A 142,918-nucleotide genomic window follows, 5' to 3' on the forward strand; every position below is an offset into this window, starting at 1 on the left:
GGAATTAGGGTGATGATGGCCTCATAGAATGAGTTTGGAAGTTTACCTTCTTCTGCAATTTTCTGGAAGAGTTTGAGTAAGATAGGTGTTAGCTCTTCTCTAAATTTTTGGTAGAATTCAGCTGTGAAGCCATCTGGTCCGGGGCTTTTGTTTGCTGGAAGATTTCTGATTACAGTTTCGCTTTCCTTGCTTGTGATGGGTCTGTTAAGATATTCTATTTCTTCCTGGTTCAGTTTTGGAAAGCCATTCTTTTCTAGGAATTTGTCCATTTCTTCCAAGTTGTCCATTTTATTGGCACAGAGTTGCTGGTAGTAATCTCTTATGATTCTTTGTATTCTTTGTGTTGTCTGTTGTGATCTCTTCATTTTCTTTTCTAATTTTGTTGATTTGGTTCTTCTCCCTTTGTTTCTTAATGAGTCTTGCTAACGATTTGTCAATTTTGTTTATCTTTTCAAAAAAAACAGCTTTTAGTTTTGTTGATTTTTGCTATGGTCTCTTTTGTTTCTTTTGCATTTATTTTTGCCCTAATTTTAAAGATTTCTTTCCTTTTACTAGCCTTGGGTTTCTTCATTTCTTCCTTCTCTATTTGCTTTAGGTGTAGAGCTAGGTTATTTATTTGACTTTTTTCTTGTTTCTTGAGGTAAGCCTGTAATGCTATGAACCTTCCCCTTACCACTGCTTTTACAGTGTCCCATAGGTTTGGGGTTGTTGTGTTTTCATTTTCCTTTGTTTCTATTCATATTTTGATTTCTTCTATGATTTGTTGGTTATTCAAAAGCATGTTATTCAGCCTCCATATATTTGAATTTTTAATAGCTTTTTCCATTGCAATTGAGATCTTGTGTTATTGCATTGTGGTCAGAAAAGATGACTGGAATGAGTTCAATTTTTTTGAATATACCAAGGCTAGATTTATGGCCAAGGATGTGATATATTCTGGAGAAGGTTCCGTGTGCACTTGAGAAAAAGGTGAAATGGAATATTTTGGAGTGAAATGTCCTATTGATATCAGTTAGGTCTAACTGGTCCATTGTGTCATTTAAAGTTTGTGTTTCCTTGTTAATTTTCTGTTTAGTTGATCTATCCATAGTTGTGAGTGGGGTATTAAAGTCTCCCACTATTATTGCGTTACTATTAATTTCCTCTTTCATACTCATTAGCGTTTGCCTTACATATTGTGGTGCTCCTATGTTGGGTGCATATATATTTATAATTGTTATACTTCTTCTTGGATTGATCCTTTGATCATTATGTAGTGTCCTTCTTTTTCTCTTTTCACAGCCTTTATTTGAAAGTCTATTTTATCTGATATGAGTATTGTGACTCCTGTTTTCTTTTGGTCTCCATTTGTGTGAAATATTTTTTTCCAACCCTTCACTTTTAGTCTGTATGTGTCCCTTGTTTTGAGGTGGGTTTCTTGTAGACAGCATATATAGGGGTCTTGTTTTTGTATCCATTCAGCCAGTCTTTGTTTTTTGGTTGGGGCATTCAACCCATTTACATTTAAGGTAATTATTGATAGGTATGGTCCCGTTGCCATTTATTTTGTTGTTTTGGGTTCGTGTTTATACAACCTTTCTGTGTTTTCTGTCTAGAGAAGATCCTTTAGCATTTGTTGAAGAGCTGGTTTGGTGGTGCTGACTTCTCTCAGCTTTTAAAGAAAACATTTTTAATCTTAAAGTATGGTACGTTGAAAAAGTACAGTGGTACAGTATAACAGTTGGCATACAGGAACTGGTATTGAATGAACAGGCAAGAAGAGTTACTGACTGGAGGAGGGAGAGGAGATGGGAGATGGTAGAGCTGAAGGATCATCAGTAATAGGAGACTGAGGGAGAGTTGCAATTTCACTCACACCTGCCATCGATGGCACAAGTTCTGGTTCTTTGTTGGATTCAATTCTGTCTACCCTTTTGAAAAAAGAAATCCAGTGATATCTGGGGAATAGCTCTTTTTTTCTCTTCATAGATGACCCAGTACCATGAGATTGCATTCTAAACAGCTGCTGTAACCTTCATGTACCATTCTAGGTTTGGTTCCTGTGCCCCAGAAACTAACACTGCCTCCTCAAATAAAGAAAACCCTCTTACCATTTCCTGCACTGTGAATCTCTTTGGTTCTTCAGTTATTTCTTCTTCCTCTTGTCTCTCTTTGTCCTTTCTTTCGGCTTCCAGTTCCATCTGGTTTTCGTTAGTAAGTACCACGTTCACATCTTTGAACTTTCACAACTTGAAGCTTCATATGTAGGGGACTTACTGTAATCCTTTTTCTGCTGATAGCATCTTATCTTCATTTGCCTATATAGGTTCCATCCTTTTTCTCTTCCTTTATCCATTTTTTTAGATTGTGAGTTCATTACAGAGTTGAATTATCTATTATTTGTAAAGATTTTTCCCTTTGATTTTTATGCTATAATTGTATTTAACAAACTATTCTGATATATATTTGCAATTTTCTGATTCTATTTATCACCTGCTCAAAGTTTTGTGTATCTTTGCCTTTTGTAGAAAAGCTCCTTTCAACACTCTTTGTAAGGCAAATCTAGTGGTTACGAACACCCTCAGCTTTCATTTGTCTGAAAAAGTCTTTATACTTCATATCTGAAGAATAACTTTGCCGGATAGAATATACTTGGCTAAGAGTTTTTATGTTTGCAATATTTTGACTATGTCATTTTTAGATTTCTATTTTTTTAATTAATTAATTTTTTATTGAAGAATAATTGCTTTACAGAATTTTGTTTTCTGTCAAACCTCCACATGAATCAGCCATAGGTATACATATATGCCCTCCCTTTTGAACCTCGCTCCCGTCTCCCTCCCCATCCCACCCCTCTAGGTTGATACAGAGCCCCTGTTTGAGTTTCCTGAGCCATACAGAAAATTCCCGTTGGCTATCTATTTTACATATGGTAATGTAAGTTTCCATGTTACTCTTTCCATACATCTCACTTTCTTCTCCCCTCTCCCCATGTCCATAAGTCTGTTCTCTATGTCTGTTTCTCCATTGCTGCCCTGTAAATAAATTCTTCAGTACCATTTTTATTGATTCCGTATATATGCATTAGAATATGATGTTTACCTTTCTTTTTATGACTTCACTCTGTATAATAGGTTCTAGGTTCATACACCTCGTTAGAACAGACTCAAATGTGTTCCTTTTTATGGCTGAGTAATATTCCATTGTGTATATGTACCACAACTTCTTTATCCATTCCTCTGTCAGTGGACATCTAGGTTGCTTCCGTGTTCTAGCTATTGTAAATAGTACTGCAATGAACAATGGGATACATGTGGCTCTTTCAATTTTGGTTTCCTCAGGGTATATGCCTAGGAGTGGGATTGCTAGATCATATGGTGGTTTTATTCCTAGTTTTTTAAGGAATCTCCATACCGTCTTCCATAGTGGCTGTATCAGTTTACATTCCCACCAACAGTGTAAGAGCATTCCCTTTTCTCCATACCCTCTCCAGCATTTATTGTTTGTAGTCTTTTTGATGAGGGCCATTCTGACCAGTGTGAGGTCACTGTAGTTTTGATTTGCATTTCTCTAATAATGAGTGATGTTGAGCATCTTTTCATGTGTTAGCCCTCTGTATGTCTTCTTTGGAGATATGTCTGTTTAGCTCTTTTTACCACTTTTTGATTGGGTTGTTTGTTTTTCTGGTATTGAGTTGTATGAGCTGTTAATATATTTTGGAAATTAATCTTTGTCAGTTTCATTTGCTATTATTTCCTCCCATTCTGAGGGCTGGTTGTCTTTTCACCTTGCTTACAGTTTCCTTTGCTGTGCAAGAGCTTTTAAGTTTAATCAGGTGCCACTTGTTTACTTTTGTTTTTATTTCTATGACTCTAGGAGGTGGGTCATAGAGGATCTTGCTTTGATTTATGTCATCGAGTGTTCTGCCTATGTTTTCCTCTAAGAGTTTTATAGTTTCTGGTCTTACAGTTGGGTCTGTAATCCATTTTTGAGTTTATCTTTGTATATGGTGTTAAGAAGTGTTCTATTTTCATTCTTTTACATGTAGCTGTCCGGTTTTCCCAGCACCATTTACTGAAGAGGCTGTCTTTGCCCCATTGTATAGTCTTGCCTCTTTTATCAAAAATAAGGTATCCACAGGTGCATGGGTTTATTTCTTGGCTTTCTATCTTGTTCCATTGGTCTATAGTTCTGTTTAGGTCCCAGTATCTTGATGACTGTAGCTTTGTAGTATAACCTGAAGTCAGGAGGCTTGATTCCTCCAGCTCCATTCTTCTTTATCAAGACTGCGTTGGCTATTTGGGGTTTTTTGTGTTTCCATATGAATTGTGAAGATTTTTGTTCTAGTTCTATGAAAAACGCCATTGGTAATTTGATAGGGATGGCATTGAATCTGTAGATTGTGTTTGGTAGTATAGTCATTTTCACAATATTGATTCTTCCTACCCAGGAACGTGGATTATCTTTCCATCTGTTTATGTCACTTTGATTTCTTTCATTAGTGTCTTATAGTTTTCTGTGTACAGTTCTTTTGTCTCCTTAGGTAAGCTTGTTCCTAGATATTTAATTCTTTTTGTTGCAACAGTGAATGGGATTGATTCCTTAATTGCTTTTTTTGATTTTTCATTGTTAGTTTATAGAAATGCAAGTGATTTCTGTGTATTGATTTTGCATCCTGCAACTTTGCCAAATTCATTGATTAGCTCTAGTAATTTTCTGATACTGTCTTTAGGGTTTTCTATGTACAGTATCATGTCATCTGCAAATAGTGAAAGCTTTACTTATTCTTTTCCAATCTGGATTCATTTTATTTCTTTTTCTACTCTGATTGCTATAGCTAGGACTTCCAGAACTATGTTGAACAATAGTGGTGAAAGTGGACAGGCTTTTCTTGTTCCTGATCTTAGTGGGTGTGCTTTCAGTTTTTCACCATTGAGAATGATGTTTGCTGTAGGCTTTTCATACATGGCCTTTATTATGTTGAGGTAGGTTCCTTCTATGCCCAGTTTTTGAAGAATTTTAGTCATAAATGGGTGTTGAATTTTGTAAAAAGCTTTTTCTGCATCTATTGAGATTATCATATGGTTTTTATCTTTCAATTTGTTAATATGGTGTATCACACTGATCTATTTGAGTATACTGAAGAATCTTTGCATCCCTGGAATAAACCCAAATTGATCATGGTATATGAGCTTTTTGATGTGTTGCTGAATTCTATTTGCTAAAATTTTGTTGCAGATTTTTGAATCTATATTCATCAGTGATATTGGCCTGTAGTTTTCTTTTTTGTGCGTTGTCTTTATCTTGTTTTGGCATCAGTGTGATGGTGGCCTCATATAATGAGTTTGGGAGTGTTCCTTCCTTTGCAATTTTTGGAAAGAGTTTTAGAAGTATAGGCATCAGATCTTCTCTAGATGCTTGATACAGTTCTCCTGTGAAGACATCTGGTCCTGGGTTTTTGTTTTTTGGGAGAATTTTGATCACAGCTTCAATTTCAGTGCTTGTAGTTGGGTTGTTCACAATTTCTATTTCTTCCAGGTTCAGTTGTGGAAGATTGAACTTTTTTAAGAATCTGTGCATTTCTTCCTGGCTATCCATTTTATTGCCATAACATTGTTCATAATAGTCTCTTACAATCCTTTGTATTTCCAAATTGTCTGTTTTAACTTCTCCTTTTTCATTTCTAATTTTGTTGATTTGATTTCTCTCTCTTTTTTTCTTGATCAGTCTGGCTAAATGTTTGTGAATTTTATCTTCTCAAAGAACCAGCTTTTAGTTTTTTTAATCTTTACTATTGTTTCTTTCATTTCTTTTTCATTTACTTCTGCTCTGATTTTTTTATTTCTTTCCTTCTTATTTTTGTTTTTTTTTCTTCTTTTTCCAGTTGTTTTAGATGTAAATTAGGTTGTCTATTTGATGTTTTTCTTGTTTCTTGAGGTAGAATTGTATTGCTATAAACTTCCCTCTTAGAATTGCTTTTGCTGCATCCCATAGGTTTTGATTTGTTGTATTTTCATTGTCATTTGTTTCTAGAAATTTCTTTATTTCTTCAGTAACCTGTCGGTTATTTAGAAAAGTATTGTTTAATCTCCATGTGTCTGTGTTTCTTACAGTTTTTTTTTTTTTTGTAATTGTTATCTAGTTGTTATCTAATTGTTATCTAGTCTCACAGTGTTGTGGTCAGAGGAGATGCTTGATACAATTTCAATTTTCTTAAGTTTACTGAGGTTTGATTTGTGACCCACGATGTGGTCTATCCTGGAGAATGTTCCATGTGCACTTGAGAAGAAGGTGTATTCTGCATTTGGATGGAATGTCCTAAAGATATCAATGAGATCCATCTCATCTAATGTATCAATTAAGGCTTGTGTTTCCTTATAATTTTTCTGTTTTGATGATCTGTCCATTGGTGTGAGTGGGGTGTTAAAGCCTCCTACTATTATTGTGTTGCTGTCAACTTCTCCTTTTACATCTGTTAGTGTTTGTCTTATGTATTGAAGTGCTCCTATGTTGGGTGCATAGATATTTACAACTGTTATGTCTTCCTCTTGGATTGATCCCTTGACCATTATGTAGTGTCCTTCCTTATCTCTTGTAATATTCTTTATTTTAAGGTCTATTTTGTCTGATATGATGACTGCTACTCCAGCTTTATTTTGCTTCCCATTTGCAGGGAATATATTTTCCCATCATCTCACTTTCAGTCTCTATATGTCTTTATGTCTGAAGTGGGTTTCTTGTATGTATATGGGTGTTGTTTTTGTATCCATTCAGCCAATCTGTGTCTTTTGGTTGGAGCATTTAATCCATTTACATTTAAAGTAATGATTGATATATATGTCTCTATTGTCATTTTCTTAATTGTTTGGGATTGATTTTGTAGATTTTTTTCCTTCTCTTGTATTTTTTGACCACATAAATCCTTTTCACATTTGTTGTAAAGCTGGTTTGGTGGTACTGAATTCTCTTAAATTTAGCTTGTCTGAAAAGCTTTATTTCTCCATCAATTTTGAATGAGATCCTTGCTGGATACAGTAATCTTGGTTGTAGATTTTCCCTTTCAGTACTTTAAATATATCCTGCCATTCCCTTCTGGCCTGCAGAATTTCTGCTGAAAGTTCAGCTGTTAAGCATATAGGGTTTCCCCTTGTATGTTACTTCTTGATTTTCCCTTGCTTCTTTTAATATTCTTTCTTTTGTTTAGTCTTTGTTAGTTTGATTAGTGTGTGTATTGGCATGTTTCTCCTTGGGTTTATCCTGTATGGGACTCTTTGTGCCTCTTGAACTTGATTGACTATTTCCTTTTCCATGTTGGGGAAATTTTCAACTATAATCTCTTCAAGAATTTTCTCATACCCTTTCTTTTTCTCTTCTTCTTTTGGGACCGCTATAATTTCCCAGAGGTCTCTGAAATTATCCTCAGTTCTTTTCATTCTTTTTACTTTATTCTGGTATTCAGAAGTTATTTCCACCATTTTATCTTCCAGTTCACTGATTCATTTTTCTACTTCAGATATTCTGCTATTGATTCCTTCCATAGTATTTTTAATTTCAGTAATTGTGTTGTTTGTCTCTGTATGTTTTTTCTTTAATTCTTATAGGTCTTTGTTAATTGATTTTTGTATTTTCTCCATTTTGTTTTCAAGGTTTTTGATCATCTCTACTATCATTATTCTGAATTCTTTTTCAGGTACTTTGCCTACTTCCTCTTCATTTATTTGGACTTCTGTGTTTCTAGTTTGTTTCTTCATTTGTGTAGTATTTCTCTGCTTTTTCATTATTTTTTTAAACTTATTTATTTGAGGTCTCCTTTTCCCAGGCTACTAGGAAAGTGGAATTCTTTCCTCGAAGAAGGTGGAATTCTTTCTTCCTTTTGGTTTCTGCCCTCCTAAGTTTGGCCCAGTGGTTTGTTTGAGCTTTGTATAGGGTCAGATTTGTGCTGAGTTTTTGTTTGTTTGTTTTTCCTCTGATGGGCAAGGCTGAGTGAGGTAGCAATCCTGTCTGCTGATGACTGGGTTTGTATTTTTGTTTTGTTTGTTGCTTAGATGTGGCATCCTGCATAGGGTGCTACTGGTCATTGTGTGATTCTGGGTCTTGTATTCAAGTCATTTCCTTTGTGTGAGTTCTCACTATTTGATACTCCCTAGGGTTAGTTCTCCGGTAATCTAGGATCTTGGAGTCAGTGCTCCCACTCCAAAGGCTCAGGGCTTGATCTCTGGTCAGGAACAAAGATTTCACAAGCGGTTTGTTATGGCATTAAGTATGATTAAGACAAATATCCCAAAATGAGGAACAAAAGATGAACCCCAGACAAATAGCAATTACAAAATCAGGCAAATATTAATTAAAATAATGGAATATACACATATACATATACACCCATGAGCAAAGTCAAAACAGTCCAAAAAATAAAGTACAGCAAATTGACCTGGCTAACAAAGGAAATAAAAAATTATATTTTCCAGTTAAGCACAAACTGGAAAACAAAACTAAAGCAAGGTGCCTAGTGGGAAATAAAGCAATGAAAACAAAACTAACAAATATTTTGAGAGGAAAGGAAAGAAAGAAAGAATAGATATGCAAAGTTAAATAGAGGTAGATAACGACGATTTAGATTTGTTAAATATTAACTGCAAGGGGAAAAGAAAAGTAGGAAAAGCAAACAAAGGAATAAATGTAGAAAAAAATAATAATAGGTTTAAAAAATTAAAATTCAAATTAGAAAAGAGAGAAAGAGAGAGAAAAAAAAGGAAAACTCTGCAGAACTGCAAAGTCCAATGTAGAGGCAGAGGTTTATAGCAATAAAATATGTGACTGAGAAAAAAAAAACTCAAAAGCATAACTGGATTTCATAGTGCAAATAAAATTGACAACTACAACGTGGTGGGGGAGGGGGGAGGGAAGGAAAAAAGAAGAAGAAGAAGAAGAAGAAGAAATAACCCCAAAGGATCCATAGAACAAGTCAAAAAAACAAGAATAATAAATGTTTTTCTTGAGTTAACTGCTGTCAGAGTCCTTTCCCGCACTGGGAGTCACAGCCCACCTCCTTACCTCACAGGATGCCCTCCACCGCGGTGCTGATCTCTGGACATGCTGTGGGGGCAGCTCAGATTCGAATCTGGTTCTACTCCTTCCTGTGTGTTCTTACCTCCAATGTCCACAACTATCAGAACGAGTGCATTTTCTTTTGTGGGATCTCTCAGTGATCTTTTATATAATCCATAGATACAGAGTCCTCCTAGTTGATCGTGTGGATTTAATCTGCAGCCTGTACAGCTGGTGGGAAGGTTTTGGGTCTTCTTCCTTAGCCACACTGTGTCTGGGTTTCAACTCAGGGTTGAGACCACCTTTACATGTGGGTTATCCACTGGGATTTGCTCCTGAGGCTTCCCTGGAGGACTTGGTTTGCCCCTGTGAGGGCAGATGTGGAAGTGGAAGGGCTGCTTGGGTCTCAGGGGTTCTGGCAGCAGCAGGTACTCAGGAGAGTTGGCAGCTAGGGTAGCAGGAAATATAGTGCTCTAGAAGGGTATGGCAACCAGTATTGGCCAATACGCTCCAGTATTCTTGCCTGGAGAACCCCTCTTCCTGACAGAGAAGCCTGGCAGGCCACAGCCTACAGGGCTGCAAAGAGTTGGACATGACCAAAGCGACCCTGTGCGCAAAGATGCAAGATTTTTTGCCTGTGGCAACTCTGCCCCAGTGAGAGTTGAGCGTAAAGGTGGCACACCTGCCTGGCTTGTGGGGACCCTGGCGGTGCCAAGTGTGCAAGGACATGGACTGCCTCTGCCCCAGGAGTTATGGCCCTATCAGAATCTTTCTCTGAGCCTCTTGTAGCTGGTGATCAGAATGTCTCTTTAACCAGTCTTTCTCTATTGCACTGCCCATTCAGACACTTAGAGGGCTCCCTTGCCTGGGGTCCTTCTCTGTTGTTTGGCACATCAGGCACATAGAAGGGCCCCCCGACTGGGGTCCTACTCTGTAGATTAGCGTGTGAGGCATTTGATGGGCCAGGCTCTCTATTGTTCAGCTGCTGATGCTGGCATGTGGGGAGAGGGAGGCTGTGGTGATGGCTCCACCCCTACACGTGACTCAGCAGTATCGCTTTGCTTCCATGGCTGCCTGGGTTTCCTCCACTGGCATTTCCCACCAGGATCTCCTCCCTCACATCCCCTCAACCCATCTGTCTGTAATCAACAGCAGCCCTAGTCCTGGGATTGCTCCACAATCCCTAAACTCCAGCTCCCAGCCGCTATGCCTTCAGGGGACCAGAGTTCCTGTCTGCGATGTGTATAGTTGCGGCAAGGATTGTCTGATTCTCATTTCATTTAGGCTGCCACAGATCAGCTGTTTCACTCTCAGTTTTAAATGTTTCTCCTCTGACTCAGACAATTACCCTGATGTGGGGATCAGACCCCTGCTTCAGTTCCCCCACCCATCGAGGGCTGGTCCAGTCCTACTAACACTCCTGTTTTTCCCCCTAGTTCCTTCATCCTACTGAGTTTTGTGTGGTTCTATATATTCTTTTCCACTGATCAGGTACTCCTGTCCACTCTCAGCTGGTGTTCTGCATGCACTTTTGTGTCTGAAGGTGTATTCCTGATGTATCCAAGGAGAGAGATGTACTCCATGTCCACATACTCCTCCGCCATCTTCTAGATTTCTGAGTTTGCTAATTCTCTCTTCCATATGGTCTGCTCTATTTCCAGAGTTTCCTAATGACCTCTTTGTCTCATTCATCAAGTCCTTCAGCTCCAGAAATTTTGTTTGGTTGTTTTTAGTTTCAATCTCTTTGGTAAAGATTTTCTTCTTTCATTAATTTTATTCCCGAGCTCATTGAACTGCCTTTCTGAGTTTTCTTACAGCTAATTGAGTTTTTTAATGACCACTATTTTGAATTCTCTATCAGTTACATCACAATCTTCCATGACTTTAAGTTTGGTTTCTGAAGAATATTCATCTTCTTTTTGTGATACTGTTACTGTGGTTTTTCATGGCGCTTAATGAGTTGTTCCTCAGTTAGTCCACATCACGTAATAAACACTCATTTTATTGTGTAATAAATTCTCATTTAGGCAAAGATGTGTTTACTTTGACTCTAACAAGTCAACAGATTGGTAATTAGAGACTTTTTTTTGTTTGTTTTTCAGTAGATGGCAATATAGCACAAGTTTTTGGTTTTTCTTACCTGTGCTGCCTCTGGCTATATTTGAGAATCTGCACTTTCTACCTTCCATTGTCTGTGCCAGAAGTGTTGCTCATACCCTCACTAATACTACTTGAGTCCCTGGGGTCTCTGGGGCCTTGAAGCTGCCAATAGTACTGCTGTCACTAGTATTGGTACTGGGGGCACTGGGTTGGTAACAAGAGACAAAGAAGGTTATTCTATAATGATAAAGGAGTCAATCCATCAAGATGATATGAGAATTGTGTGTGTGTGTGTATATATATATATATATATATATATATATATATATATATATAAATAATGTAAATTATATATATAGCAATCATGTATATATATGCTTCATATGTACCAAACATCGAAGCACCTAAACATATTAAGCAAATACTAACAGCGCTAAGGAAGAAATAGACAATAATACAATACAAGTAGTGATTTCAACACCCCACTCTCATCATCGCGATGATTTCATCAAATTCATGTAGACTGAAAATCAACCAGGAAACATGACTTGAACCATATGCTAGATCAAATGAACCTAACAGACTTTTAAAACATTCCATCCAGCCAGCCAGTAGAGGCAGAATACATATTATTCTTAAGTGTGCACAGATCATTCTCCAGATATACCATAAGATCAAAAAACAGGTCTTAGCAAAATTAAAGACTGAAATAATATCAAGTATTTTTTCTGATCATCGTTGTTTGAAACTAGAAATCAAGAACATGAGGAAAATCTACAAATATGTGAAAAATAACCAACATATTCCTGAACAGTCATAGTCAAGATAAGTCAAAAGAGAAATAAAAAATATTTTGAAGCAAATAGAAATGAAAACACAACATACCAAAACTTATGATGTGTTGGGAAAGCAATTCTGAGAGGGAAATGTATGATGGTGAATGAATATGTTAAAAAAAAAAAAGAGAAAGATATCAAATAATCAACCTAACTTTACAGCTTAAGAAACTAGAAATGAATAGACTAAGTTGAAAGTCAATAGAAGGAAGGAAATAACAAAGATCAAAGCTGAAATAAATGAAATAAACAAAAAGAATGGGAAAGTTAAGCAAAACTAAGAGCTTTTTTTTTTTGGAATGATAAACAAGGGAAGTCTGGCGTGCTTGTAGTCTATGGGGTTGCAAAGAATCAGACATGACTGAGTTACTGAACTGAACTGAAACAAAGGAAAAAGAGGGAACACTCTTCCCAGGTGGCACAGTGCTAAAGTCTGCCAGTGTAAGAGATGCGGGTTTGATCCATGGGTCTGGAAGATCCCCTGTAGGAGGAAATGGCAACCCAATCCAGTATTCTTGCCTGGAAAATTCCATGGGCAGAGGAGCCTGGCAGGCTACAGTCCATGGGGTTGCAAAAAGTCAGACATGACTGAGCACACACAAGCATGAGCACTTACGTAAATTTTATTCAGCCTTAAAGTAAAAAGATGACAATCCTGCCATTTGTGACAACATGGATGTACCTGGAGACATTATTCCAAGTAAGATAAGCCAGACACAGGAAGGAGCAACACTGTATGATTTCACATATGTGTGGAGTTTAACCAAATCCATAGAAGCTGAGAATAGAATGGTGATGGTCAGGGCTTGAATGAGGGAGAAATAGGGAGGTATTGATCAAAGGGTACAAAGATTCAGTTATATGAAATAAATAATTTCTGGAGATATGTGCAACATAGGGCCTATGATATATAATACAGTATTGTCTATGGACAAAGATGGCTAGAAGAAGCCTTTGGAGGTGATCTGTTAGTGATGATATCACAGATGTCTATGTCTTTCCAAACACATCAAATAACATACATTAAATATCTATAGCTTTTCTGTCAGTCATACTTCAATAAAATTATTTTAAATGTTTTAGATGAATGGAAATATTATTTTAAATGAATGGAAACATCTTTGATGCAGAATTAAGTTAGGGCACTAGTCTCAATAAAATGTTTTACAGCACCAGAATCTAGTGCATTAACCTTCACATTTGAGTTTGTCCTCTCATTGGGTCCCACCTGGTCCCCAACGACCAGGTTAGATTCATAAATTAAATTTTGGCTTTCTGGGGTTTATTTTTCTATTTACCAAGTTCACCATTCAATCATAGTCTATCTTAAGTAACATCATCTGAATAGTTTAAGTATAATAAATTATAATCAAATCTTGATTAACCCTAAGTAGTCTTCCTGTCATTTCTTGATTCCTTGACTTATTAATAAAATACTAATCATCAATGACTTCAATACACTTTTCAGTAGTTTATCCCTCAGGGTGGAACATTATTTCCATGCTCCTATGACATCTTGAGTCATTTTCAAGTGGACTTGGGATTATCTAGCTCAATCTCCATATTCTATGGATAACATGACTTACGTATTTTAGGAAGTTGACCAGTTAGAGGAAGGCAGCACCAGGCTTAGAACTTAGGACTTCCAGTGCAAATTGTTTCAGAATCTACTAGAGGTCCCTTTGTATTCCATTTCTACTGCTAGTTCCCTAAGCCATCATTCTCTTTCTCTTGATTTCTGCAACAGTCTTTGTATCCACTTTCCTCCTTTGATCTTGGTTTTTCCAATATCTTTTTCATACAGCATCCACAGCTATGAATTATAATACACAGCTAATCAGAACATACCTGTGATATTTTTAGAATGCATTTGATACTTCTTCATTGTCAGTAAGATGAAATCTGAACTTTGTAATATGACCTTCAAGGCCAAGTATGATTCAATCATGGTATAGGATGTATTTCATAAAATTCATTTGTGATTACTCAATCTCAGAGTTTGGGCTAAAAAGCAAACAAGAGAGAAGAAAAACGGTATTGATCTTCTAGAGGTATTTCCTCTGGAAATGAAACAGACACATTTCTATCCTGGAAATAAGAGCTAAAACCACACAAAGGATGAGAATTGAGATAAGAGAAATGTTGGTTTTAAAAGAAGTTATCATTCAGAAGATAACTGTGTAGTTGACAACACAAGTCTACCAGAAAAAATTGTTTAAATTATTTTCATTAGTAACATGAAGATAACTTAGATTTCATTGCCTTGTGACTTTGGAAGCGATCGGACGAATGTGGATTAAGCGCTCCTTTTCAATGATGAGCACACCCATTCCGTAGTAACAATTTTAGGATAAGAACCAGTCAAAAGTATACATTGTGCAACTGGAATTGGAATAAATTATTTAGAAAATAGAAGCACTGATCAGCTGTGGAATACTGTGGTTAATTCCCTTTCTTAGAGGATGGTCTGAGAGCTAACACAGTTCTATTTCTTTCAGCATGAAAGTGATTCATACATGTGTAGCTAAGCTATCTAAAAACAGCAATTAAGAGCACATCAGGTGCAAGCCATCTATATCTCAATATGAAGGGTGCTATAACCATTATTTCCTCAAGGTAGGCATGAAGGGCACGTAGACCTGGGCACTGGTACTATAGCTATCATTTCCTTTATTGTTTTAATTATATGGATGCTTGAAATGAGTTGCCATGCCCTTTTCCAGGCAATCTTCCCAACCTGAGCATCAAACCCATGTCTCCTACGTCTCCTGCATTGCAGGCGAATTCCTTACCCATGCGGAGCCAACTGAGAAGCCCCAAATAATTGTTAATTCAGTTGGATGATGTTTATGACCAGATGGTGCATGCATGCTAAGTCATTTCAGTTGTGTCCAACTCTGCGACACTATGGACTGTAGTACACCAGGCCACTCCATTTGTGGCTTTCTTCAGGCAGGAATACTGGAGTGTGTTGCCATTTGGGCCAGATGGTAGTAAAATAAAAAGCATATAAATTACTAAATTTCAGAAATTTCAAAACATGGTTTATATCAGAGGGAAGAATGAAAATGTATTAAGGGACTTTGCAGTCAAAGTCAAATGTCATCAGTATGTGGCATATTTAGGGAGAAAATATTCACGCACACTAAGGTGAAAAGTGGCCTTGAGAAAACAGATCTTCAATGATGGGGAAGAGTTAACAGAGATCGGGTGAGGTCTGCCGCAGACTTCCCACTACAGCTCTGGGGACTGCTACAGTGTCTGGAATGAAGACAAATGGTTTTCTGAAGCCTTCCACTCCAAGACCATATGATTTTTTTTTAGCTTGATATTTTCATCCTGAACATCATTTTCCTCAGAGTCTGGTGGACCTGCTTGTTCCTCAGAGTGTAGATGACAGGGTTCAGCAGTGGGGTCACCACCGTGTTCACAAGGGCAGCCTCCTTGTTGGAGTCCAGCCTGTTCACTTGGGTTGGTTTCACATATATAAACACACAGCTGCCGCACACCAGAGAGAGGACAATGAGGTGAGAGGAGGAGGTGGAAAAAGCTTTCTGTTGCTCCTTGGCTGATGGGAGATGCATGATTGTGGCTGCTATGTTTCTTATGCGATGATGGTTATGATGAGGGATGGCAAAAGGACAAACAAAGCAAGGATAAAGGCATACATTTCAAGTTTGATGTCAGAGGAGGAGAGATGGATCAGGGAGCCAAGTTCATAGAAGAAGTAAGGGATGACTTGGGGGCCACAGAAAGATAACTGGGACACCTTCACCACCAGATCAGACACAACAGTGAACCCCAAGCACAGCAGGCTGTGACCAGGAGGCAGCCAGTGCTCAGGGTCATGACGGTTGTGTAATCCAGAAGCTTGTAAATGGCCAAGTACTGGTCCAGAGACAACACTGCTATGAGGAGGAAGCCTGCTGCTCCCAGAAATACTAACACAAAGGCTTGTGTGAGACAGGCAGCAAAGGAAATTGTTTGTTTACTTCAAAGAAAGATGACCAACAATTTAGGAATAACCGTACTTGTGAAGCAACACTCAAAGAAGGAGAGCATGCTGAGGAAAAAGTACACAATCGTCTGTAGCCTGGAGTCAGCACAGGTGATGGTGACTATGAGTGTATTGCCTGCAATGGGTGCCAGGCATGCCGGCAAGTGCACCAAGAAGAGGATTTTGCCCAGGTGCTGGGCACCAGGAAAGCCCTCCAAGGTGAACTCTTGGACAGCTGTCCCATTTCTCATTTCCATCAGCATCTCTTCCCACAGCAGCAGCATCTGTGGATGTTAGCCTACAATAGAGACATCACAGTGAGAACAAATGTTTTAGAGGAGCACAAGATCAAGCTTCTTAACTACCCAAGAAGGCAGCTACACAGAGAGCAAAGTAGTCCTGTTCACGGTTATTGGATCAAAAAGACATGACTTCAATACTAGTTCAAAACTGAGTTCTAATCCCTTGAGAGAGTGATTCTTTTGGAAAGTTATTAGAGCTTAACATTTGTGAACTTTATTTTTACTCTGTGTAAAAAGAAGACAGGATCTACAGTTCACGTACTGGTGAGAATTAAATAAAATAAAGCAAGTAATTCACTTGTCATGTGATATCAATGATTCTTACGTGTTCCTCAAGGTCTAATTTTAATATTGAAATCACTAGTGTATTCTTAAATATGGCATGATGAATAGGCAGCATTATTCACATCTGCAAGTTATAAAATATTTTACAGTATTACCAATTTATATTTAAATAAAGACAATAGTAGTATAATAATATTCCCTTCGAATATGACTTTTACTGCTGTTGCTGCTGCTAAGTCGCTTCAGTCGTGTCCGACTCTATGTAACCCCATGGACTGCAGCTTACCAGGCTCCTCCATCCATGGGATTTTCCAGGCAAAAGTACTGGAGTGGAGTGCCAATGCTTTTTACAATATGCAACAAATTCTATGGTTCAAATTATAATCATCATCATTGTTGAGGACTTTACTAAAGCTTGATATTATGCTGGTCACTGAAATTCAGTGTTTGTCTTACTCTACACAATAATTATGAATGTTAGATTTCCCTCACTCCTTCTACACAATGAGAATTTGAGACGTAGAGAAGTTCCAGAGAGGTTAGGCCACACAGCTGGGACTTTAGCGAATTCTGTCCGAAAGCCCTTACTACTTCCAAATGCTGTGACAAAATATTAAAATAGAAACAAATCTCTCGGTGATGTTCTCTTAACCTTAAGTGAAAATTTAGCTTTATTTATCTTAATTGTTCATCATTCAGTTAATATCATTGATGAATTACTGACCCACAGTATGACAGGTTTTAAGTTTAGTATAACCAGTTCTAGTTTAGTATAATCAGTTCACAGAAAATATTGGAGACCAGGGATGTTGGGGAACTGCTCAACAACATGGCACAAATTATCAGTCCAGGATTTGCGCTGCCTTTTTAAGTCTCCATGATGGCATGTAAGAGAGATGGGAATGACAGCAATTCACAGAATTAGCATCCTTAGGAAAGTAACCTGGCAACGTGTCACTTGCACACTCACTTTTGCATCAAAGCTCATTCCTTCAGCCTGCTCAATAAATCACTTCTCTTGTGATGATGCTTGGCTCTAGAATCTCAATATTAAGCTAAAGATCTGTTGTTATTTAGTTGCTCAGTCACATCTGACTCTTTTGTGACTCCATGGACTGTAACCCACCAGAGGACTGTAGCTCCTCTGTCCATGAGATTTCCCAGACAAGAATACTGAAGAAAAAAAAAAAAAAGGAATACTGGAGTGGGTTGCCATTTCCTTCTCTAGAGGATCTTTCCAATCCAGGGATTGAGTCCATGCCTCCTGCATTGGGAGGCAGATTCTTTACCACTGAGCTACCAGGAAGCCCGAAGGTCTGTAGCAGGGAGTAAATCTTTCTGTCCTGCTGAGGGGCTAAGTTCTCTTTAGTGATGCTCAGGCAACCAAACTGTTTGCTCACCCCAAAGTGACACTACTCCCGAGGCAGCCTAAAGGTGCCTCTGCTTCTGTTTCAGTTACAGTAGCTAGTCCTCAAAGCTACCATGGTCCCTGATCCAGGAACACAGGAGTCACCTCATTGCGGGGTTGGGGGGGGGGTGTTTCCCTCCTCTTACAGTCATTCTCTTTCAAGAAATCAAGAACTTTCTCTGTGCTGAGGAAAAAGGAGAGGAGAAGGAAACTTGTCAGCCTGCTGTTCAGTGTGGGGGGAGTACACATCCCATGTTCTCTGTGTCCTTGGCTGGCAAAACCCAATTTCTATACCCCATAATTTTTTACACCACAACAAGGCTACATGGCAGCCTTGACCACTGAAATCCCAGAAAGGAGCACATGGAATAAAACAATCACACATTGCTGCCCCCAATTCTAGGTGAAAGCTTGATTCTAGGACTACTGAGGATTCTGATGAAAGTTCGGGCTCTGCTTCCCTTAGTTGGTAATTGCCCAGCCTAACATTAAACACTGCCATCCACCTCCTATAAAAGCTAATGAGAATAGACAGCTTCTTTTGAGTCCAGCTCTGGGAGCCGCTGAGACAAACCTTCTGCTGAAGTACACTGTGGTCATGGGCACCTCTGCTCTAAAACATCTTCTATTGACCTACACTCCTCCATGATATCCTCACCTTCCTATGTGAAGAAGCATCCTTGTTCCACTGAGTCAATGATGACAAGCTCCAGATGTACTGGTCTGGGGCCTCTGTGATAGTTTCCCCATAAGATTGCATTGGGTTACCAAGCAAGATGGACCCAGTGGGTGAGCAGAGTGCAGGCTCTCAAACCTCATTAGCAGCCAGAGGGACAAGTTCAGAAAGTAAAGGCAGGGCTGGTGCCTTGGGGATAGCTAATGGGTCACTGTGGAGAATAAGATTTACTGGCACAATGCTTATGTTTATCTTTCCATTGTTTATCGTTACAATGGCTCCCAAATTTCCACGGTATTCTCTGCCAAGATTTTCAAAGAAATTAAATGACTTAATTTCCCATGGGTTTTTAAAATCCCAATTTGAATGTTGCTACTGATTCCAGGTAAAAGTCCAGACTACAACTTTCTACATGTTATGTGTACTCTGAAACCAGATCACAGAGGTTAAAAGAACATATTTTGTCATGAGAAATAGCTGGCTTACTGGTTTTTATCAGGCTTTGGGGAAGATCGTTTCTGAGAAAGGAAATGTGGGGAAAATACCTTCTTCTCTCAGCTATTCTTCAAGCCTCCACCAACATTTAAATTTTTTTACTGGTTTTATTTGTCTGAAGAATATTTTTGTTGCCCTCCCTAAACCCCTTGAAAAAAGGGAAGTATGTGCTTCTTCTTTAGAGAAAAGAAGGGAACTGTGGGTGTTTTCTGTGACATCTCTAACCTGGCCTGTCTCTCTATTTTTAAAAGAATATATAAAGTGGATTCCTAAATTACTTCTAATGCAGAACAGGAAGAAAGAGATGTGAGCCCCATGGTGGAAAAACTATTGCCATGGCAACCACTCCCTTGGAAGTTTGCTTCTCTGCCTCGGTACCCTAGCTGGGTTGCTGTGGCAAGACTGGCCCATTTTTTTGTAGCCTCTGGCTTCCTGTTGAAAGCCAAGGAAGGGAGTTAAACTCCCAAGGTGTATCTGGAGGAAACTCTGAGGTATACAGTGTCTGTCTGCAGATCTGTTCTGCCTATGTCTTCCCTTACCTGTGCTGATCTTACAAGGTCAAGGCAAATGTCATAGCAGCTTTCATGAGTATTCATGTGGGTCCCATGTTCCTACAAACAGTCAAAATCATTTTTGAAACATCCATCAATCCATACACTTTGCTGTCAGTCAAGGCCAAACCAAACCTGGACTTCATTTTCACACTTTCAGTTAGAAGGTAGGGAAAATAAAGAATAATAGATGAGTAACAGAAGCTGGAACAAATTGAGACTAGTCATAGTAATGCCCTAAGGTTTATTTGGGCTCCCCTGGTGGCTCCCACCGGTAAAGAATCTGCCTGCAATGCAGGAGACCTGGGTTCAATTTCTGGGTGGGGAAGATCCCTTGGAGAAGGACATGGAAAGCCATTCCAATATCCTTGCCTGGAGAATCCCATGGGCAGAGGATCCTGGTGGGCTACAGACAAAGGGGTCACAAAGAGTCGAACATAACAGAGTGGCTAAGAATGCGAGGCTTATTTGCATGTGATTGTTTTAAATTTTTTGGTACCAGCGCCATGGTTCAGGAGTACATATCTCATCTGAACAAGTCCCAGTGATAACATGATGGTGTGAAGGTGGGAAGAGGTCTAGCTTGTGGCTGGATAAAAAAAGCTTACAAAGGTAATACTCATATAGAAATGGGGTAAACTAACCATAAGCAGGAGATGAGGGTTCAATCCCTGGGTTGGCAAGATCCCCTGGATGGACAGAGAAGCCTGGTGGGCTATAGTCCAGGGGGTAGCAAAAGAGTTGGACGTGGACTCAGCGACTAAACAATAACAGCAAAATTAACTATACTATGCATCTAGCTTAAGGGGTAGAGCCTGGCACCAAGAAATGTTTCAAAATTTTCTTGGTCTATGTTTCTCTTTTCTGGATAGTGTCTTCACAGTTCTCTGATAATCAATAATTTTTTTGCTTTTGATGATACCTTGAGTCTCATGTATCTTTGAAGTTTTTCTGAATTCCTGTTGTTTGAAGATCTAATTAGCCAGGTAGGGTAAAGAAAATGATAATTCTTAAAACTGTATTTGTGATCATCTAAACATGGAAGGGTAAAGCAAACATTGCTGTGTGGACTTTCCTTTACAGAATATTGTTTTGTTTACCAGTTTGCGAGCCAGTCTTGAAAAAATTAAGCTGCACCAATATTGGGGATCTAGATAATAAGAATATTTTGGTTTAAAATGTATATGATTAATATAATCTATTCATAGAAAGCTTTTGATTTTGAGGGGTTTATCCCTGAGTAAGAAGTCTATATGGGTTTCCTAGGTAATTCAGTGGTAAAGAATCCACCTGCCAAGAAGGAGGGACAGGCTCAATCCCTGGGTCAGAAAGATGCCTGGAGAAGGTAAAGGCAACTCACGCTGGTATTCTTGCCTGGAGAATCCCATGGACAGAGGAGCCTGGAGGGCTACAGTGCACAGGGTCACAAAGTTCAGATACCACTTAGCACTAAACAACAAACAAGAAGGCTGTGTAAGGACTGTAGAAAGGTAAATCCTATCAACCATGGTACGTGGGAGAGGGACTAGGGGATGATGTGTTGAACTGGCAATGGCGGTTGGGATAGGAGAAAGCACTCTCAGCAGGCTGAAACCCAGTCTGAGAGTGGACTTGGTATAATATTAATAATACTTTGAGAACCAAACTGTCCTTTCATGGAATTTCCATTAAAATAAGCCAATAATCCAATCCTAAAGGGGACCCAAAACACATCAGTTCTGATCCAGTTCAGTTCAGCTCAGTTCAGTCGCTCAGTCATGTCCGACTTTTTGCAACCCCATGGACTGTAGCATGCCAGACCTCCCTGTCCATCACCAACTCCCGGAGATAACTCAAACTCATGTCCATTGAGTTGGTGATGCCATCCAACCATCTCATCCTCTGTCGTCCCCTTCTCCTCCTGCCCTCAATCTTTCCCAGCATCAGGGTCTTTTCAAATGAGTCAGCTCTTCGCATCAGGTGGTCAAAGTATTGAAGTTTCAGCTTCAACACCAGCCCTTCCAATGAATATTCAGGACTGATTTCCTTTAGGATGGACTGGTTGGATCTCCTTGCAGTCCAAGGGACTCTCAAACACAATTCCTTTAAAATGGGGGCAAGGTTCACATTTGTAAGTTCATGTGTCTCCTAAGATCCTCACAGTTTATCACATGATATAGTTTTACCATTTTGGGAAGGGAACCTACTAGGAGGAAAAGATGAAAGATGTGCAATGGAGAAAGAAAATGAAGTTATATAGTCCCCTTTTAGAAAATTTGGTCCTTCTGACTGGGCTTGAGACATCACCTCACCAACTAACATTATATAGGTGTGTGTCATAAAGTCAGTTTCTAAAATTCTGTGAACCAGATAGATCTCTTTTCACACGTGGAACTCTGTGAATCTCAGGGTTCAGAGTTGTTTGTAAAGATGTTGGGGAGATATTCCCCAGAACAATAACATAATCAAATTCTGTCTTATTTAGTCATTGCTTAAAGGCAAAGTTTCTGAAAAGAACTCTCAGGAACTAGAGGAGATGTACTAGGATTCTTCAATATCCTAATATGATTGGACTGCTCTACTTTGGGTGGAGGTAGCTATCTGCCTCTCTCCACTACTTGGGAAGTGAGGCCAGTGACAAAACAGTGAAGGAAAAGGGCCAGGGCTGGCATATTGGGGAACCTGTGCTCAGGATTATGGAGAGACATGCTTCCAGGGCAAGCATGTGCTATACCATCAGAAGGCTGGCTTCTCCTGGTAGTGTGCCTCTCCTTCATACATCATGTCTAAGAAGGAGAAAGGCATATACAGGCAAATGTAAAGAGCTGGGTGGGCACTTCTCCATGTATCTATTTTAGTTTGACTCTGTTTTGAAAAGAAGAGAAATCTAATCAACCTTGGTCAATTGAAGGGGTTTTATTTCATGAGTGGTATCTCATTCATAGAAATAAAGAAAAAGGATGTCACAATAGCCTTGGTCCTCATGGATGCTAGAGGTGGAGAACGGCCCTAAGTTTAAGGCAATTCTAGAAATTTCAGCATCTGTGTTTTTGGATCATCTTCCAATGCTCTCTCCAAAGCACTATAGCCACTTTCTTTGTCTGCCTCTTTATGGCCTTCTACCAATGGTATTTCTGTACTCTTAATTTTTATCTCTTTAACACTTCAGTGACACAGGGTCCATAGCAGCTGTGATGCTTTCTTGTGGTACATCTCAGTGCTTTAATTAGGGGAGAAGTGATGTAAATCCTAAGCACTCTTGCAAAAAGTATGAAAAGAATTTATACAATAAAATTTCCAAAATATTCTATGGAGCAGATTATCATTCCCCCACTGCCGGGTTTATGCAGATGCAATTTACACATAATATGGATGTATAAGGTATATATAGTAGTGATTTGACACGTGTATATATTACAAAATGTTTTCCAAAATAAGATTAGTTAGCCCATCCTTCACCTCATCTGATTACTGTTTTGTTGTTCTTATGGTAATAACATTACAGATCTGCTCTCACAGCAACTTTCAAGTATGCAATGCAGTTTTTTGACGACAGTCACCATGCTGTACCTCAGGTCCTAGGAACTTACTCATCTTTTATGAGTTACAGATAAATAAATTACAATGGAAAATCTGACCATTTGACCAACCTCTTTTCATTTCCTTTACTCAGCCCCTGACAACCACCATTCCAATCTGAGGTCAGTGTTTCAGATTCCATATATAATTGAGAACAAAAAGTATTTGTCATTCTCTGTCTGACTTGTTTTATTTAGCAAAATGCCCTCAAGGTCCATTCATATTGTTAAAATGACAGGATTTCCTCCTTTATAAGACTAAACAGTGTCCCATTCTGTTCAATTCCATATATCACATTTTATTTTTTTCTTCTTCTTTAATTAATAGTAGTCACCCTGCTATAAAATACATTCCCAGGACTATTTATTTTATAACTGTAATTAATTCTGTGCCTTAACCTCCTTCATCCATTTGCCTGCCCTGAACATCACACCCTGCTTTCGGCAACCACCAATTTGTCTGCTGTCTCTATGCATTCTTTTTTTGTTTGTTTGTTTTTTGTTTTAGTTTAGATTCCACATATAAATGAGATCATGCAGGGTTTGTCTTTCTCTGTCTGACTTACTTCACTTACCATAATGCACTCAAGGTCCATCCATGTTTTCTTATATGGCAGGATATCTTTTTAAAATAGCTGAATACTGTTCTATTGTATTTGTCTATCACATACCTTTATCCACTCACCTGCTGATAGACCTGTTTCCATATCTTAACTATTGTAAATAGTGTTGCAAAGAACGTGATGATGCAGACATATGTTGGAGTTAGTGATTTCATTTTTATTGGACATATACCTAGAAGTAGGATTGCTGAACCATATAATAGTTCTATATATAATTCCTTGAGGAGTCTCATACTGTTTTCCATAGGGCTGGACCAATTTACTTTCCTATCAATAATGTACAAGTGTTCCCTTTTCTCCATATCTTTGTCAGCACTCATTATTTCTTGTCTTTTTTGATAATCACCATTCCAACGGGTGTGAGGTGACAGATCATTGTGGTTTCTGTTTGCATTTTCCTGATGATTGGTTGTACTGAGTAACTTTTTATGTATCTGTTATGCATTTGTGCTACTTCTTTAGAGAAATATCTATTCAATTCCTTTCCCCATTTTTAAAATGTGTTGTTTGTTTTGGCAGTAGGTTGTATGAGTTCCTTATACATTTTAGAGGTTAATTCTTTATCAGATATGTGGTTTACAAATATTGTCTCCCATTACTTAAGCTACCTTTTCATTTTGCTGACAGTTTCTTTTGTTATGCAGGAACACAGCAAAAAAACTGAAATTAAAAAGTTTATTGTTTAGAAACACAATCTTCTAAAACAAAGTTGACCCTGAACAATATGGATTTTAACTGCACAGGTGCACTTATTCGGGGATTTTTTTTCAGCAGTAAATACTACAGTACAAAATGACTCAAGGTTGGTTGTATCTGTGGATGTAAAACCACGTATATGGAGAAGCCAAGTATGTGGAGGGCCAACTATAAGTTATACCCAGATTTTTGACTGCAAGGAGGATCAGCATCCCTAACTCCTGCATTGTTCAGAGGCCGACTATAATCATCTTTGAGCTGTGAGTGTATTTTGTGCAAAAATTAAGTGTTGTAAAACTCTTTCTGATTTTAATGTTTTAATGATATTTTAATGATTAACGCTTTAATGATTAAAGTTTTAATGGTATTTATGAGTAAAGTACAAAAACTTTCCTCTGACTCTAATGTTCACATCACTTCATATCTTGTGTGCTGACTTTGAGGAAACTTTTAGAAAAATATGAGTTTTTTTAGGTGCCAGTGTTTCTACTGGTAGTGAATTGTAGAGTATTTAAAAATATGTATACCTTCCTATTTCTTCAGTGGCTCAGCAGTAAAGAATCTGCCTGCAATACAGGAGATGTGCATTTAATCCCTGGGTCAGGAAGATCCCCTGGAGGAGGGCTTGGCAACCTACTCCAGTACTCTTGCCTGGAGAATCCCATGGACAGAGGAGCCTGATGGGCTACAGTACAAGGGGTCACAAAGGGTTGGACACAGCTGAAGCAACTTAGTTCACTCTGCACAAACTTTCCTACTCTTTATTTTCATGATGCTTAGATGGAAATGCCAGTGTAGGATCACCAGGATCAATTTCAGTATTGCCATGGACATATTCCACTTGCTCAAAATTTCTCTGAAGAAATAATTTTTCTTATAATAGAAGTTTTGTTTAACCAATCACCATGTCCTTATTTCCCTTGTAGATTACAGTGATGTAGAGGAAAGCTTCATAAAAAAGGACAGATTTTGTTCAATTATAAATTCTAGTGCAGCATATAATTCTGTGTCCACCACAAGACATAGTGATTCAGATTTCAGATTATTTGTAATATTTAAATAATTGTATTATGTTAAAAAAAAAAAAACAGGTTTGGCTGAGTAAAAAATTTATGTGATGTTAAGAACTGTAAAAGTCAGCCAAGAAGTCTCAGTGGGTTATTGAAGTAATACACGGAGAAGACAATAAGGCCATATTTGTGACTTCTGGTTATTAAAAATGTGCTTGTCAAGTGCTTCCAGGACCTTTGAAGGAGAAAAAATCTAGCAGAACAATGAGTGGGTTTCTATTAGAAAAGTGCCACTTGGGATAACTGCCAAAATGCTTACAGCAGCCATAGAGATTACTGTGGAAACCAGTAGATGGAGCAGGGAGAGATGAAATGAAGACTTTTGGCATTGTCAACCCATCTTGTCCAACATTTATACTTTGTCTCCTCTCCCCACTCCGCCCAGCCACTTGCTAGTGATAAGTCTTCTTCGAAGTATTGTTGAGTAACCAGTTCAATAGGCCTTTACAAGTTGACAAAAAGTCCACATCAGGAGAACACTCTTCCTCCTTCTGCCAGTGCCAGGCAATGATTAAATCAACACTTGCAAAAGTCCCCAAGTTTTGAATGCATCAGTGTCACTTGGCCTGTTAAAACACAGACTGTTGGAGTACAACCCAAGAATTTCTGGTTCTGTAGGTGGGACCCAATAGTTAGAATTTGTAACAAGTTATCAAGCGATATATTGCTACTGGTGTAGAACCAATGAAATACTTCATTCCTTTGACATCATTCCACTTCTAGTAAGTGTAAGTTAGTCTTTCAAGAAGATTAGTAGTGAGAAAAATGAAACTGAGGAAAAAATAAGCTGTTTTATGTCCAGGAACAAAGTGGAGTATAAGCAAATCGATGTAGTGGGGAATAAGTCTCAAGTGTGTTAGTTGCTCACTCGTGGTTTGACTCTTTGCGACCCCATGGACTGTAGCCCACCAGGCTCCTCTGTCTGTGGAATTCTCTAGGCAAGGATACTGGAGTGGGTAGCCATTCTCTTCTCCAGGGTTTCCTCTTGACCTAGGGATCAAACCGGGGTCTCCTGCATTGCAGGCAGATTCTTTACCATCTGAGCCACCAGAGAAGCCCTAAAGCCTTAAACTAGGGGCTTCTTGAAACTGAGCTCTTTGTAGGAAGTGGGGACAGAAAGAATGAAGAGGCAAAAGAAAGAAAAATGAATTTTATTTTTTTATTTATATTCACCTACTTTGTGTGTCAACTGACTCTGAGATTCATGAGGAAAACCAGTTAGTGGTAATTGTGATAGAGCATTTTCAAGGAAGGGCTTCCCAGGTGGCACTAGTGGGGAAGAATCTGCCTGCCAATGCAGGAGACGCAAGTTTTGATACCTGGGTAGGGAACATACCCTGATGCAGGAAATGGCTACCCACTCCTCTCTGCTTGCCTGGAGAACCCCATGGACAGAGGACCCTGGCGGGTTACAGTCCATGAGGCTGCAAAGAGTTGGACATGACTGAGCACAAGCTCACATTTTCAGGGAATTCTCCTGGACTCCACAGGACTCTTGTCATCCTTGAACACCAGGAGTAAGGAGCCACCAAAGGGAATTTCTCCATATATTTGAACTTAAGACAGAAAGTAATAAATTTATTTCCTAGCTTGCCAGTCACTCCAGTGGTGATAAATTAGCAGAGAGTTAATTTGTTAGGGATTATGTTTTTTCATTGTTTAGTTCAACTTGGAAATGTTTTCTGTGAAAATTATACCCCTATGGGAAATCATAAAATATTTCATTCTTGCTGATGTTCTAATTAATTAATACAGGAAAGTGGTTATCAGGCATCCCCTCTCCCCATACAACCAAAACTCAGTAAGTCTGCTCTTGGAAGTCAGAGCAAAGCTAGACAAAGCAGTTATGACATAAGAGGCATTAATGTCATTTAATGACACTGAATCTGTGTCCTTTGACTGGGGGAGAAGGGAAATGAATCAGGATCAGAAGTATTCAGAAACTGGTCAGGCAGGATGGGATGTAGGTGATATGCAGAAATAAAGAGTAAATAAGTAATTCTAGGAATTATTCCAGGTAAGTTGGAGAAAACATGTTCCACCCTATCTCTAGAGAGGCCGCTGTGCAGCTCTGAAGCAGAATGGATGGAGCAGCTGTCAGAGGACTCTGCAGAGTGAACAGTAGCAGGAGGATCGGAGAGAAGACCAGAGTTTACAGTATCATCAAATCAGTGGTGAATTTACACTGTCTTTATCCTCTGGTCCTCTTGCTGCTTACGCTATGCCACAGGTGAAATCAGCAAAAGTGAGAAGCAGGGAAGAGTAACTAAAGCCCCATGTTCCTGGATATGGAACCTAAAAGAGGCACTTCAAGGAAATGAAATATACTGAAGTGATTATGATGAGCTGGGAAACTCAGGAAAGAAATCTTGTTAAACTGTTAAATAATTCTAAGAATTACTCCCAAACTGTGCGTTACTAGATATGAATGATCCTAATCAGTATAATAAAGATTTTGAAAACTGAATTTCCAGAAAAACCTCTGGCCAGAACCCAGACTACTATTGGATGCACATGTGGGACAGTTCTGAATAGCTCTGCAAAGCTTTAAAAACTGAACTGACATTGAAACCACAGCCTATAGAAGATGGGAAGGGGGACTTATGGCCTGAGTTTAATCTGGTCAATTTTTTGGAAAAATAAACATATCAATATTTTTCAAAAGATTAAAAAAAACCCATAAAGAGTCAAAAACATGATATCCCAGTCCAAAATTACTCAGTAGATGAAGAAACTGGAAAATTTCAGTTCTTTTGAGAAACAACAATCAACAGATATATAATAAAAATAAATGAAAAAAAAAAAAAAAACAAACCAGACATCAATACTGACAGAACAAAGATGTTAGAATTATCTAACAAAGATTTTAAATTGGTTATTTAAAATATTCTACCAAGCAATTGCAAGCACTTTTAAAATTAAAAGATAAGTAGAAGGACTCAGAAATGATGTGTAAAGAAAAATCAAATGGAAATCTTAGAACTGAAAAATATAATAACTAAAATATAAAACTCATTGAATGAGCTTAAAAACATAATGGAGATAGGTAAAACTGAAAATTTATAAGTAGAAATTATCTAACCTGGAAAATAAAGAGAAACAATATTTAAAGCAAATTAACAAAGCCTCAGCAACCTGTAGGAAAACAACAAAAAGTATAACATTCTTGTTATCAGAGTCTGAGGACAGCAGAAAGAGTTCAGTGCTGAAAAATATTTTATATACTTATTTATTTTATTTGGCTGCACTGGGTCTTAGTTGCAGTGTGTGGGATCTAATTCTCTGACCAGGATTGAACCTGGGCTCCCTGCATTGGGAATGTGGAGTCTTAGCCACTGGGACCACCAGGGAAGTCCCTAAATATATTTTATTTATTTATTTTATTTGGCTGCACTGGGTCTTAGTTGCAGCATGAGTGCTGAAAAAATATATTCCAAGATATAATGCCTGAAAACTTCCTAAGTTTGGCAAACCACCTAAGCCTACAGATTCAAGAAGCTGACCAAATCTGAAACAGAATAAGCCCAAAGAAATTCCATGCTCAGATCATTCATAATAAACTACTGAAATGAAAGACAAACAAAAACCTTGAAATCACAGGAAAAAATGGCACAGTATGTGTAGGGGAAGAGCAATTTGAATGACTTAATTTTTAACCAGAAACTACAGAAGGAAGTGGCGTGACATTTTCAATTGCTGAAAGAAAAGAACTGTTAGCTCGAAAATTTATACTTAGTAAGAAGGGCCTTAGGAAGGAAGGTGAAATGAAGGTTTTTTCAGATGAAGGAAAACTAAGAAAACTTGCTGCCAGCAGATCTGTTGTAAAGGCATTGTTAAAGGAAGTTTAACAATTCCCCTTCAGATAGAAGGGGAATGATATCAGAAAAAAATAGTACATCAGGGATAATAGGCAAAAGAAATGGTAAATATCATGGTACATATAATAGGTTATTCTATCCTTGAATTCTTTAAAATATGTTTGATGACTGAAAGCAAAATATAAAACACCATCTGCAAGTTAAAAAAATTAAATATAAGACAACCATAGCATATAGGGGCTAAAGGTTGTCAGACAAAATATCAGTTGTAAGACAGTTGTAAGACAAAATGTCACTTAAGAGGTAAAGTATTAATTCTGTTAGGCTGTGAAAAGTTAAATATATAAATTGTAATTTTCAAAGTAATCACCAAAAACAATCTATACAAAGAGATATAATAAAGCACACTTTGCCAATTAAAGTAGATTAATAAAAATATACCAATAATTCAAATAAAGGCAAAATTTGAGGAAAAAAAGGAAGGGAAAACAGGAAAACCAAATAAATCATACAATAAAATGGTAGACCAAAATCCAAGCATATCAATAATTACATTAAATTGAAATGACCTATACTCACCAATGAAAAGATAGATTGTCACAACAAATACTATAAGATTCTACTTATACAAGGAATCTAGAGGAGTCACTCTCTCAGGAAAAGAAAGTAAAATAGTGGGTGCCAGGAGCTGGAAAGAAGGGAGTTTTTAAATAGATATAGACTTTGAGTTTCATAAGAATAAAAATTCTAGAGATCTGTTACACAATGATGTACATACAGTTAACACTTTTGTTCACTTAAAATGGTTAAGATGGTAAATTGTATGTTTTTTTTACCACAATAAAAAGTTGAAAAAAATATTTAAATCTAATAAAAATTCCTTAAACAGCAAAAAAAAACCCATTGAAAGTATCAGATTAATTTTAAAAATACAAATAAGCAAATAAAACATGACCAAACTGTATATGATTTACAAGACACTAATTTCAAATATGATATCAGTTGTTATAAGCAAAAGAACAGAAAATAACATAGTATGTGAACATTCATCAAAATAATGCTGGAGTGGCTGTATTAATATCAGAAAAAGGTATACTAGAAAACCAGGAAAATTAGCAAGAATAAAGAGGAACATTATATACTGACAAACATTAATTCACTGAGATGCAAAATTCCTAAATGTATGTATCAAAGAGCCTCAAATGCATGGAACAAAAGGGGCAGAATTAATGAGAAATAAATCCACAAATATAATTGGATACTTCAAGACTCCTCTATTTATAATGAATTCAGCTAAGAAAAAGAAAGTCAGCAAGTATGTGGAAGAACTGAACACCACCATTAACTAGATACAATTGACAATTACAGAATGCTTTTACTGGCTAAAGAGCAGAATATACATTATAAAATACTGTATCCAAAATATACAAAGAACTTTTAAAACTCAACAATAATAATCTGATTAAAACTGGACAACAGATCTGAACAGATATCTCACTGAAGATTTTCAGAAAGCAAAAAAAGAATGTAAAAAGATGTTCAACATCATTCACCACTAGGGGGCTGAAAACGCAACAGTGAGTTACGTTAAATGACTAAACTGTAAACTGATAATGCCAGTTGCCGGTGAGGATGCAGAGTAACAGGAACTCTCATTCAGTGCTGCTGGAAATGGAAAATGGTACAGCCACTCTGGAAGATAATTTGGGAATGTCTTACAAAGTTTGCAATACTACCATAAAATTCAGCAATTGCACTCCTGGGTATTTAATGATTTGAAAGCCATATCCACACAAAATCCAGCACATAAATGTTTATAGTAGCTTTATTCAATATTGGCAAAAACTGAAAAGAACCAACATGTCCTTGGGTGTGTCAATGCATAAACAAACTGTGGTATATCCATACAATGGAACACTATTCACTGAGAAAAAAAGCAATGAGCCATCATGCTATGAAAATACATGAATAAATCTTAAATGCATATTACTAAGTTAAACCCATCTGAAAAGGCTACATATTATGTGATTCCTGTTATATGACACTCTGAATAAGACAAGACTATAAATATTATAAACAGATCGGTGATTGCAAGGAGCTCAGGGGAAAAGTGGGAGGGATCAGTTTACCAGGTGAAGCTTATAGTATTTCTTAGCATGGTAAAACTATTTTATATGATACTGTAAATGCAGGTACATGACACACATATGTCAAAACCCATAGCACTTTATAGTACAAAGAATAAATCTTGATGTATGCAATTTAAGAATCATTAGGAAGTCATTATCCCCGAATGGAGTGTAGAATGTGACTAAAGAATCTAACTGTATACAAATGTATATAAAAACTTCACAGAGGGGAAAAAGTTGCTGTCCTGAGAAACTGTGATGTGAGTATAATCTGTGAGAATAAAGGCTAAAGAAACTACATAGCACTGTACTCTAGTTGATAAAGTTGTCTGCCTCGGGGGTATGGATTAACAATTCTGAAAGCACTACATATATATAATGGGATTGAACAGTCGAGTAAATGATTGGCAGATGGCAGGAGCCAGGTTATCTATTGTTGGAGTTGGAGATACAGACAATCAAGGGAAGAAAGCTAGAATGATCCATGTAGTCATGAATTAGAGTTGAAGAGATCCATATGAACTAAAGTTTAGCTTAATGTAGATATATGTGGTTATAAATAGAAATATTTGTTTGTTTGTTTATAGGATATTAAATATGTTTCCTTAATCTTTCAGCTGAGAAGGCTTAGAAGCAGTGACAACCCAGTAGCAATTAACAGACCTAGCATTCCCAGATCATGGTTCCTACTACTATTTTCAATAGAAGTCACCAGGGCTCCTTGGAGAAATGGCTGATTGTAAGATTGGTACAGGAAATATGCAAGATAAGCATAGGACATCTTGTAGTGTAAGAAAAAAGGACATGCTAAAAAAAAAAAATCCCCAAATGCTAGAGATGTGGCAAAGGGAAACAGAAGCCAACTGAAAGAGCTCTCAAAGAACAATGCTGGAACAATCTGAGCAATGAAATAAGTGAAACAGTGCTGGATAATAAGCCATGCTTGAGACAGAAAGCATGTTTGAGGAACATCCGCTACAGCTGAGTATAAACTCAGAACTGGGATGAGAATCTCCAACGGTGAAGAGCTAAAGACAAAATGGTAAGGGATACAGCTCAGAAGAGGCAACGTTCATCTGAAATACACGGGTAATCAAAAACTGCGAAGTAAATAATAGATAATATTGAAATAGCATTTTATCTCATATTGGCCAACACTTAAAAGAATAGTAACAGTAAGTGTAAGCAAAGGATATTGGAAAAAGGCCCACTCCTCTGCTGTGGATGGATGAATTGCTACAGCCTTCATGGATATCTTGAAATAGAACTTGGCCATACCTAGTGACATTTAGAACATGGTCCAAGAATCACACCTGGATGAGCCATCCTATAAAAATTAAGGCCCAGTATGTACGAATCTATGGGCAAAGATCTGTATCCCAGACATAGCTTCCACACTGGTAAATTGTTGATGATGATGTGTACCTGAGGCCATTACAAGGATGAAGGCTAATATATAGGAAATACATTTTGCAAATTAGGTATCGATATTAAAACACACAGCAATGTGGAAACACTGTGAGACTTCCGCAAGAGGACCTCAGCTTTCCTGCTGTGATTGCTCAGAGATCACCCTCTGCACTCTCCCACAGCCCAGCACTCAGTGAAGCAGCAAGGGAAACAGCAGACACGAACGTGACCATGTAGGAGAGAAGCCTGTGTATCCCCAGCCCAAAACAGATTCACCCTGGAGGCCTGCCCCCTGGAACTCTGACTCCGAAGTTTACTGATGTTTCTCTTGAGTATTAATTATTCCCAGAAAGTGTGGGCTGAGGGCCAAAAAGAAGTCTCTGGATCTTGGAGACAGAGACTGAGCCCTGGCCATGTCTTCAGGGACCCTGGGATCCAGCCATTATCTGCTTGTCTCTGTGGGCTTTGTTATCTCACAGAAGCAGGTCTCCCAGTGGGTGCTTCCAGGGAGCACAGAGGCTCTGGGACAAGTTTTCAGGGACTGTTTCTGGCCAGAGATGACTCTAGGAACCTTTGTTAAACTTCCCCTAGTAGATCAGAGACAGATGGGTTCCAGGGGAATTATGATAGTTAAGAGAAGAGTCTATAGGCTGGAGCGAGTGCATGCTAGGAGAAATGGAGGCCCCAAAGAACTCCTTGCTTGGGGAATCATTTACCTTTGTGTTAATGATGCCCCAAGTTAGTGAGCAGGCTTTTGCAAAAGCCTGATCTGCAGGGGTTAGAATGCTCGCTGCTGACTAAATGGAGATATGTAGTGCTGATAAGGGTCTTCTTCCTTGACCCTCAACTAAAATGTATTCCTCTTAGCCCAACTCCCATGTCTCTCTACCACCTCTCTGGCTATTAGAATGCCATGGCCCTTTAAAAACAGTAAATGTTATGAAGCTAGTGTGACAAGGTGAGGTAAACAGAATTCAGCTGGAATCAACTTTATAAGATCCTGTGTTTGTACAGAGAGTCAGAAAGATGCAGTGGATGTGAAGTAGGACGAGTGAGAACACTTCTCTAACTGCTTGTCATGTGCGTGTCACAAGTGGCTTTGCCTCTGAAATCTCTCTCTTTTGTGAAGTGGCATGAAACCACAGAGGAGCCCAGCATGCATTTGTTCCCTTTACTTTTGAAATAAAAGCTGTGCTTTTGAAAGCTGGCATGATGGGCTTTGAGCTTCTGCTCAAAGTTGGCACTAATGGTAAAGAACTTGCCTGTCAATGCAGGAGATGTTAAGAGATGCAGGTTTGATCCCTGGGCTGGGAAAACCCCCTGGAGTAGGGCATGGCAACCCACTCCAATATTCTTACATGGAGAATTCTATGGACAGAGAATCCTGGCAGGCTACAGTGAATGAGGTTGCCAAGGGTCGGCCACGACTGAAGCAACTTAACATGCACATATGCATGATCAGCTGGCTATGCCTTCCAGTGGTCAGGTATGGATGTGCGGGTTGGATCATAAAGAAAGCTGAGCATGAAGAATTAATGCTTTTGAACTGTGGTGTTGGAGAAGACTCTTGAGAGTCCCCTGGACAGCAAGGATACCCAATCAGTCAATCCGAAAGGAAATCACTCCTGAATATTCATTGGAAGGACTCATGCTGAAGCTGAAGCTCCAACACTGTGGCCACCTGATGTGAAGAACTGACTCATTGGAAAAGACCCTGATGCTGGGAAAGACTGAAGGCAGGAGGAGAAGGGGACGATAGATGATGAAATGGTTGGACGGTATCACCAACTCGATGGACATGAGTTTGAGCAAGTTCTGGGAGTTGGTGATGAACAGGGAAGCCTGGTGTGCTGTAGTCCATGGGGTCACAAAGAGTCAGACACGACTGAGTGACTGAACTGAACAAATGGTTTCCAAATAAAATTATTATAATTTAATATAACAGAAAAGTAGCCTTCAAACAAACTATAAATATTTAATAAATTAATATGTAGCACATATAGCTTCACAAGTAAGTGTTGGTGTTTGAAGTATTTATAAAAATAGGTACTCAGTTCACAATGTAACAGTAAATCAATTCTACTTCAATTAAAGAGTTAAACATGGAAAATGAAACCATGGAAAGGTATGATGTCTGTTTAATTAATCTCTTAATGGCAAATGGGCTTCCCTGGTAGCTCAGACAGTAAAGAATCTGCCTGCAATGTAGGAGACCTGGGTTTGATCCCTGGGTTGGGAAGATTCCCTGGGGAAGGGAACGGTTACCCACTCCAGTATTCTGGCCTGGAGAATTCCATGGATAGAGGAAACTGGCAGGTTATAATCCGTGGGGTTTCAAAGAGTCAGACACAACTGAGTGACTTTCACTTCACTTCACTTAATGGCAAATAGCTTAAGCATAATACTGAAGAAGGAGAAGGAAAATTAGTGAGATAATAGATTTAACTATGTAAAAATTTAAACCTCTGTATATTGAAAACTATTGAGACTATATGAGAGAAAGAATTAACATTATTAATATGTAAAAAGATCATCCAAGTCAGTAAATAAAATATAAACACTCTAAAAGAAATGTGGTCAAAGGATAGGAGCAGATAACAGCAAAAGAAATTCAAGTGATAATACACAAGTGAAAAATTCATCTCATTGTACATCATTTAAAAGAGCAAGATCCAGATGTTGCCTATACAATGGCAAAGGCCCAGATGTGCATTAACACACCTTTCAGAGTATCCACTCCCAGCCTTACTCAGGTTGTTGGCAGAATTCACTTCCTTGTCACCATTACGACTAAGGCCTGGCTTCTTGCTGACTTTTAGCTAGAGGCCACCCTGAACTCCTAAAGGTTATTTGTAGTTCTCTCACTTGTGGCTCACTCTATAGGTCCTCTCACAATGTGGCAGCTTGCTTCTTAGAAGCCAGTATGGAAAAGAAAGAAGTACTAGTAAGAGAAAGTCTTGTACAATGTAATGTAATCACAAGAGTGACAACCATCATCTTTGCCACATTCTGTTGGTCACAAGCAAGTCAGAAGGGTCATCTGCACTCAAAGTTAGATCACACAGGGCCTGAACACCAGGAGGAGGGTCATGTGGGCCATGTTAGAGTATACCCACCACACTGCTGGAAAACAGGTGCATTCTTTGGAAGACAGTCTGACTAAACAAACACTCTTATCATGTAATCCAGCAATTGTACTTCTGAGTATTTACCCAAAGAAGTTGAAAATTATGTCTACACAAAAACATAGACATACATTTTCAACTTCATCGGGACGATTCCCTGGAGGAGGGCATGGCAATCCACTCCAGTATTCTTGCCTGGAGAATCCCCACAGACAGAGAAGCCTGGCAGGCTTCTCCATAGGGTCACAAAGAGTCAGACATAACTGAAGCGACTTAGCCCACACACACAATTAAACCTACATGCAGATATTCGAAGCAGCTTTATTCATAATTGCCCAAACCTGGAAGCAACGAGGATGTCGTTTAACAGGTGAATGGAAAATAAATTGTGTTATACCCAGGGGAATATTCAGTTCAGTTCAGTTCAGTTCAGTTGCTCAATCATGTCTGACTCTTTGCGACCACCCCATGAATCGCAGCACGCCAGGCCTCCCTGTCTATCACCAACTCCCGGAGTTTACCCAAACTCATGTCCATGGAATCGGTGATGCCATCCAGCCATCTCATCCTCTGTTGTCCCCTTCTCCTCCTGCCCCCAATCCCTCCTAGCATCAGGATCTTTTCCAATGAGTCAGCTCTTTGCATGAGGTGGCCAAAGTATTAGAGTTTCAGCTTCAGCATCAGGGGAGTATTATTCAGCACTAAAAAGAAATGAACTACCAAGCCATGGAGGAATTTTAAATGCATATTACTAAGTGAAAGAAGCCAATCTGAATAATAGATTGATAATAGAATAGCCTATTCACATGTTGAGGAATATGAGCAATCTCAGTACATTCCCGCTAGTTCTGCTGTGTGAACCCACAATTGTTCTAAAGCCATAGTCTTAATTTAAAAATGTAAATAGGAAAATTTAAACAAAGCCAAAGTTAACTTTTTTGATAGATGAATAAAGCTGACACATTTCTAGCAACATCAATAGATTACTAGAAAGGAAAACAGATGCGAAAATAGATTGCAAAGAAAGACTGAGATCAGAGACTACGGCTCTGCTGTCAAGCATACATTGTTATTTTTCAGTCTCTAAGTTGTGTCTGACTCTTTGCTACCTCATGAACTGCAGCATGCCAGGCTCCTCTGTTTTTCACTGTCTCCTGGAGTCTGCTCAAATTCATGTCCACTGTGTCTATGATGCCATCCAACCATCTCATCCTCTGCTGTCCCCTTCTCCTGCCCTCAATCTTTCTCAGCATCTTTTCCAATGAATTGGCCCTTTGAATCAGGTGGTCAAAGTATTGGAGTTTCAGTTTCAGCATCAGTCCTTCCAATGAATATTCAGGGTTGATTTCCTTTAGAATTGACTGGTTTGACGGGTTTGGGTAGAGAGGGAGGTGGGATCGGGATGGGGAATACGTGTAACTCTATGGCTGATTCATATCAATGTATGACAAAACCCACTGAAATGTTGTGAAGTAATTAGCCTCCAACTAATAAAAAAAAAAAAAAAAAAAAAAAAAAAAGAATTGACTGGTTTGATCTCCTTGCAGTCCAAGGGACTCTCAAGAGTCTTCTCCAGCACCACAGTTCAAAAGCATCAATTCTTCGGTGCTCAACTTTCTTCATGGTCCAACTCTCACATCCATACATGACTACTGGAAAAACCACAGCTTTGACTAGACAGATTTTGTTTGCAAAATGATATCTCTGCTTCTTAATATGCTGCTAGGTTTGTCATATCTCTTCTTCCAAGGAGCAAATGTCTTTTAATTTGATGGCTCTAGTCACCATATGCAGTGATTTTGGAATCCAAGAAAATAAAGTCGGTCACTGTTTCCATTGTTTTCCCATCTATTTGCTATGAAGTGATGGGACCAGATACCATGATCATCATTTTTTGAATGTTGAGTGTTAAGCCAGCTTTTTCCACTTTCCTCTTTCACCTTCATCAAGAGGTTCTTTAGTTCCTCTTTGCTTTCTGCCATTAGGGTGACGTCATCTGCATATCTGAGGTTATTGATATTTCTCCCTGTAATCTTGATTTCAGCTTGAGCTGCATCCAGCCTGGCAGTTTGCATGATGTACTCTGTATACAAGCTAAATAAGCAGGGTGACAATATACAGCCTTGACGTACTCCTTTCCCAATGCCGAACCAGTCCGTTGTTCCATGTCCAGTTCTGACTGTTGCTTCTTGACCTGCATACAGATTTCTCAGGAGGCAGGTAAGGTGGTCTGGTATTCCCATCATTTTAAGAATTTTCTACAGTTTGTCCTGATCCACACGGTCAAAGGCTTTAGAACAGTCAATGAAGCAGATGCTTTTTCTGGAATTCCCTTGCTTTTTCTACGATACAACAGATGCTGGCAACTTGATCTCTGGTCCCTCTGCCTTTTTTAAATCCAGTTTTACATCTGGAAGTTCTTGGTTCATGTACTGTTGAAGCCTAGCTTGAAGGATTTTGAACATTACCTTCCTAGCATGTGAAATGTGTGCTGTTGTGCAGTAGTTTGGACATTCTTTGGAATTGCCCTTTTTTGGGATTGGAATGAAACTGACCTTTTCCAGTTTGTGGCCACTGCTGAGTTTTCCAAATTTGCTGGCATATTGAGTGCAGCACTTTCACAGCATCATTTTTTAGGATTTGAAATAGTTCAGCTGGAATTTAATCACCTCCACTAGCTTTGTAGTAATGCTCCCAAAGGCCAACTTGACTTCACTGGATTTTTCTTTAGTTGGTCAAAATCAGTTTCAGCAACTTAACAACCATAGAATCGTAAATGAAACAACTGGTTTAACTGCCAAACTCGTCTCTATTTGATAGATGAGCAGATTTAGGACCAGAGAGGAAAAATGAATTGCCCAAGGGCACATGGGTTTTCCACAGAAATGGATCTAGAACTCAGAACTAATCATTTCAATTCAGAGATATTTCTCTATGTTACACTGCCTCACCGCCTCTTACATTCAATAGTCCCTTTCTCCCTGCCCCACCCCAGATGCACACAACCACTGAATACAAAGTTTTCCCACATGTAGGCTCTGTGATATAATTCAGCCTTTTAGAAGTGGGGGAAAATAAAAGTACCAGGGAAAGGATGAGAGGAATAAACTCTAGATGAGGTGGTGAGTTTACGAAGTGCAATGCTACTTAGGACTTCTCATCCACCAGGCAGAAGTGATACAGTGCCTGGGCACTGCTCTGGGAGCACACTGCCTATTTCCCAGACTGTTCCCCATCTCCATCTTGCTATAGGAATGTAATTGGCTTCACATTTATATTTAAATTGTAAGTATAATGCATTCACATGGTAAAAAGTTCAAATAGTTGTACTGCATCAAAGATTCAAACTGTGGAGAGCAAACTAACTGTTCACCCAACTCTAAAACGTTCTCTAATGTTAGTCTCTTCAACTGCATTCTACCCCGCAAGGGTTCTAGCCTTACCTTTGAATCTTCCTCTTAGTGGCCCCGAGCCACTGTTCTGAACGAATTTTCAGAGAATCCTTGGAAACAGTTTTTCTGAGCAGAGAAGTGTTGAAAGCCTGATGGATTTTAACATGGAATGGGCTAAGGAAAGAATGTCAGGTATGTAAAGGGGGAAATATAAACAAATCAAGGAGTAGGCTATAGAGGAGCGCAAAGAAAGAGGGGAGCACAGAAAATAGCTACTATTTTTTAAAAAAACACTTTACATGATTTACTTTCCTACCAAAATAAGAAAGGGACTTGCTTATATCCCTGTGCTTTGTATATATTTAATGTCTAAGTTACAGTGGAAATGGAAATGACATCCAGGTAATTTGACTAAAATATGCTCAATTTAAAAAATTAAGTCTGTATCCTCAAAGACATTTTACTAAATCCTAGCTGACTGTAAAGAGTGGCCTCAAATTTGTTAGCATTTTGAGTATGTTACTTTCAAGGGAAAATACAAGTTCAAGGTAGAGAGGCTGGTTTCCATTTTATTTCCTTTGCTGCCATCTAGTGACTATTCCAGGTAATGTAACTAAATGAAGGAGTCCAGCAACCCAGATGGAGAAGGAAATGGCAACCCACTCCAGTACTCTTGCCTAGAGAATTCCATGGACAGAGGAGCCTGGTGGGCCGTCGTCTACGGGGTCGCATAGAGTCGGACACGACTGAAGCGACTTAGCAGCAGCAGCAGCCAGCATCCCAGAAGAATGAAGACTTCAGGAACTGAATACATTCCATTTCCTTTGCCCATGCAGTGCCCTCATTGGCCTGGTATTTCTGATCGAGCCTTGGAATCTGATCTGCTGATTTGCACCAGTGGTGACACTTAACTCCTCAAGAGCATTTATCAAACGTGTTTCTGGGTCTTCTATAAAGGCAAGCAGACCCCTGAAAATGACAAGTGGGATTCAACTAAAGTGCAAGCAAATAGCCATGAGGACATCACTAAAAACAAACCCACCACTGAACAGATGCATATATGATTACACTGAAGCTAAATGTTTTACAGTGAGAAATGAGCCTTTTCTATAAGAATTTGCTGCCGTGTATGTACATTATATCTTTTGTTATTGTGTCTTTGGGACCAGTTCCTCCAAAGCATACTTTCTAGGTCAGACAGTAAACCTGTATATAAATCTGCTGGACATTGCCAAATTCCCCTCTGTAGAGGTTCCAATATTTTGTATCCCCAACAACAAAATGTGAATTTCACTGGTTTTCCTTTGCTTCACCAGCAGAGCGGGGTAATACAAATATTATTTGGTAATAATACCAAATACTTTTTGATAATACCAATCTGGTAGGTAGAAAATGATAAGATTCTTGTACTTTTGGTTTGCTTCTGTTTTTACTATTGTTTCAATCAAAGTCTAGTGAGGAAAAGAAAACTACACCAAATAATACAGAAAACTAAATGCAGGTAAAAAATTGGACTAAAAAGGCAAAAAGAAAGCATGAGGAAAGAGAGAGAGTGCAACCTAAATCAACTAAATCAACTATATTAAAACTCTTCATATTTGGAATATACAGATTGACTTTGGCCTTCAACTGAACCTTGACTTCTCTGCATGACTGTTGCCCCAAATCATAAAATTGATCTCTCTCTGACTTACCTGGTCAAACTTTGACACTTAGCCTTTTAATCTCACTGAATTTAGAGGGGCTTCTTACGTGCCAGAAGATTGCCTTGAACATATGACTGGGAGGGTTCTCTGAGATCTGAGAAAGATACTCATCTCAGAAGCTTTATTTAAGTCAACATGCCCATCCCCAATTTCTGAATTTTTAAAAATCTGTACCTGAGAGGTCTCTTGAAAAACTAGGGGGCAGAATGGCACATTAAACAAACCACTATAATCTTGGCCCAGTTTCTCAAAAACTATGACAGGGAGTAATCAATAGCAATGTATTTTACAACAAAGATAACACTTAAGAAAAAACAACAAGGTTAATTTATGTATGCTGATGCAAAAACTCTGAATAAAATACTATCAGATATTATAATGCTAATAATAAAACAGCACTAGTAACAAAATCCTATTACTTAGTAGGTATACTTTCTAGAATTTATTCAGTACATTACCAAGTAAATGGGTCAAAGGAGAAAAATATAAATCACTACCTCATAAAATAATCACAAAAGATTTAATGCTACTTATATTTAAATTTTAGACAACACTGCCATGTGTACTGGGTTTTTCTCCAAAGAATGCAACCAAGAATTCTATCTCTGTAGTTTGCATCTTTTCTCATCTTTCAGTAGCAAAATTTATGTTTCAAACTGGAGTGGATTATTTTGCATGTATTATGAAAAACAAAACAAAACTAATTATTTTACCAGATAAGCCCCTGTGCTTTATCTAAAACTGACAGAAAAGAATTTCTAGGTTATTAATTTTATTATAGAACTCTGAATTTAAGAAACAGCTTAATACATTTTTACCTGGAAAAAAAAAAAAGAAAAGGGAAATGGATAGCCCCTTTCGTCTCTAGGGTGGTGAAAAATCTAGTCTCAATCCTGATTCGTAGTCCCCTCAGCCCCTCTAGAGTTGCATCACAACCTAGGGCCTTATGTGGTACCTGGACTTCAGACGAACATCGTCTAGTCTTCACCATGGCTGTGGTTGGGATGTTCACAAGATGACTCATCTATTTGAAATCAAGATGAGGTAGCAGATCCATTCCCTGTGCACTGAAGGATCTTGCTCTTATAGGTGGGTGCTCCTGGTGCCTACGCAGCATGCTGTCACTGGTCCTGTCACACACACACTGCATGTTAAGAGGGATGCACACCCCTTTCTCCCATGTCTGAATAAAGTGTATAGGTCTTAGGACCAATTTTCTAATTCCAGGGGTGATGTCAGCAATCCTGGATTTTCAGATTGCTTTAGTGACTGTTTTGGATTTAGGATCAACTTCCCTGGATGAGTGTATTCTGTCAGGAGGAACGAGGATAAGAAAGGGATGCCTCTGGATCACTGGTGTATCAGCTCTGGCCTATCTCTCACTGGTCCAGAGCCCCCTGTATGTGTGCTCAGTCATGTCCGACTCTGTGACCCCACAGACTGTAGCCCACCAGGCTCCTCTGTCCATGAGATTTCCCAGGCAAGAATACTGGAGTGGGGTACATTTTCTTTCTCTCGGCGGGGGGGGGGAAGATCTTCCTGACCCAGGGATCAAACCCATGTCTCTTGCATCTCCCGCGTTGGCAGATTCTTTACCACTAGCAAGGTCCAGAGCCCTACCAGCCGAAAAAGATTTATTATCTGCACCCCCACCCCCACCCACTCCAAAACATGGTTCAGGGACAGAGCACTGCATCACATTGTACTCTCAGGGACACCAAACATCAATAAAGCAGCCACTTGCTGTTCTCTGAGCAGATTCTTGTGCTTTGCAGCTTCCACTCCATAATGTACCTCTACCTCTCACCATGCCAAGCTGTCCACCTCCACCGCCAACACAGCCAGTCACACACAGAGCCTTGAAAAGATAGTTCAGGTGTGGTTAAACTGGTAAGTACTGTGAATTTTAAAATCTGGATTTCTGGTTTCTCTTGAAAATATCAAGATGTGATGTACCTGGGCCTGATTCTGTGCACGACAACAACTGACTAAAACTGAGTCAGGTTATCCTTTTAGATGGGCATGCACACTTCAGGTTACAGCACTCTTCTCACTTCACTCATTTACACTAGCTACCTCACCTCTACAGACTTCTAGCTTTCTATTCCTTGAGTGTACATGTCATCTGTTCCAAGAGCCCTTCCTTCTTCTCTGTACCTGATGAAAATTCTCCCAATTTGAATGGCAATCAGACAGTACATTCATTACCTGCTTTTTACTTTCACTTTAAAAAAATTTACCTTTTCTACCAGTCTTTGGTAGAAATACACATGGCCAGTACTCAACAAATATTTTATTTTCTCAACAGGATGACAGCACTTTCCTCCCCTATCATGGGACCTAAATACCGTTTGTAGCTATGCATCTTTATTTTGAAGACATACTCCCACTACCTGTCAAAAGTTCAAACAAATACTTCAATTTCCCTTAGGAACTTACTAGATGGTTCTTGTCCTTTATAACTTTCTTTCAAGAGTACTGACTCAGTCAAAACAAAATTGAACTCATCTTTAAATCTGTGGGAGTAACTTTTGCTGCTGACAATTTTAGATTTAATTCAATAGCTTTTCTGCGTCCGAAGACCTAATAAGTCAATCAGTAAAATCTAAACAATGTCTTTTGTAAAAGATAACTGTGATCACTTTGTAAAGCATATCTTTATTATGCTTTATTGCTTAAAAAACAAATTAAGGTTTGTCCAACCCTGCATCAAGTGTTTATCAGTGCCATCTTTCCAACAAAACTTGTTCACTTTGTTTCTGTGTCATATTTTGGCAATCCTTGCAACATTTCAAACTTTTTCATTATATTTGTTACATGGTAGGTGATGTTTCATGTTACTGCTATGATTCACTGAAAGCTCAGATGATGGTTAGCATTTTTAACAATAAAGTATTTTTAATTACGCTATTACATTGTTTTTTAGACATAATGCTATTGCAGTTAATAGACTACAATATAGTATAAACACAACTTCACTATACACTGGGAAACCAAAAAATTCATGTGACCCACTTTATTGTGATAATTGCTTTATTGTGGTACTCTAAGGCATGCCTGTACTCACACAACACTGTGAATATCCTATTGGATCAAACTGCTGTTGACAAAGCCATCTTCATGACTTGGCACTCAAATACAAGGCCATGAGGGAGGCAAAGTTCAAGTTTGAGGCAATCAAAGACAGGCGAAGCAAGTGATTCTTCCAAGGCTGTGATTTTAGATGCTGCCTATATCAAAGCAACTTCCCAGGAGAAAAATAAACAGAAGGTAGTAATATGCAAAATACTCTTTAAAAAAAATTTTTTATGGGTAACCGTCATTAATACAGCAGGATCAGATATGATTATGAAAGATAAAAAAAAAATCAGAAGAATGTTAGCATTTAATAGAAATTAAAACCTGAGCTGAAGGCTGATCAAAATGTTTGATACTTGGCACTGTTCTCATGAAAGATAAGAAACTTGTTTGGTCTTATAAATAAGACAGGTAACTCAGAAAAAGTTAAACTTAGATTTCAAAAAAGCTACAATGCAGTAACACTTGACTTTTTAAAAACTTCACTATGCTACTGGCAAACATTTAAGATAACCAGGGTTATATGAAGCTCTTAAAGGGGTAGGCAGGGAAGCATATAAATTATAGATTTTTAATTTGCAAGTTGAGATTATTTTGAAGAAATAATTTTGGTTTATTTATTCATTTAGCTCTAAAAGGCTGGCTCAGCTTGTCAGAGCACAAGTGAGCTGAAAGAAGTCAAAGACATGGGTATGGGCTAACATAAAGTCATTCCAACTTCTAAAAACAAGTGACACAGTGTAATACCATCACAAAGGACAGCATTAGCAGGAATAGTTCACCTGTGATCTAATTCACTTCTCTCTTTGGCTTCCAGAGTATCACTTACTAAGAATTTGATGAAAAATAGGGAAATTCTACTCCTTTAATTAGTAACTATCATTATTAACAGGAGAAACAAACAAAAAAAGCTAACACAAAGTGATGTACTTCACTGACTAAAAATCTGTGAACATGAATTCATTTTAGTATGCTGAATCTTGAGACATACTTACAAAACAATGGTTAATATACTACAAAACTTTAAAAACATAAAATCTCGTCTACGGCAGAACTCCAAAACTGATGGAATTAATTTCTCCCTTTTAATTATTCCTTCTAAGGAAAGTCCTGAAACTGAGCAGTCACTGGAATTTCTACACTTTTACACGTCATCAAAACATGATTTTTTTTTTGTCAAAATGATGCAGGAAGCAATTTCGAATGAGATCAAGGAGTTTATGTTCTCTAGAAACACATTTTCTGTTTTCTGTACTGCAGGTTACATATAAAATAAGGAAGGCTGGACTCATAACTTCTCTGAGCCCAATGTCATTAAACTCCCAATGTCCTCATGCTAGGAAAGGATACGATATTTAAGTACACTACTAAATTTAAAAAATATCTCCAGTTCCAAAAGAAGCACTTTTTATTTTTTAAAAAAGGGCTGATGCAGTGCCCTTACTTAGCGGAGACCAGCCACTGACTTTCTTCCTTTACCAGCTTTCCAAGATGATACCAAGTGAGTTTTTGCCCTGATATTTTTGCCTCGGGTTTTACGGGGCTTCTCTTCTTTGTGCACCTTCATGTGCTGCCTGAGATGAGAGCTCTGGCTGAAGCATTTGCCACATTCACTGCACTGGTAGGGTTTCTCCCCAGTGTGGGTTCTCTGATGCTGAATGAGGTGGGAACTCTGGCTGAAGCATCGGCCACACTCATCACACTGATAGGGTTTTTCTCCAGTATGAATTCTCTGGTGCTGAATGAGATTTGAGCTCTGTTTAAACCTCTCTCCACACTCATCGCATTTATAGGGCTTTTCCCCGGTGTGGATGCGGCGATGCTGAATGAGATTAGAACTCTGAAAGAAACTTTTCCCACAATCCGCACATTTATGGGATTTCTTTCCAGTATGGATCTTCTGGTGTTGAAAAAGAGTTGAGCTCTGACTGAAGCTCTTTTCACATTCAACACATTTATAAGGCTTCTCATCCAAGCTTCTTCTCAGTCTACTCAAGCTTGAGTCAAATCGGACAGTCATCCCCCATCTCTGCCGCTGCCGGCCTGTTTTACGCTGGTTCTCATAGACTTTTCCTTGGCTTGAGCTCCGAGATATACCTCCTTTAGGTTTTCCTAACCGCATGGTGAAGAGTCAAATGTATTCTTAAGAGACTCTATGTTCTTCTGAACGAGTGTTCCACTTCCTAGAGCTACACAGCTCAAAATTTACTGTATAAAAGAAAAAAATAAAAAACAAATTATAGATGATTTATTATTCAACTTTAACACCTCTTCAGCCCATCAAAATTGATCTATTTTAAAATTACGAATGTATTCAATATATATATGAAAACAAATATAATTCTAGGGGAAAATATGTGCAAAATAATTCTAATAATTTCAGTGAAAGTCGCTCAGTCCTGTCCGACTCTTTGCGATCTCACGGACTATACAGTCCATGGACTTCTCCAGGCCAGAATACTGGAGTGGATATCTGTTCCCTTCTCCAGGGGAATCTTCCCAACTCAGGGATTGAACCCAGGTCTCCCACATTGCAGGCAGATTCTTTAAAAGCTGAGACACAAGGGAAGCCCAATAATTTCAGAGTCTAAACTTAATAAATACAACCAAATTTACCTTTGGAGTTCTTGTCTGTTGGGACAGGACAAAAAAAGTGATAATATATAATACAAATTTTTGTTGGGCAATAACAAATAAGTATGTCATTCTGAAAGATTAAAAAGTAGAGACAACATAATATTTTAATGGGAATAAAAAATAGCTCCAAAAGACAATCAAAATTTGGGTGACAGATTATCATTATGTTTTAATATTTGCTCCCATATTAAGCTGATAGTCATTTATGGGTGGCTAATTAGGGTGTCCATATTAGAAAGAAATGACAAATCATACTACTTTATTAAATATTTGTTTATCCTTATTTGCTTAGCCATTCTACTTTCACAACTGTGGTGGACAATTTAGTTCTAACTTTGTAGCATAAACTGTTTTGAATGTAAGAACTATTCTATAAGGAGTGGAAAGTTTCTGTGAATCCATTCAATAAATACTGGGTGAGGAAAATGTCAACAAAGAAATGTCTCCTTATTATTTTTTCTACATTCCAATGATCCAAGAAAGGACAATTGTTTGAAAGCTTGATACAAGAGGGTTTTTTTCTGGGAGGCAAAAATTTCCAAAGAACTTTATTTGATAGTGTAATGAAACAGAATAAAAGGTGGTAGGTAAAACACAAGAAGAGAAGTTAGTTTACATGTAAAAATAGGGAGGAACTTTAAAAATACCTAAATGCTCCAAGAATTCAAAATTTCAAATAAATTAATTTCATTTAATTACTTACAAGGTTATTTAAAATTATGGCCACAAACAAGCACAAACTCCAAATAAGTGAGAAATGTGGGAGAGCCTAAGACTGCAAAGGCAATAACATTATTGGAACTAATTTCCACCTCCTGTGTCAGCAAGTAGACTTTAAAATGGGAATAATCACCTTGGTCTTTGCATACAAGCTTACAAAGCAAATAACTGAAAACAAAAATTATTTCATGGTTACTGCTTTTCCTTCATTATATTGTATAACTGAGACTCTAGACCTGATAGTGCTGAGATTTTAACTGTGTATTTAACAGTTACATCTGCTGTAACTAAAGTAAGTACCAGAGAGAGAAAACTGCGTACAACACAAAATTAGAGAGCATGCTCATTTCCTAACTTGGTAAATATTTGTGGAACATCTATTTCAAGGAGACATCGGTTAGGTACATGATGGTGGTGTTCAAAAATAGCTATAATGGTAATTATATGTTTAAAAACTATTTTTCAATACTATAGAAGGCAGTTCTAGTAGGAAACTCTAATTCAGCTAGAACACTACAGACGAGGAAATCATACAGGTAGCCTGCGTCACCGTGCTATTTCATTCTCAGAGCAGGTTTATGGGATTATCTTCATTCTACTTCCATCTCTAAGGAAAGGGTAGGCATACTTTGGCCAGGTTCCCAGCCCCTAGCAGCCTGACCCCAGAGCCTGTACTCGCAGTGGCAGAACTGACAGCAACCCCAACTTGCAATGTCAAGTCCAGCGCTCCGACTGGTGCTGTGCCAAACTCCACGACAGTCGCGGGCATTACGGTAAACTTGAGTGAATGGAGCGAACAAGCTGGAATGTGCTTGCTTTCTCGCCAATAAAAATTGGGATGACAATAAAGCCGCAAGATTATCAGGGTGTTAGAAGTTTACATGAGTCAAGGTCTGTAAATTGCTCAGAACAGCCCTGCGCTACCCAAGCGTTTATTCAATCTGTTTAATCCGGACACGCGCCTGATGGATGGCGAAAGGAATGCGGCTCAGAAGCCCAGGCCAGTCCTCTGGCCTCAACTCGCCCGGACTCCGGTTAAGGCCTCCGCCCTGCCTAGGCCTCCAACTGCAGGCCCACCTCACCCCCTTCGCCCCCGGCCGGCGGGGAGCCCTCGGGGCCTCCCGGTAGCGGAGGCCCGAAGCCGCGCCCCCAAAGCCATCCCCGGGTCGGCGCCGCCCAACCGCGGCCAGCTCGCGCCCCTGCGGGCTCGGCCCACTCACCGCCGCCGCCCTCGCTCGCTTGCCCCGAGCCCTTCGCGCTGCCGGAAGTGCAGGCCGCGCGGTTAGTCTGCGCCACGCGGTCGCTCTAGGATCCTGGCGGAGTGACCCTCTATGGTCCCGAGCCCACCGGAAAAAACCGCTCTTCGTTTCTTCCTGTGCTTTTGTTTTCATCTCCTATCCCTCGAAAGGCGTCATGTGGCCTCCCAGGAGCACAAGATCTGTGGTTATCTCCCTTTGTGATGAAGGAGCCACCAATCGGCCGGGAACTGCAGCCAGTGTTTCAGGGCTTTTGAACTCAATACCAGCCCGTTCGACCCCGAGACCTCATTGTACAAATATTAATTGCTGATTATATAGAGGTACTTCTGGAGAGCCTAAACTATTCCTGATACTTTTGAGTCACCTTATTTAATTATACCAAAAAGCCCCTACAAAATGGGAACGATCATAACTTTTTTTTTTTCTTAAATGTTTTTTATTGGAGTGTAGTTGCTTTTTGGGAGGCTTCCCTGATGGCTCAGCGGGTAAAGAATCCGCCTGCAAAGCAGGAGACATAAGAGATGTGGGTTCAATCCCTGGGTCAGGAAGATGCCCCTGGATGAGAAAATGGCAACCCACTTCAGTGTTCTTGCCTGGAGAATCTCGTGGACAGAGGAGCCTGGCGGACTACAGTCCATGGGGTAACAGAATTGGACAGGACTGAGAGACGAAGCGCACACACGTAGTTGTGTTAATTGATTGTACTCATTTTACAGTTAAGGAAACCAAGGCTTAGAGTAGCAGTTTGCTCAAGTTCAGACAGTGTGTAAGGAGATGGCCACATATTGGAATGTGTCTTTTTGACTCACAAGTCTGGTGATTTTTCAACACACCACCTGTTTTTCTTTAGTAATGATCTCTCCTGGTTTTCATCTCTTGCAGCCAATCGCCTTCTTGTCCCACCTAGCCTGTGCTGGGTCACCTGATCCCTCCTCTTCTTCCTGGCCCCTCCTCTGCCTACAGAACGCCTCCAATCTAATGGCTTCAGATACTATCTGTATGTGCTGAAGACTCTTGGACTGCTAACTCCAGTCTGAAGTTGGGATGCAAGTATTACTGAGCTCTAGACTTGTATATAGAGTTACTCAGTGCCCATGCCTGTGTGGTATACCCCCAGATGAACTTACTATATTCACCGAACATGTTACTTCAGCAGTCTTCATCCTGACAGTTGATGGCAACTCCAACTTTCCAGTTGCTCAAGTCAAAAATCTTGGTGTCACTGTTGTCTCTTTTTTTCACCCCAAACCCAATTCTAAGCCGTCTATAATTCTGTTGGTTCGATCTTCAAAATATATCCAGAATTGAACCACTTTCAACACCGCCACTGCTATTAATGCCACCAGGCTGCTATTACTTCCTATCTGGATTATTGCATTAGCTTCCTCTCTGGTCGTCCAACATCTAGTCACAGCCCCAGAGTGGTCCTCTGAAAAACCCAACTCAGATCATGTCATTCATTTTGCTCAAAATCCTTCAAAGGCTTCCTAAATTCTCAAAAGACTTTGCTCTTATTAGAGCAAAAGCTCCCCATGTTTCTAGAACAAGAGCTCATGACTTCACAGGGCCACCAAAGCTGTCATGATCTATCTCCTGTTCTTTGTCATATCTGTGGTGCTCAGAACAGTGCTCAGAAGGTAGCAGGCACTCAGAAAATATTTGTTGAATGAGTGAATTTATAAGATGTCTCATTGTTCACAAAGTGCTTTTACATCTGTTCTCTGGTCATTCATCTTTACTATAGTATCACGAAGCAGGGTTCCTAGTATCTGTCTTAAAGAGCAATAAAATAAGGCTGAGAGGGAAATGTGCCTGGAATACATAGTGGGTTGATGGCAGAAGCAAGACTAGATCAAAGGTTCAGATCTCAAGATGGAACCTTCTGCTCTGCAGATGGAAAAGCGTGAAACTGACTAAGTCCTGGACAGGGACTGTCAACTCACTAATCTAGATGATAACCAGACTGTTAAGATTAAATAAGATAATGGAAGGCACTTAGCACAATGCCTGCCACATAGGAAATATGAGGCATGGTTTGTTGTTGTTCAGTTGCTAAGTTGTGTCCGACTCTGTGTGACCCCATGGGCTGGAGCATGCCAGGCATTGTTATTTTACTATTAAATTATTATTACAAGTGGTTGATTCTGGTGGCTGGATGGGGGTAGGGGTATGGGACAGTGGCCAAAGATAGTTTAGGTAAAGTTTCAAGAACAAAAGTGACCTGCTGGAACTGTTTGCTTTATGTGCATTAAAATAGTAAATATTTATTTAAAATATTTTACTAGTAAGAGAAGCGTTACTTGCTCAGTTGTGTCTGACTCTTCTGCAACTCCATGGACTGTATCCTGCCAGGCTCCTCTGTCCATGGAATTCTCCAGGCAAGAATACTGGAGTGAGTTGCCATGTCCTTCTCTAGGGATCTTCTCAACCCAGGGATCAAACCCAGGCCTCCTGCACTGCAGACAGATTCTTTATCATTTGAGCTACCTGGGAAGCCCAGTTAAAACTACACAGCCCATGTAAAGGTGGATTATCTCTTTTGCCTGTACCTAAAAACAGTTGGGCCAGTTACAGAAGGCCCAGAGATGTGTAGATGAGAGGAGTAGAGAACTAGATGAAGGAAGATGAATCTTAAAAAGGAGAGAACAGCAGTCAGGAAATAAAGGGCTGTGGGTAGCCAAGAGTGAACAGAGTAGGAGGTAAGGATGGAGAGAGGCAAGAGATAGAAAAGGATATGGGGTGGAGAGGAGGGGGAGGAGTAAAGAAGAAAAGGAAGAAGAGAGGGAGAGAAAGTAGGCAGGGTTTTATGCTCTCAATTTATGTCAGTGTTATAATAGCCAACACCTATTGAGTGCTTACTAGGTTCCAGGTACTGGGAAGCACTGGCAGTTCCTCATTCAGTATTCCCGTGGTGTGATGGTTCCTGAGCATTTGCTCCACCCTTCTTGAGTTTTACATCCCTGCTTAAAGCTGTGTGACTCTCATTGTCTCCTAGTGAATGACTGCCCATCCCACTGATATTAACTTTATATGAGTAGCATTGGCCAGCTGCATGTGTGTGCATGCAATGTGTAGCCCATTCCAGAAGAAGCTTTGGGTCACTCTGTTTCTGCCACCATTCTTTTTTCCCTCTGCTTCAAGAATAATATGTTCCAAGTAGTGGCTGCTCCAGGATGAGAGGACATGTGGAGTGGACCCACATGAGCCCACTTGTAGCCACCTGCAGTCACATGTAACAGGCCAGAGAAATAAACGGTCTTGTAACCACTCTTACGAAATAAGAATTGTTATAATCCTGTAACAATGAGAAAATGGAGGCATGTCGCTTGCCTAAGGTTACATGTTCATAAGTGGCACAGTTTGGCCTCAGAGCCTATGCTCTTCGCCTCTACCTAGCAGTATCTGTCAAATAGAATTCCAGGTTACTTTTAAACAGAGTAAATGATTGAAATTGGTCACACTGGATATTTACAGATCCAGTGTAAATATTTACAGATCTAGGGGATCTTCCCAACCCAGGGATTGAACCCAGGTCTCCTGCACTGCAGGCAGATTCTTTACCAGCTAAGCCACAAGGAAGGCCTGGATAATTACAAAGCAGAAAGGAAAAAGCGGGGGAAGGGAGAGGGAGGACTGTACAGCCAGGGCCAGAGATAGGCTGTGTTCTCCTAACAGAACATCTTTCTGAGAAAATTGGGTCAAGACAGGCCTCTCAGTGGTTAGGGCTTCTCTGGGAAACTGCTCACAGCAGGGGCCAGAGTGTCCCTGGGCCCAGTTGTATCTGAAGGGCTCATTCTAGGAAGAAGAGGCTTCTGGGCTGAGAACAGTTTTTGTTTTTTTTTTTTTTTTTTAGTATAATTGCTATAGAGTGTTGTGTTACAGACTGAGAACCATCTTGGCAAGACAGCTTCTTCTTACTCTAGTTTTGTCCCTTTCACCCCAACTCCCTTGCAGACAGAGACACACACCAGAAAGCACTGCCTCGACAGGGAGCGCTGCTGCCTGGGGTCTGCCAAACTGTCTGCCACTTATGAACATGTAACCTTAGGCAACAATGCAAAGGAGGCTGGTCACACGTGTGGCCCAGGGACCAAGAGCAGTAACAGGGGCCGTCTCTCTCCCATAAAGGGCCCCCGAACAATGGTTCTGCCCTCCAAGCCTGAGACTTTGCTTTCTGTTTCCTTTGGGAAAGGAAACTCTGGGAATTCCCATTCCTGAGTTTGCAGAAAACATCTCTGTTAAAAGCCCAGCCAGGAGGGAGCAGAGTCCAAGGGTGGATCAGCAGCTGGCTTTCTCCCAGATAATCACAGCTCCTGGGACCTGAAGACAGCATGTGCACTTGCTGTTTTTACATTTGGAAAGGCTTGAGTCTGACTGCCTTTCCTGGGAGGCAGGGGCAGGGCACCTGACAAAAATATCCCACTGCTGCCTTGCAGCTGTGGGCACCTGGATCCTGCCCACATAGGCACATTGTGTATTGCTAGCTTCTCCACAATCACCCGATCTGACAGGGTAAGCCTCGTGGTTTATTTCCCTAGGACTAAGGAGCCAGGTGTGTCCTTGGTGAACCAATGGCTTTATTTTAACAGTGAGAAGGTCTTTAATCCATCTTCTGGTAAACATTCTAAGCTGGTAGCAAATGGTTATCACCACAGGAAAAACAAGTTGTTTTTTTTTTTTATTCCTTCTGCTCATTTGCTCTGGGCAAATTACCCTGTTTTTCCTGAGTTCAGATCTTTTGCAATCATGTTGATTTTATCTTGTGTTTATTATTTTCCCTGGTTCCTGAGGTCTGACCTGGGAAGACCGTCCTGATCTAGGAGAGGATGCTCATCACCGCAATCTTCACTTTACCTTTGGATACATTTTTCTACCTGAGATACTAGTGAGTGAAGCAAGGTATGACAAACTCTCTAAAAGCTCTATGGAGAGAGGTACATGGAACTCCCACATAAGCCAGCAGGAAACCGCAGAGACTAGGAGAAAGTCTGAAATTGTGGGGTCCTAGTGAGCTGAATTAGCATCTTTTAAAATTGCCTCTGAAAAGCAAGTATTGTTGATAGAAAACTTTGTAATCCTCAGATGGTTGTAGAAGTGTACAGGCATACTTCGTTTTATTGTTCTTTGTAGACATTGCATTTTTTAAAAATTGAAGGTTTGTGGCAAACTTGGATTGAATAAGTCTATTGGTGCCATTTTTCCAATAGCCTTTGCTCATTTCATATCTCTGTGTCACATTTTGGTAATTCTCACTACGGACAAAAAAATGTTGCATGTTGTCAGCCATTTCTGTAAACAAGAAATGTTGCCTGCTATCAAGCCATCGGTCACTGCAGCTGCTCCAAGGGTGTACCCCAGGGGAATTCAGGATAGAGAAAAACAGGATACTGGCCCTACATAATTAAGATGCATATCTAAGGAGTAATTTTAATGACCCAGACTCTTGTATCTTTGTACACAAAAGGCAGTAAAATCATTAACTTGAGATGTCTGTTTTTTTGTGATTAGCATTAATCTTTTGATGTTTGACTACATGTTTTTTTGTTCTGTTTTTAAGCGAAAACTCCATATCTTGTTTCCTCCCTTACCTCTTTGGAACAGTTCTTCAGAGCTGTCTAACAGGCTCTCCCATGGGCGTTGGTCCTCAGTAAGTTCCCCACATAAAACATAACTCAGAGGGGGGTTCCAGAGAGAAGGGACATATGTAAACAAATGCCAACTCATGTTGATGTATGGCAAAAATCATCACAATATTGTAATTATTCTCTAATTTAAAAAAACTCACAAATTTTAGGCTGTGTTTTTTTTTTTAGTTGATATCACAATTTTCAAGCCTGTGGCTCAGATGGTAAAGCATCTGCCTACAATGCGGGAGACCCAGGTTCGATCCCTGGGTTGGGAAGATCCCCTGGAGAAGGAAATGGCAACCCACTCCACTACTGGAGTTTTCCAGTGTTGACTGGAAAATCCCATGGACGGAGGAGCGTTGTAGGTTACAGTCCATGGGATCGCAGAGTCGGACACGACTGAGCAACTTCACTTGTCACTTGTCATTATTATATTTATTACAGTGATCTATGATCAATAATCTTTGATGTTACTGTTGCAAAAGATTATGACTTGCCAAAGGCTCAGAGAATGCTTAGCATTTTTTAGCAATAAAGCATTTTTAAATTAAGGTATGTACATTGTTTTTTGGACAGAATGCTATTGTACACTTCATAGATGATAGTGGGGCTTAAAGATAACTTTGATATGCAATGGGAAACCAATTTGTGTGACTCACTTTATCGTCATATGTACTTTATTGCAGTGCTCTGGAACCAATTATGCAATATCTGACGTATGACTGTACCTTTTCCCCTTGTTAGAGATTTCTTAGCTATGTTATTCAGAAGTTAGTTTTGATAACTTTTCTATTTCACAAGTGACCCTTATCAAGACAGGCCTTAAATGAAGTAATATTGTAATAACTGGAAAGAAAAGAAAAGAAAACCAACCAACCAACCCCCAAAAACAAAACTGGGGAATGTTTACAGAGGGTTTCCTTCATCTGATGGCTCTTCATGTGTCAGGCCCTGTCTGCTCCAAGGTTAGCTGGCGTCTTCAGGCTGGAAGGCTGACACATGCTGTCTTAGGCAAATTGGGCCCAGCCTTGGGCCTCCTTCCAGGGAGCTTCACCATCTCTCTGCTCTGCAGATCCCCTGACCCTCCTGGGTGTGTGGCCTGTTCTCCCAATTAGGAGACCTCTGAATGCAGGGTGCAGCATGACTGTCTTTTCCCCTTCGGAGCTGAGCTCAGGTCTGGCACAAGGCAGTAGTCCCTCGATTACTGCTGAACGATGGTCAGCAGTTGTCCTTGACCTGAACTTATAAATACGGTCTGGGAAGCTGGTGGTGGTTTTATTCATCATGTCCGACTCTGTGACCCATGGACTCTAGCCCGCCAGGCTCCTCTGTCCATGGGATTTTCTAGGCAAGAATACTGGAGTGGGTTGCCATTTCCTTTTCCAGGGGATCTTCCCAACCCAAGGACTGAATCCAGGTCTCCTGCACCGCAGGCAGATTCTTTATCATCTGAGCCACCAGGGAAGCCCTCTGGGTAGCTATTTCACTATTTCACTGGGGAGCCCTGTTTGACTAGTTCTCTACCATCTCCTAGACCTGTTGCATCCCCCTGAGCCCTGGAAGATTCCCGAGGTGCTCCTGAAGCTAGAACTCTGCAATTCAGGGTGACCCTAACCCTTACTGTCCAGGCTGCCCACAGACCTCCTCCTCTGCGCCCGACAGCTGTCGCTGTCCAGGCCCCACACCAATCCCAAGGATGTGCATGGAAAGGAAGGAGTCATGTCAGCATCAAGAGTGGTGGGCTGTGGTTCAGCGTTAGCTCCTCTACCAAACTTGGCCACATGTACTGTAGGACGAAAGTTTCAGAGGTCAGAGCAGAGGGTCAGGGTAGACACACACAAGCGAAAAAAAAGCTTGGACCTAAATCCTTTGGTTCCATGTAGCTACACCTTTATTGAGTACCTAGGAAACTCTGCTAACAAAGGAGAGGGGAAACTGCGGCAGACCTCCCCTGGGTACCTCTGCGCTTGCCTCTGTGATCATGGCGCCAGGTTGGGACAATCCTGGTGGGGTTCACCTTGAACAGTGGACTCAAATGGCGCAGCTGCTCCCAAACTCTGTTCTTTATGGGTGCTGGTGAGAGCTGCTGTATGTGGCAGAGTTGGAATCTCACTCATATTGACTTTCTAGTTTTGGGAAACTTTATAGTTTTTCCCTTTAAATCCACAGTCCATGGGTCCCATGGGGAGAATCTGGTCTCATTTGCTCTGTTTTGGACAAACGCCTCACATGACTGCTGTAAACTGTTGCGTAATTTTTGTAAAGGCCTTCTTGTTCATTCGAGAATTTTTCCATCAATTGGCAGACCCAAATTGTTCTGGATTTGACCCCAGGGGATTCAAAGCCCTTTCTCCTCAAACAGTTTTTCCCGGTGGCGGCCCTTTGATGGGAGTATTGACGCACACCCAGAGAGGGCAGGAGGCATACGAATGTCCAAGGAGAGCGGTGATGGGCGAAGCGTGGCCTTCCCAAGCTGCTGCCGGCAGTCCCTCGACATCTCCTGGCCTCTCACCCACCCTGGAAGCATCCTTTCAGTGTCATATGGGTCACCTCCTCAATGTGATACAATCGACATGTTTCTTGCAGAGAGCTCCTTATAAGAATCCCTTGAGGTGCTGCTGGGGAAGTTCAGAGTGAGTGCCGCTGGGAGAAGATGGGCCGCTGGTGCACTTATTCTTGGTTTGACCTCTGCCGGCAGGGCACTGAGCTATGCGAGGCTCATGGAGTGACATCAGAGGCTTGAGGGCATCAGAGGCTTTACCTGGCACCCCGTCACGGTAAAGTGACAGCTGGGGGCACTGTACGTCCCATGCCCGCTGGCAGTTCTTGCTTTTTCCAGCAGAGTTTCTGAGTGGCGGCATGAGGCGAGGGTGGATAGGGTCTAGTGGTCCATGTGTTTGATGAGGATAATGGCTTGTGGTTCTGCAGTAGCTCTGGGCCAGGCACTAGAAAAGCAGATGGAGTCCACACTCTAGAAGCAAGACCGTGTCCTGCTCCCCTGAGTTAGAGAGGTGTGGCATGAACAGGACTGGCCATGCCATCTATTTCCTTAACTGGGCTCAGGTCACAGCTTCAGGGCTGCTCAAAGCCCAGGCCCATCTCACATGCAGACATCATCCAGCAAGTTCCTGGGTCCTCAGGCTTAGGACTGGGCCCTGAGAGTGCTCAGCTTGGAGCCAAGGGCCAGGGCCATGGGACTCATGCTACCTAGGCAGGTGGCCAGGCAGAAGCACGGATGCTGGATTCCTCTGGGTGACCAATCAGGGCCTGGCCGCCGGCACTCCGTATGCGCTGGCTGCTGGGGGCTCCGGAAGAGGCAGGTGCTGGTGGGCTACTTGGCCTCCACCAGCTGCTCCAGGCGCTGTAGCATTGTCAGACGCAGGGCTTGGAACCTGGAGGGAGACACAGCCGAGAGGACACACTGGTACCAGAGGGGACAGGGAGCGAGGATCGCAGCAAAGGAGCCCAGAGATGCTGGGCCTGGAGACCCATGGCTCCTGACCAGCTGGTTAGTGGCCACCATCTCTCCTCTGCCGAGGAGAAGGAAGAGCCAGGACCAACACCCTGCGAGGCCACTGGCTTCGAGGAGCAGTCACACAGAGTTGCAGACTCTGTCAAGCTTCACAGGAGAATGCTCTTTCTTTCTTTTTTTTTTTGAGAATGCTCTTTCTATTCCAAAGATTCTCCAGTATGGACAGGAGTGTGCTGGATTAGACAGGGTGGCAGAGGGGGGTCAGGAAGCCTATGTTCAAGCCCTGGCTCTACAATCACATGGTGTGGACTCCTTCCTTGTCTCGGGCCACTCTTCCCTCTCAGCACACCGAGCAGACCCGGACCAGGTGACCCCCAGGCCCTTTCTCGCTGCAGTGACACAGTTCCCGCTGATGAGGTCTCCGCTGACTGCCTGAAAGGGGCCTGACTGTACATGTAGAAGCCTTTTTAAGAACCATTCAGCCAGAAGCCAGGATTTACACAGTTCCCCGACCGCAGATTCTCACAGTGAGCGGCCTCCCTCCTTCCCATCCTAAGAGGGACTCTGGGACCGAGTTTCCCTTGCAGAGGGAGAGACACACCATTGGGGTTTGCAACCTGACCTCACCCAGCCGGGTCCTGCTGGAGCTTCCCCCTAGGAGCCAGCAGGTGACACCCACTCACCTGCCCACTGAACTGGTCCCCTGCACTTGCAACCATCAGCGGGTACAGGCAGTCCCAATAACTGCTGCTTTGGGGCAGGCTCAGCACTCCCGCTAGCGTGAACGGGCACTTCTCAGACCAGGCTGAATGTGCATGGGTAGGCCCCCTCGGTGGCACTTCCAGAGCAGCGTCACCAGTAGAACACACAGCCCTGGGCCAGGGCCTGTCCGTGCTGCTGCCCGACTCTCCTGCCCAGTTTTCTGCAGCTCGTGTCCGTCCCGTGACAGTCGGGCTGCCAAGGCTTGGTGGGTGGCCTGGCTGCAGGCCCCCATTTTGGAAGGCTGTCACCCCAGTCAGTGTCACTATGGAGCAAGGGGCCAGAGGGAGGTCCTGAGGAGCCAGAGTTAGCAGGCATCCCTGAACTGTGTGAGGACATCTGGCACAACTGGAGGGAGAGCTCTCCCAGCCCTGGGCATGGTGCTCTGACTGCAGGCTTGCCCTGATGTTCCAGACCCACCACTGGCTATTTAAGTGCTGCTTACTTCATGGTCAGTTTGATTATTTCTCTTTCCTCCTCTTCTTTTAATTTTTCAACAAAACTGTCCAGCACCGGCATTTCAAACTTAATGTACTGAGCGACCTAGAAAATCCAAGAACATTTTAATGTGCTTTAAATTAGAGGCCAAAAATGTTTTCTTTTCCTTGTGGCCGATTCAGCGGGATCTTGTCTCCAAGGAAGAGGCTGCCCGTCTTCCTCCCACCCCCCGACACAGCTCTGTGTGAACCAGGATGGGAGGATGGAGCCCATTCCGACCCCAAAGGCAACTGTGATCCCTGGGAGGAAAGATTAAACTGAATTTTAGGAAGACCATTCAGTAGTGAGTGGAGTCACTCTGGGTGTTCTCTGGGGTTGGGGTGGAGATGGTGGGAATGCCATTGTTTCTAACAATGGAATGAAACTCACTAGTCTGCAAATGGCCCCAGGGACACAGGGTCACAGGCCTTCTTCTTGGGATCCACACTCTATAGGCCTATTCTGTGTAGCAGAGTGCTCATCGCCCAGTCAGGACTCAAAATGTCCTGAGAAACTTGGTCCGTTCCATAAGGTGCAGTTAGGTGCTCCTAGGTAAGGAGCTTTTGCTGTTTTTTTGTTTTTTTTTTTTAATGTAAATAACAACAAACACACTCCAATGAAGGAAAAGACTCCATCTGTCTGGAAAGAATGGAAAAGGCCAGGACATGGTTTTTTAAGACCCAACTTCTTTTTTCCCTGAGCCAGCTGATGGATCTGGTGGTGGCTGATAGGAACAAGATGGGATGAAACCATCAAGACGGGATGGACCTTTGTGATGGCCATGGGGGGCCCTGGAAGCATTGCCCAAGGGGGCTCTGCTCAAGGTCACAGGAGTCCACCATGCTGTGTCCCCCAGCTCCTCCCTCAGGAGAGGCCTCGAGATGCCTCAACCCCACTCACATCGTGGGGGACCTCCTCGCCCAAGTCAGCTTCCATCAGGAATATCCTGGCGATCTTCTCACAGGGCCCATGCAGGATTCTGGAAATCAGTGGGTACTCACAGTCTTTTAATTTTGTCCGCTCTGAAAAAGAACGTGGTAGACAAAATTCATGGGGTGATAGGACCGTGTCTCTTTGTTCCAGGATGGGAATGGGATGGAAGACAGATGTCCAGGGGCCCCGGCAATGCTGCCAGATATTATGGGATGGACACTGCCTTGATGATGAGGATTGTGTCCTTCAGCGAAGGCCCCACTCAGAGAGGAACAGTGGCTGGAGGAGCAGGGCATGGGAAGTGGACTTGGGGAGGCCAGGCCATGCAGCGCTGGACAGAGGGCTGTGTGGTACAAGCTCTGCAACAGCAGTTCTCAGTGGGTGAGGGGCTTCTCATCCATCCTGAAAACCCAGAAGCACAGTCCTCCCTACCCCTCACTGAACTTACTGGAGAGATCGGCTCGCCATGGGGTTCTGGTGGGATCCTGAAAGGGCTGACAAGTGTGCCTGGATATAAGCCTGGGAGGGTTACTCGTGGTGTGGGCACAGCACGTCGCGAGGCCAGGAGGGCACCTGCCCTGTGCCCGCCGCACAGGCCAGCCCAGCCCTCAGGGGGAGCTCAGTCGGTGAGCTCGCCGAGTGGATGGGGACTTTAGCTTTTATGATCAGGAATCAGAGGCAGACACTTACCCCCAGACTCATGAACGATGTAGAGTGCAAACTCGCTGGGGCCGTTTTCCACCTGCACAGGTAGTGACAGGAAGTCAGACCATGGCTTTTGAAGACAGGAGAGGGAGAAAAGGACCCCTGGCAGTAACCACATCTCCAATGCCCCCCACACAAATCCCCAGGGACCCTCCGCTCCCCTCTCTCTGCTTAAATTCCCAGATCATCTCTCCTGCCAGCTCAGCAGAGGAAACCTCTCTCAGCCTTCTACTAGGAGCCATGGCTTTCGCCAGCCCCCTCCCCAACAAAACTGTAAACCACCAGCATCTGGGGCGAGGCTGCCCACGGCCAGACTTACTCGGAACTTGTTCAGCAGCAGAGTGAGCACCTGCAGGGTCGTCATGGTGCTGTTGACTCTCACGTTGGTCATGGACCCATAGGCAGGAGTGAACACGGAGGTCTGCACAGCAAGGGGGAGGCGGTTCAGGGTGAGGCCAGAGGGGACACAGGGCTGACACCAGGCAGGGTGTGGGCATACTGTCAGCCAACTGGCATTGAGCAGCCTGGGACAGCAGGCGAACCTGGGCTCTGCGATCATCTGTGTCTGTCCATCCACACAGATCCACACACGAGCTGCGCCCAGATCCAGGCATGAGCAGGGAAGCTTTGACAGCTGACATCGTACAGAGGCCTCTAAGAAAGATGCCTGCAGATCTATAAGAGCCAGATTCTTTTTTCTAGGAACCAGGGCCATGGGAAGCTTGGTGTACTGCAGTGCATGGGGTCACAAAGAATTGTACACAACTGAGTGACTGAACAATAACAAGGGCCATGAGACTCATTCACAAGGGGTTGGGGAACGAGTCTCTCTACTCTGTCTAGAATCAAATCACCACGTGTCTGCTGATTCTAAGGCTAAAGGTTCTCAAGTCTGTCCACTTTGCTCTATTCTCCCAGCTTGCCTGCAGTGAGGCCCTCTGTTTATACTGCATCAGCTTCCCAACTTTTCCCTTCCAGTCTCAGCCCTTTCAATCCATTTTCCACCCTACTGCCCAAAGGAACAACCTTTCAAACATTTTGCAACTCAAAGTGTGTTCTGGACCAGCTGTGTCAGTATACAGTCTCAGGCCCCCTGGTGCAGACCCCCGGATCAACATCCGCATTTGAGGAAAACGTCCTGTGATGCTATTTGCAGGGTAAACTTTGAGCAGTACTGTATCACAGCACGTGCCACAGCCTAGACAGTGACGTCTGCAGCTCCTCCCCATTGTGCACATGTGGCACATGGTTCCCTCCCAAGCATCCCATGCTTCAGCCACACTGCTTCTGCACAGTTTTGGGGGCCCGTGATATTCTTGCAGGTATCCCGCCTTTGTTCATGAGACACTATACAAGGAGTCAACCAGGGAATTTCCAGGGAATAAGCTTAAAGCTTATTAAGCCCTTAATGATCACTAATCAGGTAATAAACCTGCTAAATACTTTATATAGATTCTTTGATTTAATCCTCACAACAGTCCTTAGGAGTACATGGAGCTTGGAGAGGTTAGTAGCTCATCAGAGTCACCTGTCTAGAAAGGGCAGAGTTGCCCCAAGTCCTATCTTCACCAGCATGCCACAGGATCCTCCCTTCGTATCTGACTTCCCTATGGGCAAGCTCCTCCTTGCTTTATTTTTTTTTTTAACCTTTGTGTCTTGTGATTTATAACATGCTTTCATATGTACTATAACTTTTAATCTACTCAATAACCTTCAAAATTAGTTTTGATAACTTAAGTACTGTAACTAGTTGGCTAAAATATCATAGTTTTATTGTAGCAAGTTTAATGACCACTGAGAAACAAAAAGAATAAATCTGAAATGATCTGTAATTCAACTATCAAGTGATGACTGTTGTTAAAACTTTAATGTTCCATTCTTATCTTTATACCTATAAAGACATATGTTTTTATAAAAATGGAATCATGTTGCACATAATCTGCTAACTAATATAAATGTATCATGAATATGTTTTTGTGTCATTAAGTGTATTCCTCTTAAACCATGATCTTAATCCTTTTGTAATTGGACCTCTTGAAGAATCTAATGAAAGTTATGTTCCCTAAGTCTCAGAAAAAGCAGCTATACAAATACCCAAGTAATATGTATCAGTTAATGAAAGGAGGAGGGTTTAGGATTCCTCCTTGCTTTCTGAAACCAAATTCCAGTTTACACATTCCTCCTGCATGGTCCTAGCCCTGCTTTTCCCAGGATGTTCTGGGGCTCAGGGTACATGAGGGCTTTGTTCAGTGTCCCCAGCTGATCTCCAAGTACTAGAGCCAGCCTCAAACCCAAACCTGCTTTCTCCACAGTTGAGATGTAGAATGACTCTGGGTGGTACAGAAAGTCCAACTAGACTTTCGGTTTCTAAGAAATATGAAACAGAGGAGTCAGGCTATCTCTAGGAGAAGAAAGGTCATGTCAACAAGACACAGTGTTTCTTCAACCTGAACTCTTTTCTCAAGAGAGACCGACCAGCTCCAAGTAGGAACAAAAGTCCCGTGTCTCTTTTCCTGTCTCTAACCACAATGGTTTCTCCCTCATAGAACACACTTGAGTCCGACAGGCAAAGCACTGAAAACAGGTACCAAGTTTACGCACTCTGGAAATCAAGCCAACATTACTGTGAGTGAGAACTGTTTTAGAAAATAGTTAAGTGGAGCAATAGTGTACAGTTCTAAGAAATAAAACCTGGGATAACAACTCCAGAAAGTTAATTCTAGGAATTTATTATTATTTTTTAATTGTTGCCTATGACTCAAGTACTTTGTTACCTGATTTCCAAGGACACTGATTCTGAATGGATGTGGAGTGAGGAGAAAAAGAGGGAGCCCCTTGCTCCTCCAGGAGATGTGAATCAGCTGTCCAACATGCCCAAGACACTAGTTCATGTCCTGGAAGGTACCCAGTTTGCCTGGAAGAATGGATCCACGTTTCTCAGGTAAATCTGTGACTTGGGGTAAAGCCACCCTGGCTGGTTTGTCGAGGGTAGGACTGGCTGGCTAAGAAGCCCTTCTTGGCAGGATGGCACCACGGGACGTGAATGACTGTGATGAAAGCCCTGACTGTCCCCTTCAGTTCATTGCAAAGGCCACAGGGTGTTCAGACTTCCCCATGTCCCTGTGACGTTTGCAACGACTAATGTAAGGTTTAAAGTGCCCAACACACCTCTTAGAGGAGAGGTGAATGTACTGAAGATAAAGCCCACGATTCAGTACCCTGAGTCATAAAAACCTCCTTTTTTTTTTTTTAAGGAATGTAGAATTAGAATGAGCCTAAATCCATGCAAAGAATCTTTCTAAATTTTCAAATAACCTCTTAAAATAGCATATCAATATTTATTCAAATATTAGCAAATGGTGCTTACTTAACACTTTGCAGACTAAACCCCTTTGGAACAGTATTTGTAGAATACCCAAGTCAGGGACTTCCCTCACAGTCCAGTGTTTAAGACTTTGCCTTTCAATACAAGGGGCCGGGTTTGACCGCTGGGCAGACAGCTAAGATCCCACATGCCTTGTGACCAAAAAACACATAAAACAGAAGCAATATGGCAACAAATTCAATAAAGACTAAAAATGGCCCACGTTGAAAAAAAAAAAAAGAATACCCAAGTTAGCTGGCTGGTCCTTTGGCTAATCCAGACATTCTTAACCTCTGTTTAAGTTCAGCCCTGCCTCCCCCTCTCCCTCTGAGGAAACTGCTCTCAGATACTTCTGGTTTTCCTAGATTTGGGCTCCCTTGGTGGCTCAGATGGTAAAGAAACTGCCTGTACTGCAGGAGATCTGGGTTTAATCCCTGGGCCATGAAGATCTCTTGGAGAAGGGAATGGCTGCCCACTCCAGTATTTTTGCCTGGTAAATCACATGGACAGAGAAGCCTGGCAAAGTATAGTCCATGGGGTCACAAAGAGTTGGACATGACTGAGTGACTGACGCACTCACCCACCTAGATTCAGTGAAGATAACCTATTGTTCCTCATTAACACTCACTGCAAACCTAGTGTGGAGTGCAGGGAGGTCCTGATGATGGAGCAGGGTCCCTTCAGCCTGCCTTGTTGAATTCTTCATACCCAAGTGCAGGGTACCCCAAGAGAAGCTTGAATGGCTCCGAGCAGACCTCAGACCTCACTTGTGTGACTGTGCTTTAGATCTGACCCAAGACCTCCCTTTGCCCAGCTCCCCCATCCCATGAGTCACCCACCACCTCTCAGGAAGAGCAGCTGCTGAGCCTGGAAACCCCGGCTTCCAGCTTCCCAGCGCTGCAGGATGTGTTCCATGACAGGACGCTCCATTCAGGGCCTCACCCACACTGCCACGTGTGCCATTTATAGCAACAATCCACTTCTCCTTTTTACAGTTGGGTTTGTTTATGGAATGATGTCACCAGGGGAAGGAGATCTTTTTTTCCTGAGGTCAGTACAATACATACTTGGACAAAAGGCTAGGACAAAAGGCTAAGTGCTGGGAATCAGGAGCTGTGTGAGTTCTCTGGGACCCATCACACCTGCTCCAGGGCACACCTCGACCTAGCTGGCTTAAGTGATATGGCAGTAGGGGACATGACATTCCCATGAAACAATGAACCGACCTTGGGTAGAAACCTTATAGAAAATTGACTTGTTAAAGACAAATTTAGCATCACTCTCCAAATATTCATGCAATTTGTGAGAATGAATTGACAGGGACCGTGTGATGGAAAAAATACAAGCTTTGTGGTCATGAACTGAAATGTTATTTGGGGCAAGACAATTGTCCTCCTGAGCCTGTTTCTCCATCAGGACACCGGCACAGCCCCACCTGTATACCAGGGCTGTGCATGCATGCTAAGTCGCTTCAGTTGTGTCTGACTCTTTGCGACCCCCTGGACTGTAGCCCCCCAGGCTTCTCTGTCCATGGGATTTCCCAGGCAAGAATACTGGAGTGGGCTGCCAAGCTCTCCTCCAGGGCATATTCCTGACCCAGGGATCCAGCCTGCGTCTCTTACATCTTCTTCATTGGCAGGTGGATTCTTTACCGTTAGCACCACCTGGGAAGCCCACCAGGGGTTTGCTGAGGGTGAATTCAGGGATGACCCTCGAGGGGCCCCCACTCCAGAAGGTCCAATGACTGCATGGTGCTTGGGGCTGGTTCCCTATTCCTCAGCTTCAGGGCCCAGGGGAGAGGCCAGACTTCACCTTGTGGTTGTAAAAGTGCCCGTTGATGGAGAAGCGGTGTCGCCGGATCCTCTGGGCCTCACCGGGTGCTCGGCTCCTGGGCCGCCTCTGGATCACACAGGCTGCATCACTCTTGGTCCGCATCAGCTGTGGGATCTCCTCGTCCTCCTCCACTGGCTCTGTGGCGAGAAACGGACAAGGGGGTCAGGCTCAGGGCAGGGGGGTGCCGCAGTGACAGAACAGCCTCCGTGGTGGTGCTGCGTGTGACGTGTGGCTCCCTGGCACGCTGGGATGCAGGAGACGGCAGTGTGAACACTGTCCCTGGGATGGAGGCTGGGGTCCAGCCAGTGTGATACCCATTTTGCAGACAGCAAAGGTGACCACAGACAGGATGACCTGTGTCACCACGCCACATGGCCATAGCCTCTGGGCCTCCAACTCCAGGAACCCAGAGCAGGACTTTGACAGCCCCAGCCCTGACCTCTGGGACAAGCCCTTCACTGAGTCCAAGAGGAGGATGCAGAGAGGACAGACACCCAGGTATGGATCCTGGCAGGTGGGGAAGAGGTCCCAGAGGCCTGCAGGGCCAGGTGAGAGCCATGTTCTCTGCAGACGTTCTCCTTTTCAGAAGGCAGCACATTGTAGGGACTCAGACAACCACATCACCTCTGGAAGCCTCCACCTCCTTGTCCTTGGGTGAGAAGTCAATAAGAATGCCGTGGGCTAAGGAGAGATTTAGCAGGGGCTGGGCTTTCCTGGTGGCTCATTGTAAAGAATCTGCCTGCAGTGCAGGAATTATAGATGTGGATTTCAACCCTGGGTCAGGAAGATCCCTTGGAGAAGGGAATGGCAACCTTCCACGGACAGAGGAGTCTGGCGGGCTACAGTCCATACTGTCACAAAGTGTCGAACACAACCAGAGTAACTTATCACACACACTCTTGGAGGCAAACAAAGCCACTCTTTGCTACTCCACAAAGCTGATCTCCAGAGATGGCGGTCATGAGCCAGCCCCACCACCACCCCAGAGAAGTGAGACTGGGTCCTGGGCTGCTCGAGGCCCCACCGACCTGAGCTGTCTCTGGAACTCTCCTCCCGGGGCCCAGCCTGAGCGCTGGGTTCCTGGGCAGTGACTCTGCCATCTTGAACAGGTAGCTCCTTCCTGAAAAGAGACAATCATGGTGCTCAGAGGGCTGCTGGCAGAGAAAGGAAGCTCAGATCAAAGAAAAGGAGGCCGGTTGCCTCTGTGGGCCAGACACAGGCCAGAAGCAGGACAGGCCGAGTTGAGGCCAGGATTTCACACATGGTCAATGTAAAAGATAAAAAGAAAAGCAAAAGGTTGCCAGTGTCTGCTGGAAGGAGAGGGAGTCTGCCCTGCAGACCTGAGTGGCCTGTCCTAGGCCCTGGGGTAGGACAGAGGAACACACACAGTAATCATGCTGGGCGCCAGGCTGAGGCGGCTGGCTTCTGTGGCCACGTGCCGAGTGGGCTCTCCGGGCTGCCCTCTGGCCTGGGGGAGTAGGGCAGCAGCATCCTTGAGTGGCCTAACCTCCAGGCCTCTGAGAAAGGTGGACTCCAAACCAGGGTGGCCAGGGCTGGACTGGAGGAGGGATGGGCGTAATGGGAAGTAGCCACACGGAGAAAGGGAATGTGGGAGGAGAAGACAGAGGAGCCAGCACTGAGGGGCCTCTGAGGGGCCTTGTCTGAGACTGCTCGTGTGACCACTTTTACCCTCCTTTCTAAGGAGCCCATCCAAACGCGAAGCTCTAAGGCTCAAAATCCACTGCGAGTAACTAGGGACATCTGGAGATGCACCACGGGCGTCAACATGCAAAGGGCCATGAGAGCAGCAACTTTACTTGAATTTTTGAAGGGGAAAATGTTTTGAATTTCTGACTCTTAGAAGGATTTATTACGTGTAGAAGCAAGCAAAAATCATCAGCTTACTGCCCGTCTTTGGGTATGAAGTGGGAAGAGGCAAACGTCTGTTAAGACAGGTAGAAAACCATTTTATCCTGATCAAAACGTTCTTAATATATTCAAATAAATCTGATATGAATAAATTCTGATAAATTTGTAAAAGTAAGTTCTGATATTGAAATAAAAGCAGAGCCGTTGGAGGCTAAACCTGTGTGTTTTAGGACAGAACAGGAGATGCTGAGAGTCTTGGCTTGTAGGCACTGTTGGGGGGCCTCTTTCTCTTACAGACAAGGAATGTTTGAGAAGCACAAGTGGAGGGGAGGGCAGCCTGGATCGCTCTCCAGGAGCGAGGGTGACTTGGTTGTCATGGAGAAGAACCACTTGGGGATGAGGCTTCAGGTTGGCAGCTGAGGTCCTGGGCTGAGGCAGTCAAGGGGTGACAGAAGTGACCGGGCTGAGGGTGGGTTACCCTCCCACCTCCCGCCCCAAAGAGAAATGGGGCTTCCACGCAGAGGCAGAGATCAACCTCCTGGCCCCACACACTCCAAGCAGCACTTTCAGGTTGTCATGGAGACCAGCTGGCCCCACCCCACCCAGGGGGGCACTCACGAATGGCAGCTGGACTGTCCGGTTGTCCAGGAGAGGTGCACGCGCTCCCTGTCATCCTGTATCTGGAGCCGGATGGGCCGCTTCAGTCCCCAGGAGATGTTGAGGAGCCCCTCGATGATCAGAGCCCCTTCTTCCTGTGGGGACCCACACGCTCAGCCTGTCCTCTCAGAGCAGCCGCACTCAGGGGTCACTGACCATCCTCACACCCCCCTCAGAAGTCAGCCCCGGCCCAGGGGACTCCCCAGTGCACTCAGGCCCCCACATGCAGCCTCTCGCCCCTGGGGTCCCGTCTTCCTCTAGGGGAAGGCCCACGGATTTCTCTGTGCTCCAAGGCATGAGGCCCGGGCTGGAGAGGAAGCCTGAGGCATGCCCTTCCACCGCTCGGGCGCAGGGGCTGGGACAGGGCGCTGAGTCAGGAGTCCCACAGGAACGCAGCTGCTGTCCGGCAGGCACGTCCACACAGGGCAAGGAAGCATGGTCCAGGGAAGCACAGCTGGGCAGACACCGGTGCAGCACAGGGCGGCTCTCTGCCCAGTGCCACGCCTGCTCAGGGGGCCCACGGTCACCTGGCCCTTCTGGGAATGTGCCAAGGGCGCTGGATCCCATGCCCACTAGAACTGAGTGGGACTAGCATGGTCCCCATCCCCAGATTTCCAAGCTGGCCTCTTTCCTGAGGGCCAGTCTTGCCTCCCTCACCACCTGGGATATGGCCAGCCCCACATCCCACCAGTGGCACACACCCAGAGTGTCTACAACAGCTCCTAGCCTGCCTCCCTGACCAGCCCTAATTCTCCAAGGTCTGCAGATGGCATGGTCACTCACCCGCTGCCAAACCCTGAGGTCCTAATCAACAGAGTCCTCCAGAAGCACTCTCAGCCAGCTCCTACTTGCTCCCCTTGGGTCCTTGATTCTGTTTCTTGACCTATTTCAGGTTTCTGTCTGCACACAACCACCTCCAACTTCCCTGTGCCAAGCTAATCAAGCCCACGCGTGCTCCTGGCCAGGCTGCTTTGTCTGTACCCTCAGAGCATCTGCCAGAAACCTTCTCTGCCTCACCCTTCAGCAGAGTCAGATCTCCCCAGCCACATGGTCCTAATCTGCTCTGATACTGGTCTTTCGGCAATGAACTTAAAACATCATTCTCCCAGTGCTCTCTCAAGCACCATTCTATTATAGATTCATCAAAGCCATTTCTTTCTCCTTGTTAGCACTGAAAACTGTGAGAACAGGGACCTTGTGGAAGTCTCATATCCCTGGCAACACTTATAGGGGTGTCCTGCAGTATTGATTTCATGGTTAGTTCGTAATAGTTTAAAAACACCCTGCCATCCACAAAGAAAATAGTTCTCTTCTGTTCAAGGTTATCAAAAATACACATAGCTTTTTGGAATGGCCTTGCACCATCTGCTAAAAGGAAAACAGGTAACAACAACAACAAAAGAAATACCCAGAGCCATTGATAACCACTGATGCTACACAGGCACAAATAAGTAACTATCTTTGTAAAGACTAGATGGAGTCAATGAGTTAAAGGTCTCGTGAGGATAATAAGAAAACCCAAAGTGGGTGGTGAAAGAGGTCCGACTCCTCTGATGTGGGTTTCCTCTGATAAGATCAGAGAAAGCTGCAGGCCGAGAGGGTGTTCCCTCCATCCAAGGTAGGGGAGCTCAGACTGGGGGCACCCCCGCTGTCTTTTCAGGGACACCAGACATGAGTTGCATGAGGCAGCTGGTCTCCAGCATGGCTTAGCCCTGACCTCAGAGGCAGCAGCTCTGCCCCAACCCCTCGCTTCCCCAGAGCAAGCCCCGCCTCTTTCTTCATGGTGGGGTCCCCAGAGCCGTCTTTGTTATATTTATTTATTTTTTTTATTCTTTTTTTTTTTTAATTTTTTTATTTTTTCCCAGAGCCGTCTTTGAAGGCCTGGCCTCAGCGTGTCCAGCCTCATGGACCACACCTCAGCCTTTTCCCAGAGCATCAGCAGGTCTGCGGCTGTTTTTTTCATGTTCCTCCACCCAGAGTCCACCATGGGGCGGGTATCAATGGATAATCATGTCTGCAAGTGGACATGAGATGTTCCTGGTGGAGCAGAGGCTCTCTCCAGCAATGTGTCAACATTTGACAGTGGTGTCTGAAGCCAAGTCTGAAAGCCAAGACCTGAACCGCATTTTGGGTGAAGGACGTAATGACTCATTCATTGCTACGTTCATATGTACTTAGAATAGTCACTGGTGCAGAGGAGTACTAGTTAGATACCCAGGAACAAATTCACAAGCCAGTTCTCATCTGATAGCTCCTCCTCTGTGAAGTGGCAAGACCAGGACCCCTCAGGCTGCCTCTGGTCCCGAGGACCAGAGGAAGGTGGGCATAGCCCAAGTCTCAGCAAGCCCAGGAAGCCCGGCCTCGGCCACCTCCAGGCTGAGCTCTGCATTGCTGTGTCTGATGTGGTCCCTTGCAGGTGCAGGCTGGGAGCTCAGCCAGAGCCAGCACTGGGCCAGAGTGATGTGGGATGTCGGCGTGCTGGTGTAAGATGTATCGAAGGATGCTTCCAGGCAGAGATGGCAGAGTCTAGGGCTGCTGTGGAAGTCCATTAGAGGCCCCTGCCCCTCCCAGTGCCCTGAGATGGCCAGGAGCTGTGGCTACCCCACCCCTGCCCTGCGGAGTAAACATTCCCAGAACCTCCCAGGAGTGCAAACACTTGCTCCGAGCTGGCAGCTGGGCCAGACCCCGCCCGCCAAGCTGTTTTCCTCTGAGAGCCTTCCTGAGTGCTGCTATTTTTGGCCCTGTGTGACAGTAATTGATTGCTGGTGGAAAGGTATAAAAGCAGTGGCCAGGCCCCAAGGTTTGCCAGACAGCTCAGGGAGGCTTTCACTCTGGATGGCAGCACAGTGGACAGAGACCTGGAACATCGTCCTTGCTATCCTTCTCGCAGCAATCTGGCTCCAGACACCGGCTCCAACTCCTCGACCCTGAGCCCTTGGCCCTGAGTTTCCTGGGCGCTTCCCAAGGACTTCCTTCCTCATCCATCTCCCCTGCTACCCCCAGACTTTCTCAGCTACAGGTAAGGGAGGGCTACTGCTCTCTGGTTTGAGGTGAAACAAAAATGCATTGGGTATGCTTGAGGGCAGCTCTCAGCCTGGGACGTACTCTGCCTCACTGCGGGTTAAAGACCAGGATGCAGCTAACAGTGGTGACGACAGCTGCAGAGGGGCTTTATATTCATAGAGGCGTTGCCCCTGAGGGAAACGTTCCATATGTTTTCCCGACACCCTTGAGAGGTGTATTTATAACCCTATTTTAAGGAGAAGTGGAGGCTTGGAGAGGTGACTTTTCCAAAGAACCTTGGTCTTTAAACCCATGTTTGGTTTTAAAAAGTCCAAACCCATGTTTGGTTTCCTCGGACTCCCGTCCATGAAGCTGGGCTCTCTGATCTGTACAGGTTCTTGAACCACAGTAATATTAAGAGTCTTAAGTGATGTTAGCAGAAAGAGCCCAGGAGTTCGAGCCTGGTCTTGGACCTGCAGACTTTAAATTGCTCTCAGGCTTCTGATTCTCCCAGGGGACCTCAGATGGGGGAGGGGACACGGGAGGGGTGTCAGGATGGCCAGCGGTCCCTTACCTCGAGTCCTCTGTCAACCAACAGGTCGCTGCCTCCCTGTCACCAGCAGCTATGAGGTCCCGGCTTTTGCTTTCTGTGGCCCTCCTGCCCACAATTCGGGAGACCTCGGAGGAGATGCTACCTGGAGGGGCTGGAGAGGAACCCCCCGCCTCCCCCAGCCTGGATGACTATGTGAGGTCCATCTGTCAGCTGGCACAGCCCACCTCAGTGCTGGATGAGGCTGCAGCGAGGGTGCGAACCAGCAGACCCCACCGGCCAGCCCATTCCTGTGCAAAGAGCTGCCCCACTGGGTCTCTACAGGACATCACCACTCGCTTCACTGGCCAGCAGCCCTCCCTGCCTGGGACTGGCACTGTGGACCCCCTGGACTGGCTCTTTGGGGAGTCTCAGGAGAAGCAGCCAAGTAGAAGGGATGTGCCAAGGAGGACTGGACCCTCCGCTGATCCCTGGGCTTCTCGCAGACAGATGGACAGTGGCAAGGCCCCAGCGACCCCCAGAGGGAGGCTGAGTGATGCCAAGGCTCCAGGGCACTCCCTGCAGAGAACGTCGAGGGACTGGCACCAGTGCTCCCAGGCTTCTGGGCAGCCTGGGCAGGATGCGGGCTCCCCCACAAGCCCCCGCCCCAGCAGCATCCTCAGAACTCTCTATTTGCACCTCCCGGTGATCCATGAACTCTGACACCTCCCCAATAAAGACTTCTGTGAATAGCACACAGGTCTGCGTCTCCTCCACACCTCCCCTTCCTATCCACCCCCCCCAACCCAGGTGGGCACTGCCCTGGCAGGCCTCTGGGAGGGAACCCCCTCTCTGCAGGGGCTCTCTGCTTTGGCAAGTCCTAGTGAGACCCCTTCTTTGAATAACAGCCTATCCCACCTGTGGTTCTCCTAACTGGCAGATCACCTTTGGCAAGTTATTTAACATGTCTGTTCCTCACTTTTCTCCCAGATAAGCTGTGATTAATGAGACCTGCCTCCTAGGTTGTGCTAAAACCCGCACACATTTGGGGGTGCAGGTTACGAGCCCACACGTGGAGCAGCTGCTGCCTCTCTGGTGGCCTCACAGGTGGGGACACAAGGAAGTTTGGGGGAGAGGAGAAACGAAGGTCTCACCCCCAGTGGTTTCAGAGCCCAGCCCTGGGCACTCCCAAGTCCCCCCACCGGGCCCATGAGCAAACACAGGGGCTCCGCAAACGCAGCTGCTGTGCTTCAGCGGGTCTATCCCTGGGGCTTCCCAGGTGCCTCAGGGGTCCCACCGCGCAAGTCCTGCCTCAGGAGCATTCCCCCACGCTGATGGCCAAGACAAAACATGCATCGGTCAGCCTGCAGGGCACTGCACGCCAGACCACATGGTTCTGTCTCCACTCATTCCCACCCCCCACCGCCTCACCCAGGGGCCTCTCATCCGTGGGGTGAACGGCAGGGTTCAGGTGCCCCGCTCTTGAGTACATTCAGGGACCACAGCCTCATTCCACATGTCCATGGGTGCCCCCACCCCCAGCCCTGGGTCCCCACAGCCTGGCAAACCCAGTTCCCAGAGGGGTCTGGCAAGCAAGGGGGTGAGGATGAGGAGTAGGGGAGGGGGCAGACTGCATTCCTCAGGGAGGAGGTGGGGGCATCGGAGCACTGAGCAGACACAGGCCTGAGACCTGCTGCTGGGTTCTCTTGGGCCTGGCCAGGGCTGGCTGCCCTCATGAGGGTGAGAAGGACGGAGGAGCAAAGGATAGAGCTGGGACCACGGGGGGCTCACGGCCTGCTTCAGTCTCCGCTACCTCCTTGCTCTGTGGACTAGCAAGTTACTTTCCCTCCCTCCCTCTCTTTTGCCCTTTCTTTCCTTCAACTTTAAAATATTTACAAAAATCACTTTGGATGTTTACAGAGCTTATCAGTCCTCTTTAATGTGTGTTCTCTGAGGAGGCAGAATGTAAACCATACATTAAAAAAATTATTAGAATGATGATAACTTAAAATTTTAAAAGAAAACATTTCAGACAAGTGGTTAGTTTCCTGATCTGTAAAATGGGGACAGCAAGGCCCATCCTTCACATTCTACAGTGACTGGGGAAACAGTACAAGTGAACTTGGAGATGGAATTAGGAACACTGTATACAAATTCCCAGCCGTCACTACCTGCTGTGCCTCTGCTTGGCTCAAACCTCTGGGGTCCTGACCTTCTGCAGCAAATATGTGTGGAACAGGCATTGGTTGGAACATCCTTAGGAGGTGATGAGGAGGGCTGAGCTACTGGGTGGGTGTGTGGCTGGTGATGGGATGTGCCGGGCTCACTGGGCCAGCATTACAGGGAAGCAGCGGAAACTAGGATGACGTTGCTAATCCCGCAAGCTCAGAAATCACACTGCTGCATTTTGGGAGATCAGACAGGGCCAAGGAGAGTCCTGGGCTCTGGACTTCTCTATTTCCTGGATGTAAAAGAAGCTAATGGCACCTTCAGAAGGTACCCCCTAAAAAGAAAACAGAAAAGAATAAAAGTTGGGAGGAAGTGGTCTCCAGCGGTGTCCCAAGCGCCTGAGTACAGTAGAACCTAACAGAAAGTGCTCGTGGTGCGGCCCTAGTGAGCAGCCTCATTCTTCTCCCACCCTCCGCTGAGACAGGGAAGGAAACCAAACGCCCCTCCCACCTGGAGAGGCAGGCTGGAAAGCACTCAGCAACTGGGTGGTCTGTCAACGCCTGTCATGCCTGCCTTCAGGCCTTAGGGGAAGGGAGATCATTCTAAGAGGGAAGGGGACCCCTGGTGGAGGAAGGTCCTTCCCATTCTGAAGCACGCTGCAGTGGCTCAGAGGCTGAGGCCCTACACTGGGTGTGATATGCGCTCAGGCCACCAGGGGGAGCTCTGTGTCCATTTAGAGCTGAGCTCTGGGCAAGGTGGGAGGCTGGCTTTGGAAGCTGGCCACACACCACACCCAGTGACCCCAGGGCCCCAAGGCCTCTAACTCATAATGTCAGCAGTGATATAGTTGCCCACTGGCATTTCCTGGTGGTCTGTTATTCTCTAGAGGCACCGACCAGCCTGGTTAAAATGTTTTGCTATTTTCCCAAAAGGCTCAGATTGCTCCTGGTTATTCACACTTTTCATTATAAAACAAGCAGAATTATCCTATCCTAAAGGCAAGGTTTTCAATGAAGGAAGCTAGTGCTTCAGCCTATTGAGCTAGGAATCCTATGCTCCTAGCCCTTTAGAAGTTGGGGGAAAGTTCACAGGGAAACGCTTGCTCCAGGTGCGGCCCCTGCCCATTGACACATTTCATCTCTACAAGTTCAAGGGATTGCAGATGAGACAGTGGAAGAGAAGGTCCCCCAACCATAGCAGCCAGGCTGAGGTTGCTCCATGGGTACCCGATGCTGAGCGCCCTCTGCTTAGCTTAGGGATAGAGCCTGGGGAACAAAGGTAATGAACAGCTCTCTGAGTCTCTAAGATCTGGTGAGTCATCCTCAATAGAGACCTCCAAAGCCCTCCAGAGCTTAATGCTGACCATGCTATCACTGTATTAAACACTTCTCTGCTCAGGTCTTGGAGCCACACCAGCATCTTTGACTTACTTCAGAGTCATCTTGGACCAGAGACTTGAAGAGCCTTGGTTTTCTTGTTGGAAAATGGCCCCTCCTCCCTCATCAAGTTCTATGACTACCATGAATAGAGTTGAAGCCAAGCTCCTCCTGTCTGTCCTGCCCTTGGGGTCTGCAGGGCCAGGAGAGGCCAGTCTCAGGTGGCCCTGTAGCAAGTTCTGAGGACAGCGAGTCTCTGAGGCCCAGAAGGTCCCAGGTGAGCCATCTGAGGAACTGCAGAGGCCCCGACACTGGGTGGTGGGTGAGTCACTCTGAGACGTGGTGCTCTAGGAAACAGTCATGCATTTCAGTATTAGAACTCCCTACCTCCCAAGTCAGTGACCTGTCTCGGTGGTGGCGGTCACCTCCAAAGACGTACACTCCCTCAGGCTGGCACACCTCAATGATTAAAGCTGCAGAAGTTTCATGAAAAGTACTTTCCAGTTCCAAGGAGATCAAGTTAGACCCCCGCACCTGCTTTAGGGTTAGAAAAATGAAAATCTCTGCCTGTGGGATGTTAACTTCCTGCCTCTGGGGAGCGTCAGGAGCTCTTCTTCCTGATGCAGGGTCCTCTAGTCCTCCACGGGGACTGTCCCATCACACAAACAGGGTTGGGGCTTCCCAGTCCCTCTTCCCACTCAGCTGTTCCTACAGAGGGGAATGTTCTGGGGAATCCCAAGTGCCAGGATCAAGCTCTTAGATCAGCTGTTCTCAAACTTGGCCATCACCAGAATTCCCTGGAGGACTTGTCAAAACAGCTGGAAGGGTGAAAGAGTTTCTGATTCAGCAGGCTCAAGGAAAGGAGGGTGGGAAGAGTCTGCTGGCCCTTCTCAGACACTGATGGGCTGCAGAAAGTCCAAGAGCCAACACGATCTCAACCTTGTGTTCAGTCTCTCTGTCATGTCCAACTCTTTGTGACTGTGTGGACTATGGCCCGCCATGTAACTCCTCTGTCCATGGCATTTTTCAGGTGTGAATGCTGGAGTGGATTGCCATTTCCTTGTCCAGGGGATCTCAACCATGGTAACCCCCAAAATAAAGCTTAATCATGATCATGATAAGACTTCCCATTTGGCCTTTCAAATTATCCCAATATCCTGGCCAGGGCACCCCTGTGGAAGATCTGGAAGTTCTGGATTGTGGTAAGACCACCTCTACTTTATCTGCCTGGTAAGCGGTTCCCTGAGCCTTGGCCATGCTGGTCAATCCGTGGAGTCCAGCTGGTGCCCATGGGCTATGTTCAGCTTACAGATGTGCTTTGTTTAGCTCACATAGTGTTTCGAGGTTTGGGAATTCCACATGAAATTCCAGATATTTAGCTTCTTTTGAAAAATCAGGAAGGGTTTGGGTGTCCCAGTCTCATAACTCCATGCAGCCACCCTGGGTTGGATCTGACAGGCAGCGGTGGCCTGCCAGTGGACTGATGTCCTCTTCGATGTCCTCTCTCCCCACACCCACCCTTGCCTTTCATGTTTGGACCTGCCTGGCCCTGTGAGCATCATCTGGGGAGATCTCCTCTACTGCAAGGCTCTCCTCTTGGTTGAAAAGCAGAGTGGCTATGCTTTTATTCCTGGATTGCTGTGAACTTGGGCAAACCAGGGCCCTGTGATGGAGGATGGGCTGAGGAAGGACTGGGCTGGGTGGAATCTCAAAGATTTCAAACACCAGAATCCTGACCTTCACTGAGACAAAACTCCCAGGAGGAAGGAGAAGACCCATGTTGTGAAATACATCAGTTCTGCATTCTTTCAGGGATGGTCTAACACTCAGCACACTTGCAGGGACCTCAAAGGAGATAATTTGGTCCCCAACTCAGAGAATGGGAGGCCTTACGATTCATTATCCTTATTGGACACTTAAAGTGAAGGAAATATTCTTTCACTTGGTTAAAAGGTATAAAGACTTACCCTTGGTTAACAGATATAAAGCAGTTGCCAAGAAAAAGACTTGCCAAAGTCTTTTTGGCAAGCCAGGACATATGGTGACCTTATGAAAAAGAAGAGAAATGGGCCTTACCTCTCTGTGTCTCAGCTGAAAGCTTCTGCCCTCATGGTAGCAGTTGTAGGTTTTCAGCAGGCTTAAGAGCTCTGACCTAAAAAGGTAAAGGCACACATGTGATCTTGGAATGTGATCGGTCCTTAGATAAGGCATTTGGCTTTGGTGGCCTCAGTTTCCTCATTTGTAAAATGGGCATAATGTACACACTTTGCCAACAGTATATATTCCATTGAGAGGCTAGACTTTGCCCTCAGACACATGCCTTTTAATCTTCTAGGGAGTTTCACACACCAGCACTCCTGGAAAGCCTGAGGTGGGGCTGAGAAGGAAGCAAAACTCACAGAGGGGCCCAGGTCACATTGTGGTACTTCGAGGGTATTTGCACAATTTCACTGTTATAGATAAGAGTTCCTGACAATCTCTCTATACTTTACTTCTGAGTCACCTCCTCAGAGTAAATCACTTGGACTTGGATAATTGCAACTTGGTTTTTTCCACCATATGACTTCCTATAAGGGTCTGGGGTGGCTGCTCTGGGAGTCCCACCAGAGATGTCTGTCTCTTCCTCCTCCTGACTTTCTGAATGTGGTCAACGGATGAGGGTGACAGCTCCAAGAGTAAGATCCTGAAGGCCCCAGGAAGGCTACTGTATCCAAATGCTTTCTCCCCAGAATAAAGGGAAAGCACAGCTTATGTCTTGGCTGAGGTGTGACAGAGAGAAAATGACTCCAGTTTGCTGCACCCAAGCTGGGCTCTGCGGGCAGTGCAGTCCAATAGACACGAAATGAAAGCTACACACATGATTTTAAATTGTCCGGTAGCCATATCGGGCTTCCCTGGTGGTCAAGTGGTAAAGAATCTGCCTGCTTGCCTGGATGCAGGAGATGCGCAGGAGACCCGGGTTCAATCCCTGGCTTGGGGAGACCCTCTGGAGAAGAAAATGGCAACCCACTCCAGTATTCTTGCCTGGGAAATCCCATGGACAGAGGAGTCTGGTCAACTATAGTCCATGGAGTCGCAAAAGAGTTGGACACAACTCAGGGACTAAATCACCACAGCAGTCATATTACCAAGGACAATAAAATAGGGGAAATTATTTTTAGTAACACATTTTATTGAACCCAGTGTATCTAAAATATTATCATGTAATCTATGTAAAAACTATTAATGAGACTTTGTTCATTGTTTTATTTTGTAAGAAATGTTTACCACCTGGAGCTTCTTTTATATTCACTACACCTTTTCAGCCACAGGCTAGGTGCTTGGCAGCCACAGGTGGCTGGTGGCTCCCTGTTGGAAAGAGAGGCTCTAGAACCTCTCAGGCAGTGCTTTCACCCACACTCAAGCAATCTAGGGCCTGGATGAGCAAAACACACTCTGGTGCTCTAGTGTGCAGCCCTGTGTGATGACGGTAACTGGCAAGGTTTTACAACTTAATGGCGTTAACAATGCAGGATTCAATATTTCATGTTCACTGTGCTTCTAAGGGTATAAACACTGAATATAATTTTGTTAGGATGTATATATAGCACATACTTAATAGGATATATATGTGTATATATGCACAACATATAAGTGGGCTTCCCAGGTGGCACTAGTGGTGAAGAACCCGCCTGTCAATGCAGGAGATGTAAGAGATGGGGGTTCGATCTCTGACTGAAGCGACTTAGAATGCACGCAACATATAATTCATCACATTAGGGTTGTTATTATGACTTTTCCAAAATGACATTTAATACTGTTACATTGTTCTTATTAACAAATCTAAATAAGGAAAATGATCTTGTAGGCAGCACTGTTTTTTTCAGGGTCTCCAGTAGGAGGATCCTAGGGGCCACGTCCTCAGTAAAAGCTAATGCATTTTAAGGAGACTTGGTTTGCCTTCAGGATAACAGACAGGAGCTGCCCAAGTTTAGAAAATATTTGGACTCAGGACTCGAAAAGCAAGATAAAATGGAAAAAAAGAATGATTTTTTCTTTAGTTCAGCGGTGAACTTGGAAAAGTTTCCCAAACAGTTTTTCTTTTTTTATCATGAGACAGGCAGGGAGTAAATAAAATAAAAAGAAGCAGAACTAAATCATAATGTGAATAAAATATACTTTTTCAATAAAAACTCAACACCAGTTTTGAGGGTTCTTTCCATGAACTGTTTAACACAATAAGAGTTTAGGATTGCTCTTGTTTTTAAATAAATTAAATGCCACCTCTGCAGAGTCACAGTAGGCAGTCACACTTTCCTGCTTTCCTGGGCCCTAGGAGGTGGGGGTCAAATGCATACCTTGATCCTTGATCTCCAAAGAGAAAGACTTCAAAAAGAAGTGCCCCCATCACTGTCCCTGGGGCAGGCCCATCATCATACCTATTAAAAGTGCCCAGAATCCTTTCCCACAAAGGCTGCCCCCGGCAGGGGCGTGGCCCTGGGGATGGCAGGCCTGGAGGCCCCTCTCTGCGCACAGTGACTTACCTCAGAATGGACTTGCTGTCGCTGATGGGCACATGAGAACTGGGGGGACAATCTTCCTTCATCGTCTCCTTTTGTCTGCAGACTTGGAAGTTACCTGCTAGGTAGAGAAGGATGGGCCCACAGACAAGTAAGCCAGGAGGAGCAACAGCCAGTGTGGGGCCAGAGCTTTGGTGTAGAGGCTTGAGACCACGTCCCTACTCCTACTTCACCTCAGCCCCCATCCCCAGGCACGGAGTGGCTGAAGCGTCGGACCCAGAGGACTTAACGGGACCCCGTACCCACATGAGCCAGCCCAGGCAGGGCAAGATCAGAACTACCGATCAGCCCCCTCCCCCACACCTCTTCACAATCCCTAGGAACCAGGTCAATCTCCTAAGTGTTTCAGGTTATATTCTCTTTTCCTTTTAAGGACACCTTGAATGACGTCTTCTACCCCGATGGCTCCCTCAAACCTCTAAGTCACCCCGAGCCTTTCTAGTCCATCCCCAAGGATCCTGGGGCAGTCACCCCATGGCTGCCTTTGGAGTCAGCACACCTGGGCCAGCCCTCTTAGTGACAGGCTAATTGGTACCATATTCACTATACGCTGGAGGCTGTTGAGCGTATTCTATGAATTATTTATTCCTGACAGTACTATTATGAGGTAAGGACCATCGTATACCCATTTCATGGATGGGAAAACAGGGACAGAAGTTATGTAGCTTCACCTAAGATACCCAGTGAGTAAATGGCAAAGTCACTGATCACAAGCATCTAGCGCCTCGATCTTGGTCTTTTAGCCCCTTTTCTATACTGATCTTGACAGTGACTTAAACCCTCAGACCGTTCATTTTCTCTTTGGTGCATGAAGTAACTTCTGACCTATAGGACTGTTCATAGACTCATCCATAAAACTGTCTCTTCTCATTCACAACCTGGAAATGTTTGTGGAGCTTCCCAAGCCCTCTGGGGTTCCTTTCATGGAGGGTAAACCTGCTAGAGCTTTCTCTATCCTGTTGGCATCCTGTGCATAGATTCCTGCTCTTTTCTGTCTCTGCATCATTCTGGCCATGTGCTCTCTTATCAACGCCCTCTGTGCTTTGGGCTCTAAGCCGGTTTTACACACACACACACACACACATATACACACACACGCTATAACCTCGATTGTGCTTCTGTACCCCTTCTCCCAAGCTGCAGCAAGGAATGAGGGGGTTAGTGACCCTGGGAGGTGGCACAGACCTGGGAGGGCACACAGCATGCCTTTCACATTGTGGAGCTCCTTCGGCTTCTTGACACACACACAGACAGAACCCAACATCTGTTCACACAAGCCTGGTTCAGCCGCATCTTCCTGACCTGTGTGCGTGCCAGTGCTGCTGTGGAGCCTAGATCCCGTTCAGCGGCTGTCTCGTGGAGGACCTCACTGCCCAGTGCCCCGGGCGCTGAGCCCAACTAGCCCCGTGCACTGTCCCCCTGCTGGCTTGATCCTCCCACAGACAAGAAGAGCTAGCCTTCTTGTGGCCCCATCAGCCCTGAGCATCGATGCCAGAGGCAGGGGACACACAGTAGGCATGGAGAAGGGGAAGGATTTGAGGGTGGTGAGCTTCCTAGTGACATCAGAATCATCCCCAAACCCCTCCCCTCTGCCTTGGTCTAAAGTGCAGCAAACTGGCCCGCAGGCGGGGCGGGCTCCCAGCTGTGGCAGGCAGCCGGCCCTGCCTCCGTAAGGCACAGGGCATTGGCACCGTGGGGGCCTGGAGCTGAGGGCCTCCAGCGGCATTCTCCTTGACCTATTTCAAAATAGGGTTTCAGTTCCTCAGCACTTCAGCCCTCCTGTGGAAAAAGTGATCTGCCAGGTTCTCTCTCCGGGTACTTCCTTAAATGCTACCAACACAGAAGCTGGCTTCAGCCCAGGGCAATGCTGAATCTCTCAGTCAACCCTGTTTCTGCTGGGTCAGTGACCCAACTGTCTTGTTTTAAGCAAGCTCATAATGGGAAGGGCCGGATTTACCCAGAAATAACCCGAGGAGTTTTTACTTCCTCATGCCTTGCTCTGCAGCCAGCTTCTCCCACTCCTCCCCACTTCCTGCTCTTGCTCCAGCCTGCCTGAGCTGCTCTCAGGTCCCCTAATGGGTCCGAGGCTTTGTCCTCCCTTTGGGCTTTTATGGCCATTCTGTCTCAGAATCCAGCATCATCCTCATCTTAGACCCTACCCTTAGCTGCCCAGGAAGCCCTTCCCAGATCAGGTCCCTCCTCCAGCCATCAGCTCCTCTCTGGCCCAATACCCGTGCCCCATTCTCCTCCACAGGACCTGCCTCTCGCTTTGACTCTCCCAGGAGGGCAGGAGCCTGGTGTGGCAGAGATGTTGTTTTTATGCCTCACCGCTTGTTTCCAGTACAGATCACAAAAACTGGATGCTGCAGGAGATCCATAAATGACTGTTAAATTATTGAATGAGTACAGAAAGCCTCATGAGGTTCCCCCAAAGTCAACTTTCCCAGAGTTGTGTATATACAGCCGGAATAAATCATGTAAAAGTCTCTAGGGGCCAGGGATGTGACTTGGCTGAGGGACATTGGTCAGTGGAGCCTATGGGGGCTTGGGGACACATTCTTCTTCCGGCAGGGCAGCTTTTCTGGTGTTTCATGAGAAGCCAGAAATCTGGATTTTTACAGACGATAGTTCACGTTTAAAGTTGGGTGACTGTGGTGGAGACAATTACTGCCCCTGGAATGACCGCGTGATAGCTCCCACTCCCCAGCCCCTTGCATCCATGGGGCCATGTGACTAGCTCTGCAAATAGAAGTGTTGTGAGTCATTCCTGGGCCAGTGCATCTGGGCCAGCGTGTGACCCTGCAGCTCTCCTGCTTCCTGCCATGGTGACCCAGAAAGCCACATAACCCAGTTAGTATAGCTTCTTGATGGTCAGCCTGGGTCCCAGAGTATCTCGGGGGACCAGAGGTCTCTGCCAATCCACAACAGATGTGGATGGGGGAAGAGAAATAAACCTCTCTGTTTCAGGGATTTGTTACTGCAGGGTAATCTAGTTTATTATAATGCAGTAAATAATTCAATTAAATTGAATATGCATGTCAATGAATGGCAAAAATCACTACAATATTGTAAAGTAATTAGGTTCTAATTAAAATAAATAAATTAATTTAAAAATGAATATATACATATATTTTAACTTCCCAGGTGGTGCTAGTGGTAAAGAACCAGGCTGCCAATGCAGGAGACACAAGAGATGCGAGTTTGATCCCTAGGTTGGGAAGATCCCCTGGAGGAAGGGCATAGCAACCCACTCCAGTATTCTTGCCTGGAGAATCCCCATGGATAGAGGAGCCTGGTTGCTACAGTCCATAGGGTTGCAAAGAGTTAGACATGACTGAAGCAACTTAGCACACATGCATGTACACATATATGTAAAACTTGTAGATGCATGACAGTTTATAACACTTCATGCTTTCATTCTCCCATAGCATGTGAGGAATGTACCCATTTTGCTCTATTTAGTAGGGACACTTACAAGTGGAATTCTCTTCTAAAAGAATTATCTTATAAACAGTGATTAGTTACTAATAGAAGATGCTTCTTAAAGTGTTCTGGGCTGGGAGCTGCTAAATACCCATATAGCTTCAGTTGCATGATTTTTCCTCTCTGGGTCTTGATTTTTCCATCTGTACAATGAGAATATTGATTTCCATTGAGTTAGAAATTTTCTTAGCTGTGGAACTCTTCATTCAAATGGAATATTTATGCAGATTAGATTAACTGGGGGGGGGGGAGGCGGTGTTCTGGCTGAAGGTGAGGTGGGTGGTGGGGAGCCTCCATCCATGGCGTCCACGTGTGTGCTCATTGCTAAGACGTGTCCGACTCTTTGGGACCTTCAGGGACTGTAGCCCACTGGGATCCTCTGTCCATGGGATGCTCCAGGCATGAATACTGGAGTGGGTTGCCTTGCCCTCCTCCAGGGAGTCTTCCATCTCTGGATATTACTGTGCTGCATGACAAAGGAGATGCTCTCTGCACTGGGCTTCTGGAATACACTTTACCCTAGAGAACCTGCTTATTTAAAGGACACAATTAACAAGCTGAGGGTTTCCAGCTGGAGTTGGGTGACATCAGCTGGGGTTGGCAGCTCAGAGGGAATCAGGAGGAAAGTGCAGAAGGATCCTAGATGACATAGAACGAAGTGAAAGGAGAAGGTGACTTACTGAGTAAACAGCATCTGTGTCAGGGAAAGAGAATGGAGGACACCATCCCAAGTAGGGGGAGGAGGGAAGTGAGGGAGGCTGGGAAAGCAACAAAGCTGCTTCCAAACTGCCAGGCGAGGCCTGAGCCTTACAGGGTAGGAAGCTCTACCCCAGGGAAAAACAATCTTCTCTTCTTTGAGAGAACCATATACTGCTGGGTCCTCTGACATCCATCATGCATATGGCCTGAAGCCAGTCTCATGGTCTCTGATTCTTACATGTCTCATCCCCCGACTCCCAAGTTGGCAACTCTGTCATCTCCTTGCATTCCAGACCTAAGCTCTGGAGTCACTTTCAGAATTCCACTCCAAATGTCGATATCACGTTTGTGCCTCATTTACCCGACTGGAGGTTGAGAGAGTTTTCATTCCCAGTGTCTTGTCCAGTTCGCAAGTGTGCTGCTTGGGTACCTAAGAGGCATCCAAAGATAACTTGAATAAGAGCTTTGAGAGAGAGCAGGGACATATGCCCAGGAAGAAAGTCAATGGAGATGTCTCTCTACTTGGAACATGTTCCTGAAACCTCCCCTTAAACGCTCACTCTCCTCATGCATTGGGCAGGACTTAATGAATCTCCAATGGAATGTTTTTCTACCTTTTGTAAAAAGCATGATCTTATCTTTAAATAAAACCCTAGGAGAAGCCTAATACACAAACGGATTAAAGCGGGCCGCTCTGGTCGAGGATAGAGTCGGGGAGAGGATGGGCTGGCCCGCCACCCTGGCGCAGTCTGCAAAGCGCAGAGTGACAGATGCAGCTGGACAGGCGAAGCTCTGTGGCTCTGGGGAGTCCAGCTTTCTTTGTCCTGGCTGGCTCCCCTCCCCCAGGGCCCAGGGCACACAGAACGGGCCTCCACTCTTGCTTCCCTGGCTGGAGGAGGCTCCGTCCCCAATCCAAGGACTCAGGCTGCAGCCAGGGTTCCCTGTCCCCAGAGGAAGGGGCCCAGGGCAGCAAGCCAGCCATGGTTACCTGTCCCAGTGAACAGGCAGTGAATTGTTTTCGCTTTGCACTTCAGCGGTTGCTCTGCCAGCCGTGAGGAGGGGCCGTGAGGACAGTGGGCCGGCTGCCTGCCCTCCCCATTGTCCCTGGCCTTTCATTTGGGACAAAGGACACTGAAGGTTTTCAGCTGCCTGGTTTGGACCACTTTCCTCTTTGGGGGTTGTGGAGCTGGTTATCACGAGAGAAGGCAGATGGCTCTTCAGGCCATCACAGCCCACTTCCTATGGGCCAAGGTCTGAAGCAGAAAAAGAAGGCTAATGCAGTGGTGTTTTCCTGAGGCTAAACCCACCACATTTGAAAGCCTTTTATTTCAAGATGATGTGCTGCCCACAATGCCCCCTCTTTCATAAACTTGTGACAACAACAGATGGTCATTGTTGTCCTCACTTGGCAGAATGGAAAATGTTATCAGTGTCCAAATTAAAATGTTCTGAGGATGTTTGTGAAATCCGAATGTTTGGTAACCTCTGTTCTTACATCTTATAAAATTATGACTCTGCTGTTCCTCTTTGTGGGTGTGCTCAGTCGTGTTTGACTCTGTGACCCCACGGACTGTAGCCTACCAGGTTCCTCTGTCCATGGAGTTTTCCAGGCAAGAATACAGGAGCGGGAAGGCAGGATGAGCCAAAGAAAAAGGACAGGGCGTGAGGGGCACGGCTGGGAGCCTCTGCGCCCAGGCTGCTCAGACCAGAAGTAGGAAGGAGGTTCTCAGGAAGACAGCAGGTGCTGGGACACTGCCATGCATTCCTGGGAAGCCCGAGTCCTGTGTTCTGCAGCCCAAGGCTACAATTTTAGATCACCAGCCAGAGCCAGCAGGAAGGTGGCCGGGAAAACAATGAACCTTTAAAAGGGCCCTTGAGAGCACCTGTTAGCCAGAAAATGGTAGGAAGTTGGCCAAGGAAGAAGCTGTAGTGCCTGCTGGTACCAGCTGCCCCTGATAGGGGGTCTGGCCAGACACAGGCCACGCCCAAGCAACAGATTTTTGCCAAGAGAGCCAGCTGTTGGGATGCGGGTGGTAGGCAGGAACACAGCAGCTGCAGCTCCCATTCCCTTCCACACGGCTGTCTTGGCTCTTCCTCTCTCCTCCATCCTCACCCCCAGCCTGGGCTTGACCACACCCTCCCCGCCCCAAGCCTGGTGGCCGGGAAGCCCAGGGGGACATTGTGCAGTCCAGTTGGAGTCGAGCAGAGCAGGAGCGGCCAGCGCAGAGCCACTGGCACCTCTACTCACCGCCTTCTCCTGGTCCATCCTCTGACCCTGGCTCACCTTTACTGTATCCTCTCATCCTCCAAATCTTGGGCTTCCCCCAGCTCTCTCCCTCAGACCATCCCAACACCCAGGCCTCCGTGACACCATTGCCCTTCCTCTGAAGAGCCGAACCCTCTGCACTTAGGCAGCCTGGCCCTCCTCATAAGCTTTCTGGTAGCTCCCACCTACAGGTGGTGCTACACCCAGACTCCTGCAGCCAGATCTCTAGTTTCTGTCCTTGCTTTCAAAACATGGCAACCTGGGGCAAGAAAGCACTTCCAATCCTCCTGCTCCCTCTCACACATACATACTCCCTGGCCAAAGTCCTTACACACACCTCTTCCTCCTCAAACTGGACCCACCCCTGGCCTATGGAAGAAGAGATCTAAGGAAACAGGAGGACTTCCCAGGTGGCGTTAGTGGTAAAGAACCTGCCTGCCAATGCAGGAGACATGAGAATTCAATCCCTAGGTAGGGAAGATCCCCTGAAGGAGGAAGGAGGAAATGGCAGCCCACTCTAGTATTCTAGCCTGGAGAATCCCATGGACAGAGGAGCCTGGTGGGCTACAGTCCATATCGTCACAAAGGGTCAGACACAACTGAGCACGCACTCATAGAAACAGGAATCCTTGCAGCTGTGCTTTTTGGACCAAATAGCTACTCAGAATGATCACTGACCAATATCCCGCTGGCCTGGGGTTAGAGGGGCAGGCCCTCCGATTATTAAGTGCCAAGTGCTGTGGGGCAGCACTGATGCTCTCTGTTGCTGCCCCCACCCCCGGCTCTCTGGTGCGCCCTCCCTCCCCAGCCAGCACTACACACTGCACCACGCCTGCGTACCGCATGCAGCTGCTGACGGCGGCTTCCTGCAAGACACGGTTCAGCTCAGAACCATGGGTCATGGTGCCCTTTGGAGTCTCTTGAAGCTTAACACACTCTCTCCAGAAAAATGCCCATGTGTGTGTGAGTGTGCACACACGCACACATGAGATTTGCATACCATTGCAGGGAATCAGTAAACCCTTACCCATGTGCCCCTGGATCCCTAGGTCCCATGTTAAGAACTTCTTTGGAAATGTGTCACAACAAGAGAGAGGAGACAAGGGGGCATCCCAGAGAGAAGGCAGGTGTGAGCTTTGCTGGGGCATCAGCTTGGTACATGATTTCAGCATGCTGCTGCATCTCTTGGGCCTTAGCTTAGCCAGGATTGTAGCCAGGCAGTTGGAAAAGAGTGTCTTTAGGTCTCTTCCCAGCTCTGCAGCTATGGGGCTGTATGACACCTTCACTTCTACCCCCCAAGGTCAGGCAAGGCTGTTGCTGTTGTTCTTGTTGGGTCACTAAAGTTGTGTTCAACTCTTTTGTGAACTCATAGATTATAGCCCACCATGGTCCTCTGTCCATGGGATTCCCCAGGCAAGAACACTGGACAGAGTTTCCATTTCCTCCTCCAGGGATTTTCCCAACCTAGGGATCGAACCAGTGTCTCTAACACCACAGGCATATTCTTTATCACTGAGCCACCTGGGAAGCCCAAGGTAAGGGGAAGGGGCTCCAAATCTCTTTCAGCAGTGCATCCTGGGGAAGGAGGTCAGAAGCCAAGAAAGGGAGGGAACCAACTGCAAGTTCCCCTTTAACAAGAGTGAGGAATCTGCCGAAGCTTCGGGAAGTGCAGCCACTTCCTATTTGATTTTGATTTACTTTAAAACAATTTGAAAATGTTTTCTTCAGTGTCCTCTGTGGCAGGATAACCACCAGCCTTTGCAAGGATCTGGATTTAGAGCTCTGCTCTGGGATTCTGATGCTGAAGCTGAAACTCCAATACTTTGGCCTCCTGATGAGAAAGAACTGACTCATTTGAACAGACCCTGATGCTGGGAATAATTGAAGGTAGGAGGAGCAGGGGATGACAGAGGATGAGATGGTTGGATGGCATCACCGACTCAATGGACATGGGTTTGAATAAGCTCTGGGAGTTGGTGACGGACAAGGAAGCCTGGCGTACTGCAGTCCATGGGGTCACAAAGAGTCGAACATGACTGAATGATTGAACTGAACTGAACTGGGATTCTGTAGCCGTGTGACCTTAGGCAAATCCCTTTCCTTCTCTGACCTTCAGATTCCTCATCTGAATCACTGACTGCTGTGAAGGTGAATGAGGGAACAGGTAAGATGGGCTTCATATGGGCTTCACCCATGATAAACAGAAGTTCCCAGTAGAAGTCTGAATGGGAGTCCAGGGCTCCAGAGGGACAGCGAGGCTCTGATATGGGAACATGGTACTCAGAGAGGATGACGGTCCTTAGCAGGAGCGTCTATGAGCCACAGTATTTAGCTGAAGTCACTCTCAAAACAGGGCCCAGTCCAGAGTGCTTTCTGGTAGCTCCCATAGTCAGAGCCTCCCCTTTGAGCCTCTGCATTTACAGAACCTGAACTGTAACACATGCCTGAGTTCTGTTCATATTCTGTTGTTACGGGTCATTGTCCAGCTGACCCTGACCCAGGGGGACTCTGGACCTTCACTCTGTTCTCCAGGCCACCTGATGGAGTCTCATGGTGGAAATACAGCTCCACCCCCCTCACCCCCAGCCCCCCACCCACTCATCTCCCCTCATTGCCCCTCCCCACCAACCCTCGCTTTCCCACTGACACTTTAATCTGTGGTCTCAATCTTACTTTCCCTGCAAAGTTTTGAACCACCAGCACTATGCACAGAGGGGATAATGACAAAAACTAATGAAAATGTACTGACAGCGGTGAAATACACCCCATAACAACTTCCGGCCAGTAATTTTTTGACCTAGGGCTAAGGCATTCATCTTCTCTTTTCTTCATTCCCCTTCCTCCCCTCTCCCTCCCATCCCCCGCCTTCCTCCCTCCTCTCCTAAGCACCTCCCACCCTGCTGGCATCAGCTCAGGAATTACTCAAGGGAGTTGGAGGCAGGCAGATCGGCATTTTAGTTGTTGTTATTGTTTACTCATGGCTTCTGCCAACAAATCTTGATCGTGCTGTGAGCAGTTAAACTACAGAGAAGCCTGTGAGGGTCCTTCTTGCAAGTGCAAGTGCACGGCTTTGGAGTCCAACTTGTTGTTCAGTCACTAAGTCAAGTCTCACTCTGCAATCCCATGGACTGCAGCATGCCAGACTTCCCTGTCCTTCACCATTTCTGGGCTCAAATTCCAGAATCCCAGCCCTCACCTGTTATGACCCTACTTAATTCCTCTGTGAAGTGGGGTTATTAAAGCTTTTTCAGTGTTTTAAGAAAACACTGTCACCGGCCTGGCACTGATCCTGGTGCTAGATCACACAGAGCCCTCCCCCTGGGCTGTTGCAGATTAATAAAACAAAGGCATCTGTCCAGAGTGGGAAGTGCAGGACAGAGTCAGGAGCACAGGGCAAACAGGGTGGCTGAACTCAGTGGGGGAAATGAAAGAAATCTGGCATAATAAGCCCTGGCTAAAAATCCTGACCCTACCCCTGACTCATCTCGGTAAAACCAGACAACACTGTAACTTTTCAAACTTCAGTTTTCTCATCTGAAGATAGGAACACTGAAAGTATCAAGGCTGTGAGAAGTGTGAGAAGCATATTGTGCTAAAACTATTAGCACAGGTCTGACAACAAGGCAAATCCTCTGTAAATAGCGATTGTGAGGTCCTGCAGCTGCTATTATCTCGGTGTTCATGGTCTTCCATCCATGAAATCTGAGGGTTGTGCCAGAGGCACTTCAAGCCTCTTCCCCTAATTCTAAGATCAAATCTGCTAGGATGTCGGCCAAGATAAGAGACAAGGTGGGCAAAGATGTAGCCGGCGGCCACGCGCGCACCTGCTTTGCTCAGATTTTAGCTCCTTAAGTGTCCTCTCATTGGAGCAGGTGCCTGGCGCAGTGCCCACTCTCAGCGGTGGGCCCGAGGCCCAGAAAATGCCAGGCTGGCAGAGGGAGGGAACTTAGCACGAGGCAGCCAAGGGGCACAAGTGCCTAGACTCCAGAGCCCCTGGCTGGGCCAGGTCCTGGGTTCGCGCGGTGGAGGGAGATCGGAGCTCCGCGGGCGCCCGGTGCATCACTCACCGACCACTCATCGCGCAGTGCAGAACCCGCTGCCGGCGCCTTGCCCTCGCAGTCACCCGAGAAGCCTCCGCAGCGCCTACTGCCCGGTCCTCCGGGACTTGGAGGGTCAGGCCCGCCCCTCCCCGCCCTCCCCGCCCCTCGCCTCGCTCCAGCCAATGGAAAAGCCTCATTACTCTCTCTTCGCCCCGCCCCCCGCCTCTTCCCGCCCCTCCCCGCCTCTCGTCCTACTCTGGCCAATGGCGTTGTGTCACCTTGACGGACCCGCCCAGCCCCTGGCACGCCCGGGAGGGTAGGGGAGGTGCCGAGGGGCCTCGGGGAAGGTTTGGGGCATTAGCTGGGCGGGCTGTCCCGGGACCACCCCGAGGGCGCCTTGAGGGAGACTCAGGAAGGAAGCAGCCCCAACTGGATCGGCAGGATCAAGCACGCTGGCCAAGGTCAGGACCCCTGCGGGAATAGACACGCGGGTTTCCAACAAAGGTCGCTGTGCAAGCCCCTCAATTACTAGTGTGCCTGTCATGAGAGAGGAGGTAATCAGCAGAACCCGAAAGATTGTTAGTTTTTGCTCAAGGGCCACCTGTCTGCAGTTTGGCTGCAACGTTGGCGTTGCCTCTCAGAACTTCACCGCCTTTAAGAAATCAGATCCTCAGATGATGAAGAGGAGATAACTTCTCTGCCAGTTACCCACTCCAGTACTCTTGCCTGGAGGATCCCGTGGACAGAGGAGCCTGGTGGGCTGCAGTCCATGGGGTCGCGAAGAGTCGAACACGACTGAGCGACTTCACTTTCACTTTTCACTTTCATGCATTGGAGAAGGAAATGGCAAACCACTCCAGTGTTCTTGCCTGGAGAATCCCAGGGACGGCGGAGCCTGGTGGGCTGCCGTCTATGGGGTCGCACAGAGTCGTTCACGACTGAAGCGACTTAGCAGCAGCAGCAGCGGCAGGAGGATTTACCTGCGTGGGGGTAGAGTGAACGGAAGACCATGGCCTTTTGGGGAACTCGGATCAGTTCCGTAATTCTGGGGTGTGGGGGTGGAAGGGGTGGAGAAGGGGTTGACGAAAACAATTCTGATTTCTGTTTTATACCACCATCCCAACCCTGACCTTGGGACTTCCCCTTCCCTCCCCTCAGCATGAATCATTTTACTTTCATCTCAGTCTGTGGTTCCTAATATTTTTGGAGTCATATGGCCAGTTTAGAATGTGATATGGACCTTTTAGAAACATGCAGGTGCCCACATAGGTAAAAATCAGCCTGGGATTTGAGTCTATGAGCCTCTGGATCCCATTTGAGGGAGGCTGTACTGATCCTTGCAGTTTGGGCTGCCAGTAATGGGGTAAAGAGATTGGGCTCTACCATTGACTTCTTGCATAACCTTGCCCTGTTGCAATGGCTCTTGGCTTCAGTTTCCCCATCTGTAAAAATGATGGAGCTAAAGATGACCAGGCCAAGGATTTTTCAGCTCTGTCTTTGCATGACTTCATGAAGTGTAGCCCATTCTCTGCCAATTCAAGACACCCCTGTGGTCAGGGACCTCTGTTCCTGCAGAGCCCAAAGGTCTGATCACCAAAACTGAGGACAATAATTGGGTGCTTCAGAAGCTGTTTTTAAATTTTTTTTTTTCAAACAGTAAGTAAAATCCAATGTAACCCTTAACCTCTGAGCATTCATTCATGCCCAATAGGATAAATGGACAGAGTACCCAGGTAAGATACAATTTCCCTGGGGCCTTCCAGCACTTGCGAGTGCTGATCAAGCTGATGCTATCTTCAGGGTCAGGACTGGCCTGGAGTGATGATTGGCTTTAAGGAACAGCTTGATGTGTCCCTCACTCCCACTGTGTGCCAGGCACTCTGTAGGTGCTTTACAGTAGGGATCCAATCCAATTCCCACAACCTTCCCGGGAATGGTTGTTACTAACCACATTTTACATAGAACACAAGTGTCCATCCTCAAGGACCTTCAGAAGGAGAATCACCTTTTCCTTCAGTATTCAATGACACCATATTTGGCCCCCAGATCACTTATGGTGAGTGTTGTGTATACTCTTAGTTGCCAACCCAGTACCCATTCTCTACTTTGGAAAAAATAAAGAGAAGAAAGGAAAAGAAAGGAAAATTGATGCAGCACCTATGGAGAATGGTAAGGAGGTTTGTCAAAAAACTAAAAATAGAGTTGCCATATGATCCAGCAATCCCACTCCTTGGCATATATTTGGAGAAAACTCAATTCAAAGAAGAATTTCTTCTTTTTGAAGAAAATTCAAAAAGATACATGGACCCCAGTGTTCATAGCAGCACCATTTATAATAGCCAAGACATGGAAACAGTCTAAATATCCATTAACAGATGGATGGATAAAGAAGATATGGCAAATATATACAATGGAATATTGGTCATAAAAAAGAATGAAGTAATGCCATTTGCAGTTACATGGGTGGACCTAGAAATTATCATACTAAGAGATGTAAATCAGAAAGAGAAAGGCAAATGTCCTATGATATCACTTATATGTAGAATCTAAACTGTGACACAAATGAACTTATCTACTAAACAGAAACAGACCCACAGACATAGAGAACAGCCTTGTGGTTGCCAAGGGGGAGGGGGTATAGAGGAGGGATAAATTGGGAGTTTGGGATTAGCAGCTACAAAACTATTATATAATGGATAAACAACAAGGTCCTACTATATAGCACAGAGAATTATATTCATTATCCTGTGATAAGCCATAATGGAAAAGAATAAGAAAAAGGAATATAACTGAATCACATTGCTATAAACCAAAAAGTAACACAACATCGTGAATCAACAGTACTTCAGAAAAAAATGTTGAGAGGGAGACAGAGGGAGAAACAGAGAAGGAGACAGCAAGAGTGAGCAACTTGTTTGGAGCAGCAATGTGCCACTCCTTAGTAATGGATCGTGACAATTTGTATTTTTCATACTGTACATACAGCTCAACAGCGTGTCATGAAATTAAGTTAGTTCGTGATTTGACTAGTATTTTAAAAATATCAATATCAATATCAATATCAAAGCACACCTAGTAAATGAAAGTTGTGTCTTACAAAATTTTGTTTATCTTATGATTCATTTATGTGTATTAGGCTGTTATATAAAATATATTTCTCACTGTGGGCCTCAGTTAAAAAAAAGGTTGAAAGTTACTGTCTAAGTCAATCTTGACAATCTTTTACATAGTTTTCTCAGCTTCCTTTGAAGCTATAAGTGGTCATGTGACCCACTTCTGGGCTAAGAGATAGGGAAAACTGTGCTGGAGGGTGAAGACAACTTTTGCTTTCCTGACAGAAGGATCAGATAGATTCCCCTTTCCCCTGCCTTTCTGTCTCAAATGTGGATAATGTGTTATGTCTGGAACATTGGCAATCATTTTGAGGCTATGATGCGACATGTCCACATGCTAAAGCTGGTGGAGCACAAAGGTGGAAATAGTCTGGGCCTTTAGTAACTTTACAGAGTTGCTGCACAATGCCTTCACTGCCTTCTCTAGACCTCCAGGCAGATTCTTTTCTTTCTGAACCACCAGGAAAGGCCCCCAAATAAACTACTATTTGTTAAAGCCAGAGGTTGATAAGTCTTTTCTGTAAAGGGCCGGATATTCAATATTTTAGGCTTTATGGGCTAAGTGATCTCTGTCAGTCAGTTCAGTTCAGTCGTCAGTCGTGTCCGACTCTTTGCGACCCCATGAATCGCAGCACGCCAGGCCTCCCTGTCCATCACCAATTCCTGGAGTTTACTCAAACTCATGTCCATCGAGTCAGTGATGCCATCCAGCCATCTCATCCTCTGTTGTCCCCTTCTCCTCCTGCCCCCAATCCCTCCCAGCAGCAGGGTCTTTTCCAATGAGTCGACTCTTCGCATAAGGTGGCCAAAGTATTGGAGTTTCAGTTTCAGCATCAGTCCTTCCAGTGAACACCCAGGACTGGTGTAAAACACCCTTTAGGATGGACTGGTTGGATCTCCTTGCAGTCCAAGGGACTCTCTAGAGTCTTCTCCAACACCACAGTTCAAAAGCATCAATTCTTCTGTGCTCAACTTTCTTTATAATCCAGCTCTCACATCCATACATGACCACTGGAAAAACCGCAGCTTTGACTAGATGGACCTTTGTTGGCAAAGTAATATCTCTGCTTTTTTAATATGCTGTCTAGGTTGGTCATAACAACTACTTAATTCTGCTGTTGTGGTTTGTAAGTATCCATAGATAGCAGGCAAATCAAAGGACACTGGTGAAGTTCCAATAAAATTATTAACAAAACAGGTGGCAGGCCACATGTGACCCCTGGGCTGTAGTTTGCTAGCTTTCCCTGGATGATCTTGCTCTTTTCATTGCCTCTCTGACCTCATCTCCTCCCACTTCCCCTCCCTTTCTCTGTTCTTTTTCCCACACACCTGGCCCACTCCCACCTCATGGATTTTGCGCTTGCTGTTGCACCAGCCTGGAAGGTTCTTTTCCCAAGGCTCTTTTCTCTTCTCCCAAAGAGAAGGCTCTTCTCTCTGCAGGACTTGTTCCTTCACTTCTTCAGGTTTTACACACAAACTACTCTTCTCTGCAGTCTTCCCTTGCCCACTATCTGAAAGGACAGTCCCTGGCCTGGACATACTACTCTCTGGCATGCTGTGTATATCATTTCTTTATCATGAGATCCTTGAGAGAGGGAGATTTTATCTGTTTCCTTAGATACTAACTCTGCCTGGAATGTGAAGGTGTTTAATCAATATTTGGTGTAGGATTGATTTTTTATTCCTGCCTGTCAGATTCAGGTAAGAAAACAGATATAAGGAGGCTCATTACCCCATCCAAGGGGACAAAGTGAGTAAAGTCACAGAATCTGAGTTTGCCTCCTAATTGCCCGATGGTCATATTTGTGCCACCAGGGAATGAGAGTAGAACAATATCTACCTCTATAGGGGGCTTTCCTGATGACACGGTGGGTAAAAAAACTGAGCGACTAAGCATGTACCTCTATTGGAAGATTGGGGCTCAGGGAAGCAGGGGCCACAGAATTTTCTGGAAGACTTCTTCCTCCAGGGAATTGTCCCAATAAAGGGGACCTTTGGGAGTCAATAAGAGGAAAATAGGGCATTATCCTGTTATCTTGGGCAGTCTCATTTTTTATAGCAGTCCTGCTTCAGAAAATCATCAGGAAAAAAATCTTTATTTTGTGGACAGTCCAGACTGACTTGTAAGATCCATAAAATGCCGAAGGGAAACACTCATGATCCAACATTTTTAGCCAAGAAGGAGTCACAGAGAATAAGCTTATGTTTGACTTGTAAGTGTGGAAACATAAAGGAGCCCAAGTCTGATCAAACACATATGATTTCTTGCATCAGATAAGGCTGCCCCTGGGGCAGTGCACGGTGGTTGGCTTTTCTTGAAGCTTCTTGGCACCAGGGCACCATTCCAAGAAGATGGAGAAATTATCTTCTCCCTCTGGTGTTTTGAGAGGCAAGTCGTGAAAATGCCTGGGTATAATCACACACTGTTAAGATTCAGTTTAGATTTCTCTGAGTCTTGAAAGAAAATAGACGTATATTTTAACATAATATTAACAATGAAGATGATTTTCAAGGCCATTCTTTTAAAACAGTAAAGTGGAGTTTGAATTAAAATTACTGGGTTATTTCTAAGGCCTTTTGTGGGTGACTTTGTATGATTTTTCCCTTTTACTTTCTCTGACAGAAGATTCTGTACAAGTGAGTTTTTAAAGCAAGTTTTCAAAAATTCGGCAGATTTTGAATGTATACCTTTGGGAAACTACTGGATGATTGTACTCGATTGAGATTGCTAAGATCTAGTTTCGAGTAGATTTTCTTTAATTTGTTCTGTTTTATTGAACCCATTAGCAGGAAGAGTCCACTTATAGAATACTTCTTGTACTATTCAGTTTGGTAGAATCCTTGAGTAGCAAGCTCATCCCATTGTGTGATCTTAATGTGCAGCAGGATTTGCCAGTTTTCAGACGATGTCTCAAATAATTTGCATACCATCTACGTTTCTTTCCTATATGAAATAGTTTGCATTAGCTCCATTTATTAGCATATAAATAATAACTTCAGGTTAATATATGGAACTCTGCAACCCACTTCAGAGGCAGACTGAGAATGAGAATTTATTCTACAAATGGACATAAATTTCAATGATGTTTACCATATTACAGCCTTCTCCTTAAATGGGCACACACTCAACATATTATTTGTCCTTTAAGTTATGCTTTGGAAAAACATCCATCCCATACTGCAGATCTAATAAGTGCTAGGCACTGGGTTTCTTAGAAGGATGAGAGTTTGCTTTAAAAGGTGATATATTAATTGCTAAAGATTGCTGCTGAAATTTCCTTTGGGGAAAAATAACTGCTTAGCTCAAGCCCTTTCTCCACTTGGCTCCAAGAAGAGGGTGTAAATGTACCCAGAACCACTCAAAAAACATACGTGAGGACAAGGATGGCATGGACATCTCTAGGCAGAGAGCATACACAGGTCTGGTTGGTTGATCAGTTATCAGTTAAGATCTTTCTCTTCACACTCTCCTCCCTATCTTCCTGACACTGGACATACAGACTTTTTTTTTTTTTGGTTCATCCAACAGTACAAATCAGAAAGTTAGGGAAGGTACACCTCTCCATGTCCTTGGATTCTCCCTGCCTTCCCATGCCTCCCCCAGACCTGTGTCACCTCCCTACTCACCCACATCTCATATGTTCTTCCACTGTCTATGTGGCTGTGCCTCTGGAGAATGCTGATAACATGGGACTGCTAGAAAGTCGATTATTATGAATGGATATTGTAATGATCAGGAGTTAATAAGATCTTAACAATAGGATGAAAACAACTGGCAATGCAAAACTTCGGGACAAACTGCATTTTCATTGTAACTATAATTTTAATGAAAATAACTTTAAGTTGTTTAATATTTTGATTCATTTAACAAAAAGCAAGACTACTGAACACAATGGCTGGACATGAGAGTTTAAGGGCAGGAAGATTTACGGGACAATGTGCTTCAAAGGAGAATGTCTTAAGTAAGGTTCCCCTCCACACAGAGTCTGTGTTGCTTGAAAGCCAGAATCTCTATGAATAATACAGTACTGACTGATACTCAAGGCTGAGAACTAAGGAGTGTCAGGACCTTCCCTCAAGCCAGGATATTAAGCAGCCAAAGGAAGTGGAGATCTTCTAGATGAAAAATAAAGCATTTGAAAAACAAGGGCTGTTTGTCCAGCTCCTGGGCTGTGAATTTCAAAATGATCCTCCTCAGGCACTTTGGGGAGACTCCCCAGCATAGAGAATGTGGCTGCTACTGTGTCCTGGAGGGAAGAGTGGCCTCCTCTACCTTGTCTTCTAAGCACGCAGCTTCCCGAGGAATGTAAAACATCCCCAGTGGGGAAGGGGCAAGTTGGCCAGACTTGACCTGTTAACCCTGGGTTTAAAAAGATGTTTCAGCTGAATTGACCTTACCTCTGAACCTGCTATCAAAGCCACCTCTGTTTTGCCCCTGGTGTGACAGAAGCTGCCCATTCCCAAGCTTCCTTCTCAAGCTTTGTAAACTAAGGACCTGACTGTTTAAGAAAGGATGTGTGTATGTGTGTTAGCTGCTCAGTCGTGTCGACTCTGCGACCCCATGGACGGTAGCCCCCCAGGCTCCTCTGTCCATGGGATTTTCCAGGCAAGAATACTAGAGTGGGTTGCCATGCCCTTCTCCAGAGGATCTTCCCGAGCCAGAGATCGAACTCATGTCTCCTGCACTGCAGGCAGATTCTTTACCATCTGAGCCACTAGGGAAGCTCTTAAGAAAGGACAGCACTGTATAATTACTAAACTTCTTAAATTGTGTGTCCATTGGAAATTGTTTCTTTTTTTTCACTTTGAAAACTCTCCCTCATTGTAATAATTAAGATGTAAACCTTATACCTGGGACAGAATTAGAATGACTGGTGTAATAGAGTTCTCAAGAGAAATACAAATAGGAACTATATATTATATTATATTATATTATATATCCTATTGTGATAGGTGGATAGAGATTTATTTATTTATTGAAATTGGCTCATCCGACAATTCCAATAAATAATTCCTGGGGGCTGACAGGTCCAAAATCTTTTGTGCAAGCCAACTGGCTAGAGATTCAGGTACGAGTTGATGTAGCAGGCTTGAGTCTAAAATCTTCAGACCAGCAGTCTGGAAACTCAGTCAGGATTTTCACGCTTCAATCTTGAAGCAGAATCGTTTCTTCCTCAGGAAACTTCAGTCCTTGCGCTTAAGGTATCCTTAAGGTCTTATGATGGGCTCTGTGTGTGTGTATGCGAGCGTGTGTGTGTGTGTGTATGTGAGTGTGTGTTGCTCAGTCGTGTCCTACTCTTTACAACCCCATGGACTGTAGCCCTTCAGGCGCCTCTGTCCATGGGATTCTCTAGGCCAGAATACTGGTGTGGGTAGCCATTCCCTTCTCCAGGTGATCTTCCTGACCCAGGGACTGAACCCTGGTCTCCTGCATTGCAGGCAGATTCTTTATCACCTGAGCTACCAGGGAAGTCTCAGATTGAATGAGACCCAACCACATTCTGGCTTCTTTGGTGGCTCAGATGGTAAAGCGTCTGCCTGCAATGCAGGAGACCCGGGTTCAATTCCTGGGTCAGGAAGATCCCCTGGAGAAGGAAATAGCAACCCACTCCAGTACTCTTGCCTAGAAAATTCCATGAACTGAGGAGCCTCGCAGGCTACAGTCCACGGGATCGCAAAGAGTCGGACGACTGAGCGACTTCACTTTCAGCCACATTCTAGAGGAAAATATGCTTTACTAAACATCTACTGATGTAGATGTTAATCACATCTTAAAAAAAATACCTTCACAGGAGCATCTAGACTTGAGTTTCATCAGACAGCTGGGCACCATGGCTTAGCCAAGTGGATACAGAAAATGAATCATGCCCCTCTCAGAACAGGCTCCGTGGCCAGGTGTGGCCTGATGCTTGGAATTTCAAGACCCTGAAATATGACAGTGCCTCCTTTCCCAGGGATTTCCCATTTTAATGTACCCATATAATCTGGGACAATTTTTGAGCAACTTTTGCTTCTCCATTGGCCTACTGAGTCTAACTTAGGAGTTGGCTAGATAGTAAAGATTTTCTTATTTGTGGCCTGTGCCATCTCTCTTGCTACTTCTCAAGCAGAAGCAGTCATAGACGATCTGTAAATGAATGGTATGGCTGTGTTCCGATCAAACTTTATTTACCAAAACAGGATGAGGACCCAATTTGGTTCATGAGTAAAGAGAGAGGTGGGGTTGATACAGGACATTTTCTTTATGCAAAACCTAGCAAAGGGTGTAGGTAAGTTACACTCTAGCATGGGATGCTTTCATCTGTAAGGAACAAAAAACCTAAACAAAGGGGATTTTATTATCTTATACCGTAAAAAGTCCCAAGAATGGGTGGTTCCACTGTTGTCTAAGTCAGGGTCTCAGAGACCTTTTCAAGGACCCAGGTTCTTTCCATCTCTGCACTCATCCTCACACTTTTAGTTCCCCCTTACATTTGGAAACGGTTCTTATATTTCTCAGTAGCCATGACCACATTGAGTGGAAGGAGAGGAAGGGTGTGATCGAGTGAGGCTCATGTTAATGCAAGGAAACCTTTTCCAGAAGGTATTGGGCCACGCACACCACCTCTCACTTCTTGTTGTCCAGGAGTGGCATATGGGTGCCCTGCGGAGGATGGACTCAGGTGACTGGACCCAAGTGACCCAGTATATGACTGGCAGAGGGGAGGAAGGTAGAGCAGCTATGAAAATTCAGGCTCTACCAGCAAGCGAGGGGTCAACAGTGCCCTTGGAAAGAAGCCCGTCCATGCCTGAGGTAACGGCAGAGTCACGGCAGGCAAGGGGAGCCCATTGTGGGGGCAAAGTCACTGCACCGGGGTGAGTGAACTGGGTCTGAAGCAAGAAGGGAGGACAACAGCTGGAGAAAAGTTGAGGAGAGCAGTGTCCACTGTGGAGCACCTGGGAGGTGGGGAGGAAGCTCTCAGGAATTGGGAAAGGACCCTGGGAGAGAAAAGTGGCCTGGCTGCGAGCATAGAGACCTGCCCAAACCTGAGAAATGGCAAGAGTGTCCATGGGGTCCTGAGGCCTGAAAGACTCCCATCAGCAACTGGGGGTCTTTGTCCATGGGCTCAGGGCTCAAGGGAGCAAGAGGCCTTTGAGAGGCGGTGCTGGCTGGCCTCGCTATGCTAACCATTTTTATAAATCCTAGAGATTGGAACACAGCAAGTACAGTTCAGTCACTCAGTTATGTCTGACTCTTTGTGACCCCATGGACTGCAGCATACAAGGCCTCCCTGTCCATCACCAACTCTTGGAGCTTACTCAAACTCATGTCCATAGAGTTGGTGATGCCATCCAACCATCTCATCCTCTGGGGTCCCCTTCTCCTCCTGCCCTCAATCTTTCCCAGCATCAGGGTCTGTTCAAATGAGTCAGTTCTTCACATCAGGTGGCCAAAGTTTTGGAGCTTCAGCTTCAGCATCAGTCCTTCCAATGATTATTCAGGACTGATTTCCTTTAGGATGGACTGGTTGAATCTCCTTGCAGTCCAAGGGACTCTCAAGAGTCTTCTCCAATACTAGTTCAAAAGCATCAATTTTTCGGTGCTCAGCTTTTTTTATAGTCCAAATCTCACATCCATACATGACTACTGGAAAAACCATAGCCTTGAGTAGATGGACCTTTGTTGGCAAAGTAATGTCTCTGCTTTTTAATATGCCGTCTAGGTTGGTCATAACTTTCCTTCCAATGAGCAAGTGTCTTTTAATTTCATGGCTGCAGTCACAATCTGCAGTGATTTTGGAGCCCAAGAAAATAAAGTCAGCCACTGTTTCCATTGTTTCCCCATATATTTGCCATGAAGTGATGGGACCGGATGCCATGATCTTAGTTTCCTGAATGTTGAGTTTTAAGCCAAGTTTTTCACTCTCCTCTTTCACTTTCATCAAGAGGCTCTTTAGTTCTTCACTTTCTGCCATAAGGGTGGTGTCATCTGCATATCTGAAGTTATTGATATTTCTCCCAGCAATCTTGATTTCAGCTTGTGCTTCCTCCAGCCCAGCACTTCTCATGATGTACTCTGCTGCTGCTGCTGCTGCTAAGTCACTTCAGTCGTGTCCGACTCTGTGCAACCCCATAGATGGCAGCCCACCCAGCTCCTATCCCTGGGATTCTCCAGGCAAGAATACTGGAGTGGGCTGCCATTTCCTTCTCCAGTGCATGAAAGTGAAAAGTGAAAGTGAAATCGCTCAGTTATGTCTGACTCTTCTCGACCCCATGGACTGTAGCCTCCCAGGCTCCTCTGTCCATGAGATTTCCCAGGCAAAAGTACTGGAGTGGGTTGCCATTGCCTTCTCTGGATGTACTTTGCATATAAGTTAAATAAGCAGGGTGACAATGTACAGCCTTGATGTACTCCTTTCCCAGTTTGGAACCAGACTGTTGTTCCATGTCCAGTTCTAACTGTTGCTTCTTGACCTGCATACAGATTTCTCAGGAGGCAGGTCAGGTGGTCTGGTATTCCCATTTCTTTAAGGATTTTCAGCAGTTTGTTGTGATCCACACAAAGTCTTTGGCATAGACAATAAAGCAGAAGTAGATGTTTTTCTGGAACTCTCTTGCTTTTTCGATGATCCAGTGGATGTTGGCAATTTGATCTCTGGTTCCTCTGCCTTTTCTAAATCCAGCTTGAACATCTGGAAATTCGTGGTGCATGTACTGTTGAAGCCCGGCTTAGAGAATTTTGAGCATTACTTCGCTAGTGTGTGAGATGAGTGCAATTGTGCGGTAGTTTGAGCATTCTTTGGGAACATAGCAAGCAGGAGCAGAAAGAGACCTAGGCCTCTGGAAGGAAACCAGAGCATAGCCTAGGGATTGATGCATCTCTGTAAGTGTCAGAGAGCTGTTTACTTAGCTACTGCTTACTTGCCTACTGCATGGAACAGGGAAGACCCTGCTGAGGCTGCCATTCTGTTCTGAGCTTGGATGCAGGCCTTGTGGGAGGGCTTGGCACAGCTCCCAGGCTCTGCTCAGGCCCATCAGCCACCAGGGAAAGTCTCAAAGGTGCCAGGCCTCTAGTAGGTTGAGCAACTCAGCACTGATTGCGCCTGGAGCAGGAGTCAGGCCTTGCTCAGGCTGTGCCTTGAGGTGGGAGGGTTTAGCGCTCAGAATAGAAACTGCTCCCGGGCATGCAAACACAGAGGAAAATGATGTAAACACAGTCAAGGCCTCAGTGGGGGGTTGGTCTTCTGCCTCTTCCCACCCAAACTCCCTAAACTTTCCTTATCCCTCCCTGTTCCTTTGCTTCTCTCAATCCACCCCTCAGAAAAATGGGTCTCAGAGGACTTGGATGGAAAGGACCTTAGGGTTTTCTGGATAACACCTTCTCATTCAAAACACAGGGAGACAGGTCCAGAGGATGGAGCAAGGTCAAGGTGCTGGGCGGATGAGGTCTGCGGCCAATCTAAGCCTTTGTTCTCCTGATGGCTTGAAGAATTTCAGCTCTGGAGCCTACGATGAATACTGGCTCTACTACTTTTTAGCTGTGAGCTAGTGTTTTCGTTCAGTCACTCAGTTGTGCCCAACTCTTTGAGACCCTATGAACTGAAACACGCTAGGCTTCCCTGTCCTTCATCATCTCCTGAGCCAGTGTGCAAGTTACTAAATTCTCCGTGCTATGATTTCCCATTTGTAATGTGTAATTGTAAAGACCCTGCCTCACAGACTTCAAGAATTAGAGAAAACGGACTTGCAGAACACTGAATGCCCCCCACACACTCAGGTCTCATTTCTACCCATTGTTGTTGCCTTGTTGTTGATAGGGCTCTTTGCCTTGAGCTCTTTCTACTGCACAAAAACCTTCTTTGTTGTGTATGGAAAACATATCTTCTGGCTGTGCTTCTCTTGTCCCAGAAGAGACGATGATGTACCTGGTAACCTGCTAGTACTTTTGAAGCTCAACATGTATCTTCCTTCCGAGGTCTCCCTCTGAATTCATCTCTCATGGAATATTGTCTGCAGTTTCATTATAATGCTTATATCTGCCTCATGTTAACCACACGTCCATCTGTTGGATGAGACAGTAAGCCGGACTCATCCCTTTAGCCCAGCACTTCGCATGGTGCCTAGCCAACTAGGAGGAGCTTACTGGATATTTGTTGCTTAAATGGCCTCTTGTCCCTAGCAACCTGATCTGTAAGTTTATAATGGTGCTGCTGGCCAAAAAAAAAGATGTATTTCACTTTGAGAAGGGGAACCAGAGACCTGGGACCTGTAAACATCTCACTGGGTCTCCTGGAAACTGAAGCAATAGTGGGCTTGTGGCAGCCTCAGCCCCACTCTGGACGGCATGCAGCCTCAGTCAGAAGCAGTTGTTTAGGGACAAATGAATCATCACAGGCATTGCCTATTTACTTTACTTGTCATCTTCACTTTAAAGGGGAATTTGATTTGAGACTCAGAGGCTTTCAATACCCATTAGTTGGTAAACATTTCATTGGTTGGGCTCTTGCACCTGCCTCAGGACATGTCAGAGCACTTCTGCTGTTCTGACACACCCATTGCCCCAGATCTCCATTCTCTATCTTCATAGACTCTATGAATTTCCCAGAAGATCTAGCTTTAAAAAAAAAAAAAACCACACAGCCTATCTTTAGACTCAATATTGGATTTTCCTTGGCCCTGCTTTGAAGTCTGGGCAAATATTCCCTGCTAATGTGCCCAGCTGGGCATTGCTGAAGCTTGGAGCTGGCACAACTTTACAGATGACCTCATTTCTCAGCAGAGCCCAGTGGGACCATACTCCTGGCTTCCTGGAAGCTTCCTTTTATAAAGGCTGTTTTCACTTTTGTCATAATATGAAACTCACAACATAATGTTCCCCTTAAATGAAACTTGGCTTCTCAGAAATCCACTTCCCTCTTATGCAAAAGTCTTTACTAATCAATTCTTTCTTCTTCTTCAGACAATGAGAAAATAACCAGCCAGACAAATCCCGGGGGAGCAGCCCTCATCCAGCCAATGGGGACACTACTTCTTTGTCTCCCAAGAATGTTAGTTTTTCCTCCCCTCTCCAAGTGGCCAAACAGCTGGGTTTCCATTGACAGGGCAGCAGCTCAAATCTCCAGCGGATCCCAGGGCTTTGAGGGAAAGATGCAGGCTGGATGACTGATCAGTTTGCAGAAAAGGACTGACATTCTGTGCAGGCAGTGGATGGTGCAAGACGTTCTCCCATTTGGACACACCAAATAATACATTTCCTTTGAGAGAACAGTAAGGTGTGGAAGGGGTAGAACTCCAGAAAGAGAGTCGGTTCCTGGGACTTATACGTCTTTGGCAAGGTTTGGACTCCTCGCTGAGCTGAAAGGGGTAGGTGGGACTTTGAGACAGTAACAGGAAGCCTGCAGAAAGAGAGCTACATTTCAGCAAAGCTGACCAGGGACCCAGCAAAAGGTTCCAGAATGGCCATAGGCACTCATGTTCTAAAAAAAGGAACATTCAGAGGCTGGAGGCTTATGTTTGGTAAGTCCCTACCAGCAACCAGGTGCTTTACTTCATTTAAATCCTTATATTTAACTATCAGTCAGTTCTTAGAGGTAGGTACTCTCATTATTTCCTTTTTCCAAATGGAGAAATGGAGGCTCAGAGGGATTACATGAGCTCTGACCACATAGCTGGTGAAAAGCAGATGTAGGCTTACAGACTGCACTTTGTGCACCTGACGGTCAACATTCTCATCAATGTATGCCATGTCTTCATGGCTGTGCCACAATTAGGAACAAGATTTATGGACTGGCAGTGTAAGGAACTCAGGGGACACTCTCCCTACAAACCAACTATTTAGCAGGAGGAAATCAAAAGTATCAATTATTTAAGATCTCTGGAAACTGTCCTAAGGGCATACAGCAAATGGAGATATGTTGATTCAAGAAAATCTCTTAAATCCTGGTGAGAACAGAGAGGGTATATATGGCATTTGAACCACGACCCATTGGCTTACTCCCTCTCAGTTCTCTCTCTTGGAAATTATTCCAGGTACCTGTAGTCCACTCTGGGCAAGGATGGCTAATAACACAGAGGATCCCTCTCCCTACAATTTTCACTTTAGATTACAGTTTTCCCTCAAGCATTTGATAAATCCACTAACCTTTCATGATAAAATCACTCAGCGACTTGGAAATAGAAAGAAACTTCTTCAACCTCGTAAAGACATCAACAAAAAACTGATTTAACATTATATTCAATGGTGAAAGATTGCTTTCTCTAAGACTCAGAAACAAGATAAAGATGTCTGCTCTTAGTCTAGTCAATGTTGTACTGGTGGTGGTAGCTAGAAAAATCAGGCAAGAAAGAGAAACGGCTTCAAAAGACTCTTCAAGAAAGAGAAAAGGCAACTCACAGAATAGGAGAAAATATTTGACATTTCATACCTGGTAAAAGTCTAGTATCCATAATATATTAAAAGCTCTTTTCTTACAATTCAAAATAAAAAGACAAATAGTCCAATTTAAAAAAGGGCAAACCATTTGAATGGAGGTTTCTCAAAGAAGGTATAGAAATGGTCAATAATTACATGGAAAGTTGTCCCAACCCACTAGTCATTAAGTAAAAGCATATCAAAACCATAATTAATGAATGACTATAATAAAAAAATCAGACAATAACAAATGTTGGTGAGAATATGGAGAAATCAGAGCTCTCATACACTGTTGATGGTAGGATAAAATGATGCAGCCCCTTTGCAAGACAGTTTGGCAGTTTCTCAAGGTGTTAAACATTGATTTATCACTTAACCAAGCAATTCCACAGCTAGGTATATATCAGAGAAATGAAAATATATGCTCACCCTAAAACTTGTACATGAGGATGTTCATAGCAGCATTATTCATAATAGGCACAAAATGGAAATAACCCAAAAGTCCATCAAGAGATGAATGGATAAACACATGTTGTATATCCATATAGGAGTATTCAGCCATGGAAAGGAATAAAGTAAAATATGTGTTACGACATGGATGAAACTTGAGAACATTATGCTAAGTGAATAAGGCAACTCACAAAAGACCACATATCATATGATTCAATTTTTATGGAATGTCCAGAATAGGAAAACCTAAAAACACAGAAAGTAGATTGTGGTTGCTTAGGGTAGGAGTGGAGTAGGGTGGGGAATAATTGTTAATGAGTAACAGACATTTTGTAGGGGTGATGAAAATGTATTATCTTAGGTTGTAGTAAACCCGATTATGAATATAACAAAGAACATTCAATTATACACTCTGGTGAATTGTATGGTACTTGAACCATATCTCAATAAAGCTATTTTAAAAATTAAAAAATAATCCTTTAGTACTGATGGGAGAGAGACTAGAATACTAAGTCACCTCCCACTCCCTAGAGCATGGCTCCCCGTTACTGGGGGCCTGCTTGGGCTCTCTGTCGAAGCTGGAGGGTGTCTACACCCTCTCCAGGCTCAAGCCCTGGAATCTGGAGCTGAGACCTGCGTTGGCCGTGTCCTGGAGACAAGCCTTGCTGATGTTTCCTTACTGCGGGACCCACAGTGACTGACTTGGGTGCTGTGTAATCTGAAAAAGCACTTTCCCCATTTTCTGGGAAGACTTTGCACCTATTCTGAGAGAAGTGCTGTTATTCCTACTTAATAGGGGATCCTGGAACCAGGGAGGTGAAGGGGCTTGGCGGAAGTCAGTCAGCGTGTTAAGGGTAGATTTATGAACACCACCCCAGCACCCCCACCCCCCTGCCCCCCCCCCAACCTCAGCCCAGTGCTGCACGTCCAATAGTTCTATTCTGCATCTACACTGTGTCTGCTCTGCCTTCTGTTGAGAAAGTGGGGCAGGCTACCGCAAGTCAGCCCTTCTAGTCTTTGTTTCTCAGTGAGATGGAAGTCAGGACGTCTTCATAAGGACAGCAGTAGATAAGGATGTGGTTTAGTGTTTTGGATTGAGAATCAAATGGAGACATGGTGCTTGCCTGCTTTTGAGCAAGGTGCTGCTTTCTTGCCTGGTCCGTTGACAGAGATGAGGGCTCTGGTCTATTGAATGACCTCATCCAAGCCTGTTTTGGAGGGTAGGGTGGGGTCAGCAAGAAGAGTGTTGAAGAATTTTACCTTGTTAACCTAGGTAAGTTCATAACCACCTAAGCCTCTAATGTTTCATACGCAGCAGACTCCCTTTACTGATAGCAGCCACCAGGAAGTCTTAGTGTTGAGTTGCTAGTGTTGAGTTGCTCAGTCATGTCTGACTCTTTGCAACCCCATGGACTGTAGCCTGCTAGGCTCCTCTGTTCGTGGAATTCTCCAGGCAAGAGTACTGGAGTGGGTAGCCATTCCCTTCTCCGGGGGATCTTCCTGACCCAGAAATCAAATCCAGGTGTCCTGCATTGCATGAAGATTCTTTACAGGGAAGCCCACCAGGAAACCTAGAGGTTTCAGAATATCACCCGGAACTCCCAGTGCCCACCTCACGAACAATGCCATAGCAGATGTTTATTAAACATCTCTTAATAAACTGAGATGTTTACTAACGGGGTCTGAAATCTCTGAGATTGTGCTTCCCAGTTGCTTACTGAGACCGAGTCATCCATCTAGCTCAGCTGACTTGGGCTGAGAACAGGGTAGGAGCGTCGTGTTCCCTAGAGGCCTGTGCAGTGAGGGTGTCTCTGCCCATCACCTCTGCCCCCGCCCCCCATGACCTTAACTTCTTCCCACTTGGGCTCCCTGGGTGCACAGCAGGCCAGCCTGAGAACCCTGGCCCATTACGAATCCAGCACAGTCCCTGCCTATACATACCCATGATCCACATTACTCATTCTCCCCGGACGGTGACTCCTGAAGTTCCTCCTTGGTGGCAGCTAAAGAAACAGCTCTGCAGCTTCCACCTTTGAGGGCTTATGAGAATATTCTTTCTCACTTGGTTTTATAGAAGAACTGTCCCCCCCTACCCCCATCCCCAGGAAGGAGTCTGCTTGTTTGGGACACCTGCTGCGTTTAGGCACCACACTGATACCAGCTTTTGGTTGGCTATTTCCATTCATTTGCGAAATAACTTGTAGGGAATATGGAAAAGTGTACAAGAATAAGCACATGTTTCTTACCTAAACCTCAAAGCATGTGCTCTGAGGTTTATTCTGCAGAACCCTAGTGTTGGCTCACACACACAAATGGGAAGCATTTTATAATATGATTGCTCATTAATTAAGATTACTTATGAAGAATAACATGTCTGTTCTGCCTTGCTACCACCTGAAGGACCAGAGACCACTTTTTAGAAAAATATATTGCAGTTTCCTTAACTGAATATTTGATTCAACTTTATTTGTTCATTCTGGGTTAACTGTCACTTCCATGGCCCTGTGGCACAGGGTTGACCTGTTCCCTGCCCACTTTCCTATCTCCCCTCTTTCCCCTGCTCTTCCTTCCTTCTCTCCCATTTTGAACAAACATACATTTCTCACCTCTTCTGCTACCAGTCACCAAGCAGGCCAGAGCCATGTCTCCAGGCTGTGTGAGTCCCCAAGGCACCGCCCCGTGGCTCCTGCACACAGCAGGCGCCTTGGCATGTATGTTGGCATTCACGGCTGAAGATTGTCGGCTCACAGTCTCTTTTAGTTTACATCATCTGCTTGGAATCTTGAGGACCCATGTGGTGGGGATACAGGGAGCCCTCAGTGATGCTTCTGGAATGAGCATCACTGTCCCAGCCCCGCTCTCCCTGCAGTGAGCACAGAGCCGCATTGTCTCCCTGAGTGGCTCTGTGACTCCTGCTGCCTGGCGCCAGCCCTGGAGCACGCAGAGAATGCAGCCTGCTGCCCAGCGCTGCTCCCACCCTGGGGGTTCGCCACCTCGCCTTCCTTCCCCGCTTCCTTTCCTGAACACTCTCAATTGGAGTTCGGGACCATGGCGGTCGTCAACACCTGCCTTTGAGATGCATAAGCTGCCAGAGCACCGCTGGGCCTGCAGAGCCCTCTCCATCAGAGAGGAGATGGGCTGTGACGGTGTAGAGTGTAGGATCCGGGGTCAGGAGCCGAAGAAGCCCCAGGACTTCTGGGCTGATGCCTTGTGTGAGGTGGGAGTGACGATGTCCTTCAGGGAAGCACAAGGACTTCTCCGATCTGGGTCCAGGAGGGAGGAACCTGTGAGGGCTCGAGGCAGCATGAGCTTCATCTGTGCCACCCTCATGGTCTCCACAGGACCTGTCCTGCTGCCCATTGGCCCCAGACCCCCAACCACCATGGGGATGTCTGGTAACCCCTGAAGAGCTGACCTGTGAAGACCCTGAGCTCCCCCGAGGGGCCCTGGACACCAGGGAATTCCTGGCAGGACCATATATCTATACAGACTCCTTGCTGAGCATCCCCCAGGCTGGAAAGAGCAGCTCAGAAGAGGCCGGGGCTCGCGAGGGAAGAGAGGAAGAGTGGGGCCTCGGGGGGCGGGATGATGGGGGTGGTGTCAGAGGTGGTCTCCTCTGGCTCGCTGTCCCCATCGTCCGGGCCTTCTGCCAGGGCCGGGATGATTTTCACCACGCTGTCCTCAAAGTGCACCTGCTTCTTCTTGGCCAGCGAGTCAGCTGGCTCCAGAGTCAGCTCTGTCAGGGTATCCGGGCGTCGGAGGGCGTTGGGCTTCCTCGTCCCCTTCAGGATGCTCTTCACGTGGATGAAGAGGGAGCCAGGTCCCTCCTTGAGGGCTCCGTGGAAGGTGTAGGTCTGCTCGGTGTCCCCAGAGCCGGTGGTGCTGACCACACTGCTGGAGGGGTCTGTGTACTGCTCTGGGGGGGCCAGCACCTCTGCTGCAGCTTTGCTCTTTTTCCTCTTGCTCAGCAGGAAGTAGGCCAGACCGGTGATGATGAGCATAGAGCCTAGGAGAGATCTGGGAGGTCAGAATGCTGGACACATCCTCGAGAAAAGCCAGATGCCCACCATCCCTGTGCAGGCAGCCTATGCAGCCACACTTAGGCCCCCAGTGCTCCAGCCTGCACACCTAACTTGTCCTCACACACCCACATCAGACCCTGTGGCAGGCTGATGCCTGGCCAGCAGGGGATGTCAGCAGGGCCAGTCTATGCTGGGGTCTTCACCGTGACCATTAGCCAGGAGACCCCTGCCTGAGACCCCCTTCGTGTAGGAAGCTGATCCTTGTGTTGTTCCTGCCTGTTCTCCATTCACTGTGCTCAGCCTGCCTCTCAGGGATGGCTTGCTGTGTCTGGACCTGCAATGCCTTCAGCAAACCTGGACTCTAGGTTGGATACCAGGATCTGACTGCTGATCGGAGCTTCCTTCTGTTCCCAGAAGTGGGGACAACCTCCTTTACTACCACCTGCCTCCAGTAAACACAGAGGAAGTTGCAATGCCCTTTGGGTGCAGCCGGCACAGTATTCACTCCCCTCCTGGCCCCTCATGCAGACTCCAGGCCAGAGGCTCCTCTTTCTCCTGCTGGGAGCCCCTCCTGGTCCAGAGGAAGGGGTGAAGGTGGCTCTCCTGCCTTCCAGGGCCAGAGTCTCCCGTGTATCTCACTCTTTCTAAAGGTAGGAGGTTGTGGCTCACTCTGACCTTGGCCGTGCTGAGTCTGACTCTACTGAATGCTGCCTGGAGTGGCCCTGAGAGGTGAGGATAGATCTGAGAGGCTAGGGTGGAAACTACAGGGAAGAAGAGGAGGCTCTGCCTTTGAAACTCATTTCCAAAGGCAGTCAGCTTCCTGGCATTGTAGATGGGTATTGAGGAGGGGTGCGGTTTTCACAGCTAGGGAGAAGAGAGAAGTGTCCCAGCAGAAAAAGGCTTCATTGAAACGCAGGAGGTAGAGGCATCCATTTCCGAATTCTGAGATCAGAAAACTGGGCTGGCTAGCAGGGTGAGTAGAGGGGGATAAGTAGAGGGGTTTTGAGGGCCTTTGGGGGTCCCATTTAGTGTGCCTTTCAAACCAGCTGAGGAGTTTGGACCTGAATGGGTGGGGGCTAAGGAGACACAAAGGTTTGGATGGAGAAGTGATCATCTCGCTCCCTCTGAAAGCTCAGATCACACACAAGAATAGGAGAAAAGGTCGGTTTGCTTTTGTGGGTATAACCTCTGGACATTTACAGGAAAAATGCGTTTCCTGGGATGTTCCTGCCTCTTGATAAATTCTTCATCCCTACAGTCTATGCCAGGAAGAATCAGTGGGGTCCTAGAGCCGGCATCACTGGAGGCCCATGAGAGGGGGATTCAGACCCTTCTGCTCAGAGCCCACCCTCGGCTGTAGGCCTGCCTGCCTCCACTACCTCCTGGAGTTCCTACCTGGGATGGTCACGTGCCAGACCAGGACAGGGTGGAGGAAGCAGGCCACCGACAGCAGCATGTAGGCCAGGAACCTCTGGAAACAACCCAACCAGTGGGCCGTCTCTCTTGCTCTGTAGGCCAGGGACCCTGGCTGACACCTGCGGGGAGGAAGTCCAGGATTGGCAGGAAGTAGGGAGGCGCCCGGAAAAGTCCCAGCAATGTAAAAAGCCCTCAGAGTCTGGGACTGGGTTTCATCATGGCCGTGTTCTCTGCAGTGGCCTCTGGTTGAACTCCTAGGAGGCGAACTCCTCACTGTGGGTTTCACAGTTAGGGGGCCTTGCCCGAGCCTCTCTAGAGGGTCTCCAACAGTTTTTCTGAAAGCCCGTGCAGTCACGGCTGTCTGGTCTAGGCGGAGGAAGGTAAATGCTCTCAGGATGCTGCAAAGGCAGTGGGAAGAAGAGGAGGAGACCCAGGGGCACCTTGCGAGCCCACAGTGCAGTGGAGAAGGTGTGCAGCACGGGGGACACTTGGATGGGACAGTTGTGAGGGTTGTGCATTGTACAAAGGGCCTGGACACATGGGCGACAGGGCTGGAATCCAGCTGTACCCTGCTCAAAGGGGCCTTGCCTAGACATGAGATGGCATCGGCTTAGAGGGGCTTCTATGTTAACTGGCACGCAAGGACCAACAGGTGGGCCTGGTAGAGGGTCTGATGCTGAGCAGGTTTCCTTAAGGATGCTTCCTCCAAGTTGCAAAGGAAGTTAGTGTTTGCGTTTAGTTCCCCCTCCTTCACCCTCTGAATTGGCCTGAAGCGGACTTTGCGCACAGCCCAGGCTCACTTTGCAGGAACGGTATGCCTGGGTTATGTGGGACCAGAGCCTTCTGCCATGGTCCACTGGTGCCCCCTGGTGGTCATTATTTTGTGACAAACCCAGGGTGGGAATGGAGGAAGTGGAGAGGGTAAAATGCCTCTTTAGGGTAAGGGCAGCACCCTCCCCTGCCCTGAGAAACTGCAAGGGTCCCTCAGCAGTGGTGTTCAGCAGAAATGGGGGAAGACTTCTGCCTCAGGGTTAGTGACCCTGGGAGGCAGCCAGTGGTCTTGCAAGATGCCAGGACAGCTGGATTTGAAGTCTGACTCTTCATGCTGATCGCCTGGAGACCCAACTGTGTAGGTTCTGAGAATGTGGCCCAGGACGAGTCCTTGGCCACACTGACGACAGCTTCTGTGAGCTGAGCACGAGTGGGCAGAAGTACAGGCTTCTGTGGCCATGTGGCCTCCCAAGACCCTGCAAGGTCTGCAGGCCTGCCCCACAAATGGGCCTGGAGGCCAAGGCCCTGACTCGTCTCCGCGTCCCGGCAGGAGGCAGAGTCAGTTCTCAAACCCAGCTCTGCATGGTCCAAGCTGGCCTTCTGTGGGGTTCTGCCCCTTGGTGGCCGACTCAGAAGGCAGGTACGGTGACTGGGTGTTTCTGGAGGATGAGGATGACTCTGCAAGTGGACTCTGGGGGGAGTCAGGCCCTGATGAATGTGTCAGTCCACTTCCAAGTCTGGGCTGGGGCTCACTGCAGGTCGGGAGGGAACCCATCCATTGCTGCTTCGGGAGCAGAACACTTCGCAGTCGTGTGCTCATGGGTGGAGGCATCTGGGGTGTCTGGGACTGGGGGTGTTGGGGGAGCTCCAGAGGCTACTTACTGGAAGCAGACGGACAGCAGCTGAGCCACAAAGTAGGCCCCTTCGCTCACAGAGACGGCAGCTCCTGTAAACCTGTGTGGAGACAGGTGAGGGAGGCCAGACACACTCTTCACATTCCTTGGGAGTTTGCTCACAACACCTTGGCCTCCTGGGCTTCTGTGTATAGCTGAACAACTGACCAGGAGTTTCTTGACCGAATCCTGCCATCCAGCCAACAGCGATGCCAGGCCCTGTCCTGGGCTGGGCTAGGCCTTGGTAGTAGGGGTGGGGTGGAGGCTGGGGCCCAGAGGTAGGTGAGGAACCTACAGGCCAGCAGGAAAGACCACCTTGACCCCCCACACTGCTGCTTGGACACTGGCAGGCATATGCATCCACCCAGGGTCACTAGGACTGTGGACTAACTAGGCAGCCATGTGGAGAGAGGGAAGGCCTGCCCTGCTTCTGGGTTCCAGGAAGACAGAGCACAGTGGCCAGGTACAGGCTCAGTAAGACATGAAGGGCCTTCGGAGCCAGGAAAAGTCGCTTCTGTCTGGCGGGGACTCCAGGCTCGGGAGTTACGCAGGGCAAAATGTCAGGCTCTGGGAATGCTGGAGTGACTGGGAAGGCTCTCTTGCACTCTACAGGATGGAGTAACGGCTTAGAGGGGAGGTGACATGGGTGAGTTTGATAAAGAGTCAGAAGTTCCTGGGGTACAAACTGAGGGATAAGAAATAAGGCAGAGGCCAGAGGATGACAAAGGAGTGTAGGCTGGAGGCTGTGGGATCCACTGAAGATTGTCAGAAGGACCTGGTTTTAAGTGGCTAAAGTGGTAGAGTGAAGGTGGACCAGAAGGAGAGAATGGGATTGGGAGCTAATGGGTGTGATCCATGTATTAACAGCAAACCAAGGAGGTTGCTCTGAGGAGCAGTCCTGGGGAGGTACAGTGATGCGGGCGGGTGTGGAGAGGAGCAGGTGGGGGCAGAGGATGCAGCCTGGTGATGCTGCAGGCAGATGGGTGGTTCCTCAAGGTGGCCTGCTGAGAAGCTAGGTTGTCAGAACCCGCAGGGAGGGGAAACTAGGCTCTCCTCACCCCTGCACAGGTTTTTTTTTTCCCCACTAGAGGGCATTTGCAGAGGCAGCTGGCAGATGAGAAAGACAGAGGTTGAGAAACTAAAAGGACCCAGGTGGATGAATCTGAGCCCTGCTGGTCTTGGACTTGGTGATGTGGGCTGAGCGGCTTACTCCTCTGAATTCTTTTAATTTGCAAAACATACTATATAATGTGCACTTCTCCTATAACTTTGTCAAAGGTAAAGGACATAATGCAAATAAAACATGTAACTGTGCTTGGCATACAGAGGAGCTCAAATAGAGAACTGATTTGAACTTGATTCCTGTCTCTCTAAAAAAAGAGCTTGCTTAATGTTTGCTGAATAAAGAAATGATTGATGAGATGGATAGATGGGTGTATGGATGGGTAGGTGGAGGAGTGGGTGGGTGGATAGATGGATGGGTAGGTGGAAGGATGGGTGGATGGATGGATGGATGGATGGATGGAATGCTGATTGGTTGGTTTGTGGGATGATCTGTCTAAAGTCCTTTCCAAACAAGAGGATATTCTAGAAGCCCCTGTTACTCCTTTCACCTTTGGGACAGAACAGAGCTTGCGTAGGATGTGGGGAGGTGCTGTGGGTGAATCTCAGCAGAAGGATTGGGGTAAGCTGGAATAGAACATCCTGGCAGGGAGGGGCCCACGCACACATACTCACAGCAGATAGAAAGCCAGGCTTTTGAACTGTCCCCGGAGGAAGGTCTCAGTGCCCACGCCGATCAGCACTAAGGGAGGAAGAAGAGGAGGGAACGATGGGCCCGGGTGCTCCAGCCGTGGCAGTGCCTTGTGGAAGCTCCTTGGCCATGGAGTGAGCCATCTCCTGGGCACTGGGAGCCAGGGGAACTCTTCTCCATGTGGCACCGGGAGCTGTGGCCGGGAAGGAGGGCAAGGAAACTTCTGGATTGGTCTCTGGGAACTGGATGGGATTTATGCAGAAGCCCAGAGGCCTTTTAATCCAGCCTCCCCAGAGAAGATGCCTGTCCTCTTCCACATTGGTCATGATGCCCTGAGTGTCCCCCGAAAAAGTCTACAGACAGGCCCTGAGCCCCAGGCTCCACAGCTATCCTCCACGTGTAGTGGCTTCAAGGGCCCTCATCATCCTATAGGCCCATGGGTGCTGTGTGTCTGGGCCTCAGTGCTTGGCTGTGGGACCTGCCCCACCCCCTTCCCTTGCCCAGATCGCTGTTCTTGCTGTTTTCATGGCCTCATTTTCACTTGCTGATTTGGCGGTTGCATCGAACACTCTTGGCTCATCGTTTTGGACCCAGTGCTGATGAAGTCCGTGGGGTTTTGCTCAGACACAAGATGCGGCTCAGCCTCCTCTCGCCTCCTATCTTTTCTTGGCAGCTGGTGTTTGGGCTCAAATACTTGAACTCCCATTTGTCTGGGGTGAATCCATCTCAGATCCAGCTCTGCGGACTTGCTGGGTCCTGGCTGTCTCCTCACTCTCATGGCTTCACTCAGACAGCCGTGGCTCCAACCCATTTGCCCGAGGAAGAAACGACACAGAGAGCATGCAGCTTGTCTGGAAATGTTCTTCCCACCGTAGGGACCCAAGAATCAGATCTCTTTCTGGCCCTACCTGATTACAGTCCATGCACCCTACATTACAGTCCTTGCATCCTATGTTACAGCCCATGCACCCTACATTTCTCTCTGTAGGCTCTGATGACCCACACTGGTATTTGCCAAATGGTGACTTCACCTCATCTGCTCCCCAGAGAGTTAGGGCTGGGCTGGGCTGTTCTCAGCTGCCGGTGCATGGCCGTTTGTCTCTGCTGCACTGGGGGCTGCTTCCCTGGGCAGTGATGCCTCCCTTTTCACTGGCGGATTCCCTGTGTAAGCTCCCATACTTGGGTGACCTGAGCTCTTGATCCACTGCAGAAATTCTGACTTTTGACATGCAGGGTTCAGTCCCTCACTTAGCCGCCAGCACTTCCACCCCTCATTTCGTGGTGGGATGCAGAAGTACTTTAGGGAGAAGGGGACAGAGCTCTTCCATCTAGGAAGGGGATAGCAATGTATCCTTGGGGATTGGGTTCTAGTGTGCCCTGTGCTTGAGGTCTAGAGTGGAGGAGGACCCCATGCCTCTGTCCTCATCAAGTTCTAGCTGCCTTCTGGCTTGTCCCAGGTTAAGAGTCAGGGATACCCTGCAGCTTCATGCCCCTCCGCAGTGTTAACATAACCTGTAGGGCACTCAGTGGATTACACACAATGGTTGTACATGTCTTGGTTCCTGCCAGCAGCCCCATGACTCAGGGAGTTCTATGTGCCCTCTTTTACAGGGATGGAGATGAGGCTCAGCGATCTTGCGTAGTTCTCCCAAAGACACATCTAGAAAGTAAAGGATCTACAAAACAAAACTGAGAATTCTAGCTCCAGGCAATGGACCATTTCCTGGTTCCCACTGTGGACCTGTGTGTGTGTGTGTGTTACGCAGCAAATATTCTTGTATTTAGTTTTCACTATGCTTTCTGTCCTGTTTTCAGCATTTAGCATTTATTAACTTATTTAAGGGGCTGCCCAAGTGCCTCTAGGTCAGGAAGATCCCCTGGAGAAGGCAATGACAACCCACTCCAGTATTCTTGCCTGGAGAATCCCATGGACAGAGGAGCCTGGAGGACTACAGTCCATTGGGTCACAAAGAGTTGGACATGACTGAAGCGACTTAGCATACCACACAGCTTATTTAGTCCTCACAACAGTTTTATGTGAAAGTACTATGTTACCCTTATTTTATGCAAGAGGTGATGGCGGCATAGAGAGTGTAAGTAAAACCAACCAATCAGCCAACCAGTCGTGGATGTCTAAGTCAGATCCTGCATTTCAGTTTCACATTTGCCAGCAAATAGTTCTGCTGATCTTTCTGAGGACTCAGTGAGTTAATTAATGCCAAGCACTTCACAGGGGCTCAATGAAATCACCAATTTCTGGCACAAGAATACAGCCCAGCCCAGGTAAGGATCTTCTCACCCAGGGCCTGGGGGAAGGGACTGTCTGTCCAAGGCGATGCTTCTGGTTGTTCACCTCTGGGGTGAGGCAGGGCCTTCATTCACCTCCGTAGTCTTTGTACATTTGCACTGGCTCCTGGTGGATGACCAGCAGATGGCAGGAGAGGTTCTTGGGAACTCAGTCCCTTTCACTAACTTGTATCCTTTTGATGTCTTTAAACAGAGCATCAGTAGTCAAAGGGGCATTTCAGGAACACTCTAGAGGCAGTGCGGAGAAGGCAATGGCACTCTACTCCACTCTTGCCTAGAAAACCCCATGGACAGAAGAGCCTGGTAGGCTGCAGTCCATGGGGTCACGAAGAGTCAGACACAACTGAGCAACTTCCCTTTCATTTTTCACTTTCATGCATTGGAGAAGGAAATGGCAACCCACTCCAGCGTTCTTTCCCTGGAGAATCCCAGGGAGGGGGGAGCCTGGTGGGCTTCCATCTATGGGGTCACACAGAGTCGGACACGACTGAAGTGATGCAGCAGCAGCAGCAGCTAGAGGCAATGCTTGTTTGTAGCTTAAAAAATGAGAATAACAAAAAAAAAGGAGAGAATAACAGGGACTTTCCTGACAGCTTAGTGGTTAAGATTCTGCACTTCCAATGCAGGGGGCGTGGGTTTGAGAACTGGTTGGAGAACTAAGGTCTGCCATGCTGCTTGGTGAGGCCAAAACAGAAAAAGAAAATTTTAAAAAAGAGAATAACAATAGGAAAAAGAGTGGGTTGGAATTCTGGTTCTGAGTGGGTAATTGTGGATAAGTAATTAACCCATGGGGCTTCCCGGGTGGCGCTAATAATAAAGAACCTGCTTGTCAATGCAGGAGACATAAAAGATGAAGGTTTGATCCCTGGGTTGGAAAGATCCCCTGGAGGAGCGCACGGCAACCCACTCCAGTATTCTTGCCTGGAGGATCCCATGGACAGAGGAGCCTGGTGGGCTAGATCCATAGGGTCACAAAGAGTCAGACGTGACTGAAGAGATTTAGTACACATGCCCGCACTTAGCCCATCTGATCTGGGTTTGCCATGTGTGGAATGTGTAGAATTAGTTATATCTCCCAGAGTTGTTTCTTGGATTGGGGAAAATAATGGGTTTTGTGCTGAGAGACGTCAGGTGGTCCAAACACACGAGCATCTTCCTCCCTCTAACTCAGGCCTGTTCAGCTCTCCCAGCCTCCAGGTAGCCGATTTTGGAGCAAGGGAAGTGAGGTCACCCTTCCAAGAGCTCTCAACCGACAATAAGCATGCTAATTCTTCAAGCCCAATTACAGAGGAATGGCCTTTGGTTGGAGGAGTAGAGCAGGGGGCTGGAGTTGGGAGCATGACCCCTCAGGCCAAGAGATCCATAGGGGATTCTCATGGGAGGCTTATAAGGCCCTTTGACACTGGGGCCAAGGGTTCCCCTGATTGATCCTCTTAGTTTTGGGGCTCATGCTCTCAAAGGCAGACCATTGACACTGAGGCAACGCTGATCAACGTGAAACTTTTCCTTTCCTCTGTACCAATCTGTCTGCTTGTGGCCTTGACCCTGCTTCTGCCTGGCCGCTGCCTGCCCAGGCTGCATGGTGTCTCCCAGCAGCTATTCCTAGACTGTGCTTCCATCTCATCTTCTGTGGTTTTGCAGGCTCTGACTCTGAGTAAATGGGCCAACCTACATCAGCCGCTCACCCCAACAAATGACGCTGTGGCTCTCGCCAGGAGCTGGGGACGGGGACAGAAGAACTGATGGTTTGAGAATGAAGATGGGGGACAAATGCCATCATGTCTCCTGAATCAAGACTTCATTATAACAACATCCCTATAAGAAAAAATTGCCCCAGAACAGCCTTGATTCTGAGATGCATCGTCCTTTGTGCTGCAGGTGGTAGCGGTGCTGGGCGGAGTGGTATGTGGGCTTTTACATTCCCACTGAGGGGCCTTAGACTCCTTCCATCCCTCCCTGTTACCCATCCTGTAGGATCTTCTTGCCCTGGTCCCAGCCCAACAGAACCACTTTACAAGCCCACCCTGACACAGTCCGTCCCATCCCTTCATCTCACTTCACCTCACAGTCTCCGGGGAGGCATCTTTCCTGGAGTCTTGTTATAACCAGCATCTGTGGACAAGCCTGGCCTCTTTATCTCATCCCCTGGCCTCTGGTTTCTTTCCCTCTTGTCTGGGCTGTATCCAACCACAGTACAGTATTTTCTTCTCTCAGAGGCCAGGGCTTTCTTCTGAGTTGCTGTCCTGAGCTGTTTGTTCTAATCAGCCTTAGCATGGATCAGAGATTCTAGGCCTGTGGTGCAGGCCTGGGCCAGGCACACAGCAGAGCATCTTCCAGGCATCTCAAAGCTCTGGTCCCAGAGTGTGGTTGGACAGAAGTGTGGGTGCGTGTGCTGGGCTGCGGCAAAGAGAATGGGAGGCTTGATCAGAAAAGCAGAATCCGGTTCCTCACACAAATGGTAACTCCCTTGTCTGCTTCCTATTCCAGAAAATGAGGATCATAAAACATGCATAACAGGCTATGAGCCTCAGTCTTAGTAAATTATAGAGTGTTGTGCAAATGTAGTTGATGGTTAATAGCATTATTAGGAGAGGCGGGGCATTCCCATCTGTAGCCATGGGGAAAGGGGAGGGTTTATTCTCATCCTTTCCTTCCATTAATACATGTTTTTATTGTAGCTCATGAGCTCTTCTCTGTATACTAATGTTGCTCATTGATTTTCGTGTCTCGCAGGTCCCTTCTGCAGTCTCAATTGATATAAATGCTCCAAAGCCCCATCTACCGTTACCTCTCATGTGTAAGCCTCTCTGCGCATCCTGCTAAGTGTCCATGTGCTCCTGAGGATGGGGCCTTGTCTGGGTTAGGGTTAAGGCTAAGAGGCTATCTCCACAAATTCTGATCTCCGCTTCCTTTGCTTCAGGGCCAAGGTCATGGCGGGTTGAAGCTTATCTGTTTTGACTCAGCCACTGGGTTGAGTTTTGACACCTGTCTTGCATTCAATGCAAGCTTCCCTGGTGGCTTAGACAGTAAAGGATCTGCCTGCAATGCAGGAGACCTGTGTTTAATTCCCTGGGCTGGGAAGATCCTCTGGAGAAGGGAAAGGCAACCCACTCCAGTATTCTTGCCTGGAGAATCCCCGTGGACAGAGGAGCCTGGTGAGCTACAGTCCACGGGGTCACAAAGGTTTGGACATGCCTGAGTGACTGACACTTTCACTTGTATTTGCATTTGGTGTGGTGTCCTGATGAGAACACAGGACACTTCTCAGAGGTCACTAGGGGCCGTGCTCACTGACTTTCCATGCCAGGCAGTGGTCTTGGCCTTGGATGCCCGGGGAGTTGGGGGAGAAGTTCATACTCACTGCTGCCGAAGGTACCTCTTAACACCCCACGTTGTATTTATTGATCTTCTTCATCCACAGCTATGGCATGTCTCCTGCTGGTCTTAACGTCTGTAGGGACATCTCTGGTAGGGAAACACTGATCTGATGGCAATGGCTGGGGATGGTTCAGAAGGGGTCACAGCTGACTGGAGACCTGAAAGCTAAATCTGCACCATTTCTAAGAACCCAGAGATGCAGGAACTAGCTGCTAAGAATCCAATGAGATAATAAGGTAGTAGTTGCAAGCTTCTTGACTCAGAAGGAGTTGTGGCAGATTCTAAGTATGCCGGGGAAGTTTGGTCGGGTGTTGAGTGCCATTCAACAGACACCTAGGAACCAGGGTTCAGAGACACTATGAGAAGAGGCCAAGATTTTATAGAAGAAAATTTTAGATATTCAGTTAGAAGAGATTAGAGTATAGGGTGGTCCTTAGAGCCCTCCATCAGCACCCACATGCCTGCTTAGGGAGAGTGACCTGAAGGCAAGAGGGTCCTCTTTCTCTACCAGAGTCTCTGTCTTAGACTATAGTGGATCATCCAAGAGGTCTATTTTGTCTGGCCTTGTAGACTGGCCAAAGTGCCCTGGCAGGTTGCGGTGATGCCTCCCCAGTCTTCATCCCCTTGGTATCCACACCCTTTGTTATATGCCAAGGCAGTCCCTTGCACTAAAGAGAAGTCTGTTTCCTCACCCCTTGAATCTGGGCCCCAGCAGTGTGACTTGCTTTGGACAACAGGATGGTCAGGTAACAGGCAAGCACAGATGTGAAACAGACTTGGGCACTGGACCTACCCTCCTATGTCCCTGCCATTTTCATAAGCATGTGTCTATGCCAGCCTGCTGGAGCACAAGGGGCCTTATCAACCCAGCCGAGGCGAGTCTAGATGAACCAACAGCTGTCTGATCCTCAGATAAGTGAGTGCACTCAGTCTACATGAGCAGAGCCTGCTAGCCTACTCACCCAGATGTGTGAACAATAAAAGCTTATTTCTGGGGACTTCTCTTGCCGTCTAGTGGTTAAGACTATGCTTCCACTGTGGGGGATGTGGGTTTGATCTCTGGTCCAAGAACTAAGATTCTGCATGCCTTGCAGACACACACACAAAAAGCTTATGGCTGTATGTTTAAGGTTTTGAAGTAACAGCATTATTTTAGCAATAGATAGCTGACATATCTACTACTAAAAACAGCCTTATTGTGGTACAATTAACATGCAATGAACTGCATGTATTAAAAATGTGCAACTTGCTAAGTATTAATATATGTATATACGAGGGAAATCATTATTCTGCTCAAGATAACGAACATATTTATCACCCCAAAATTTCCTTGTGCCCTTGTCTTACCCTCCCACCTTTGTATCCACTCCCTTGCGTACATTCTTGCTAAGTCGTTTCAGTTGTATCTGACTCTTTGAGACCCTGTAGAACGTAGCCTACTTCTGTCTCCTCTGTCCATGGAATTCTCCAGGCAAGAATACTGGAGTGGATTGCCGTGCCCTCCTTCAGGGGATCTACCAAACCCAGGGATCAAACTTGTGTCTCTTATGTCTCCTGCAATGGGAAGTGGGTTCTTAATCACTAGTGCCACCTGGGCACCCTTGTTCCCACTCCCAGGGATCCACTAATCTCTTTTCTGTCACTCGATATTAGTTTGCATTTTCTGGAAGTTTATTCAAATGGGATCATACAAGATGTACTCCTTTTTTGCTGTCTACTTTTATTCATCATAATTATTCTGAGATTTATTCATATTGTAGTATCAATTATTCATGCTTTTCTATTGCTGAGTAGTGTGGATATACACTTTGGTTTATAACTTATCTGTTGATTGGTACTTGGGTTGTTTCTAGTTTGGGCTATTACAAATAAAGATATTATGAGTCTTTTTGTACAACCTTTGTATGAACATAGACTTTCTTTTCTCTTGGAATAACACCTGGAAGCAAAATACCTGGATCATGCAGTAGGTGTATGTTTAATTTTTAAAGAAACTGCCAAACCATTTCCACAATGAGTATATCATCTTAAATTTCCATCAGTAGTGTATGAGAGTTCCACATCCTTGCCAACACTTTGGCATTTGGTATAGAAAGTCTTTTTAATTCTAGCCTTTCCAATAGGTATGTGATAGTATCTCATTGTGGTTTTGATTTGCAGTTTCCTAATGACTACTGATTTTTTCGTGTGCTTATTTATCATCGTGTCTCTGTTGGTTTATTTTTCATTCTTTTAACATTATATTTTCAACAGTGATGTTTTTAAGTTTGAAGTTATGCAATTTATCAATTTGTTCTTCTATGAATTGAACTTTTGATATTGTACCTAAAAACATCTCTGCCTAACATATTACTAAGGTTTTATTGTATTGTCTGGAAATGTTATAGTCTTGGGTTTTACATTTAAGTCTAACCATTTTGAATCAATTTCTTTGTGGGCATCCTTAAAAAAAATCTTTTTTTTTTGGCTACACCATGTGGCATGTGCCCAGTCAGGGACTGATCACGTGCCCCCTGCACTGGAAGTACAGAATCTTAACCACTGGGCCACCAGTGGTCTTGTGATTTCTTTGTCTAGTTTTGATAACACAATAAGGCTAGTTCATAGAATGACTTGAGAACCATCTCCTCTTTTTCAAATTTCTAGAAGGGCTATGTAGTATAGTATTAATTCTTCTTTCAGGGTTATAAGATTCAAGGTTAAGAAACCACCTGAGACAGTATACTGCCTTTTGCTGATGACATCCTTTACATTTAAGGACCCTACAGACGTTCACTGATACTGCTGATGATATTGACCTTGATGCAGAATAACATCCTTCTAGTAGAAACCCACAAAAGAAATTTCTTCTAGGTCTTGGTTTCAAGTCAAAATATTTGCTTCAAGTATTTGATTCTTATGCTTTCTTGAATTCAAAGAGAATGTATCTGCTCACTCACTCTTCCATATGGCAGCTTTCCTGGCATTAGAAAACAATGACGATGCCTCCAATTGTTCTCTACTCTTGCTGCACATGCCATGTTTTTATTTTTATCAGATCTTTACCTAGGCCTATGGCAAGCTAGGAAGGCTCAGGGGACAGCCCAGAGTTAGCCATTTGTTTCTGACTACCTTCCTTCTTGATAACAATTCTCTTCAGTTGGTTGCACAGACTAAAGAATAATCTTAAAAGAACTGTTAGCCCATGAAAAATAAAATGAGGCTACCATCTTTCCTCACTACATGTGGTGTAGGAATAATCAGCGTCCTGTGGGGTGATCTCAATGGCCCAAGCTCAAAATGTGAAGAAAAAGATGACTCCGGGTAAAAGCTTTCGCAGAATAGCCCCTTTTTAAAAACCTTTCTAGTCTCAGGATCATATGTTAGCTTGTTCCTTTCCTCTGATCTTTCTTTTCCATCCTGCAAGGAGATCCCACAGCTCACACTGTGCAAACTATATGTCCTACACATTCTTCTAAAATTAGACAGTGCTGAGTGAGAATTTGTGTGGATCATAATAAACTGTGGAAAATTCTGAAAGAGATGGGCATACCAGACCACCTGACCTGCCTCTTGAGAAACCTCTATGCAGGTCAGGAAGCAACAGTTAGAACCGGACATGTAGCAACAGACTGGTTCCAAGTAGGAGAAGGAGTACGCCAAGGCTGTATATTGTCATCCTGCTTATTTAACTTATATGCAGAGTACATCATGAGAAACGCTGGGCTGGAGGAAGCACAAGCTGGAATCAAGATTGCTGGGAGAAATATCAATAACCTCAGATATGCAGATGACACTACCCTTATGGCAGAAAGTGAAGAAGAACTAAAGAGCCTCTTGATGAAAGTGAAAGAAGAGAGTGAAAAAGTTGGCTTAAAGCTCAACAGTCAGAAACTAAGATCATGGCATCCGGTCCCATCACTTCATGGCAAATAGATGAGGAAACAGTGGAAACAGTGGCTGACTTTATTTTTGGGGGCTCCAAAATCACTGCAGATGGTGATTGAAGCAGTGAAATTAAAAGACGCTTACTCCTTGGAAGGAAAGTTATGACCAACCTAGCCAGCATATTAAAAAGCAGAGATATTACTTTGCCAACAAAGGTCTGTCTAGTCAAGGCTATGATTTTTCCAGTAGTCATGTATGGATGTGAGAGTTGGACTATAAAGAAAGCTGAGCACTGAAGAACTGATGCTTTTGAACTATGATGTTGGAGAAGACTCTTAAGAGTCCCTTGGACTGCAAGGAGATGCAACCAGTCCATCCTAAAGGAGATCAGTCCTGAGTGTTTGTTGGAAGGACTGATGTTGAAGCTGAAACTCCAATACTTTGGCTACCTGATGCAAAGAGCTGACTCATTGGAAAAGACCCTGATGCTGGGAAAGGTTGAGGGCAGGAGGAGAAGGGGACAACAGAGGATGAGATGGTTGGATGGCATCACCGACTCGATGGACATGGGTTTGGGTGGACTCTGGGAGTTGGTGATGGACAGGGAGGTCTGGCAAGCTGCGGTTTATGGGGTTGCAAAGAGTCAGACACGACTGAGCGACTGAACTAAACTGAGTGAGAATCTGTGTGCCATGAAGTTTGCTGCTTTAGTCATTGTTTCATTGGATGCTCGTGACCCCAGAAGGCAGATGAACTTGTTATCATTATTTCATAGATGAGAAAACTGACATTTAAAATGATTAAGTGACATGCCTAAGGCCATATGTCTAGTAAGTGGTAGAGAGGGACACAGATTCACCCTCCCAAATACTATGCTTCAGAGCTAGGCACTGGGATATGTGTTTACTAGCTTGTCTCCCTGGTCAGATCATAGAGGTCTCTAGGTTAGAGGTCATACCATTCTAATCTATGTGTCCACATTGTGCAAACTGGGAACTCAGCCAATATTTTCCAGATAAAAGAGTCTTAGGTGGACTTCTAAACTTTTTGTTCTAACTCTATGAAGGAGGAAAGTGACGTGAAAGTGTCTGTTGCTCAGTCATGTCTGATGACCCCATGTCTTTGTGACCCCATGTCTTTGTGACCCCATGGACAATAGCCCACCAGGCTCCTCTGTCCATGGAATTCTTCAGGCAAGAATACTGCAGTGGGTAACCATTCTCTTCTCCAGTGACTCTTCCCAACTCAGGGATCAAGCCTGGGTCTCCTGCTTTGCAGGAGGATTCTTTACTGTCTGACCCATCAGGGAAGCCCCTAATAAGGAGGTCACAGAAATGAAGAAGTAAAGTGAGAAATACTTGAACCAAATTTATTATCTCCCAATGGTGGGAGGGTGGAACAAAGTTGGGAATATTTCATTTTCTCACTGGAATAATCAGAGTAGAAAACAGTCTACATCCACTTATAAGATCTGAAAACAATAAGGTCTTGCTTAGGTAATAAATCCACCTGCAGATTGTTGGAGTGCATGAAGTTTCCCTAGGTGGCAGGAGAAGGTCACAAGGATATACATTTAAGAGGAGTGGATATTAGTATGAAGGGCCCAAGATGATCATCTCAGAAGCATCAGTTGTTTTTCTTCCAAAGGCTTTAAATAGGACTAAAGTCAGATTATGCATTTGCTGTACTCTTTAAAAAATAATGAGAACATCTAGGTTTAAATGCTTCCTTTATCCTGGTCTATATTAATAAGCCAAGTCTCCATTTGAATGGGCTGTGCAAGGCATGGGGCTGTCAGGAATGCAGCTCTGTTGTTTAAGTAGAGAAGAGGTTAATGGGTCAAGAACCTGGAAAAAAACAAAATTCCTAAGTGACCCCAGGTTGATCCCACATTGATTTGTGATAAGCAAGATTTGCTTAAAATGGCTTTATCTCAAGCCCAACTCATCTTCTTGTTGGCTGTGTGGTGTCTTCTTGGGAGATGTGTGCCGACAGCCCCCAGATGCACTTCTCTAGGCTAGAGGTCATACCATCCTAATCCACATGCCTACATTGTACAAAGTGGGAACTCAGTCAATATTTGCCAGTTAAATGAATCCTAGATGGACTTCCAGACTTTTTGTTCCACTGCATCACTGCCCTGTGACTGGGAAGACCGGGCTCCAACCCCAGACCTCCTGTTTGCTTGTGTGTTCAGTTACTAAGTCATGCCCGACTTTTTACATCCCCATGGACTGTAGCCCGCAAGGTTCCTCTGTCCATAGCATTTTCCTGGCAAGAATACTGGAGTTAGCTGTCGTGTCCTCCTCTAAGGGATCTTCCTGAGCCAGGGATCAGACCCATGTTTCCTGAATTACAGGCAGATGCTTTACCACTGCGCCATCTGGGAAGACCAGACCTGCTGTTCACTGGCTGTTTAACCAAACTACCTGAACATTCTAATCCTTCACTTTCTCATTTGTAAAATGAGATTTAGCTCAGCGCTTGGTCCTCATGGACATTGGTAAGTCTGCGGCAGTGACTTTAATTAATAATTGACTTTCGAGTTTGTTGTCAGTCACGTATCTCTGGACACATACATGGAAGGTCCTACTGTGATAATTCCCTCTGGAAATGTGTGCAGATTTGTCTGTCCCCAGATGAGGTTCAGGAGTGAGTTTGGCTGGAGATAGTCATGGTGGTGCTGGTCAAAGCATGCTTGGTAATCATTCAAAGACAGAGCATGAGTAGCTGAAAATATCAGTGACTTTACAGATACAGAGAACAAATGAGTGGTTACCAGTGGGGAGACAGAAGGGTGAAGGGCAATATAGGAGTAGGGCAAAAGAAACACAAAGGGTTATTGTGCAATTATATGCAATCATGTGTGTGAAACTTTTGAAAGTTGTTAAGTACTATAGAATTTAACGAATCTTTCATTCAATAAAATCGATCATATTACACTGAAGATAAAAAGAATGCCAGTCTTTAGATTTAGGAAGTGTTTGGTCAACCTTCCTTTGTTTCAGTGCAACTCTATCCACTCTCGCCATGACCCCACCTGCCTGAGGCTGGGCCTGGTCAGGATGGACCGATGGTGGGGGCACTAGACTGATAGGATGGTCTCAACCAGTCACATGTGTGTCTGTGTGTCTGGTGACACATCTCAGCAAAAGAGGTACTCCCAATGCCTTCCATGGCCAGGGAAGGGGTACAAATGAATGATGCTAGCCAAGTGTATGGTAAATAGGGAGAAGTGAGACTGTGGTGATCTGGCAACTTTACGACTGATCCAAAGGCAAGAATAGTCTCATTTTCTAACTTTAAAAGCACTTCTGTTTGGAGGGAAATCTGCGAAGCCTGTGTACCCTTGTTTGGCAGTGGCAATACTCTGTGTCCACTTGAGGTATGTGGCTGGTTGTAGGGGTGGGACAGCAGTGGCCTGTGGGATCCCTGGACATCTTAGTGGAGCTTCATTTAGAGGGGCTGAATGGGGAAAAAGAGTTGCGCTTAGCCAAGAAGCATCTGCACAGGGCATGCTTTGGCCACAGCTTCTGGGCTTGCCATCCTGGTGTGTGTCCCCAGGGCCTGGTGCCTTCTGAGCTGCTGACAGCCTCAGATCCTTCTGCAGAGGGAAAGGGAAACCCGGGAAGGGCTGCTGGATCAGGAGCTGCCTGGTCCCTGCAGGTGACACTCTGGGTGACCTGGGTCACACGCTTTTCCTAGTTTCTAGGAAACCCACACTCCTCCGCACAGGAGGACCAGCGCTACGCTACCTTTCCCAGGGTTTCTGCAAAGTGACAGCCTCTGTCTCAAGTCTGATTTCCCCTCCAGCAGCAATGCCCCTATTCACAAGGCCTGGACTTCTCAACAGAGGATTTCAGGAAAAAAAAAAAAAGGCTTAAGGGAATAAGGAATTTGTAAATCTTACACATTGGAAATAGGCCAGCAGTTCAGGGATGCTAAAAGAAACTTGAGATTTTCCTAAGATGACTAACACCCCTCTTTTAGCTTCCCACCTACTCCTAGCACTCTAGAAAGCCCCAAAACACCATTTCTGGAAAGCCTGGTCATTAGAAAGCAATATAGTGGCCTGTATTTAACCTGGACCCTATATCAAAACCAAGCGGGAGGCCCGTTCTCTGCATTAACAGTAACCTTCTGCAAGAGATAAGGGTTGTGGTTCAGAGGCACAGTTTGTATGTGTGTAGTGTGTATGTGTGTGTGTGTGTGTGTGTATGTGTGTGTGTGTGTGTGTGTGGTCTATATGTGTGTAGCTGCAGACCCTGCCACTGGCTGAGATAAATCAGACTTTTAAACTGTCTGCAGCTAATCCCTTAGAAGTTTATATACCTCTTAAAACAGCTTCCCAACAGGAGCCAGGCCTCCCCTCCAGGCAGAGTATGACACGGAGAAGTGTCACTGTGATTTCTGACAAATGAAAGGGGTGCATTTTACATATTTGGAAACCAAGACTTAGAGGATGGCAGGGTGAAGTCCAGATCAGCAGTGGTAGAGGGTTGAACCTCAGACACAGAAACCCTTAGGGTTAACCTCCCTCCCCCAGGCTGGATGGTAAGGTGGCTTGGTGCTCTTTCCTCCAGGTGCAGGCCACATGGTGGTTCTAACAGAGGTTGGAGCTGAGGCCTCCGTTTGTGCATTTACCCAGAACCCTCAGCAAATTGCCCAGAACCCCAGAGCAATTCCAGACCCTCTAGTGCCCCTGCAGCATTGGGCTTCTTACCCTGGGAAGAGTCCTGGCCTTTTAAAAAGTTGAGGGATCAGGGTTCCAGGTCGGCTGTCCCCCTGACTTGTAGCATGACCTTGGGCAAGGTCACTACCCCTGTTTGAACTTCAGTGCTCCGTTTTGTAACAGGATGGGTGGGATTAGACCACTGACGACAGCCCTCCGTGTGCTAACTCAGGGTTAAGAAAAGTCTGTTTGCTAGCCTATTACCTTGGGAATGACACAGATCCCCTTGGAGCTCTGAAGTATGTCCTGGGGCTTCTCTCAAGAGGCTTACATCCTCAGTTCCACTTAGCTACGCTCAGTTCATGCATCCTTGATCTTCCAAAACACCTGGCCAGCAGGTCCAGTTATCTTTATCCTAAAGACCAGAAAGCACGACCCCAGAGCACCCAGGTGGCTTTGCCCAGGTCATGCATCGGCTGGGTGACAGGGCTGGGGACTAGCACTGTTTGAGATCAGCTGGGGGCCATCTCCCATTTGCCAAGATGAATGCGTAAGATTGTGAGTAGCAGTGGGAAGGCAAGGACTTGATCAGCAGAAGGTGTCTCTTCCTGGTCCTTAAAGTTCAGTGGGGCCCAGAGCTAATGGTTCAGAGTGCTGCCTGCTCACTTTCCCAACAGAGGTCCTGACCACGCAAGGGGCGCAGAGCTCAGGACCGGGTTCGAGCAGGGGAAGTGAGCAGGCAGAACTCAGGGTCACAGCTGCTCAGGTTCTTCAGTAACCATCCATCTTCCCAGCAAGTCAAGCAGCCCCCAAATCAGGCTGGGTGAGAAAGAGCAGTACAGCATGGGGAACTCTGTCTTCCCCAAACCCATAGTGCTTTAAGGGAAGCCTGAGATCCCCGAGTGCAGCTTCCCTCCATGAAGTGGGTTGTGGCTTGAATAAAACAAGGTGCACTCCATTGACCATTTCCATGTCCATACAGGGAGGAATCCGTTTCTTACATTTGCCCGGCCCTTTGCACTTTCACCTTCAGGTCTCGCCCATCCACCTCGCAACAGTCCCCAAGAAGGCGGGGGTAGCCCCCTCAACTCATTTCACAGATGACGATGCTAAGGGTCCCCAAAGTCACTTGGAATGTGGGTGGCCAAGCAGAGATTCTGTACCATGCCCCTGCATCCCAGCCCCAGGCTCACCCCACTGCACCTGCCACTGCCCTGAAGAGCTGTGTTTCTGGGGTTTGGGGGAAGAAAGTGAAGAAGATGTGGCCAGGTGTTTCTGCCCATCCCCCACTGGCTGGTGCACACCCCCTGGGCAGCCCTGTCTGCTGAGCCTGGCACATAGGGGACCAGAGCTGGGAGGCAGGGTCTTACCTGCAGCGGTGGTGATGCCCAGAAGCCGACAGGTGTATTCCAGCCCCGTCCAGAACACCTGCTGCTTCATGGTGCCGGGGGCGAGGCAGGGTCCCAGCAGGGCAGGCAGCAGAAGCTCTGGCCCGAGAGGCTCCAGGCCGTCTGTGTGCAGCGGGAGGCTGCGGCTGCCAGCTCTGGGCTTGTGCACGCTGGGGCCCTGCCTACCCAAACCAGTCCAGGCCACCTCAGCCTGGCCAAGGTGTGAATAGGGCTCACCTTCCCAGCTTGCCAGGTGCTCGGCTTAATCATTACCTTGGAAGAATGCCTTCACTGCTCAGCACAGCCAGGGCCTGGTCTGGAGCTGCCGCGCGGCCCCAGTGTGGCCGCCTGAGATCCGGCCGATTAGGGCTGGGCTGGAGGCAGCCTGGAGCTGGCAATTAACTGTTTCTGGCTGGGAGGAGGGAATCAGCTGAAGAGCCAGCCCAGGCTGCTCCTTACTGGGCAGCAGAAAGGCCCAGAGAGTCACACCTGGGCCTCAAGCCTCAGGGTCTGAGAGTCAGTGTCTGGTGGTGATGATGTGCACGCAGCTTTGTGTGTGTGTGTGTGTGTGTGTGTGTGTGTGTGTGTGTGTGTGTCTGTGTATGGGAGAAGGCGTGTGTCTTTAAATCACAGAAACAACTTTTGAAATGAGTTCCAAGCTTCTATTCTTCTGTGCATAGGTGGATTAGAAAGCTTTCAAGTCTATGGCACGTTTGGACTCTGATCAGACATGCTTAGCTCAGGCCCATGCCACATACAGAATTTTCTTCATCCCTGATATGCATCCCTGACAGGTGATGTGGGAAATTACTATGATTCTTTGGGAGGTGAATTTCTATGTCAATAATTAACTGGGTGACCTTGGGGAAACCCAAAGATATGCGTGTGCCTTGGTGACTTTTGCAGAAAACAAATGAGAGAGTTTGCCTGGATTGATGGTCCTCAAAGCATGTTCTGAGGGAGGCTTGGAGGAGACTGTCCTCTAAAATTGGACAATGGTGGGCTTTTACTAATTTTTAATTTACTAACTGACATAGATCAAATTATATCAAGTCTTAGTTTTCCTTCCAGACATTTTCCTGAAATTTTTTATGCCTCTGCCCCTGTGGGATAGACAACAAAAACAACCACTAAATTATGAGGAAAAAAATCCTCAGATCAATGGTCTGTGGTGACCTAAATGGGAAGGAAATTAAAAAAAAAAAAGGAGATATATGTGTTTGTAGAGCTGATTCACTTTGCTATACAGCAGAAACTAACACAACAGTATAAAGCAACTATACTCCAAATAAAAAACAAAAAAGCCCCAGACCAAATTCTAGTAACAATAGAAAACTCAGGCATAGTATGCTTTGTTTTTCTCTTTGTTGAAAATATATGTATACCCTCATATAATAAATATTTTTTCTATTAAATTATTTTAGCTTAATTAACTTGACCAAGATTTCATAAAGAATTCTAGAACTCGTATTTTTCACACTCCCTTCCCACTTTGAATGAGTTTAATAACCTCTGTGTTCATGTGATTTTTAAGACTGAGGCTAAAAAAATGTATGATTTGACATATATATTTATTTTTTTGGTTACTTGACTATGTTTTAGTAGCAGACAACTCCAAACTTCCCAGTTTAAACAGATTTGGCACTCGCATGGCCCTCCTCATGTGATACCTGGCTCTCTGTGGCACACGCTGAATTGCACAGGTGGAGATGCTGGGGGCTGGGCTCAACACCCTGTGGCTCATGCCCTTGAGGAACCTGTTCTCCCTGAGCTCCTTGGGAAGCTCTGGCTGGCCCCACAGCACACCTTGCTTCTTCCTTGATAACAGCAGTGATGCTGTAAATCTGGTGCCTCCATACTCAGAAGACATGGAGTCCTTCCAGGCCTTGGTGGGCAGGGTCTGTTCAGCCCACTGGTCCCAGTTATAGCCTCCCCTTCCTAGAGGCTGAGGAATGAATGTGGAAGCCAAGTCTGGTCAAATAGCCTAGAAAGGGCATGTACTGATGAGCTGCTGGGAAGGTGCCCCTCCCTTTAAGCCGGGGCTGGACGGGCTTCACTCTTTCCCTTTGGATATGTCTGTGTTGATTGGGTAGCTAGCTGGTGATGAGGAAGTAAGGCAAAGGGCAGACCCAGTAGAACAGGGCATCGAACGTCCTTATGGAGCTGCTGAACTTACCTGTTCCTTATTGGTAGCTGGTTGGTTAGGTTTCATGGCTCTCCAAGCCTTCTATTGGGATGCTCTTTGTTTGTGAGCTGGGCTTAGATTGGGAGAGATTGAAAATTAATGGCGCTGAGCATTAGGAATGTTCTTCCATCCCTGAAGGTTCCCTTCTTCACTGGGTTTTGCCCCCTTAGAGGGATGGAGGAGGGGGTTATGGTTTAGGGAGAAATCTGGTCGGGCCAGATTAGAACTCTATGAATTTAGAGAAAAGATTGCCAGGAGCCAGGGGTCAGAGACACTAAAATAGAAGTTGACTGAGATGGCAGAGACATCCGAGTCTGACCTGGTAGTCCCAAATGGACCCAGAGTACAAGAAGAAGGGGCAATTCCTGGGGAAATAGCGGGACGACCCTGGGACCCTGTGAAAAGCCAAGAAGGGGACGGGACAGAAGGAAGGACGGAGAACTGTGGAGGGCTGAGGAGCATGCATAAAGAGTGTGGAAAAGTACTGGGAGCAACAAAGAGGGTCTCAGATTACAGAGTCTAAGAAGCATCGTGCTAGGGACCCCGCTGCTCCTGACAATGGTGTGACCCGGATCTTGCACAGAGAAAGCATTGTTTTGCCTGTTATTGCATCCTGGAGAGTCCAAACTTGCACTAGCAATGGAAGTTTTGTGGGGAAGCTTTCAGCTCCAAGTAGGGGAAGGTGTTCTAACCATCCTTACCCCATTGGTGGGATGAATTGCTGCAGAAGATAATGGGCTCCTTGGAGCCTCGTGACTACTTGGTGGGGGGAGGTGACATAGTGGGAAGTTCTCAAGCACTGACTGGATGATTCAGACCCAGGGGTCTGTGATTCTAGAAGGCTGTGATGCCTGAAAGAATCAAGACAGGGACTGTGAGAAGTGACTGGGACATCACCTAGGATTCAAAGGAACAGAGCTGGGGTTTCCTACCTCGCTTAGCTCCTCTTCTGCCCACCTACCTGTGGGCTCTGAATGCCTGGCCAGGGAAGAGAATCAGTGTGGGGACTAGCCAGGATAGTTTCCAAACTCATTTCTGCCCTTGAGAGCTGTGTGGCCTGGAACATTCCTTACCCTCTTGACTTCCTTATCTGTAAAATGGGTCTTACTAGAGGATCAGAAGTGCTGTGTCAGAAGGACCTGTCCAGAGCAGATGCCAAGAAATGGAGGTTAATGCATAAGTGAACAAAGTAAACTGCACCACGGCCAACCCTATGTAGGCTCATTAACACGGGATCCTACGCAATGAACCAGTGATACCCCAGACTGGGGCACAGCCTGGCCCTGACATCATGGAGAACCAGGGTAAAAGGAGAAGCTGTTCTTTGAGATGACAGGGCTCACCCAGGGCTTTGCTTACTATGTTGTTTCATTTCTTGCTACACCAACAAGAGCCCCTGTGTATTGCAGCCATAGGAAGGCTAGTTGACTCAAGAAAGTTACAATGGGATTTCCCTGGTGGTCCAGGGGTTAAGACTCTGCAGGTTTGACCCCTGTTTGAGATCCCATGTGCCATACAGCATGGCCAAAAAAAAGAAAAAAAAAAAAAAAGGAATTTACCATAATTCAAGTCCTGACTCCAGGGCTGTGAAAACCAGTGATGATGTCAGTGACATTTATTATAACTAGAATTTGCTTAGTATTAACAGTATTCCAGGTAGTGTGCTAAATGCTATATACACAATCTTATTATTATTATTCACATTTTACAGACAAGGAAGCAGAGGCATGTTGGGTTAAGTGCATTTGCTCAAGCCTTCAGAGAACAGAAATGAAGGGGATTTTAGTCCGCTTGTCTCAGCTTGGGCCCCTTCTGTCGCCCTCTCTGGTTTTACAGTTGCCTCTGTCACAAAGCTGCCGATGAGAGGAGACTATCCCAGGGCCCTTGGGCAGATCTTTCAGGAGGGCTTTGGGTGGAAGCTGGGTGTTAATTTCCTCGCTGCTCCTGGATCCTAGGAAGCAGTGGTGGGTGTGGTGAAGCTCTCCACACTGTTCTCCCAGTGGCAGTCCATGGGAATGAAAGCCTCCTGTGCTGGACTGCAGCTCTCCCTGGGTCTCATCTAGAGCTTCTGTGTGTTGCTATAAATGGTTGCTTCACAGGACTCCTCATCATGCAGGATAGCCATAAATTGTGTACCATTAATAGCAGCACAAAAATTCCAGATGCTTGGGATGGCTCTGGGGAGCATGAGAAGTCAAGAAAAGATGAAATGTGGGTGTATACGAATCTTCATCTGTCAAGATTGCAGAAGCTTCAGCAAAACACTAGGAGGCTCACGGGCATAACTCAAGTGAGTGCCTGGCCCTGGAGACAACTCTCTGGAGCTGATCTAAGCCTTTGACCTCGTCAGGTGCCCTGTCACCTCACCCCTCATTTCAGTGTCTGCAGAAGAAAATAGGCCCTCAGACTTGCACCTCTGAACCCCTTACATTCCTCTTAACTGCATCCTCCCCCTCACTTGTTCTTTCCTTCCAGCGGAGGCACAAGGGTTAATCCTCACACTCGTGCTGTCAACCACTGTCCTCATTTGTCCCCTGGGACCTCGGACCTGTATCTTCTCTTTTGCCTCCACCTTTCCCATCTACTCATCTACAGCCGAGAACAAAGCTATCCTATAAGATGCTATTTCCCCCTGCAAACCACATGCATCCTTTCCTCCCTGCACCACCTAGACTTTTGAGAGTGGCCTAAAGTTAGCACTCCCTCCCATCATTTCTCTGTGTTTGGTTCCCTTGTCCACCTACTAAAATGTGGTTTCCACCTGGGTACATGTCACTGCCACTGTGCCAGCCTGGCAGCTGACCACCAGATCCAGTGGTCTAATGGCTGTGTTCTATCAGCTCCACCTCTTGGATTTTTTCAGCATTTGAAGCTATTAACATCCTTCCTCCTGGAAATGCTCCCTATGACATTAGCCTTTGGCAATCATCCTTCATACATTAGGACTTGTGTTCTTTCTTTTTCTTGTGTGTCCTTTGCTGAGTCCTCTTTTCTGTTTCCCTGGTGGTGACCTGTGGTTGGTAGCCTCCAATGGTTCCAGTGATCTCCCCTCCTGGTTTTCACGCCTTGGAGTGTGTCCTCCTGCATTGGGAAGGTTGGTCTGTGTGACTGGATATGGCAGATGTCGTAGTATGTCAGCCTGAGATTAGGTTATAAGAGCCACAACCTTGGCCAATTTCTCCATCTCAGGGAAGACAGTTGTTGCATCTTGAGGAGATTGACTGAGAGGCCACATGTTGGGTAACCTACACCTCCTCAACATAGCCACATGAGTGAGCCTAGAAGCAATCCCCTGCCCCAGTTGGACCTTCAGATGATTGTGGCCCCAGCTGACAGCTTGACTAAAATCTTATGAGGTTCCTAGCTAGACTCACCCAGCTAAGTACGTTGTTTCAAGTTGCAAAGTTTTAGGGTAATCTCTGACTCACCAAGAGTTAACTAATACATTCTTTGGAAACCGCTTCTCTCTCATCTACTCTCCATTCTCTCTAATTTCATAGCTTGAGTGTTACCAGTATGACATTAATCCCAGGGAGGGCCTCTGGCCGAAGCCTCCTTTCCTTAGCTCAACTTCGGCCTATATTGGTGTCAAACCAGCTATGTCCCAAGTTGAACTTAGTATTTCCACTCCATTATTTTCCTGTGTCCTGATTTTTATATCCTGGCTACTAGTCTCATTATTACGCTAGTCACCAAAGCTAGACACATCTGTTTTGAGAAACTCTCTCCCTCTATCTCCAGTTCTTCCAGTTTTACACCACAATTGCTTCTCATCCGCATCCTCTTGTCTGCTGCTCCTAGCCTTATTTGAGCTCAGCTCTCACTCTCTCTTGCTCAGATAATTGTCATTGTCTGGACTTCCAGCCTCCATCCTGCACCTGAGTTGTTGGTGGAGATTGCAGATCTTACAAGCTATGACTTTGCTTAATGTCGTCAAAATTTTCTACTGCCTAACAAGTAAAGTCTGAACTCCTTAGGCCAGTATCTCAGGCCTTCTATAAGCTGCTTCATGCCATCTCTTGAGTCTTTGGCCCGTCTCTTCTTCTCTTTCTCCAGACAGTCTGGGGTCTCAGCCTCAGCCCCACCAGACACACACTTTCATGTTGTCTTTCCTTGTGCTGTTCTCTCTGTAACATGTTTCCTTTGGCAATAGTCTCTCCTCCTTATCACCATTATACTCATCCTTGAAAGTCCATGTGACTAGAACCTGCCTGATGAATGAATTGTTTTTGATCTCTGCAGCCCCTGCTCCCATCAAAGTACAGTGTGAGAATTTCAGAAGTGTTCCTTCTGGGGTTTCCCTGGTGGTCAAGTGGCTAAGACTCGACGCTCCCAGTGCAGCGAACCCAGATTCCATCCCTGGTCAGAAAACTAGATCCCATTAGCCACAACTAAAAGATCCTCCAAGGCTCAGCCAGATACATAAATGTTTTTAAAAAAGTGTTCAGTTCAAGTACAGCAGAGAGGGGGATTCAAGTGAAGGATGGAGGCATGGTGGCTGATTTTTCAGGACATGGAAAGGTTTGAGCTACTTGCCTGCAGTGGGTTTTTCCTATCAATAGTGTATCTTTCATCCTGCAAATCCCTGAGGGGCTCAGCACCCAGAGACACCAAGAACCAAAGAGCAGGGCTCAGGAATGGGCCCAAAGACGGGTGGATAGCTGAAATTCTGTAAATCAAGCAGTTGAACTCTTGGGTCCTTCCCCTGTCATCTGGGGACCCCCATTCCTCTGTTCTGTCCTGCCCTTCTCCTATTTCTCCATCCAACAGAAACCAGAGGTCTATTTTCCAGATGAACTGGATGGTGGCGATGTGTCAGGCCCTGGAAGGCTAGGCAAAGCAGAGGACAGAAGACAGGGATTAGTCAGACTTGGATTGAGCTGTGGGCTCTTCAGCCCTTTTCACCTCCCTGACTCCAGAACAGCAGCAGGCAGACCTATAGCCCCAGGCAGGGAGCTGGAGGGCTCTTTCTGGAGAGTACAAATAGCCTCAGAGAAGGCCTGGGCACTAACTTTCAGGGAACCAAAAATCTAATGATCTTCTGGTGGAACCCACAAGTCCCTGAAATCTCCATAGAAAACTTCCAGTCAGTGTTGCAGGACCTTGTCCCAGATATAAGGACAGCACAGGGCCATGAGTTATCGGAGGAAGTTATCTGAGGAAGGCTCCAATGTGACAGAGAGCGCCCAAGACAAATAGAAACACAGAAGACTCAGAGGGACGGTGCAGACAATGCAGGAAGCTAAAACTAATAAGCCCTATAATTACCACCTTAAAAGATATGTGGGAAGATGATACATCCATGAAACGAGGACAGAACACAATGAAAAAATAGCCAGAGCACAGAATTTTGAAAAGAAAAGAAAACAGAATCAAATGAAATAAAGCAAACGGAATGAAATGATAGAACAGTTGGAAACTAAAATCAATAGAACAAAAGAGAGAGACAGAGCAATAAAGGAGAAAGGCTAAGGCTAAGCTGATAACTACTTCTCCACAGAAGTTCCAGAAATACAGACCAAAGGGGGAAGAGGACTGAAGAAACAGCACAGGAGAATTCCTCAGAAATGAAGAAAACAAGTGTCCGGAATGATTACATTTTAGGAAGATGGGAGGAGAGGTAGTGATGAGGATGTCAAAAGTTCATGTCTACAGCTGATTAATGAAAAGCTGCAAGAAGAATATTACCAAAAATTTGAAAGCGGCTATCAGAAGAATTTGCTAGAAGAGTTGACAGCCTTTGTCTTGGGGCAGTGGAAATGGGGAGAGGAATTAGAGAAACAAATCACTGTTTGTTACTATTGCTTTTATTTGCAGCTCTAAGACTGATTATTTTGTGCCCTTATTAAGCTTGATGCTCTACAGCATTGAACTTTACTTCTATCACCAGTCACATTCACAACTGGGCCCTGTTTTCACTTTGGCTCTGTCGTTTAATTCTTTATGGAGTTATCTCTCCACTCTTCTCCAATAGCATACTGGGCACCTCCCAACCTGGGGAGTTCATCTTTCAGTGTCATATCATTTTGCCTTTTCATACTGTTCATGGGGTTCTCAAGACAAGAATACTGAAGTGTTTTGCCATTCCCCTCTCCAGTGGACCACATTTTATCAGAACTTTCTACTATGACCTGTCTGTCTTGGGTGGCCCTACACGGCATGGCTCATAGTTTTACAAGGGTGTGGTCCATGTGATCAGTTTGATTAGTTTTCTGTGATTGTGGTTTTCATTCTGTCTGTCCTCTGATGGATAAGGATATGAGGCTTAGGAAAGTTTCCTGATGGGGAGAGATGGACGGTGGGTGTCGGGGGGAACTGGATCTTGTTCTGATAGGCAGGGCCATGCTCAGTAAATTTTTTTTAAAATTGATGCTTTCAAACTGTGTGTTGGAGAAGACTCTTGAGAGTTCCTTGGACTGCAAGGAGACCCAACCAGTCCATCCTAAAGGAAATCACTCCTGAATATTCATTGGAAGGACTGATGCTGAAGCTGAAACTCCAGTATTTTGGCCACCTGATACGAAAAACTGACTCATTGGGAAAGACCTTGATACTGGGAAAGATAGAAGGCAGGAGGAGAAAGGGAGAACAAAGGATGAGATGGTTGGATGGCATCACCAATTCGATGGACGTGGGTTTCAGCAAGCTCTGGGAGTTAGTGATGGACAGGGAAGTCTGGTGTGCTACAGTCTATGGGATCGCAAAGAATCAGACATGACTGACTGATTGAACTGAACTGAATTGAATTAAGCCTGGTTACTTTTTTTAACTTGGACAAAAATTTTAAAAATGTGTTTTGAAAAAAGAAATAGGGATAACAATTAAGAAAGTATCTCCTTCCAGATTACTAGAGTAAATGCTTCAAGTTATACAGTTATGCGTATACAGAAAAACATTTTTTCACCACAGTATGCATGTTGCTAAATAATTGATTCTTTAACCTGGAAGTATACTGGAATTATGCAGCTGCCAATAAAATATATAGAAAGCCTATATATAGAAGGCCCACTGCTAGGTGGTACAGAAGAGAGTGAAATTTTACACAGTTAGCAATTATAAAAGCTGCATGATCTGAGTGCCCTGGGAGAGAAATGAGAGGGCTGGTTTTATCCAGGGAGACTCCTTAGAAGAAGTGGTTTCCAGGAAGCGCTCGAAGTCACAGATGTGGGGGCCTTGGTGAGCAAGGACACAGTGCCCTGAACGGTGCCAGCCCCACATCATCCACAACCATTGATGTGCGTGTCTGAGACTTGCTGGACCCACATCAGTCACGGTTGGCCAAGGGACAGGAAATTCCTTGCTGGCTTCAGGAGGCTCTGTCCCTGGCTGGGAAGGAGGCCGGTTGGGGCCAGACCCCTTCCTCCTCTTGATGATGATATTCACCACATGCCTCACCATGCTAGATCCACAAGTCTCTTTGCAGGCTGGCTTAATAAGCCCTGCGGGTGGCTCTGCTGAGACCTGGGCTCCGGCGCAGCCATCCTTCCCAGCCTTGCTGTGCCCCTGGGCTGGACTCCCTCTGCCTTGTGCACGATGGCCAGTGAGGGTCTCGTAGGATGCCAGTGCTTCCCAGTCACTCTGGGGACTCCTTGGAGGACTGAGTGCTTCATTTCCTCAGAACTCAGGCTCCTGATGCCTTGAATAAGTAACACAACCCAGGAAATTGGCTAGAAGGAACTGAAAAGCCTCTGGCAGGGTCTTCTGGGATGCCAGCTGGGCTCACGACTCAGGGATGTGGGAATTGAGATGCAGGGGAAGAGCCTTGGACGGGGCTCTGGGGAAGGACACAAGCTGGCTGAAGCTCTGCAGTGCTGGCTGCAGGGTTCTCTGTGTGAAAGGGTGTCTGGGGAACAGGTGAAACCAGAGACTTTGATCCTGGAGAATAGGGTGGGCAGAACCCTACGGTGTTAAGCACCCAGGCAATGGGATCCTTGGACTTTTTGAGAAACCCAGACTCTTTTCCCCTAAGTATCACTTAAGACATTGGATCTTATACTTGACTGCACAGAGGAATCATCTTGAGGAGCTTTTACACATCCTGATGCCCAGGTCACCTCATGTCAATTCAAGCAGAATATAGGGAGGTTGGGGGTGGGAGGGACTCAGGCTCAGCACCTTTTTTATTTTTAAGCTTCTTGGGTAATGTTAATGTGCAGGTAACGTCGAGAACTGCTGGTCTAACAGTGGCTCTCTATCTTAAACGCTGAAGTGTTAGCTGCTCAGGCATGTCTGACTCTTTGTGACCCCATAGACTGTAGAATTCTCCAAGCAAGAATACTGGAGTGGGTAGCCATTTCCTTCTCTAGGGGATCTTCCCGACTCAAGGATCAAACCTGGGTCTCCCACATTGCAGGCAGTTTCTTTACCATCTGAGCCACCAGGAAAGCCCAATCCTGACTGCACATTAAAATCAATTGGGAAGGAAAAGAACAACAACAGCAACAACAAAATGAGCAGGCTGCCTCAGTGCCCTAAACGCAAGGAGATCAGCCTGGGCGTTTTGGCATTAGAAATCAGCCAGGGCTGGAGCCCGGGTCTAACGGGCACAGAGCTGTTTATGTCAGCTGTGTGTGGTCTCAAGATTCAGCTCCAACCTCCATCTGTGGGGAGGGAGACCCCTCACCTTTTAATTTTGAGACATGAAGCCCCCAGCTCAGACTTGTCATGGGACAGTACTCGGTGAATATTTCTCTGTCTTCTGTTAAACTGGCTCTTATTCTTGTCCATACCAAGGAAACCTGTAGCAGAAGAAAGGCTCTGGGACACCCAGTATGAGAGCTGGAGGGATCCCCGAGCACAGGTCACTCGGGGAGCAGAGGTGCAGCTGCTCCTCAGGACCGCTGTGGGTCTCCCCAGTGGGCTGGCTCCGTCTCTCTGGTCCAGGAGCTTTTGGGTGTGTGTGCACCTCTAGCGAGCTGGCTCTGCCTTATTCCAAGACAGTTTCTCCTGTCTCGCAGCGGGAGTTTCAGTTTCCAGTTGCTTTATGATCAGCATTTGGCTTTTCTCCTTTGGGGCCCTCCACGGCGTGATGATGTATTCCGTGCTTCCAGGGAAGCGGTCTCACGTTCAAGCCCAACCCTTGGCATGTCAGTATTTTGCTCTTGATAAAAGAATCAGCTGGGTCTCAGATGTCAGTTAAGAAAAAAACAAAATAAAACAGATTTGTCAACAATGATCTCAAAGTTGCCCATTTGAAGAAGGGCAGGTGCTGCCCTTAGTAGATATTGGAGGACGTATTGAAGCTGGGAGGCTGGCCTGTGAGTGACAGGCTTGGGGCTGCTTACCTCGCAGAAAGCTGGGCCTCAGTGATCTCATCTGTGTGATGAGGCGAGAGGGTCTGAGGATCGTCAACATCCCCCAGCTTTGTTACCCTGAGACTGTGAAATGAGGTGAAAACCTGCAGAACGGGAAGACGATCCGTAGCCAAGGACACGGACATTTCCCCCACCCCAGTCGCTGCCTTGTTCTTGACAAAGTCCCTGGAAGTGCTCCTCCCTGGGAGTTCAAGACCTGGCCGTGTGTAGCTCTTACCCAGGAAAGCACCTTCTTGCTTATTGTATTTTTTCAGACCATGGAATGTCAGTGTATGAATGAGTTG

General features: G+C 45.3%; 4 protein-coding genes and 1 pseudogene across 8 annotated transcripts; 1 reads left to right on the forward strand and 4 right to left on the reverse strand.

Moving 5' to 3' along the window:
• Positions 1-15,280: 15,280 nt before the first annotated feature.
• LOC136157253 (olfactory receptor 6C75-like) lies at positions 15,281-39,622 on the reverse strand (annotated as a pseudogene).
• A 4,301-nt stretch (positions 39,623-43,923) lies between these two features.
• ZNF22 (zinc finger protein 22) lies at positions 43,924-48,993 on the reverse strand. The gene is made up of 2 exons (XM_065922801.1): positions 48,856-48,993; positions 43,924-46,486 (listed from the first exon to the last, which is right to left on the reverse strand). The coding sequence occupies exon 2, from the start codon at positions 46,398-46,400 to the stop codon at positions 45,723-45,725; it is 678 nt and encodes a 225-aa protein (XP_065778873.1). The 5' UTR covers positions 46,401-46,486; positions 48,856-48,993; the 3' UTR covers positions 43,924-45,722.
• A 7,290-nt stretch (positions 48,994-56,283) lies between these two features.
• Positions 56,284-90,874, reverse strand: RASSF4 (Ras association domain family member 4). Of its 3 annotated transcripts, none has more exons than XM_065922802.1 (11): positions 90,742-90,874; positions 80,191-80,287; positions 77,744-77,819; positions 68,552-68,685; positions 67,093-67,184; positions 66,044-66,201; positions 61,187-61,288; positions 60,853-60,904; positions 60,130-60,251; positions 59,198-59,295; positions 56,292-57,913 (listed from the first exon to the last, which is right to left on the reverse strand). In XM_065922802.1, exons 2-11 carry the CDS (start codon positions 80,250-80,252, stop codon positions 57,853-57,855), a joined length of 957 nt encoding a protein of 318 aa, XP_065778874.1. In that variant the 5' UTR covers positions 80,253-80,287; positions 90,742-90,874; the 3' UTR covers positions 56,292-57,852. The 3 variants fall into 3 exon arrangements, with proteins under 3 accessions (XP_065778876.1, XP_065778874.1, XP_065778875.1); XM_065922803.1 differs by having other exon boundaries at positions 80,191-80,284; positions 90,742-90,831; XM_065922804.1 differs by lacking the exon at positions 59,198-59,295 and having other exon boundaries at positions 56,284-57,913.
• On the forward strand, positions 71,281-72,997 carry DEPP1 (DEPP autophagy regulator 1). The gene is made up of 2 exons (XM_065922805.1): positions 71,281-71,609; positions 72,192-72,997. Exon 2 carries the CDS (start codon positions 72,219-72,221, stop codon positions 72,843-72,845), a length of 627 nt encoding a protein of 208 aa, XP_065778877.1. The 5' UTR covers positions 71,281-71,609; positions 72,192-72,218; the 3' UTR covers positions 72,846-72,997.
• Positions 90,875-107,583: 16,709 nt separating the features above from the next.
• Positions 107,584-131,495, reverse strand: TMEM72 (transmembrane protein 72). 3 transcript variants are annotated; one of them, XR_010661537.1, is made up of 6 exons: positions 131,118-131,495; positions 115,508-115,574; positions 113,760-113,831; positions 112,086-112,225; positions 109,275-110,674; positions 107,584-108,707 (listed from the first exon to the last, which is right to left on the reverse strand). XR_010661537.1 is itself a non-coding variant. In XM_065922806.1 (5 exons), the coding sequence occupies exons 1-5, from the start codon at positions 131,185-131,187 to the stop codon at positions 110,196-110,198; spliced, it is 828 nt and encodes a 275-aa protein (XP_065778878.1). In that variant the 5' UTR covers positions 131,188-131,495; the 3' UTR covers positions 107,584-110,195. The 3 variants fall into 3 exon arrangements, 1 of the variants encoding a protein (XP_065778878.1); XR_010661536.1 differs by having other exon boundaries at positions 107,584-107,876; positions 108,610-110,674; XM_065922806.1 differs by having other exon boundaries at positions 107,584-110,674.
• Between the last annotated feature and the right edge of the window lie 11,423 nt (positions 131,496-142,918).

Source organism: Muntiacus reevesi, chromosome 2 (genome assembly GCF_963930625.1).
Source record: "Muntiacus reevesi chromosome 2, mMunRee1.1, whole genome shotgun sequence".
NCBI lineage: Eukaryota > Metazoa > Chordata > Mammalia > Artiodactyla > Cervidae > Muntiacus > Muntiacus reevesi.

Bases quoted from the DNA above. Each gene is read 5' to 3' on its own strand.
- ZNF22 (XM_065922801.1), bottom strand. From the start codon at position 46,400: ATGCGGTTAGGAAAACCTAAAGGAGGTATATCTCGGAGCTCAAGCCAA.
- RASSF4 (XM_065922802.1), bottom strand. From the start codon at position 80,252: ATGAAGGAAGATTGTCCCCCCAGTTCTCATGTGCCCATCAGCGACAGC. The intron at 77,820-80,190 runs GTAAGTCACTGT...TTACCTTTTTAG, and splicing joins GACAGCAAGTCCATTCTGAG to GTCAGAGCTCTTAAGCCTGC. The intron at 67,185-68,551 runs GTGAGTGCCCCC...GTCTCTTTTCAG, and splicing joins GGACAGTCCAGCTGCCATTC to GAAGGAGCTACCTGTTCAAG.
- TMEM72 (XM_065922806.1), bottom strand. From the start codon at position 131,187: ATGAAGCAGCAGGTGTTCTGGACGGGGCTGGAATACACCTGTCGGCTT. The intron at 113,832-115,507 runs GTGAGTATGTGT...GTCTCCACACAG, and splicing joins AGCCTGGCTTTCTATCTGCT to GTTTACAGGAGCTGCCGTCT. The intron at 112,226-113,759 runs GTAAGTAGCCTC...TCCTCCCCGCAG, and splicing joins CTGCTGTCCGTCTGCTTCCA to GTGTCAGCCAGGGTCCCTGG.
- DEPP1 (XM_065922805.1), top strand. From the start codon at position 72,219: ATGAGGTCCCGGCTTTTGCTTTCTGTGGCCCTCCTGCCCACAATTCGG.